Genomic DNA, 144,179 nt, shown 5'->3' with positions numbered 1-144,179 from the left:
ATAAATGGTGAATTGCATATGGGCCTGTGTGTGTACTTGTGTGCGTGTGCGCGCACGTGTGAGGAGGATGAATGGGGGGCACCAAAATCTGGTTACGCTCAGGGCGCTGTGAAACCTAAGGCCGGCCCTGGCTATAACTGACAGCAACTGATATATTTCAGTTCTGACAAAATGTTGTCAGAACTGGAAGGGATCATTGTCAGAAGTAAATGGTGAGCTCCTGAGAGAAACTGATGGTAAGGTAACTATAATGTTAATTTGAAGTTACCGCATGTGTTTATTTACGGTGACCATACGTCCCGCTTTACCCAGGACGCGTCCCGCCTTCGGGGGGCGCTGTCCCAGGCTGCATGAGGTCCCGGGAAACGTCCCGCTTTTAGCAGCGGGACGTCCCGGCCTCGGGACTCTGGCCACCGTACAATGAACTAGCCGCAGCGTCTACTAGACGCTGCGCTAGTTCATTCCCCGCAGCCCCGCTCCAGCCTGCAATGTTCTCCTCCGGCAGGCACAGGCAGAGCAGGGCTACGGGAAGATGGCGTCCGGAGGCGGAGCCCTGTATTGGAGACTATTTGTCTCCAGTACAGGGCTCCGCCTCCGGACGCCATCTTGCCGTAGCCCTGCTCTGCCTGTGAGAGGCTGAGCGGGAGATTGAACATCGTCCAGGCAGGCCCGGCCCTAGACCATTTGCCGCCTGTGGCAAACTTTAAAGAAATCGCCGCTGCGCCCCCCCCCCCCCCCCCCCCCCCCCGTGGGTGTGGGGGGGGGCCGCCCGAGCTGGAGGGGATAGCGGGCAGGAAGGGGGTATTGGGGCTAGCGGCGGGGAGGGGGGTCGGACCCCCCCCTCCCTCGCCTGGGTCCCCCGTCCTCCGCTCCCCTCCAGCTTGTTATGCGCGCTGGCTGGCTGGCTGCAGCTGTAAGAGGCAACGGGCGGGGATCACTCACCTCTTCCTCGTTCAGCCTGCGCTCCACTGACGTCACTTCCTGCTACGCCGCAGGAAGTGACGTCAGTGGAGCGCACGTTGGAACGAGGAAGAGGTGAGTGATCCCAGCCCGTTGCCTCTTACAGCCGCAGCCAGCCAGCCAGCGCGCATAACAAGCTGGAGGGGAGCGGAGGACGGGGGACACAGGCGAGGGAGGGGGGGGTCCGACCCCCCTCTCCGCCGCTAGCCCCAATACCCCCTTCCTGCCCGCTATTACCTCCAGCTCGGGCGGCACTCCACACCCACGGACGGCCGGGTGCTGCCCCCTCAGAAGCGCCGCCTGAGGCAAACGTTTCACCCCGCCTCATGGGCGGGCCGGCCCTGCGTCCAGGCCATGGGGAGCTGCACCTGAGGCACCAGAGGCCGGCTGCGTGAGGGGACATCTTCTGCCAGGTGAGTAAATGCCTTTTCTTGCAGGTGAAGTGTTTGGCCGCATTGCGTGTATTTTGTACTGACATGTTTGCCCGCAGTGCGTTTATCTTGTACTGACATGTTTGGCCGCATTGCATGTATTTTGTACTGACATGTTTGCCCGCAGTGCGTTTATCTTGTACTGACATGTTTGGCCGCATTGCGTGTATTTTATACTGACATGTTTGCCCGCAGTGCGTTTATCTTGTACTGACATGTTTGGCCGCATTGCGTGTATTTTGTACTGACAAGTTTGCCCGCAGTGCGTTTATCTTGTACTGACATGTTTGCCCGCAGTGCGTTTATCTTGTACTGACATGTTTGCCCGCAGTGCGTTTATCTTGTACTGACATGTTTGCCCGCAGTGCGTTTATCTTGTACTGACATGTTTGCCCGCAGTGCGTTTATCTTGTACTGACATGTTTGCCCGCAGTGCGTTTATCTTGTACTGACATGTTTGCCCGCAGTGCGTTTATCTTGTACTGACATGTTTGCCCGCAGTGCGTTTATCTTGTACTGACATGTTTGCCCGCAGTGCGTTTATTTTGTACTGACATGTTTGCCCGCAGTGCGTTTATTTTGTACTGACATGTTTGCCCCCATTGCGTTTATTTTATGCTGACATGTTTGCCCGCAATGCGATTATTTTGTGCTGAAATGTTGCCCATTGCGTTTATTTTGTGGTGTCTGGGGTAACTGTTGCTGCATTTATTATTTAATGGTCATAGTTGGCTGTGTTTGCTGCTTTGCGGTTATGGCATACTATTAAATAGCATCACACAGTTTCTGCACACCTATGATGTGAATCCACGTTTGACCACATCACGGCGTAAACACTGCTTTCTTATGCCTCGCTGTGGCATCATTCTGTTAGCTCCGCCCATAGAATGTCATGACCACGCCCATTTTTCACGCACGCTGCAGACACCAAATTTTTCGGCGCGGCGCGCTGCGCACCCCCTATTTTTCGACGCCCCCCCCCCCCCCCCAATTCACCCCGTCCCAGGTTGAGCCTACAAAAATCTGGTCACTCTAGTTTATTTTAAATAATTTTACTCTGTTCAGGTTCCCTTTAAAGAGAACCCGAGGTGGGTTTGAAGAATATTATCTGCATACAGAGGCTGGATCTGCCTATACAGCCCAGCCTCTGTTGCTATCCCAAACCCCCAGTGGCGTAGCTAAGGAGCTGTGGGCCCCGATGCAAGTTTTACAATGGGGCCCCCCTAGCACTCTATACATAACAACTGATACGGCACACCAAAACTTGCCAATGGCTACTACAGTGTCAGAGGTGAAAGAAGGGGATGGGGAACAGCTTGTTAATGATTACTGCTATCCATAGCACCTATAAAAGTGATTATTATGAGCACAGGACAAATAGAGTGCTAATACTGTAGTTGAGGGAGGGCCCTTCGGGGCCCCTCTGGCCCAAGGGCCTCGATGCGGTCGCTACCGCTGCACCCCCTATTGCTACGCCCCTGCAAACCCCCCTAACGTCCCCCTGCACTCTGAAATCCCTCATAAATCACAGCCACGCTGCTGACAAACAGCTTGTCAGAGCTGGCTGTGTTTATCTCTATAGTGTCAGTCTGCTGCTCTCCCCGCCTCCTGCAGAACTCCAGTCCCCGCCTGCATCCCTTCCCTCCCTGCTGATTGGAGGGAAGGGACTGGAGCTATGCAGGAGGCGGGGAAGCAGCTGAGACTGACACTACAGATGTAAACACAGCCTCACAGCACGGCTGTGATTTATGAGGGATTGCAGAGTGCAGGGGGACCTTAGTGGGGTTTGGGATATCAACAGAGGCTGGGCTGTATAGGCAGATCCAGCCTCTGTATGCAGATAACATTCTTTAAACGCACCTCGGGTTCTCTTTAATATGCTGTAGAGCAGAGATGAAGTTCTAAGCTCAGGTTCGCCTTCAGCTAAGTTGTATATGACGTCAGCGTTACACACGTCAGTCAAAGCCCCGGCCGCAAGAAAGGCGTGCCTTTCCTAGCTGCAAAAGCACGGGCCGGGGAAAGAAACCCCGTATAGACTAGAGACCTATAACCCACTCACAGTTTGCTGCAATATCTTTCCGCGCTTGAGGAAAGTGCCGTGATAAAGTAGTGCCGCTTTCTCGCAATAACAGATGTAACTAAAGGAGAAACTGGTAACTTTTCCAGGTTCAGTTTCTTTCGTAAACCTTAGCGCTGTCTCTAAATCCGAACGCAATGTTCAAAATACTGGAAAAAGTATTCACATGTAGCCTGTGGATGCTTGCGCCGTTCAGAAATGTAGATCCGACGCTATAAATGACGGGCGCCACCATATCTGGTCCTTTTCAGTTGAGTTCTGAAGCGTGGTGTGGATCATGTCAGGCGGCTCTGCGGACTATTCCAGGTATTTCCCTGCAAGTGGCGGGAGTTGCGGGGCGAGAGTCCTTTAGCCGCGGAGGGTTACTGTGAGTCGGTTTGTGAGTTATGTGGTACCGGCGGGCGCTGCTGTGATCACTGGAAGGGACTAGGCCTGGGATTGGAAATGCGGGACTTATGATGTGCTGCGTGATGCATGAGATCATCCGCTTGGCCTACCCTGGCAATGCTGCATTAGCAGCTGCAGCATGGCCTGGCTATGTGTGATAGGACTGCAGCGGGGTAGTCTGCAGCGCACTTTATCGCGTGTGCTGCGGAGATGGGCGGGCCTGACAGCTCACACTATTAGTGTCTGTCCCGGTATCCGCCGCTATGTCTGTGGTAGAGGCCCGGGGAGGAGACGGGACTGGAGCTGTCAGCGCCGCAGGGTGGGTACAACATGGCGCTGAGGGAGGCCCGCACATCGTTCTCATCAGGGGCTCCTCTGGTAGGGAGTAGGGACGCCTGGCTGTTACCAACTTTCCTTCATCGACCTATAAAACTAGGGCAGCCTTGCGCACTGTCTCCACCTTACTGCAGGGCAGATATCCTTGTGCGAGCTCAGAGCCCAGCTGTAGTTGGGAAGAAGTTTGGGTAGTGTATAAGGGGATCAGGTCAGCTTGGTTTCAGCCATGCAAACTTGTGCTTTTTTTCATATCCTCGAACAGTTTATTTTTCCAGTGATCAGGACTGATTAAAACATTTTTTTAAAGTCTCAGGGCACACCTAATGTGAGGGATATGGAGGCTGCCATATGTATTTTCATGTAAAGGAAATAATGCCCAGTTTGAGCAATTGCCTAGGTGGTCATTAAAAACTGTCAACACTTGTTGATGGCCTGGGTGGTAGTGTCTTTCCACCAAAGCCTGTGCAAGTGTGCTATTGCACAGGCAAGTGCAGCCACAAACTTTGGGAAGGCCTCTGGAGGATCATGAGGCTTGGAACTTTTTATATTTTTATTTGTATATAGTGCCATCATATGCTGCGTTGGACAATGAAAAGTTAAATATGGGAGGCAGATAATGCTGTACAGGGCCTGGTTCACACTTGTGTTGGAGTGGCAAACGGATCTGAGCACCGGTCAATTGGATCAGTTGCCACTTTCTGTTCCACTGCTTACATTGTTTCCCCAGGACCCCCACCCACACCCCGAAGTGTATTTCTATTTGGAATAGTCTGATTCTTCACTAGTGTGAAGAAATGTTCAATTTTCTCAATGCTAATGCAGCGCATCGGTTTCTGTTCTGCTGGGCTCAACGGTCCAGAAATGGGTGCTACAAGAAACTTGTGTTCTGTTCAGCGGATTGTGCAGAACTGATCTGTTTGAATAGTTGGATGCAAACGGATTAATTTGCATCTTAGGATCAGTTCTGTTTTGATCTGGGAATGGAACAATCATGCAAGGTGTGCAGTGGGCCTTAGACAAAGTGCAATATTATACACTGTAGTAACTCTGGCAGGACTGTATTGCGGTCTGCAAACTATCAGAATGATTGCAAAATGCTGCTATTGGAAAAGGGCCCTTGAGGCCCTGTTACGATTTCCAAACCCAGGCCATGCGATCGGAACACATGTATGAACCCACGCCATCTGGTTACATGCTTTGCGTGGCTGGTACTGCATAGTGTTTTTTTTTTTTTTGTTTGTTTTTTAGGTTCCCTTTAAAAAGCATCTGAGGGGAATCAAAGCTTTTATACTTGCCTGGGGCTTCTTCAGCCCCTTTCAGTCCATGGGATACCCCAGTCTCCCCAGGCCGCCTTGAACCGCTGCTGGCTGTCCTGGAAGATTTCTTCAGCCGTGGTGTTACGGTCTCTGTGGCCAGGAGTGTTCTGTTCAGTACTATGGTTCCTAAAGGGAGCGGCCAGGCTGCGCATGCATAAGTACAGCTGCCGAGATATTCCAGGATGGCCAGTGGTGGATTGGAGCAGCCTATGAAGACAGGGGAGCCCACAGCCTGAAGATGGGCTGGAGGAAGCTCCAAGTAAAGGTAGCCATACATCAGGCGGCTGATTGACCATCCCATTCCATTATTTTAATTGAAAATTCAAGCGCTAAGTGCATGCTTGACTGAGAATGTGACAAATTTTGCGTTGAAATTTGTCACATGTTAATGGCACATGCTGCAAGATGTCGCGCCTACTTGCTCAATCGGGTGCGTGGAAGTAACTGCAGTATTTCAGCATTTTCAGTAAGATCAATGAAACCCCTGCTGCTGTCCCATAATAAATTCCCCCTATTGCAAGTTACACATTACCTGTCCGCTGGCTCCGGGTGCACTCAGCTTTCCATACACATGCCCAATGTGGTTGTCTAGTAAAGGCGCGCGGGTGACGTCAGACATGCAGCCACGTTACTAGGCAACCGCATGGCACGCATTTATGGAGTGCCACCAGAGGCTGCGGACAAGTAATGTATAACTTGCACTGGAGGCAGGGCAGTGGAGTCGGTACATAAAATCATTTATGAAACCACTGACTCAATATACTCAAAATTGCTCAGACTCCACCGCCCTTACGGGGGGGGGGGGGGGGGGGGTTGTGTAACGACCTTTAACATTAGGGGGTGATGGCAAGGTGGTATGATGCATTGGGCTCTATTCTCAAAGACTTCCCGCATGCGGTAAAGTACATGCGGGAAGTTTGCACCCAAAATACCGGCAAGTTGGAATTCTCAAAATGTTCCGCTTGTTTTTTCCGCATGCGGAAAAAGTGTGATAAAAGTGCGGGATTCATGCGGTAAAATTTCCGCAAAAGTCGGTATTTTCCGCAATAAAAGATCAATTCTCAAAGATGTTCAGGCGCATCATTTCTTCGTTAATTACTGAATTTTTATCACCTACAAGTAGTAGGTGATATATTCCGCATCCCATTGACTTTAATGAAGTGTGGAGGCTTAAGGGCTGTGCTTGGTGGACTTTAACTTTTTTTTTTAAACACTTTTTCATGCGACTTTTTTACCGCATGATTCCCGCATGAATAATGCCTGTTTCCGCATCTTTTTTTCCCGCATGCGGCAAACATGCGGAAAATGTTAGTGAATGCTGAAAAAATGCGGAGTTTACCGCTGGCGGGAATTTAGCGCTAAAATTTTGCGGTACTTTTGGCTCTTTGAGAATAGAGCCCCTTGTCACAAGGCTAATTCCTGATCAATTTCAGCATATTGATCGGGAATCTGTCTGCAGTGTATGGGCAGCCAACAATCGTATGCTGGGAATACACAATGCTTTTTTTTTTTTTTTCCGCTCGATTAATTTTTCCACTCGATTTTTATCTTCCGCTTGATTTTTTCCCGTTCACTTCTATGAGAAATCTAGCGGTAAAACGATCGGACATGCTGTAAATTATCTATTGAACCATCTGCTGGAAAAACACATGGTCTATTCCCAGCATTAGAGATTTGTCTCTTGGTCAAATCTGCCCATCATTGCTAGATGTATACCTTGCGTATAAATGTTTACTTTGATTTCTCAGGTTTCCTTTAAAGCTGACCTGAACTCAGAATGTCCCCTCTACTCTGAAAGGTGCGCAAAAGCATAATTTCTTTCAAAGAAAAAACATTTCAGGATTTGTATCAGCTGTAACAAATCTTCCCTTTCTACTTCCTGCTATCATGGAAGTGGACATGTTAACATCCTGTGCTTTAAAATTAGCTTATCTGCTATGGCAGGTGACACTGGAGAGATTAGATTATGTGATTAAACACAAATGAGGGGGAATGACTGGTGACACTTTCTATACATACAGGGTGCATTTTTGTTTTCTTTCTGTCCTGTGCAAGAGTTCAGCTCCACTTTAAGACCTTCTTTGATGCTTTAGCCATGTGCTTTGTGGGATTATCCTTTTGGGAGGATCGGTTTAGTTTGTCTGAGACCAAGCTTTTTGTCATGGGGCATTACATTTTAGGGCTTATTTCCACTGGAAGCCATGGTTGTTGCCGATTAGGTTGTGGCTCCTGTTCTGCTAGTCACAGCCTGAATCTCTGAGCTGTGCCATGTGCAGCTATTGTGATTCGCCAGCAACAATGGGTGGCAGGCCATTCAAGAGATGGGCAGCCTTTTCCCTGCCCCTCTCGCCTGCAGGGAAACACTGCAGATTTGGGAATAGGTTCTTACTCCAGAAAATGACTTCATTGTGGTTCTAAAAAACCATGCCGTCCTCGTGCTTCACAGTAGGTTACATTTCAGCATGCAGACCTGATTCAACTTGCCAAAAAGTACCAGTTTTATCTGACTGGATATTCTGCTATAGTATATCTATAGGTGGTCAAGATGAGTCACATTTAGATTTTGCTTTTCTCCTGGTGGACTCAAAGCACCAGAGCTGAAGCCACTAGGATGCACTCTATAGTTTTGCCCAGTCTCCTACTGAATAGGTGCAGACTTATTGAGCAGGAAGAGCCAGCATTGAACACTTAACCATTCAGGTAGCCATACATCTAGCAATGATGGGCAGATTCGATGAGACAAATCTCTCCTCTAATTGAATCTGATTTCCACTAGTGCCAAATCCAGTACAAATCTGAAGTTTCCCTGCAGATAAGGGTGAGGAAATGCTGTCTATACCTAACATGGACTTGCCATTCAGATTGCACTTCAGATGCAAATCTGGGTGGCATGCTGCAGTTTTATGTAGCAAGCTGCCAAATCATTATAGCCCTGCAAGTTTTAGGGCCCGTTTCCACTATCGTGAATCCGCATGAGTTGTCCGCATGCGGATTCGCATAGCCAATACAAGTGGATGGCCCCGTTTCCACTTGCCAGTAATCCTGAGCAGTTTTCTGTGCTGGAGAAATCTGCACGGAAGAGCCCTCAGAATTCGCACACCGCTATGCGAATCGCCGCTAATGTATTTTATAGGGAAATCGCATGCAGTTTTGGCATGCGTGTTTTACTGCAATTTTGTTTTAAATCACGCATGCAGTGACATGGTTAAAATGGTGACATGGTCGCATAAATACTAACCTATGTGGAATTGCACCCGCATGCGATTTCGTCAGCGGCGATTCTGCACAAGTGGAAACGGGCCCTTAGCAATTTGGGCTGCACAGCAGAACAAACTGCTGCAACTACCAGTGGAAACCGGCCCTTATTGGATGGTTTGCGCAGTCACTGCTATGTTGCATGCATGGGTCTATGATGTATATGCCCCAAGTGAGTATAAAACATAAGATGACTTTAGTCTCTGGTACACTTTAACCTCCCTTGCAGTTTATTTCCACATTTTGGGGTATAAAAGCAGAAAATCACACCATGGAAACATTGGAGACAGCTCAGAATTTACTTGCCTCCCTGGGGTTCAGTGCTGCAATTCTCCCTCTCCTCCAAAGGGCACTGTAGCGCTATAGTGAGATTGCTGTATGTGGGCAATCTTACCAGATGGACTGTGTAAACGGGAAGTAGAATGGCTATAGAGGTCTGATAGTCACTTCTGGATCTAATTTTTGTGGCTTATGGAAAATGTAATTTATCTTGACGACTTTTTCCATATGTCCCATTCCAAGTTGGCAACAAGTGAAATGATGGTAACCATCTTTCGGGACTGACCTGATATGGAGAGAATGCTTTCTTCTGATCACTTGTTAAAAACCTAAATGCTTGTTTATGCATTGTTAAAAATCTGTTAAGTGAATCCTTTCTTTTTTTTTTTATTTTTTTATTTAGAGACCATGGCGGCCCAGATGGAATGGACCCCGATGGTGTTATCGAGGTTGGTTGAATAGATTTGTTTTCCATAAATTGTTATAAAAAGCGCAAACAAGCCTTTAATTAAGCTTTCTCCTTGCAGAGCAACTGGAATGAGATCGTTGACAATTTTGATGATATGAATCTTAAAGAATCTCTTCTAAGAGGAATCTATGCTTATGGTTTTGAAAAACCTTCTGCCATTCAACAAAGGGCAATCATTCCCTGCATTAAAGGTATGTTTTTTTTTTTCATGTGTTGGAGGCTAGAAATTAGCTGGTCTTGATTATAGTGAATGCGCTTAGCGTCCCGATATGAAATATTTCCAAGTGAAATGATGGTAACCATCTTTCGGGACTGACCTGAAATGGAGAAAACTTTGTTACTGATCACTTGCTTTATGTATATTGGGTCACATACCCAAGTAAAATGTGGGAACATTAAATGTGTATCCTACTTTTTTTAGGGTATGATGTGATTGCCCAAGCTCAGTCAGGTACTGGCAAGACAGCCACATTTGCCATTTCCATCCTGCAGCAGCTGGAGATTGAGCTCAAGGAGACCCAAGCTCTAGTATTGGCTCCAACAAGAGAACTGGCTCAACAGGTATTGAGGGTAGTTACAAATGTGCGTACTGCACATGTTTCAGTTTGCACAACTGTAATAAAGTAGCATATTCTGTTAACACCAAAGGCCTTGTTCACAAGTTGAGGGGGAGGCACTCAGCTGGGACTTAAAATTCCACCTTTAAAAAGCTGGGTGCAGAGTGGGACCTGAGCTGAAGAGCTTGGTTCACACGGTTTATTGGTAGACATGGTCTTTCTCATGATCACCTGAATATCAATTGTGTTCAGGTGTCTCTGCAACTGCATCAACCAGCCTACCATCAGATGTACTGGCTGGGAGTGTTCTAAATGCTCTGGGGTACCTTTTTTTTTTTCTTGGTGCCAATGTGAACATTGCCAACATATCTAAGGACTTGCTTTTTTATTAATGTGCAGCATAGTAATGAATGTGGCATCTCAAGATGATGCAGCTGTGCAATATGAAAACTGCAGTACACATTCTCTGCAGCTACTACTGCCATGCATGTCACAATGTTAAATGCTTGTTTATGTTGTAGCTTCTAAACTGGGCTGCTGTTTACCTTGTTACACATGCAGAACATTTGCATTTCTGTAGAAAGATGCACAGCATGTTTGACTGTTTAAACCAGTTAGAGTGCACTTACTAGGTTTCCCATAAGCAAAGGAAGAATGTTTTGGTGCTTGTATACTTCTTTGCACTGCACATGAGAAATTGGTCTTGGTTGGGAGAACTACTAGGTTATGTAAACATTGATTTGTAGTGGAGACTGTTAGTATTTGTATGCAATGCTACAAATATTTAGTATACAATGCCCAGAGTGTTAGTACATATAGCTTTAGGTTTTGGAAGAAAAAAACGGAAGTATATTAAATCGTGCTGTAGTGAAAATAAAACTGCTTTTTTTAAAAATGTACTCAGTGTTTGCCCATTTTTAAGTCATTCCCTGATTTACTTAAATTTATCAAAAGGAGGCAGCATTTTTAGTACTGGCAGATTGCGGAGGAATGTTAAAGCAGATCCGAGATGAAAAACTATAACAAGTAACTTGCCTATATATCTTATCTAAAGTGTTTGGCATGAGGAATGCCCTATAAACAATAGGAAAGGAACACCATAATGCAATGAGTAAAAGTTCATCTTGGATCCACTTTATTGAGTTGTATGCACAGAGGGCTGCTGCTTGCTTAGCAGTTGGAAACTGCTGTTATTTACTACAATGTGGTGAGGTTCAGACATCACTGTGGGAGGGGTTTCACCACAATAGCCATACACCAGTATCCGCTCTGATCTATTTAAGACTTCTCATGGGAAAGGTGCTATTAACTATTTAGCACGATCTTCTTCCAGAGCTGTACAGAGTATATGGTCACATAACTGTCCCTCAAAGTGGCTCACAATATAATCCCTACAAGCTGGAGGGGGGGCACATTAAGGCCTCGTTCACATACCCGCTTCCGTGCACATTTAGAAGAGCGTATGTGGGGGAATGCAATAACGGCAGAAGGGCATAGACAGCCCTTCTGTCGTTCACATCTACTGCGCAGCACTATGATGCACTTGCATACTGCTGCCTGCATTTTGCCCACAAGCGCAGAGCTGATCCAATCACTGTCAGTGGATGTGATCAGCAGGTAGCAGCACAGATGGCATGCAATCGTACGCGTTGCATTCTGATTGCACGGCCATCTGAAGATTTAAACAAGGCCTTAATCTGATTTTGGGATGTGGAAGGAAACTCTCTCCTGGAGGAAATCCACACGGAGACCATATAAACTACATGCCTATAGTTCCCTGGCTGGGATACAAATTGGGTACCCAGCACTATTGCTAACCACTACTCCACCATGGTGCTCATAAACGCCAGTTTATAAGACTTCACGGCTACTGATTGTGATGAAGTTCAATCCTGGGTTAAAGTTCTTTAAAGAGACACTGAAGCGAGACTAAATCTCGCTTCAGGTCTTATATATAGCAGGGGCACGTGTGCCCCTGCTAAAACGCCGCTATCCCGCGGCTTAACGGGGGTCCCTTCACCCCCAACCCACCCCCTGCAAACCTGGGTCGGAAAAAGGTCGCTGGAGCTGATCTTCCTGGAGGCAGGGCTAACGGCTGCAGCCCTGCCTCCAGTCGCGTCTATCAGACGCGCATCGCCGCCTCTCCCCGCCCCTCTCAGTGAAGGAAGACTGAGAGGGGCGGGGGAGAGGCGGAGGTACGCGTCTGACAGACGCGCATGGGGCAGGGCTGCGGCGGTTAGCCCTGCCCCAACCAGGAAGCGCTCCCCCCGCTGCTCGGAGGGGGTTTGGGGGGACAGGGACCCCCATTAAGCCGCGCTATAGCGGCGTTTTAGCAGGGGCACGCATGCCCCTGCTAGCTATGAGGTCTGAAGCGAGATCTATTCTCGCTTCACTCTCTTTAAGTTGTACTAGAATTTAAGATGCTTGAAACTAAATTTGGTCATTTGAAGGATGGGTCTGAGTAAAAATATCTACTTGGGGCTTCCTCCAGCCCCTAGCAGCCAATCTGTCCCTCAGCTCCAGTGTCCCAGGGTCCCCTCTTGCAGATGACTACCTCACCATGATCTTCTGCGCATGAGCCTGCCATGCAGAAGATGCCAAACCTGGCGAGGTCAGCATCTGCAACAGAGGGGACAATGGAGCTGTGTAGCAAGGGGCTGGAGGAAGCACCAGGTAAGTAGATTTTTTTTTTATATGCAAATCTTTCATTTAACATAATGTGCTAATGACTGAACGGTGAAAATTGTGTGCTTTTATGCAAACGTAAATCTAGCTTAAACAGGAGTATAAATGTGATGGCAGATCATTATAAAGCAAATTTTTTGGCAGGGTTTGGCAGTTGGCTTCAGTTTAAACACTAGTTTTCCTGGAATTGTCAGACTGCAGATGAACAGATTCTTATCTGGACGTCGGTTTTTTTTTTAGGTTTTGTTGCTCAGCCCCTAAATCTTCATTGTAAGGATCCTTTTCCACGAACAAGCACAAATCACCTGCAATTGCACATGTTGCAGTTTCCACTATCTGCATTTGTGCCGTACAGCCGTTGAACATAGCGCAATCACAAAGAATCATACTGGCCAGCAATCGCCATTCAACATGAATCATGTTGACATGGAAAATAAGCACTGCGATTTACATGTGGTGCTCTAGAGATTGGCAAAACTGCTGCAATTGAATCTGATTCCAGCCAGTGGAAGAGGTATCTTAACCATTTATGCCTCCAGGACGTAGTACCTATGTCCAGGAGGCCGATCGCGCGCGCTCCCGGCCCGCAGTTCGTTAGCCAGGCAATCAGTGAATCGGGCTATGGTGCCCGATCACTGATTCCTCTCCCCCGCTGAAAAAGCAACAGCTTCTCTCGGAAGCTACGCTTTTTCTGAAGCTATGTCCCTCTAAGCGTACATTGTACGCAGTGTCGTCATGTAAACAAACTCAAGATTGCCATCTTGTGGCCAAAAAGTAAAACTACGTAAAAGTAAAAACACTACAATACACAAATATTTCCCCAAATAAAACACTATATCCCACCCTCCCAAAAATCTATGTAAAGATGAAATATTTATATATTTTTTTTTTTAAGCTTGTAAATGGTGATGGACGCAAAACGGAAACATTGCTCTTATTTCCAAATAAAATATTGTCGTGATACATTGTGATAGGGACATAATATAAACTGTGAAAGAACCGTGACCAATAGGCAAATACAATACGTGGGTTTTAATTATGGAGGCATGTTTTATTTTAAACTATAATGGCCTAAAACTGACAAATGAATTTCATTTTTTCCCTTACTGTTAAAATGCATTTACAGTAAGGTAGCTCTTAGCTAAATGTACCCCCCAAAGAAAGCCTAATTGGTGGCAGAAAAAACAAGATATAGATCAGTTCATTGTGATAAGTAGTGATAAAGTTATAGGCTAATGAATAGGAGGTGAACATTGCTCGGATGCATAAAGTGAAAACGACTGAAGGCTGAACTGGTTAACCACTTAATGACCAGCTAACGTTGATAGGCGGCAGCTGGTCGTTTGTGGTTTTGCATGTAAACGGCTGCTTGTTTGAGAGGCCTTTCCATGCCAGTTCAAGGAGGGTGTCTCCGTGAACGGTGTGCGAGCCACCGATCGCGGCTCACACGTGTAATGTAAACACGCGGGGAAGAAATCACCGCTGTTTACATCAACACAGCGCTGCTATGCAGCAGCACTGTAAAGGAGATCGGCGATCCCCAGCCTCGATCGCCGTCATTTGATAGGCTGAAGCCTATCCTATCTGGCGCAGGACAGATATCCGTCCTGCGCAGCCTATAGGGGAAGGGAGAGGGAGGGAAGGGCACGGAAAACGCTGCAGAGGGGGGCTTTGAGGAGCCCCTGCTCTGCCACACGGAGTGGGGGAGTCTGATCGCCCTGCTGTAATCATGATCTGTGCTGCGGGCTGGAGCCCACGCAGCAGATACTACAGAAACAGCCTGGTGCTTAAGTGGTTAAGCCCCATCTACACGATATGATTCTTTGTGTGATTTGATTACAATTCTATTTATGATCCAATTAAATCCGACATGTCCAATCAGGATTCAATTCGCCATTGTTTTGCAATGGCAAATTGAGTTGAATTGAATCCCGATTGGACATGTCAGATTTAATTGGATCGTAATTGAATCGCACAAATCGTATCGTGTAGATTGGGCTGAAGGGGCATAAAGTTAGTTTTTGGCCATGCATAGCATATTTAATCTTGGGTGGGTATTTTATACCCTCCGCTTGCATATTTTTCTTTTTAATATTAAAATGTTTTTAAATGTTGTCTGTTATAAAGCTACATTAGTTTGCATACAGTATGCACAATTAGAACTATTTGCATCTCATTAACCATCCCTACCCTTTTGGCTGTAGTTTTCTGCAGAAATAAGGCACAAATACACCCCTGCCCCTGTTAGTGTCTCAGACTGCTCAATCTAAGGCCTTGGTCAATCATACACATTTCCGTGCACATGTGGAAGTACATATGATGTGCTGAAATGCAGGAATGGCAGAAGGGCATAGACTGCCCTTCTACCGTTCACCTACTGCGCAGCAGTACGATGTGCTGGGAAGCACTTGCGTACTGCTGCCTGCATTTTGCCTGCAAGTGCAGAGCTGATCCCATCACTGTCAATGGATGGGATTAGCAGCGCAGATGCTGTGCGATCGTACGCATTGCATTCGGATCGCACGGCCATCTGTGCTAGTCAGATGTGAACGAGGCCTTAAACTTTCTGGCACGCTTTTTTGGGCAATTTTTGACTAGAGCTTCTGATGCAAAATGACCCATGTAAAGTCACCTTTAACCTGGAAATGGTAGGCACCTACAGTTGGATATCAGTCTTGGCAGAATGGGCTTTTAGACAGAATTGCTTCCATGCCTTATAGTTGTACTAGTCTGGTTTGTGACGTGGTAGCACTAAATTGGGTATTGCCATTTAATAATTTTCCAATAGTTGACATTTTCCACACAGCTTCAGATAACATTGAATTGCAGGTACAACAGTGCTTGTGCCTCAAAAGGAGCTCAGTCTAACTGCAGCTGTTTCCAATGTGTTCTCACATCTTCTGTGTTGCAACATCTCAGTTAAAGGATTGTATGACAGTAAAAATTGAGGCAAGGTTTACTATAGGAGTTTCAGTGTTTGCAGTGCAGCCTTGCTACCTCGTGACTACACTAGTAATTAATACTGGTACTCATCAGCTGGGGAGAAAAGAGGTGGCCATGCTGATGGGATTTAGCCGTGCTGGAACAGACTTCAATGTCATGCTCACACACTGGCTTGCTTAATCTTGCTGTTTTGGAAGCAAGGCACATACAGGGCTCTAACAAGATTACACTAGGCTGCAAATGAGGTGGCTGAAGGAGCTCTTTACTAGGGAATTCAGTGTTCTCCCCAGAAATTTCTTCCAGCCGGGTGGCATGAAATAGTAGCCGGGTGGCATGAAAAAGTAGCCGGGTGGGGCGAGATGAGAATGCAGGGCCAGTGCTTCTGTGAGCAACTCTGCTTACAGCATAGGAAGAGGAGAGCCGATGACAGCCGGGTGGTCACCAAAACTAGCTGGGTGGAGCACCCGGCTAAAAGAGCCTGGGGAGAACATTGGAATTTGACGTCAATTACTGACTTGTACAAACACTAGCTCAGCTGGTGAGTACTTATGCAGGGCTAGGAAGACCTCTGTTCTGCTTTCAAACAGTGGGCAAGACTTTCTTGTGGGACTTGCATTGGGTAACCTACCAATATAGCTATACAAGGCGTTTAATTGCACATCTCATTACAAACCTAACTTGGTATAAGCTTGCTTCATGTTAAAATACTAAATCTCTGCTTTTTTCCCCCCCCTTCAGATTCAAAAGGTTATTTTGGCCTTGGGTGATTATATGGGCGCAACATGCCATGCTTGCATTGGAGGCACAAATGTTCGCAACGAAATGCAGAAGCTACAGGCTGAAGCACCTCATATAGTGGTTGGGACTCCAGGACGAGTGTTCGATATGTTGAATCGGCGCTATCTGTGTAAGTCATCCTGTTTCTGGAGTCTTGGTAACTACATATAATTCATTCTCAGGTTTGTATGTGGCACACTACACCAGCTTTGTAACATGCAATGTTGGAGCTGGTTCAGTCCACTATTGTGGAAAACAGATCTATGCTTTCACAAATGTCCTTAGGAAAATTCTTTTGCTTTGCAGCAAAGCTCTCCTGTGGGCTCAGCTCCATCCACTTGCATTAGCCTAGAGCAGTGTTCCCCAACCCTGTTCTCAAGGCCTACCAACAGTACATTTTGTATAAATCCAGAGGTAGTTTAATCAGCTCTACTGAGATGCAAATTACCTCACCTGTGCATGTTTGGCTTCCTGCAAAACATGCACTTTTGGTGGCCTTGAGGACAGGGTTGGATACCTAGCCTAGAGTTTCTGGGATTGTCACAATATTTAAGCGCAAGTTTTTGTATTTTTGTTTGGACTGGAACCCACTAGCAGACTTTCTAAGTGCTGGTGATTCGAAAAGCTGTTAAGCTTTGGGTGTGATGAAAAATCAGCAGTGGGAAAAGCTCAGACTTGTAATGGAAAAGTGATACATGTCTATTCTGACATTCACATCCAATTGTATCTGGAAATCCAACAGAATAGTTGGTCAGTTCTTGCTATATGTGCCAGGGCTAAAGGCCTGTCCACACGCTGGATGGAACTCTAACTACCACCTCTGCAAAGAATCCAGCATGTCCAGCCTCAGCTCTGCCACCTGAGGGATCAGATCCCAAACCCCAGCAAATGTCCTGCCTTGTACATGCATACTTTACACCATATACAAGCAGTTTTGTCTCACTATTTACTTTGACTATTTTCCTTTCAGCTCCCAAATGGATCAAGATGTTTGTTTTAGACGAAGCAGATGAAATGCTGAGCCGTGGATTTAAGGATCAGATTTATGAAATCTTTCAAAAGCTAAGCACAAACATTCAGGTATCAAAGCTTGACACCTTTGCTTCTATGTAGCTTAAATGGCAATTTAAAACTTGAATAAGTGTGGAGTTTTGCTTAAGTAATTGTAACCATTTAAAGTTGGATTTGAAATGCTCTTGCTGCATGCTTGTTTCAGGTGATACACTACTGCAGCCAGAAAAGATCAGGACTACAGGCAGCTGGTATTTGGAGTTGAAGTGAGGCATATTGAGGCTGCCATATTTCCTTTAAACCATACAAGTTACCTGGCATCCTGATGTTTCATACATTGTCTGAATCAAACACCTGAAACAAGCATGCTGTCAAGTATTTAACATTGTATTCCTTTTATATATCATGAATTTATATCTTTTGATTTATTCCTAGCCCATAGTCTCAAAATTACTGTTGTATAACCAGTCTTATATCACGCATAGTGTAATGATGTGAAACTATTCTCATGTATTCCCACACTTGGTTTTTCTCACACTGAAAATGACGTAACTAATAGCTGAAATATTTTGGCAAGTAGCTAATAGTTGGCAAGGTCTCCTAGAATGACTCATAAGATAGAAAGTGAAACCAAAAGCACATTACATCATCAGAATGAATTTCTGGAATGTGGTGTGCTCACATACGCGTATGTTAATCAGCAGGAGGAGTTAGATTTCTTTCTTTGTTCTAACATTATAAAGATAGGTAACGAGAGAGATTTTTAGGCTGCTGCTCTTGCTTAAACGGTCTCTAGGAACTGGTAATGTATCTCATGCAATATCTTTTTTGGTGGACCTTATAATATGTTAGCAGATATCTTAGTAATTGGCATCTTAATCATAACTGATATCTTAGTAATTGGCATCTTAATCATAACTTGCTTATATGTAATTTTTGTATATTCTCTGTATATTCTCACAAGAATACATTATATTTAGTGATAATTCTCTTGTCTGCGTGTTCTGTTTCAATCTGGGATATGCTAAAACAAATATATGCAAGCTTTCAGTGGCTTAATACCCATTGTTATTAACGGTTGATAGTAGTAACGCTGAATGAAGAGTTGCACTTCTTTCTGTTAATAATCCTGCCTAATGTGTAGGAGCTGGCAATGCAGCTAATCCAGTTAAGCTTCTGTAAAATATGATCATGCTTGTTCTGGGTCTGACTAAAAGTTAGTGGCAAAGGTCAGGCAAACTGTCTTTAAAAGGAAATGAGGCAGTTTCCATGTGATTTGCTTTAGGTTCCCTTTTCAGTTCAGGGTTGCTTAGGCCGCTTCACATCCTAACTCTAAACCCTGACAGCATGAGCACTGCCGAGGTCCTTTGCTATTCTCTACAGAAAGCTTGTTTCACCTGATGAAAGATCCACAGCATAAAATGGGCTTTCTATGTTCAGCTGGGCAGAAGCCTCATAGCAGCAGAGTTCTGCATTCACTTGTAAAATATTTGAATAAATGGGTGCAGAGCAAGATTCTGAAGATGGGTGGAGTTATAGGCAGACTTCTGCTGTGGTTACAATGCGTAAAAGCCAACCACCTTTTAAGCAGGGTGATCCCTGGGCTGGGCACTTATGGGGCTTAGTTGGTGTTATGAAAAATCCTAGAATCATTCTGTGGGGATTTAAAACTTATTCTGTCTTTTAGGATGGGCTTTGTGCTGTAGTGAAGTGAGATTTGTCAACACTTGTGTCATAGCTACATGTTATGCTTATTTGGAATGTTTACTTAAAACTAAACATGATCTCAACAGTATGGCAGGTATATATTAAATTCTTTATCCTTTAAAGAGAACCTGTAACTGAAAAATAACTCCCCTGAGGGGTTCTCAGCTCAGGTGGGGGAAGCCTCTGGATCCTATTGAGGCTTCCCCTGTCCTCCTTGGTCCCAAGGTGGCAGTGATAAAGCTCCCAAAATGGCAGGTATGTAAAAATGTACCTTCCCTGCTCCAGCACAGGTGCAGTATTGGCTGTCCGCTCGGAGATGGTGGAAATAGCCTATCACTGTCAGGTCGCTCTACTGCGCAGGCGGCTATCTTTCGGCTATCTCCACCCAGAAAGGGTAAGTAAATCAGCGTTTGTCATGGGAGGATTGTGGGACACTTCAAGGGAGCCAGTGCTGTACTGCCTGCAGCTACAGGGAAGGTGGAAGCCTCATTGGGACCCTGAGGATTCCACCTCCTGTGTACCCCCCAGGGGAACTTTTTTTTTGTTAAAAGTTCTCTTTAAACTTTATAAGATTAGACTTGTTTGCAGTACAGATCTGTGATGCTGGAGAGGCTTTTACATTGGAGCTACTTTTGATGGGTCTTTCCCTCTCCTAGGTTGTCCTGTTGTCTGCCACTATGCCCACTGATGTGTTGGAAGTGACCAAAAAGTTCATGAGGGATCCAATTCGTATTCTTGTTAAAAAAGAGGAGCTGACTTTGGAGGGCATTAAGCAGTTTTACATTAATGTTGAGCGAGAAGTAAGAATACAAGTTTTGTAGCATTTGTGTTTAGATGTTTGAACTCGCACTAAAGTTATCTTTTAGACCTTAAATGTCTATTTACAGTTTAGCTTTTCTTTTTCCTGTCATAGGAATGGAAGTTGGATACGTTATGTGACTTATATGAGACGCTGACCATTACACAGGCTGTCATTTTTCTTAACACAAGAAGAAAAGTTGACTGGCTAACGGAGAAAATGCATGCCAGAGATTTTACAGTATCTGCTTTGGTAAGCCATTTTCAGAGTTAGAAGCAGGATAAGTTACTGTACAGCAGTGTGGTGCTGTGCTGTCGTTCCCCCTGCTAACATAAACCTGTTTCCTACTATCCCTGACTGTCACTGTGGCAGGCAGGGACGCTTGGTTTCAGACAATAGTGTTAATGTGAGTTATACTTTATTGTAACATTGCCTTCTTGCCTCTTAGCATGGCGACATGGACCAGAAGGAGAGAGATGTCATTATGAGGGAGTTCAGGTCTGGATCCAGTCGTGTGTTGATCACTACGGACTTGCTAGTAAGTGCCATTTATGGGTTTACCACCGTTCTCCCAAAGACTTTTCTTCTGTGAAGGTTTTCTTGTACCTAGCAGCATGGTCTTTGGAAGATTAAGAGCCATGTTCCACAGTGGACTACACAGTTGTAGTTTGCTACTAATTCTTGGCTGACAATTTCTGTTGAAATACCATGATAGCTCTGTGTACCCCCTCAATATACCATTAATGCTAGTTGTAAAAGTACAAAATTCTGTTAGCTTCCAGGATCCTGGTACCCTTTCCCTCTAACCTGGTGGTAGTGCTGTCATGTTCAGGTGGGAATGTGCAGCTGAATGGGGAAGGTTTTCTAGTTTAAATCAGAAATCCTGTATGTAAGTGAATATTTTTTGTAAAAACCTTAGAGGAATGCTTAACTTTTTTTTTTTATATATATATTGAGCGCTTGTTACCAATTTGTACTTGAGATGGGTACATGTCAGTCTCACCCCCTCCCCAACCTTTAACCACTTAAGCCCGAAGGGTTGAATTTTTTTTACATCCGAGCAACTTTCATTTGCCAATAACTTTATCACTACTCATCACAATTAATTGATCTATATCTTTTTTTTTTTTTTTCCGCCACCAATTAGGCTTTCTTTGGGGGGTATATTTTGCTAAGAGCCACTTTACTGTAAATGCATTTTAACAGGAAGAATAAGAAAAAAATGGAAAAAATTCATTATTTCTCAGTTTTCAGCCATTATAGTTTTTAAATACATGCCTCCATAATTAAAACTCACGTATTGTATTTGCCCATATTCCCCGGGAATTTCACCGTTAAAATTATGTCCCTATCACAATGTATGGCGACAATATTTTATTTGGAAATAAAGGTGCATTTTTTCCGTTTTGCGTCAATCACTGTTTAGAAGCCCATAACTTATTAAATCATATTGATATACTCCTTTGACATGCATATTTAAAAAGTTCAGACCCTTAGGTAACTATTTATGTTTTGTTTTTTTTTTATTGTAATTTTTTTTTTTTTTTTTTTTATTTAAACTTGTATGTGGGTATTTTTTGGTGTGGGAGGTAAACAGGGTTTTTTTTAATATATTTATAGGTTTATTCTTAAAACTTTTTTTTGGGGTGTAATTTGCTATTTGGCCACAAGATGGCCAGAATCAAAGTCCTGGGAGCTCTCGCTCCCAGGCAGAAGAAAGGAGACCAGAGCTCAGAAAAGCCGCAGCGTCTGAAGACGCTGTCGGCTTTTCTCCGGGGGGGGTCCGATCAGCAAAAGGATTTAGAATACCTTTCACTGATCGGTGGGCTAGCGGCCAGCAGCGGGGGCGCGCGTGACCCGCGGGAGTGTGCGCAGCCCAACTGGACGAGAAATCTCGTCCAGTTGTGCTTAAGTGGTTAAAGGATACCAGAGCTGACAAGGTTGAGAAACAGGTGGAGCAGGCATGTAAGGTGAGATGTCCTGATGCATGCTGCTTTCACACCCCTCCTTTTGCCTGTTAAATGCCCCAGCAACCTCCTTTGGGTCACTCGGAGTCTGCATCAGTTCACTGGCCTGGCTGCATGCATCCTACAGTGTGCAGCCAACAGTCACTGACTGTAGGATGCTTGCAGTCAGGCCTGCAACTGTGTACTGATGCTGTGTACTCTGGTGACCCAGAGGTTGCAAGGGGGCATTTAGCTGACAAAGGGGGGAGCAGTGGGCCTCAGGACAGGTCACCATACATGCCTGCTCCCCCTCCCTTTTCTCAATCTTTTTACCTCTGGTATCCGTAAAAAAAAAAAAAAAATTGCATTAAGGCTTAATACATTGCAGTTTTGCGATGTCACAGTAAGGTTAGTGTCAGACTCCTAGCTTAAAACTGAACGCTGATTTAATTTTTTTAGGCACGTGGTATTGATGTGCAGCAGGTTTCCCTGGTTATTAATTATGACCTTCCAACCAATCGTGAAAACTACATTCACAGGTATGTATAACATTTGGAATTGTGAAATTGTTGACTTGACTGTCATTTTTAGTTTTCCTATTGAGCATGAAGCTTTGTATAGTTAAACTGCTGTTTTACAAATACAGCAAGGTTCTTAATGCCAAAGCATTAACTACCATTTCTAATCGGTAAATGTTCTTTAATGCAGGTTAAGTTACAGTATAGCTGGGAAGTGCTGTTCTGTCGTTCCCCCTGCAAATAGTAAATTGTTTCCTACTATCCCTGTCTGTCTGGAACACCACAGTAGACAGGGACGCTTGGTCTCAAACAGTTTTTGTGCTATTTTAAATGGCACTTAGTGTAATCCCTAGGCAATTTTTTTTATAAAACTTTTATGTTTGAATAGCTAAGGAGCAGAGTTTCGTTTGCTCCAGGATGCTGCTGAGTGGCCTGCGGAACTAGTGTGTCTTTCTCTTGACCAGAGAAAACACGCTGTCGTGAACTGATGGTGACCACTGGAACTTGGGACTAATTCATGTAAAGGTAATGTCAACTTTTCCTGTTGTATTATACAACAGTTTGGTACTGGTTAATGTGGTAGTAATGCCTTGGCTTTTGTATGTGTTCCTTTGCTGTTTTGGCTTGTTTACATCAAATGGTATTTGATTTCTAGTAAACCTCACTCAGAATGAAAGTGGGGCAGTAGATCCAAATGTTGTATTTGAACACCTAAGAATACCCTGAGTGCAATAATGGGCATGTAGATGGGATTCTTGTCTATAGCAGTGCTGTCCAACTTTATTGACCCAGACAATTTTTGGGGGGCTGGCCACAATGAGTTTTCAAGGTACAAATAGTGGGATAAAACATACAGGTCAAAAAAATCTTCTTTGAAAATTGGATTGGTCTTCAAAAACTTAGATTTGGGCTACATTTCATAATAAAATGCGTAATTTGTTAGTCTCTCCCCACCCATTTCTTTTGCACTAAACATCCCAGTTAGTGGGGAAAGTTAGTACTTACCTGGCAGTGACTCCAACCTCCTATGTTGACAAGTCCTGGAGGGAACCAGGGCTCCCAGTTGGACAGTGCTGATCTATAGCAGGTATTCCTACCCTGTCAAGTACCACAAACTGTGCACGTTTTGTGGGAATCCGTTAAGATCTGCTGACACAAATTGCCTCACCTGTGAATGTTTGTGGTTTTCACAATCGGTGGTACTTGACAGGGTTGGGAAGCCCTAATCTATAGGATCCAATCAGATGTTCCCTTTGTGTATCTGTTGGCAGTCCTAAAGCCTCATCTACACACGTAGATGAGGCTGCAATCCGGCGGCTCTATTAGCCGGCGGATCGCCTCTTCCGCGTGCCCGCCACGTCCCCCGCATTCGATTCCCCGCTGGCGCCGTTTATCTTCCGCTCGATTCCCTGCCATTATTCCCTCGCAGGGAGCAAGCAGGGAATCGGTGGAAGCAAGATCCATCCTGTCGGATTTTCAATCGAGCCGCATTAGCGGCTCGATTGATGAGGAGGATCGGAGCCGCATCTACGCGTGTAGATGTGGCTTTAAGCCTCATACACATGCTCAAGAAGTCTTTTTTTAAATGCACCATTATAAAACCACTTGTTACAACCAAATAGTTGTTTGGTATTCAAACACCTGATAAGATGCAGCAAGTCAATCCAACTGTTGGATTGACTTGAGCTGCATCTTATCAGTAGTTTGAACAATAGCAAACAAGTTGTGTGTGTACAAGGGATTCCAAGCACCTTGGGGCTTGAGTAAAAGCTGGTAGCGAGTCATGGAACACGTGGATTGACACTTATAAGCCAACGGACTTCTGGGTAAGTAATCCCCTCTGTCTCCCGTGGTCACACCTGAGGCATTTTTACTTTTGAATTAAAGTAGTTGCTTACTCAAGAGCCCATCCCTGGTTGCATCCATGTTCTTGTATAATTAAAACTGTTAAATTTACTCAGTGCCTATTTAATTATGAAAAGGCTATTGGCTGCAGCAGTAGCTAGATCTATGAATTTGTTCTCCTCCTTTTGCAAACTAATGTGGAAGCATGTAAATTTACTGTTCCATATAACAATCTCCCAATAGTTTTAAAGGGAGCAGTTTTTGATTGTGCCTTGATCATGCCTTAAGAGGAATGTTGCCAAAAGATAGGGGGTGGAAGACCGTACAAAGTGAAATTATAAAATTGAAGACTAAGGCTCAGTTCAACACATTTGTTTTTTGAAAGAGTGTCCATCGCTCAATTTTGGGGCCCAGACCAAAACTGGAGCCACAGATACAAATGTTAAAAAAATAGGGGCAGATTTCACCCACTTCAAAAGCAGAGCCATGCTAAAAAAACTTAACAGACAAGACAGTCCAGGTTTGCAGGGTTTTCAGACGCTGGATACAGTGTTAATGAAACCTAATGCAAAAATGGAGATCTGCTACTGATTGGATGAAAGTTCTGAGTTTAAGTTCGTCTTTTTAAAGTGAAGGTTTACCAACTTAAAAATAAGTCAGATACTCACCTGAGAGGAAAGGCGCAGTCCTCATGAGCCTTCCCTCTCCTCTCCTGGTGCCCGCGCAGGATCCCCGTAAGAGTATTCGACCAGTTCGGTCAAATACTGCCACTTCCGCAGCCGAAGGGAGCTTTCGGAAGCCTTCGTGAGCACTCGGGCTCCCGAAGACGGGCCGCTCCATACTACACATGCGCAAGCGCCCTCTATGATGCACTCGCGCGTGCGTAGTATAGAGCGGCCCGTCTTTGGAAGCCCGCGTGCTCCTGAAGACCGAAGTCCCTTCGGCAGCAGACGCAAACGGGGGAGCCAGAGCGGCACCGAGAGGAGAGGGAAGGCTCATTAGGACCGAGCCTTCACTCTCCTTGGAGTATCTGACTTTTTAATTTTTAAATTGGTAACCACTGGCTTCAAGCATGTTTGTCACCTTCTCATTGCAGGAATTTTATTTTTCGAATTTGCGCTAAATATTCTGTCTGTCTTTACAGAATTGGCCGTGGCGGTCGCTTTGGTAGGAAAGGTGTGGCAATAAACTTTGTTACAGAGGAGGACAAGAGAATACTTCGGGATATTGAGACTTTCTACAATACTACTGTGGAGGAGATGCCTATGAATGTGGCTGATCTGATTTGATCCATGGGATGAGATTTTTGTGAATGCCGTACTTGCTGTTGCTGAATAGGCGAATCACGACGCGCATTGTGCTTTTCTTTGGAAATATATTGAATCTTGTCTCGATGCTCATAACGGATCAGAATTCCAGATATTTTGATAAGCGAAGCGACAGTCTCCTTCTTTGGAAGGGCGGCTGCGGGCTTATCCTCTGTCCAGAGTTTAGACTGTTGGGGTGGGTTATAAAGTGATGGGGTCTCTACATTTTTGTTTTAGACATTTATTTCCTAGATATAGAGAAGTGTTTGTGTTTGATGTTCTTTATCACTTAATAACTTACTTATGGACTAAAAGATATAAGTGCTGTATAAAATCAGCCAATTATGTTAAATTAGCTTATACACCTTTATTGTATATTACAGATGTAGAATTTACTCAATTAAAATGGCCTATCTTTTTTTCAATGTATATTTATTGAATAAGGTAAGTGTATTTGTGCTAGACCCTGAACCCTAACAATCTATTGTCTTTGGCTTAAATGTAAAGTTGCTATATTGCACATGCATTAAATAGTCTATTTACTCCTGTTTTCGTATAATTGTAAAATGTGACTTTTTCGTGCTGCGTTCTCCTTGCCTGGGGGTTTTCTCCAGCCACTTATAGGCAAGCAATTAAAACTGAGTAGAGAATTTTTGGTGACCATGCCCCTGGGATGGGGACGGGGAGAGAATCGGTCAGCACAAACCTTCTGTTCATATATGCAACGCCAAAGTAGAAAGTTACATTTTGAAGTGTCTGCTAATGCTGACTAAGGGGTGCATAAACACTTCTCATTTTTGATTGGCCAATTTTAACACTTCCATGCAGCATTGGAGCTTAAAGGGAACCTAAACTGAGAGGGATATGAATATTTCCTTTTAAACAATACCAGTTGCCTGGCTCTCCTGCTGATTAATTTGCTGCAGTAGTATCTGGATCTCACACCTGAAACAAGCATGCAGCTAATCCAGTCTGACTTCAGTCAGAGCACCTGATCTGCATGCTTGTTGAGGGGCTGTGGATAAAAGTATTAGACACAGGATTAGCAAGAGTCAGGTCAACTGGTATTATTTTAATAGGAAAAATCCATATCATTCTCAGTTTAGGTTCCCTTTAACTACATAACCTATTCATAGTATTCAAAATGTTGCCCCTCATACTGCATGGAAGGGGTAAAATTGGCATTAAATTTGAAGGGCTGTACCAGGCTTAAAGAGAACCCAAGGTGGGAATTACTAATACTATTGGGGCACAGAGGCTGGTTGCGCACACTAAGACCAGCCTCTGTTGCCCCATCGTGTGCCTCCATGTCCCCCCTGCTCACCGCTATAGACCCTGCAGTGCTGGCGACACATAGCGTGTCGCCAGCACAATGTTTACCTTAGCGCTGTCTGTCAGTGCCTTTCCCACGCCTCTTCTGCACCCGCCCGTGTCCCTTCCCTCTTGCTGATAGAAGGGACACGGGCGGGTAGCGCCGATGCGGAGGAGCGGCGCTGACTGACAGCGCTTAGGTAAACATTGTGCTGGCGACGCGCTGCGGGGTCTATAGCGGCGAGCAGGGGGGGGACATGGAGGCACACAATGGGGCACCAGAGGCTGGTCTTAGTGTGCGCAACCAGCCTCTGTGCCCCAATAGTATTAGTAATTCCCACCTCGGGTTCTCTTTAAGACTTGGCAGGATGTTTTCCTTCACCTGAATGTTTGACTATACATATGAGTGCCAGGGGATAGTGGTCTGGAACCTAGGTTCTCAATGTGTGGTACACATACCCCGGGGGGGGGGGTTTTAGAAAATGATAGATCTTAAACACATTTAGTATTTTAGTTAATCAAAAGCAATAGTAAGTGCTTGGAAATGGTTTAGAGGCAATTATCATGTACTACAATCAAATATCTATTTGTCAAGAGGTACTTATGATTATGCTAGGGTGTATTTGGTAAGTACAGGGTTTTAGGAGGGGTACATACCAATAACATGTTAAGACAAACTGGTCTAGAACAGCACTGGGTAAACTACAGGCTGTGGGCTGTATCAGTCCTGTGTGCTCTGCAAACATGGCCTGCTGGCTGGATTTTTCTATTCTCCCTGCAGTTGTAAGCTGAATGAAACAAGTGCATTCACCTGCTCACTGCATTGGGTCTCCATGGCCAGAGTGACATGTGAGACTGCATCAGAATGCACACTGGCATGTTCTGATTGTTATATGGTGCCCTATGGGCATCCTGAAGCAGTGAGTATGTTTGCTTAGTCTTCTGCTTGTGACAGTAGGGAGGGAAGGGATTTTAGGAATGCGGTCTACAGCATGCAGTCTGGGCTGTACAATACTTTGTTCTAGATTGGCTATAGTAAGGATATATATTTATGTATATAGCTGGACAAATGGCAATATCTGTATACCAGGTAGGTGCTGAATCTGCCAACTTGCCAAAACTGCATTTGCTGCATCTGTTAGTCACGTATAGAGTACAGGGTAAGGGTCTATGCAGGAACTACTCATTTATTGGCTGGAATGTTAGTCTTGAACATATATACCACCCCTGTAGTTGTACCCTTTCAACACTTGTTAGAACTGGAATTTTGCACAAATCAAATCTTCGTAGCAGGTGGCTCTCTAAAGACAAATTTTATACTGTAGTAGCCAAGACTTCTAAAATGTGTTATAAAATGTTCGTTCATCCCCTGGGGAAAGTTTTTTTAAAAACTCACCTGTTTCCTAGGAGTCAGGCTCATTGTTGTTAAAGTGCATAATCCTAAGCACAAGCAGGTGTCAGCTCAGTAGCTCTCCTATAAATCCTAGTTTGAAACCTCTGCTGTTGATCTGGCTGATGGGAAATTTTGATTTTTAAATAAAAAAACTAGAATGTCACAGTGGCTTTGCTGATGGGGTAGAGCACCAAAATAAGAATTTACATGTGAGTGGGTTGGGAACTGCTGCAAGACACCAATTCTTACAGTGCACTTATTACTTTTTAAATGTACAATTTTTGTACTCTTAATACAAATTTGGATTATCTGACCATGTTGGCTACAGTCACTTTGTGTAAAGTTTCTTCAAGTGTCATAGGTCTTTGATATTGCAAATGTAGATGTTTCACATTTTATGCAGCTTGGAACTTGCCCAGGCAGATGCACTTGCTGCTCACTTTGACTAACCCAATTCAAAGCAGAATAGCCAGCATTAACTTTGCATGCAAGCTGAGTTACAAGCATAGCAGATGTCTTTGGAAGTTGGAAAGTTCAGTTTTTAAGTGGTAAGTTATCTATGCTGCATGTGTGATGCTATCACCACATAAAAGCATTTATCCACTGGTCCTGACATCACACTGTGGGAGGGAGTATCACCATGATCAGCAATACAGAGCCCCTGATGACCCATTTGTAAAAAGGAAACATTTCTCATGGGAAAGCAATTATTAGCTACTGCTTGGGATGAAGTTTAAGTCTTATGGTTTCTCTTTGGGTTCCTGACACTAGCTGTGTCTGATACACCTGTAACACTTTAAATATGCCATATTATCTTGAACTGTTAGCCATCATAAAAAAAATATGTAAGATACATGCTTGCTGTACATACATGTCAGATGTTATACAATTTCCATATTTTAATTTTCAATATATAATTTTCTGGTGGGGGCCATCTTGTGCCCTCCAGGTTAAATAATTCCCCCCCCCCCCAACACTGATTCACAGTAGTGAGGAGGATTAAAGAGAACCCGAGGTGTTTTATATACATACAGAGGCTGGATCTGCCTATCCAGCCCAGCCTCTGTTGCTATCCCAAACCCCACTAAGGTCCCCCTGCACTCTGCAATCCCTCATAAATTACAGCTGTGCTGTGAGGCTGTGTTTACATCTGTAGTGTCAGTCTCAGCTGCTCCCCTGCCTCCTGCATAGCTCCAGTCCCTGCCCCATCCCTTCCCTCCAATCAGCAGGGAGGGAAGGGATGCAGGCAGGGACTGGAGTTCTGCAGGATGTGGGGAGAGTAGCAGACTAACACTATAGAGATAAACACAGCCAGTTCTGACAAGCTGTTTGTCAGCAGAGTGGCTGTGATTTATGAGGGATTGCAGAGTGCAGGGGAACCTGAGGGGGGTTTGGGATAGCAACAGAGGATGGGCTGTATAGGCAGACCCAGCCTCTGTATGCAGATATTCTTCAAACCCACCTTGGGTTCTCTTTAAGGCAGCAGGCACATACTTGCCTAATGTATCCAAGTGCTGGCATTCCCACCTGGTTTCTGCACTACCACCAGAGGCAGTGCAGAGTATAGAAAGGAACTGCAGCACCTGGAACTATTCAGGGAGTCTATGCAGCTCCTTTATCCTACCCCAATATTCAGCATGGAAGAGGGAGTATTCTGTGGGTGGTGGATGCAGCAGAGGGGGAGCTCACATACCTCTGGAGGGGGCTGAGAACAGTGACAGAAGACAATCTCTTGCCCCCTCCCTGCAGTAATGCAGCTGAAACAGAGTGAAGGAGAGTAGGTGGCTAATCACAGCACAGAGTGAGAGGCTTCAGCCAATCAGGCTGATACAGCATAGCATGTCACTTCTCTTTTGTGTCTGTTAAATCTGTGTACCATCTGGGGGCATGGGGAGAGAAGGAACACAGTAAGATTGATTTTTAAAGTTTGGATTTGCCTGGTTAGCATCCTCTTGACTATTGTAACAGCCTGCACTAGAAAACGTTTGTATATAAAGGAGTCATCAGGAGATAGATCGTAACTTAAATGGTACTTACTGGGGGCTTTCTCCAGCTCCAAGGTCCCAGGAGGTCTCTCATTGCAACTCTGTCCGCAGCTGTTTGCCGCAGGTCTGTCCTGGTCCCTGGCGATTTATGTCAGAACGACCTCCAGGTCGCTCTGTGCTGCGCCTGCGGTGCTGTCAATCACCGCCACATGGACTGCAGAAAATACCCTCCGGCCCATGTGTTGGTGATTGACAGCACCGCTTGCGCAGGCGCAGTACAGAGCTACCTGGAGGTCGCTCTGACATCGCCGGGGACTGGGATGGGCCTGTGGTGAACAACTGCTGGCATAACTGTGGCGAGGGATGTCCTGGGAGCTGGAGAAAGTTCCTGGTAAGTACCACTTATTTTGATATATCCCCTGATTACTCCAATGCCTTACAGTTATTCTTTAAGCATTAATGCAGAAAATACCCTTTTCATTTTTCACACTGCCTAATTTTCACATGACATCTTAGTTATAAAACAGATAAATAAATTTGGCTCTTCCTGATTAAAATGCACCATATGTCATATTTCTACATCTGGCTGAGCAGGTGGTGGTCTGTAATCCCAGCCTGCACATATGTGCTGATTAAATGCATTTGCTAGGGTGACAGTTTACAGCCATAGAGCTGTACAGATGCATCGATTGGTGGCAGCAGAGCATTATATCTGTAAAGCATTGGAGTCTAAAAATGTTCTTGCCCTAGTAATAGCATTTGGTTGCTACAGGTAGCAGTCATTAAAGTGATCCTCGACTAAAAATCTACTCGGCAGCACTGAAAAGGCTTGGTGTTTCACAGCATCAGAACTTTGTTTTTCTTACCAAAGCATCATTTTTGGCTGCATTTTTAGCTAAGCTCCACCCATCAGAAAACTGCCCAGGCTTTTTTCTCTGATGCTGTGCAAAGCATGATGGGATTTCTTGTTCATGTTGCCTAGCAACTGGGAGGGGTGATCAGCACACGGGACACCGTCTCCTAAGGTGCCCATACACTTGTCAGATTAGCAGCAGATATACCATCAGATGGATTTTTTTTTTATCTATCTGTTGTGTTTTTAGAACATTTTCTCTACTAGGATAGAATTCCAATAGATTTCAGTTTGAATCACCTTTACTCTGTCACCTCTCAACCAAAAAGATGACTGCCCTCATGAAAAACATTTGCCTATTCTTTTAACGTGGACCCAAATTAAAAATACAAGATTGCAGAAATAAAATCCATTTTCTAAATTATAATAGTAAATAGCAGCCTTTTTTCAGCTGTATGAAGACAAATATAAAATATTTTACATTTATTAGAGGAACCCCTCCCTTCCTTTCAAATTGCCAGGACAGAATCCAGCAGACTGGTGGAGTAGATGGTGTCTGGCAATGGAGGAATTGCTAATGGCTGCCCCCAGTATAACCCAAGCTATGAAAAGGAGGGTGAAAAGCATGCACTGAAATGATCATAGGTTTGAGGCTCCCTGCACACTGCAAATCCATTTTCCGATTCCGTTTCCGATTTTCCTTGAATACATTCAACAGAAAAACGGATCAAAAAACGCAGCATGCAGTTAAGATTAAAAATCTGAATCGGAATCGGATGTAAAAACAGATTAAAAAGCGGAATCGGAATCTGAAATGCATGCAGTGTGCAAGAGGCCTTAAGGAGTGTTTATTTCTTTGTATGTGTCAGAGTGATGCAACTAAATATTTTTAATTAAAAAAAAATATTTGGTTTGGGTCTGCTTTAAAATGGGTTGGGTAAGAGATTATATTACCTATCTATTTTAATTAACGTAACTGACAGTGTTTCTTTAGGCTGAAGTTTCTCTGTTTATAAACAGGTATAGGTAGCGCAGAGGTTAAAAGGCTAGCCTGGGGTTAAAAATTAAATAGATTTAAAAAAAAGTACAATATTGGAATAATCACTTTAAAGGGACACTTAAGTAAAGCAAAAAAACGAGTTTTACTCACCTAGGGCTTCCAATAGCCCCCTGCAGCTGTTTGGTACCCTCGCCGTCTCCCTCCGATCCTCCTGGCCCCGCCAGCAGCCGCTTCCTGTTTCGGTGACAGGAGCTGACAGGCTGGGGACGCGAGTGATTCTTCGCGTTCCCAGACACATTAGCACCCTCTATGCTGCTATATGATATATGCTATAGCAGCATAGATGGCGCTATTGTGGCCAGGAACGTGAAGAATCACTCGCGTCTCCAGCCTGTCAGCTCCTGTCACCGAAACAGGAAGTGGCTGCCGGCGGGGCCAGGAGGATCGGAGGGAGACGGCGAGGGCACCAGACAGCTGCAGGGGGCTATTGGAAGCCCTAGGTGAGTAAAACTTTTTTTTTTACTTAAGTGTTCCTTTAAAGAGAACCTGTACTGAGTAAAAATATTTAAAATAAACACACAAGGTAACTTCAAATGAACATTACATAGTTACATTACCATCAGTTCCTTTCAGAAGCTCACAATTTTCTTCTGACAATAATCCCTTCCAGTTCTGACAATATTTTGTCAGATCTGAAATTTATCAGTTGCTGTCAGTAAAATATCAGTTGCTGTCAGTTGTAGCTGAGAGGAAAACTGATGTACCAGGTAATGTCCATGTTTCCCTATGGCTCAAGTGGGCGATGTTACAGTTTAACTGTGTGCTGACCAGAAAGCTGTTATGGGTAATGGCTATTTTCAAAATGGAGGACGGAAAATTCCCTTGATCACAGTGAACAAACAGGACGTGGGACAGGAGAAAGACACTGAGGAGTAGACTACATGGAAGGTAAGTATGACTTGTGTATGCTTATTTTGACTTTTAATTTTCAGTTCAGGTTTTCTTTAAATATTCAACTGTTACCTTCCCTCCCCCAACTTTATGGCATTATTGTCGCTATTAGCTAGGAACAATCATTCACAAGACTTTGAACGTGACCATGCGGTGGCTGGTTAATGCAGGACATAAAATCTTATGTCCTGGAACATAAAGAGCAGTACTCATTAGGATGTCGAATCTATGTCCTGGAATAGCAACAGGTTAACTAAACGAACTAAACTCTGATCAAAATTCATTGCTAGGTACACTAAGATTTTCTGGCCGATCTACTGTCAGATTATTTCTAACATGTCTGATTCAATTTCTGAGCATTTTCAGACTGGTTTCTGTTCACTTCAATTGGAAAATGCCCCATCAACACAATACAATTCTCTGTGCAATTCGATTACAATTCTATTTACAATCCAATTAAATCTGAAATGTCCGACTGGGATTCAAATCTATTTGCCATTGTTTTGCAATGGTGAATTGAATCCCGATCGGACATGTTGGCTTTAATCGGATTGTAAATAGAATCGTAATCGAATTGCACAAAATCGTATCCTGTAGACTGGGCTTTAAAAGGCATCTATCTGAAAATAAATCTGCCAGAAAATCTGTGTACCTAGCACTAAATTTTCTGGCTGCTTGCTGTAAGATAATTGCCCCATAGACAATAGATCTTTGACAGAGCTAACTGGATTAGGAATCTAGCAAAGTCAAATTTCAAGCTAAACCTAGTACAGCATGGTGGCTTTTAACAGTGAAAGGAAAGCCTCAAAGGTAAAGCCCCACCTACACCATACAATTGTGCGATTCAATTCATTGATTTGATTCAATCAAACGTGTCTTGATCAGGGTTTTATTCATGTTTGAATCAATGCATTGTATGGTGTAGATGGGGCTTTACCTTTGAGGCTTTCCTTTCACTGTTAAAAAGTGCATACACAAGCTCATGCTACATGGAAGTGGTATAATGTATGTACCCCTAATGCTGGTAATACACTGTTTAGGTGATTAGATGGTTTGATGTCCAACAGGTCCGATCTCCCTTTTTGATTCTTTCACTGCTTGATTTCTGACAAGTGAATGGAAAAAGATAAACAAGCAGAAAATAATCAAGTGGCAGAAACAGTGTATTCCCAGCATAAGTTAAAAAAAAGTGGCTTTTTTTTTTTTTTTTTTTTTACACTGACCTGTTGCATTAGACAATATACTCAATTCCCAAACTCATTGGGCCCGTTTCCACTAGGAGCAGTGTGATGCAGCTACATAGTCGCATCGCACTGCAGGTGTGCTGAAACACATGCACAGCAATGGAAGTTTCCACTGCGTGCATGTTATGTGGAACGATCCGAGAAACTGCAGCGTGCTGCAGATTCTCGCACAGCCACATCCCATCTCTTCAATACACTTCCACATTGGGAGATGCAGAAGTGATGTGGCGTGGCTAGGTAGCTGCATTTTCTCTAATTGTCATCCGGGACAACCCGAGATCCGGTCCTGCCCAGGATCTGGGGAAACACCAAACCAAGAAGTTTAAAAGCCCCCGCCCTCCCTCAATCCTCAGTTCATCTGTGTTTCCGCAGCGGAAACACCTTTAGAAGCAAGCTCCGTTGAAAATTTATTGGTTTTTTTTGGTACTCACCAGAGGGTGGGTGTTTTCTATGAAGTGCAGAGGACCAGGTCAGTGGATAGCGTTTGCGGAGGTGGGTGCTCAGCTGCAGGTTCCTCTGTGTCTAGGGAGGTAGGACCGAGTGGCATTTTTAGTCGGCATACCTTCCCTCTCCTCGCTAGACGCCGGCTCTGCAAGGCGTATCCGGCGTCAGGCTTCAGCGGCTTCCGGGATGACGTCAGGCGCAAGAGGAGAAGAGAGCGCGCACTGAGGTCACGTGGCCGCATGAGGGGAGGATCACGGAGAACCAGGAAGTAAAGGCAGCGTGTTCCTGGCGTCTCCCCCAGCGTTCTGTGTTAGCGGAGGCATGTCGCAGCCGCCACAACAGCAGCAGCAGTCGGAGGTGGCAGGGCCGACAGCCAAGTCCTCCACACAAACGCAGCCATCCGGGTCAGGGGTGGTAAGTCCTCCAGTGGAGGGTGATGTCTTATGTATATTTATATCACCTTGGATGACTTCTCAGTTATGTGCCTATTGTTGTATGTTTTATTGCAGGCAAGAACTGAATCTAAATCTAATGTTCCACCCAAGTATAAAAGATGTGGGTTGTGTCGCTCCAGATGCCCCTAGAAATGTTTGTCAAGCATGCACAGATTCTATTGTAGTGTCTGAGACTTCTAACATTTTAAAGGGAGTTATGGAGGCAGTCAATAAGAATATGCAGGAGACATTAGATAAATTTAAAGAATTTTTTGTCCCACCCCCCTCTGATCCCCTTCCAGGTCCTTCTGCAGTATTTTCTGGGGTTGGGGTACAGCCTCTTTCCATGCCTGATATTTTAGGAGCTGAGGAGGAGGGGGAGGATATTTCTGGGTCAGGCTCTTTAGAAGAGGGGGAACAACCCAGGTCAGAGGACTCGGAGAAAGAGGATTTAGTTAAAGCTCCTAGATTTCTCTTTTCTCCAGATGAATCTTCCGAATTATTAAAGGCTGTGTACTCCACAGAACAAATTAAGGAGTCTGTTCCAGAGATTACACCTCAGGATCAGGTATATTCAGGTCTGGGCCAGTCCACGGGAAGAGAGTGTTTCCCATTCATAAAACTCTTCAGGAAATTATCTCCCAATGGCAGAATCCGGAAAGACCTTTATTTATACCTAAGTCTTCTAAAAGGAGGTTTCCCTTTTCCCAGTCGGAAATTGATAAATGGACGAAATGTCCAAGGCTTGATACCTCCTTATCTAAATACTCCAAAGATTCCGATTTATCTTTTGAGGACTCGGGTGTCCTCAAGGATGTAATGGACAAAAAAGTTGATTCCCTCCTAAAGAAAGCTTGGGAATCGGCAGCTTTTGGCTTCATCCCAGGGATTTCAGCCACCTGCATCTCGCGTAACTTAAGAATTTGGATGGATAATTTGATTGAGCAGATCTCTAAAGGGGCTCCTCTTAGGGCCCTTTTTCCACTAGAGCGATTGTGATTGCTGAATCGCAAATCGCTAGTGATTTTTAAATCGCTAAGGTTGCTACTTTATCATAGAAATCACGAGAAGTATTTTCCACTACAGTGATTCGATTTGGAAATCGCTAATCGCAATCGCTTGCTGGAGCGATTTTTACAATGATAATGCAAATGAAAATCGCAATCGCATAACAGAATTAATGAAAAATCGCAATCGCAATCACTGGCGTTTGTGATTGCTAGTGGAAAAGGGCCCTGAAAGATTATGCAGCTTCCCTTCCTGTGGTGCTTAAGGCGGTAGTTTTTTTGGCCGACGCAGTCACGGAACTCATCCGGGTATCTGCACGTACCACGGCATTGATTAACTCTGCCCGGCGAGCAATATGGCTGAAAACCTGGGAGGGGGACCAGACATCTAGAAACAGACTTTGTTCTATCCCTTTTGAAGGTAATCTGTTATTTGGATCGGGTCTAGAAGATATCTTAGCCCGCTCGGCAGAGAGAGGGAAACCATTCCCTAATAAAAAGAAAAATCCCAGAACTAAAAGACCCTTTGTTCCTAAAAAACAGGGAGAGGAGCAGGTAAAGAATAGGAATGTGCAGAGGAAATGGTCCTTTCCGAAGGGAAGGGGAAAAGGAGGTTTCGTTCTTGGCAAGACGGAACCCCCCAAACAGAATAAATGACGCTTTACCAGTAGGGGGAAGACTGATTTATTTTCGGTTAGAATGGGAGAAGTTGAATCCCAATCCTTTTGTTTTGCGTATTATAAAAGGTTATCGTCTTCAGTTTTCAGTCAAGCCCCCCCTAAGAAGGTTTGTGAATTTGTTTCCAAAAGACCCAGAAAAGGCCAGAGGTCTGGAAATAGAAATTCAGAAACTTCAGGAAAAGAGAGTAATCATTCCAGTTCCCCAGGAAGAGAGATTCCAGGGGTACTACTCCCATGTCTTTCTGGTGAGGAAAATCAGCGGGGAGTTTCGTTTCATTTTGAATCTGAAGTCTCTCAATCCATTTCTGATTTACAAGAAATTCAGGATGGAGAGCATTTATTCAGTAAGGGGTCTATTGCAGGGGAAGGAATTTTTCGTCTCAATAGACCTCCAAGACGCCTACCTGCACATCCCGATTTTTTTACAAACATCAGAAGTTTCTAAGGTTTGCAGTTCGAACTCCTTCCCATGTTCAACACTTCCAGTTTCAGGCACTCCCATTTGGCATAGCATCAGCCCCACGGGTATTTACAAAAGTCCTGGCAGAGATTATGAAGGATTTAAAGGGAAGGTCCAAGCAAAAAAAAAAAAAATGAGATTCACTTACCTGGGGCTTCTACCAGCCCCATGCAGCCATCCTGTGCCCTCGTAGTCACTCACTGCTGCTCCAGTCCCCCGCTGGCAGCTTTCTGACCTCGGAGGTCAGGGCCAAATTGCGTACATTTTTACACATTCCCGCTAGTGCAGGAACATTAACACATACATTTTTACGCGTTAGTGGTGAAACGCGTACATTTTTGTTCCTGCACTAGCTGGAATGCGTAAAAATGTATGCAATGTGGCCCTGACCTCCGAGGTCAGAAAGCTGCCAGCGGGGGACTGGAGCAGCAGTGAGTGACTACAAGGGCACAGGATGGCTACATGGGGCTGGTAGAAGCCCCAGGTAAGTGAATCTCATTTTTTTTTTTTTTTTTTGCTTGAACCTTCCCTTTAAGGATCCAGGGAATCTCGATAGTTCCATACCTGGATGATCTATTAGTTTTTGCAGAGACGAGATCTGGTGTGTTCACACTGGGATATTGTCATCAGGACACTAACTCAAGCAGGGTGGATTGTCAATTACGACAAGTCAGCTCTGCAGCCGGTTCAGCAAATTACGTTTCTGGGCTACAGGATAGATTCAATAGAGAGGAAGATCTTTCTTCCTCCAAACAAGATTCTGAAAATCCAATCCGAGGTGAATTCCCTGATGGTTTGAGAGAGAGCCTCTCTTCGTCAGATCATGAGAGTCCTCGGTCTATTTTCAGCATCCATCCCTGCAGTGACGTGGGCTCAGTCTCACGGCAGAGCTCTACAGTCCCTGCTGCTTTCCAATTGGGACAAATCAGACGATTCCCTGGATCTACTGATTTGTATCCCCGACTCAGTAAAGTCCAGTCTACTCTGGTGGTTGGACAGTCAGAATCTGAGCGAAGGTCGTTTTTGGAGGCAGATACATCCAGTAAAGATCTTTACAGATGCAAGTTCCTGGGGTTGGGGTGCAACAGCCAGGGGGAATCACGCTCAGGGGAGTTGGCCTCAGGCAGTCAGCAAAAAATCATCCAATTTCAGAGAACTGATGGCAGTACAGAAGGCTCTTCTATCATTTCAGTCCCTGATAGAGGGGAATCATGTCCTTGTATTTTCAGACAACGTCACGACGGTGGCTTATCTTTCAAAACAGGGAGGACGGAGATCATTCGATCTCATGACTCTCTGTTCAGAAATTCTGAGCTGGGCAAAACCTCGCATTCTGTCCTTGTCAGCGATCCATATAAAGGGATCACTCAATGTACAGGCGGATTTCTTAAAGGGGAACTGAAGAGAGGTATATCAAGGCTGCCATGTTTATTTCCTTTTAAGCAATACCAGTTGCCTGGCAGCCCTGCTGATCCTCTGCCTATAATACTATTAGCCATAGCCCCTGAACAAGCTTGCAGCAGATAGGGTATTTCAGACTTTAAAGTCAGATCTGACAAGACTAGCTGCATGCTTGTTTCTGGTGTTATTCAGAAACTACTGCAGAGAAATAGACCAGCAGGGCTGCCAGGCAACTGGTATTGATTAAAAGGAAATAAATATGGCAGCTTCCGTATACCTCTTACTTCAGTTCCCCTTTAAGCCGCCAACAGATAAACCAGTCCGAATGGGAACTCCATCCAGAGGTTTTTCAAAGTCTGGTGGAGAGATTCGGATTACCGGAGATAGATCTATTCGCATCCCCAAAGAATGCGAAGGTAGACCGGTTCTTCTCCCTTCACAGATGCGGCAGGTCTCTGGGATTGGATGCGCTAAATCTTCCTTGGGAATTTGTTCTGGGGTATGCCTTCCCTCCAACAAACCTAATTCCCCAGGTTCTTCTAAAACTTCAAAGAGAAAGAGGGAACCTAATTCTGATAGCGCCCCAATGGCCAAAAAGTCCATGGTATGCGACATTACTGAAAATGACAGTTCAGCCTCCATGGCCCCTCCCACTCCGTCCGATCTGTTAATCCAGGGGCCTCTAATCCATCCCAGTCCAGATTTGTTCAAACTGGCAGCCTGGATCCTGAGAGGGTAATCTTGAGACAGAAGGGACTGTCAGAGAAAGTTATTGAAACCTTAATGAAATGTAGGAAACCTGTAATCCAAAGCATTTATCGTAAGGTCTGGAAGGTCTATTTAGCATGGTGTGAGTCTAAGGTGAGGGATCAGCATTTAACCAGTTCTGTGCTGGAATTTCTCCAGGACGGATTTGAGATGAATTTAGCTCCCAGCACTCTCAAGGTCCAGTGTTCGGCTCTATCTATATTGTTGGATAGACATTTGGCACAAGAAGAATGTGAAAAAAAATTTCAGAGCGTTACAAAGATCGACTCCAGTTAAGTTAAAGATTTTTCCACAATGGGATCTGTCTTTAGTGCTGAACAGCCTGACAGGTGGTCCCTTCGAACCCATAGAGAATATTGATATGAAATTTTTGACACTCAAATTGGCCGTTTTGATTGCTATAACGTCGGCCAGGCGTCTGGGTGATCTTCAGGCATTATCCATTAAGGACCCAATCCTCATTATCTGTCCTGACAGTGTGGGACTCAGATTAGATCCATCTTATTTACCTAAGGTAGCATCTGAATTTCACAGGTCTCAGGAAATCATTCTTCCTTCATTTTGTGATAGGCCAGCTGGGGTTAAAGAGGAATCTTTCCATTGTTTGGATGTTAGGAGATCTTTATTAGTTTATCTTTCTAGAACTAGAGTTTAGAAAATCTAGTAGTCTATTGGTCCTATTCTCAGGGAAGAATAGAGGTCAGCAAGCGTCCAGACAGACAATCGCAAGATGGATCAGGCAGACCATTACCTTAGCCTATGAGGGTAGTGATAGTCCCGTTCCTAATAACATTAAAGCTCACTCAACTCGCTCTTTATCCACATCATGGGCAGAGAGGGCAGGAGCCATCATTCACCAGATTTGTCAAGCGGCAACTTGGTCGAACGCATCTACCTTTATCAAGCATTAGAGTGGATGTTTTATCTCAACAAGACCAGTCGTTTGGCAGAAAGGTGCTTCAGGCGGTGGTCCCTCCCTAGGTGAGTCTTTAGCGAAGACTTCTTGTCTATCTCTCGGGTTGTCCCGGATGACAATTAGAGAAATACTCCTATTAGACCTACCGGTAATGGAGTTTCTGGTTGTCATCCGGGACAACGTCTATAACCCTTCCCTTTCCTATCCAGCACCTTTCTGCTAATCAGGAGCACAGGGAATTTTTAGTCACTTAGAGGTGTCTAGTTCTTCCTTCATCTTGGTGTTTCTAGGCTACTTACTTTCAGATGCACTGAGGATTGAGGGAGGGCGGGGGCTTTTAAACTTCTTGGTTTGGCGTTTCCCCAGATCCTGGGCGGGACCGGATCTCGGGTTGTCCCGGATGACAACCAGAAACTCCATTACCGGTAGGTCTAATAGGAGTATTTTCATCACTTTGCAGTGGAAACTGGCTCATTGCCTTTGCTTTGATAGAATGTTTTAATGGTATACATTTAGCAATGTTTATCAGTGTTATACTGGGCCTTGTGTATATTTGCAGCAAAATTATACTGCTTGTTTGTAATTGCAGCTGAATGGCATTTGCTCAAACATTCAGTGTGTGTTCATACAACTTAGCAGCCAAATACATTTTAGCTCTTTTTCTTCCCACCAACAGGAGCTTTCTGTTGGTGAATCTGATTACTGCAATTTTTTTTATCAACTTGTTTTTAAATAAGTTTCTTTTCCCTCGCCAATTTCACTAATAGAAACATCTCTCAGGCATCAGCCTACAAGAGGGATATGACTGTGGGACAGTTAAGCGATAGCACTGCACTAGATCAGTGCTGTACACATCAAAATACCAGTTTTTTTTTTCTTTCCAAAAGCTTGCCACAGGCTGATTATAGAGCTCTGCTTTTATTTATGGAAGCTTGTGCTAGAGTGAGCTCAAGCTCCTGTCAAATCTCACACATACCAAGATCATGTGCCAGTGAGTGAGGAATGCGTGCAATTCTGCAGCTGCCATCCTGCAATAGGCAGTCAGAGTGGTTTTAATGGGAAAATATGAGGAGAGACAGACACTTACCTGGGGCTTCTACCAGCCCCCTGCAGTCTGTCTATACTAAACAAGCCTCCAGTCCCCCACCACAGCTTAGTTACATTTACAGCAACTGGCTCTGTTGCTGGCTGTGTGTCATCCCGAGCTGGCATAGCAGCTGGCAACAGCTAGTTGCTGAAAAAGGAACTAAGCTGCAGCAGGGGACTACTAGAGGCTTGTTTAGTATTGACATGGGTAAAGGTGGAATGCAGGTGGCTGGTAGAATCCCCGATTAAAACTATTTCCCAAAGCTTAAGTTTCACTTTAAAGGGAATCTGAAGTGAGGCATATAGAATGCCATCTTCATTCCTTTACAAACAAGTTGTCTGACTGTAATGCTGACCTTTTGGCACCAGCAACAAGCATACAGCAAGGGTAGTCAGATCAGTGTAAAAAAAAAAAACCATGCTCATTCTGTGCCAGTGAATAAAGTGTTATACATGCTAGATGGAACACAGCTGTTGACATTATCTGCTGAGAATCCAGTGTGTGCACAGCAGCTATACACTCCTCTTGGTCAGTAATCAGCCTGGTGGATTATTATGGCTGAGCTATGCTCTCCCCACCCAGCTCCCACATGTCACACCTTCACCACCCCATCTGCTCACTGTACCATATAGTAACTGAACACACCAGCCATCATGCTAGCAATGCCTTTTTACAACCTTGGCCCTGTAATGGCACCTAAGGGATCAATAACCTGAATCTCACTGGGCAACAAATCTACATGTGTATGTGGCTTTATAGTATTAGAGGCATAAGCATTACCACATAAGTCCAGCAACTGGAATGGTTAGAGAATGAAGATTGTAAGCCTTGGAAATCCTCACTTCTAGGAAACCTGTAGTGAGTGGTACATGAAGGCTGCCATATTTATTTTTTACTAGAACAGCATTGAACTAGTTAAACACAGGACTTACAAGCTCCCTGCAGGGAAAGCTGGACTCATCAGAACTGGACATGTTATGTTTACTTAATTGTATAAAGTGAGGAATATAAACATTCTCTAGCAATTCAGACACTCCAGGACAAATACTCAAAGCATTTCTGGGTAAAATATGAATACACCAGTTATAAATAAAATGCAATGTCAGCTCAGAGCAAAAAAAAATAAAAATGTACTTTAGGAACTTGTAATTTCTAAATTACTACTTATGCACAAAAGCAAGATTACTGTATGGGATATAAAAAGTAGGAAAACATGTTTTTGAATATGTAAGTTTTACCACTTTAAGCAATACTAGTTACCTGGCAGTCCTGCTGATCCTCTGCCTATACTTTCAGCCATAGACCTTGAACAAGCATGCAGCAGATCAGATGTGTCGGACATTGTCAGATCTGACAAGATAAGCTGCATGCTTGTTTCTGGTGTGATCCACACACTACTGCAACCAAATAGATCAGCAGGGCTGCCAGACAACTGGTGTTAAAGAGACACTGAAGCGGGAAAAAATTATGATATTATGATTTGTATGTGTAGTACAGCTAAGAAATAAAACATTAAGATCAGATACATCAGTATAATTGTTTCCAGTACAGGAAGAGTTAAGAAACTCCAGTTGTTATCTTCTATGCAAAAAAGCTATTAAGCTCTGTGACTTTCAAAGTCATGGAGAGGGCTGTTATCTGACTTATTATCTCAAGTGTTATTGAACTATTTATTTTTTCTCTGCCAGAGGAGAGGTCATTAGTTCACATACTGCTCTGAAAGAATCATTTTGAATGCTGAGTGTTGTGTAATCTGCACATATAGAATGATGCAATGTTAGAAAAACCACTATGTACCTGAAAATAAAAATATGAGAACATTTTCTTTGCTGCTAAACTTCTAGTAATTATTCATAGTACACAACCAATTCATTATATCTTTTTTTCGCTTCAGTGTCTCTTTAAAGGAAAAATGGCAGCCTCCATATCCCTCTTTCTACAGTGTCAATTAACATTCATTTTAAAGAAAACCTAAAGTAAAATCTACCTATATACTATTTATTCAAACTCTTCCCCCCCAGAAAAAAAAGCAAAAACTTGCTATCCTTTGTACAATATAATTATCAAAGTTCTATTTACGATTGGCTCAGTCAGCTAGCTTTCTTGGCACAGAAGGACTGCAAGGGCTGGAAAAAGCCCCCAGCTAAGTTAAACTGGGCAAATTTATTTTTCTTTCACTTCAGGTACCCTTTTAGGCTGGATTCACACATAAAAGGTGTCCAGCCCTGTCAGTTTTGTAAGTGTTTTCTATGGCTTGGTTCACACAGATCTGTACATTTTCGGTCCTGTTACTTTTGCATGAGTTTTCTAAGGCTGTGTTCCCACTTGAGTTGAGCTCCACTCATTGAAAAACTGACATTTACACTTGTCAAGCGAGCTGCACTTCTGTGCAGCCCATGGTAACCACCGAGGAGCAGATGCGTTCTCCATCCAGCCTATGGGGGTAACCCATCTGCACCAGGCTCCAGCCAGTGCACAGCGGGAGAAGTTGGCGTTACTTGGCCAAATTGATCTGCCATGCGGATAGGCAGCTGCTGTACATACATCTATTGGCTGAGGCGATTATCAGCTGCCTCAGTCAACTTTAGTAAGATGCATGTACAAGGCTTTAGTGGACTTGTTGGTTAAGGGAATAGATAAGCAGATCTTTTGTTTCTCAGCAGGATAGCTACATCAACCAAAGGCAGGCATGACATTTCAGGCCATGTGCCCTTTTTCAATGTACTCTGCACCAAGATGAGCAACATTTAGCCTATTATGCTGGGAATACACAGTAAGTTTTTTGCTAAGAATCGTTCCGAGATGCCTTCGATGATAAAATTCTGACGTCTAATGGTCCGCTCGATTTCTCATAGAAGTGAATGGATAAAATAGAAGAAAAACAAGTGGAAGATAAGAGAATCAAGCAGAAAATTGAATGGCTAATAGATCGCGCGCCGAATCGAACGTGCAAAACGTGACATGTATTCCCAGCATTACCGTGGTGCTCCAGTATCTTTGTTTTGCATAATGAACCAGACAGTACCTCCTAAGTGTAATGTGGCATAAGCTGTATGGTCTACCCACATTTCCCTATGTTCCATATGAAAAACTTCTGCAAGAAGCAGTACTGGGGAGGTGCAAAGGGGATGTGGCAAATTCAATAATAGCAAAGCTTACACTTGCAGCAAAGGGAACCTAAACTAAGATGGAGATGGATTTTCCCTTTAAAATATTACCAGTTGCCTGACTCTCCTACACTTTTAGCTACAGCCCCTCAACAAGCATGCAGATCAGGTGCTCTGACTAAAGTATTGTTTAAAAGGAAACATCCATATCCCTTAGGGCCTAGGTTCTAAACATATGGTACACGTATCCCAGGGGGTACTTCTGATGATTCCTGGGGGTACTCAGACTTGATATACTTAACCAAGAACAACAAATTTAGAGTTTTAGAAAATGATAAATCTTATTTAAACAACACCAAATTAGTATTTTAGCTAATTAAAAGCAATAGTAAATGCTTGGAAATTGTTCACAACCAATTATGTACTACGATTAAATATATATTTGTCAAGGGGTACTTGTGATAATGTGTACTATGCTAGGGGGTACTTGGTGAGTACAGGGTTTTAAAAGGGGTACTTACCAATAAAATGTTGAGAGACACTGCCTTAGGGAACCTAAACAGAGGGATATGGATGTTTCCTTTTAAACAATACCAGTTTCCTGGCAATCCTGATCTCTTTGGGGCAGTAGTGGCTGGATCACACAGCTGAAACATGCATACAGCTAATCCAGTCTGACTTCAGTCAGAGCACCTGATCTGCATGCTTGTTAACCACTTAAGGACCAGCGGTCTCTGGGCACTTAAAGACCAGAGACCGCTGGTCCAATCCCGACGAATCGCCGCACATACCCGCCGCAACCGCCGTCATCGCCGAGACCCTCAGGACATAGACTCTACCGTCTCTATGACGGCAGAGTCATGTGAGTAGGTCAGGAGCCGCTTTCATTGGCTCCTGACCCTGTTTTTCAATGTAAGCCAATGGGAACGGCTTACATTGATAGGCACGGTCAGGAACCAATGAAATCGGCTCCTGACCGGCTCACATGACTCTGCCGTCATAGAGACAGGCAGAGCCTGTGAGATGCGGCGAGAATCGTCGGGTTTGAGCGGCACGATCGGCGGAAACGCGCTGCGGACAGTGATTGAGATCTACGCCCTGCCAGCCAGGAGCCCACCAAAACAGGGCGTAGATCTCAATCACTGCGGTCCGAAAATGGTTAAGGGGCTGTGGCTAAAAGTATTAGAGAAATCGGATCAGCAGGAGAGAGTCAGGCAACTAGTATTATTTTAAAAGGAAAATCCATATCCTCAGTTTAGGGTCCCTTTAACACACAGCAAAACTACCAATTAAAGAGGAGGATCTTAATGCCATCGCACAGAATACACGTTGTGGTGCGCTAGGAGCGCAGACGTTGGCAGCCAACCTATCAGGAGAATGTGTGCGTTGTGCGATTAGATGTTCCCAGAAGCGTTACATCGTAACGCATGGGAACGCACACCTGTAATGTGAATGGTAACATGAAAGTCTATGGACTTTCACGTTGCCATGTAGATCGTACACTCTGTGTGTTGCGTCAAAACTGACAACGCAGCACATAGGCTATCATTCATAAAAGTGCTGTCGGTAAAGTAAATCCGTGCAGGGAAACACCGCTGTCTGTATTTCAGCCTTCTGGGTGGTCATTCATAAAAATGTTTCTAGTTGCGATAGGAGTGCAGAGATATCCCGCTGTAGGCTAGCGTTAGGCTGTCGGTAGGCATGCGGAAACAGGAGAAGCTGGCCAAGTCCCTCCATGCGGTGTTCTGTCTGCTGCTGCTTGGGAGGTCTGTCCCATTCACTTACAAGTACTCCGCATACTTATCGCTACATCCAGGGGAGCGGTAATCCCCGTCCGCATACCGCTTGCGTTAATTTGTATGAATTTACAATTTGTTACATTTCCGCATAGAATCGCCGCACAATGCGGTAATTTATCGCTCTGCTCAGGAAAATCAGCTTCGCATGCGGAAACAGCCTTTATGAATACACATTTTGCTCAGTGCTCGGTAAAGTCGGCTGTTTTTAGCATTTCCGCATGCGGGAAGGCTTTATGAATGATAGCCATTGTGTGAATGAGCCCTTACTATGAATTTACATTTGATTTGGCCACATGCTTTTGCACCTCCTGTTCGTGGTCTGTGTAGGATGAGTACAGCTATTTTGTATGTTTGATTGCGATTTACAAGGACTCTAAAGGTGGCCACACACAATACAATAAAATGATCCGATTTTACGCCAATTCGATAAAAACGATCGGATCTCCCGAAAAAAAAAAATAAAAAGCTTTTTTTCTTTCCATTCGACTGAAAAATCCGATCGAATTCCCCGTTTTCTTCTATTTTTATCGCACCGGAATGCCAGATATTTTTCTTCAATCTTTCTAAAGTTTTATGGTGTGTGTTAGATTGTCAATTTATTAATATACACACCCTAGCAATTTTCTCAGGGTTTCCAATCATTTTTAGCATAATTGGGGGGAAATTGAACATACAGTGGAGGAAATAATTATTTGACCCCTCACTGATTTTGTAAGTTTGTCCAATGACAAAGAAATGAAAAGTCTCAGAACAGTATCATTTCAATGGCAGGTTTATTTTAACAGTGGCAGATAGCACATCAAAAGGAAAATCGAAAAAATAACCTTAAATAAAAGATAGCAACTAATTTGCATTTCATTGAGTGAAATACGTTTTTGAACCCCTACCAACCATTAAGAGTTCTGGCTCCCACAGAGTGGTTAGACACTTCTACTCAATTAGTCACCCTCATTAAGGACACCTGTCTTAACTAGTCACCTGTATAAAAGACACCTGTCCACAGAATCAATCAATCAAGCAGACTCCAAACTCTCCAACATGGGAAAGACCAAAGAGCTGTCCAAGGATGTCAAAGACAAAATTGTAGACCTGCACAAGGCTGGAATGGGCTACAAAACCATTAGCAAGAAGCTGGGAGAGAAGGTGACAACTGTTGGTGCGATTGTTCGAAAATGGAAGGAGCACAAAATGACCATCAATCGACCTCGCTCTGGGGCTCCACGCAAGATCTCACCTCGTGGGGTGTCAATGGTTCTGAGAAAGGTGAAAAAGCATCCTAGAACTACACGGGAGGAGTTAGTGAATGACCTCAAATTAGCAGGGACCACAGTCACCAAGAAAACCATTGGAAACACATTACACCGCAATGGATTAAAATCCTGCAGGGCTCGGAAGGTCCCCCTGCTCAAGAAGGCACATGTGCAGGCCTGTCTGAAGTTTGCCAATGAACACCTGAATGATTCTGTGAGTGACTGGGAGAAGGTGCTGTGGTCTGATGAGACCAAAATAGAGCTCTTTGGCATTAACTCAACTCGCTGTGTTTGGAGGAAGAAAAATGCTGCCTATGACCCCCAAAACACCGTCCCCACCGTCAAGCATGGGGATGGAAACATTTTGCTTTGGGGGTGTTTTTCTGCTAAGGGCACAGGACAACTTAATCGCATTAACGGGAAAATGGACAGAGCCATGTATCGTGAAATCCTGAACGACAACCTCCTTCCCTCTGCCAGGAAACTGAAAATGGGTCGTGGATGGGTGTTCCAGCACGACAATGACCCATAACATACAGCAAAGGCAACAAAGGAGTGGCTCAAGAAGAAGCACATTAAGGTCATGGAGTGGCCTAGTCAGTCTCTGGACCTTAATATAATAGAAAACCTATGGAGGGAGCTCAAGCTCAGAGTTGCACAGAGACAGCCTCGAAACCTTAGGGATTTAGAGATGATCTGCAAAGAGGAGTGGACCAACATTCCTCCTAAAATGTGTGCAAACTTGGTCATCAATTACAAGAAACGTTTGACCTCTGTGCTTGCAAATACTTTTTCCACTAAGTATTTTTTACTACGCTTTTTAGTGCAATTTTGCTAATGAAAACGGGCTAAAATCTCAGTCCCTGAATTTGCTCTATGTTCCCTGAATGAAAGCTCTCCAAAAATGCTGCAGGCACCATGATTTCAGCAAATTGCAATAGTTCCTATGGAAACACCATAGGCTTTCAGTAGCTTAGCACTTAGAATCAACAGTGATTAGAAAGCACAAATCGCTGTTGAAACAGTTCTTCTAGACCCCAGGCCATTTAGAGCTTGTTCACACTGGGTGAATTATGAGTGGGGGATGGTGAAAATCTTACCACAGTATCAATTTGCATTAAAGAGACTCTGAAGCAAATACAATTTACCAGTTTTACCTTATTTGCTTCAGGAGTCTCATCAGAAGTAAACCGCCGCATAACGAGGGGTTTACACCCCCCAAATCCCTGTGCAAACATCCATGACCAACTTGGTCGTGGATTTTGCTGCGCTGAGGCAGAGCTTTCAGCTTCAGCTCTGCCTCTCCTGACATCAATCGCCGCACGGATCTCCACCTTCCCTATGAAGGAAGACAGAGGGGCGAGGAGAAGCGGCGATCCGCTGCGATTGACAGCAGGAGAGGCAGAGCTGAAGCTGAAAGCTCTGCCTCTTTGAGGAAAGGTCGGCCGGATTGCCCCCCCCCCCCCCCCCCTCGGGGATTTGGGGGGTCTAAAGTGCTTGTTTAGCGGCAGGGACGCGGCGGTTTACTCCTGCTGAGAGTACTGAAGCGAAATCAAAGGTAAAAATGGCAAAAAGTTTTCGCTTCAGTCTCTCTTTAAATGCACTCTTCAAATGAATGAGGTCAAATGCATTTTGGCACACAGCTTCACAAAATGAAACACATTCATACTGTAGGTGCAGCGATGCATTACCAGATACAGTGGCTTGCAAAAGTAGTCGGCCCCCTTGAAGTTTTCCACATTTTGTCATATTACTGCCACAAACCTGAATCAATTTTATTGGAATTCCACGAGAAAGACCAATACAAAGTGGTGTACACATGAGAAGTGGAACGAAAATCATACATGATTCCAAACATTTAAAAACAAAAAAAACCCCCCGCAAAGTAGGGTGTGCGTAATTATTCAGCGCCCAATACTTTGTAGAACCACCTTTTGCTGCAATTACAGCTGCCAGTCTTTTAGGGTATGTCTCTACCAGCTTTGCACATCTATAGACTGAAATCCTTGCCCATTCGTCTTTGCAAAACAGCTCCAGCTCAGTCAGATTAGATGGACCGCGTTTGTAAACAGCAGTTTTCAGATCTTGCCACAGATTCTCGATTGGATTTAGATCTGGACTTTGACTGCGCCATTCTAACACATGGATAGGTTTTGTTTTAAACCATTCCATTGTTGCCCCGGCTTTATGTTTAGGGTCATTGTCTTGCTGGAAGGTGAACCTCCGCCCCAGTCTCAAGTCTTTTGCAGACTCCAAGAGGTTTTCTTCCAAGATTGCCCTGTATTTGGCTCCATCCATCTTCCCATCAATTCTGACCAGCTTTCCTGTCCCTGCTGAAGAGAAGCACTCCCAAAGCATGATGCTGCCACCATCAAATCTGAAAGTGGGGATGGCGTGTTCAGAGTGATGTGCAGTGTTCGTTTTCCGCCACACACAGAGTTTTGCATTTTGGCAAAAAAGTCCCATTTTGGTCTCATCTGAGCAGAGCACCTTCTTCCACATGTTTGCTGTGTCCCCTACATGGCTTGTGGCAAACTGCAAATATGACGACTTATGCTTTTCTTTTAACAATGGCTTTCTTCTTGCCACTCTTCCATAAAGGCCAACTTTGTGCAGTGCACGACTAATAGCTGTCCTATGGACAGATTCGCCCACCTGAGCTGTCGATCTCTGCAGCTCGTCCAGAGTCACCATGGGCCTCTTGACTGCATTTCTGATGAGCGCTCTCCTTGTTTGGCCTGTGAGTTTAGGTGGACGGCCTTGTCTTGGTAGGTTTACAGTTGTGCCATACTCCTTACATTTCTGAATGATCGCTTGAACAGTGCTCCGTGGAATGTTCAAGGCTTTGGAAATCATTTTGTAGCCTAAGCCTGCTTTAAATTTCTCAATACCTTTATCCCTGACCTGTCTGGTGTGTTCTTTGGACTTCATGGTGTTGTTCTCAACCTCTGAGGCCATCACAGAGCAGCTGTATTCGTGCTGACATTAGATTACACACAGGTGCACTCTAGTCATTAGCACTCATCAGGCAATGTCTATGGGCAACTGACTACACTCAGACCAAAGGGGGCTGAATAATTACGCACACCCCACTTTGTTTGCAGTTATTTGTGTAAAAAAAAAAAAGTTTGGAATCCTGTATGATTTTTGTTCCACTTTTCACGTGTACACCACTTTGTATTGGTCTTTCACGTGGAACTCCAATAAAATGGATTCATGTTTGCAGCAGTAATATGACACAATGTGGAAAACTTCAAGGGGGCCGAATACTTTTGCAAACCACTGTACAGTGCACAGTATGAACAAGCGCACAATATACTTCATGTGACAACCACAAGTAGCTGGATTAGTTCTTTCAACATATAGTGAAACGACCAGTTCTGATTGCCACAATACTAATTTATATACACATGGTACGAAATACTTTTTTTAGTTTTTATTTATTTTTTACGAAAATGAATGCATTTATACAAGCTGTACAAGAAAAGCAATAAACAAGTCTGCCGAGGAAAGATAAAGTTAGCTGTTCTGAGTCATCTGTTGCATAATAACTGCAAAAAGGCTGAGCATTTGCAGGTATTCATCTGCTCCATCAACCAAACACTTATCAACTTCCTGTGAAAACAAAAAAATAGAGTAACTGGATTACATTAACACTTCATCATAATGCATATCGGACTAAAAAATAAATCTTGTATCAGTAGAAAAAAAACGTATCCGGCACTATCCAGTGTCTTCTTTATCACAAAACTTTATTGCATCAGTAGCTCTTTAAGTGGTATAAAACCCAGCATTTCTTTGCTCTTAACCTCCCTGACGTTATGATTATTTCCAGATTTCGGTTCTAAAAGCTGAGAAATTTTTTCACAAGCTTTTAGACCCTAAAAACAAGAGAAAAAAACCTACTACAGAGTGATCTGCAGCAGCTCCTGCATGTAACTCGCTCAGGCACGGGATTACCGCTCTGAGTTGCGGATTTCCCGAGCCTGATTCTGGATTACCGCTAAGGAGGTTAAAGATTATTTACAGCATATAATATACTACCACATTTTTTTTTAAAGCAGAACAGCATTCAAAGGGTTAAAACATAAGACTTTCAATAGAAAGCTCCCTGCAGGGAGATCCACATCCACACTGGTAAGAACATTGGCCTCAATTCACTAAGCTTATCTCCTGTCTTTAATAACTCTTCTAGAGTTGTTACCATGGCGATAAGGCATGTAGTATTCAGGAAACATTTTACCTCAGGCAAACCTAAAGTTAACTCTTCTGTCTTTAAGTTAACCCTTTAATCCTTAAAATAACTCCAGAGTTAAAGACAGGCTGTTCATTAACTGTGTGTGAAAATAACTACAGAGGAGGTAAATTAACTACAGAAGAGGTAACGTAAGGAATGAAGAGATAAGATAACTCTTACTAGTGGAGGTAAGTTTTCTCTTGCCTTATCTCCAGCATGATCTTAGTGAATTGAGGCCAATTATCTTGTGTTTACTTAATTGTAGCAGATAGGGATGTAAACATTTTCTGACTGTGCAGAAACTTTTAATGTGTCCTGAACTCAAACACTGCTCAGAAATCATTACTGGGTACATTACAATATAAATACACCAGTTATGAATAAAATGCAATGGCAGCTTTTAGAGCAAATAAAAAAAACTGTACTTTGGGAACTTGTCATTTCTAAATGAATAATTCTTATGCACAAAAGCAAATATAACTGTATGGGATATAAAAAGTATGAAAAAAACAGATTTTTATTGATTATGAGGTCAATCTTTCACATGCATATAAAACACTTCAGACGCACAAAGCCTCTGAAGATGCTCATTTGAGCGAAGCGGTCGTAAGGCAGACCGCTGCTCCCACATTGCCCCACAGCTTGAGCGCATGTGATGGTATGTTACAACTTGATTGCCATAGCAATTGAAGTGTTTTAGATGTATGTGAAAGTTTTTTTTAAGAGATGCAATACAATTTTGAGTACTACAATTCCAGCCCACCCCCTCCCAGGTCCTGCAGGACTCAACTCACACCTCCGACTTACCTTTAGGTACACTTGGAAATTGTAATGGGAGACTATAGTGGAGAGCAGTAGAAGAGGGAGGGGAGGCTGCTGAAGTCCTGAGGCCACACCCATTAAATTACAACTACAGTGATGTGAAAAACTATTTGCCCCCTTCCTGATTTCTTATTCTTTTGCATGTTTGTCACACTTAAATGTTTCTGCTCATCAAAAACCGTTAACTATTAGTCAAAGATAACATAATCGAACACAAAATGCAGTTTTAAATGATGGTTTTTATTATTTAGTGAGAAAAAAAAACCTCAAAACCTACATGGCCCTGTGTGAAAAAGAAATTGCTCCTGAACCTACAGTAATAACTGGTTGGGCCACCCTTAGCAGCAATAACTGCAATCAAGCATTTGCGATAACTTGCAACGAGTCTTTTACAGCGCTCTGGAGGAATTTTGGCCCACTCATCTTTGCAGAATAGTTGTAATTCAGCTTTATTTGAGGGTTTTCTAGCATGAACCGCCTTTTTAAGGTCATGCCACAACATCTCAATAGGATTCAGGTCAGGACTTTGACTAGGCCACTCCAAAGTCTTCATTTTGTTTTTCTGCAGCCATTCAGAGGTGGATTTGCTGGTGTGTTTTGGGTCATTGTCCTGCTGCAGCACCCAAGATCACTTCAGCTTGAGTTGACGAACAGATGGCCGGACATTCTCCTTCAGGATTTTTTGGTAGACAGTAGAATTCATGGTTCCATCTATCACAGCAAGCCTTCCAGGTCCTGAAGCATCAAAACAACCCCAGACCATCACACTACCACCACCATATTTTACTGTTGGTATGATGTTCTTTTGCTGAAATGCTGTGTTACTTCTATGCCAGATGTAACGGGACATGCACCTTCCAAAAAGTTAAACTTTTGTCTCGTCAGTCCACAAGGTATTTTCCCAAAAGTCTTGGCAATCATTGAGATTTTTTTTAGCAAAATTGAGACGGGCGTTAATGTTCTTTTTGCTTAAAAGTGGTTTGCACCTTTGATATCTGCCATGCAGTCCATTTTTGCCCAGTCTCTTTCTTATGGTGGAGTCGTGAACACTGACCTTAATTGAGGCAAGTGAGGCCTTCAGTTCTTTAGATGTTGTCCTGGAGTCTTTTGTGGCCTCTCGGATGAGTTTTCTCTGTGCTCTTGGGGTAATTTTGGTCGGTCGGCCGGCCAGTCCTGGGAAGGTTCATCACTGTTCCATGTTTTTGCCATTTGTAGATAATGGCTCTCACTGTGGTTCGCTGGAGTCTCAAAGCTTTAGAAATGGCTTTATAACCTTTACCAGACTGATAGATCAATTACTTTTGTTCTCGTTTGTTCCTGAATTTCTTTGGATCTTGGCATGATGTCTAGCTTTTGAGGTGCTTTTGGTCTACTTCTCTGTGTCCGATAGCTCCTATTTAAGTGATTTCTTGATTGAAACAGGTGTGGCAGTAATCAGGCCTGGGGGTGACTACATAAATTGAACTCAGGTGTGATTAACCAGTTATTTTTTAACAAGGGGGGCAATCACTTTTTCACACAGGGCCATGTAGGTTTTGAGTTTTTTATCTCACTAAATAATAAAAACCATCATTTAAAACTGCATTTTGTGTTCAATTATGTTATCTTTGACTAATAGTTAACGGTTTTTGATGAGCAGAAACATTTAAGTGTGACAAACATGCAAAAGAATAAGAAATCAGGAAGGGTGCAAATAGTTTTTCACATCACTGTATTTGACAAGCATAGGAAAATATTAAGAGGACAAATCTGTCTCCTGGTATTTACACAGTCTGCTGTGTACATTGGTAAATTACTTTGATATGACTATTAGGTCTGCAAAATTTGAGCCAGGAGATTTCAAGCCTCTATTGGGAGGGGAATCCCTCCAAAATACCACTTAGAAGGGTCACAGACATGAAATAGGATTCTTAGATTATCCGCAATGAACACTATAACTAAAGGCACCTACAATGTTTATTTTCAGTTAGAAGCCCAGTATATACAAACTTACTGCAAGTTTCTCTGTAATGATGGCCTTCTGCTTGTCAGTCAGATCCTCTCGTTCAATGATTGTATCGTGGAGCTGGTTTACAAGTTGTGTCGCTGCATGGCCATTATTTATCAAATTCTGTGGGAAGAACACATTTTCAAGCCAGAAATAAGACTTGTGCTTTTAGGAACATACACATATTAAAATGGTTTCTGTTAATCATGCCATGACAGGTCCTCTTACCTTAACCATTGTTTCAAGTTTCTCAAAGGAGCCACTCTGACAAGCTGCGAGTACGGCACTAAGTGTATCTTTAGGGATCACCTGATAAAAGAATACAGAGGGAAAAAAATAATCTTATTCAATACATGCATATAGCAAGATGTAAACTACTCCGCATAGACACAAAATATTAAGTAAACCATGCAGTAAGGAAGGGTTCACACTTGTCTATGCAAAAAACATACCTGTTTTTCCCACACGGTTTGTATGTGCATTTGTGAACATTTAAACGGGCGCAATTTTCCAAAGTAGCTTAACTGATTCTTAATGAAAAACTGCACAAGGTGTGCGAAATTATGCTGCAGGTTTTCTTCCTGCATTTGAAAAAAACACAGATGTGAATGAGCCCATTATTCTCATAATGTGCATTCACATGTGGGAAACCACATATGAATTTGACAAGTGGGAACCCTGCCTAAGGAATGTTTATTTATGATGCTGAACACAGACTACACTGATTTTAGAGACAAGTGAGCAACATTTCTAAATTCATAAATCTGTTCATTCATAGATTCAAATTCAGATTAATTCATTGATGTAAGGGGTAGATCAAGTCACCTTGATAGAAATTGGGGTAAACAGGAGGTGAGAAGGAGCCCAATATAGTGCAGTATGTCAGAGTAGATGGGACAAACTTAAATTCACAAACCAGGGTTGCCCAACGCAACAACCTTCAGTGCGTGTGGACGCCCGCCCTGCCAATTTCTCCCAATTTGGTCACTATAAAAATACAGACACCTGTGTCGGGCACCAGATCGCAAGCCTGCAAAAGCTTTAGCTAGCACTAGGCTAGCTAGTATTGGTGGCCAGCACCCCCCCCTACCCCCGATCCAGCGGCTTATACATTACCAAGACTGGCTCCAGCGATCGGCGCAGCCTCCTCGCACAGCTCCGCTCTTCTCTGTGGGGAGGATCAAGACTGCACATGCACGATCCTTCCCATAGAGAAGACCGGAGCTGTGCAGTGATGGAGCCAGGCTAGGTAACGTATAAGCGGCTGGAGCGGTGGGGGAGGAATCAATAGCCATCAAGGGGTGCTGGCCACCAATACTAGCTAGCCTAGTGCTAGCTAAAGCTTTTGCAGGCATGCAATCTGTTAGATTTATACTGGGGGACTATATGAGGCTGCAAAACCTGAGCGGCATAACGCTCAGCAGGTTAATTTATTGATGTGGTCAAACAGCCACTGCTCAGCTGACCAAAACTATGTGCAGACAATAGTCTCCAATAATGGCTGTTCTTGATATTCTACTAATGGTGGCCACTAATGATCCAATCTTTTTCATCCAATCTTACCATTTCTATCTAATATAAAGGGAACTGCATATAATATCCAATTAATATATTCCATCAGTTTACTCTTGTACTACACAGATTTGGTAAGATTGGATTAAAAAGATTGGATCATTAGTCGCCACCCTTAGGAATGGTTGATAGATGCCAATTCCGTCCAATAGAAAGGGGGGAGGGGTGCGAGGAGAGAGCAGTAGAGTTGGAAAACACAGCAGCATTTGGCAGAAAGTAATCCAAGTGTGACATCTGTGCTAGAGATAATCATGCATGCACGTTTCAGGTGAAATCTAGTGTGCACAGTTTAACATAAAGGCAGATCTGGCCAATCAATATTTCTGCTTGAATCCAGTGTTCTATTTCAGCAGGGAGCCGCTAACTAAATTTAAAAACTTGTAATGGTGTTGCTGCCCACCTTGGGTTTCAGCATAACAAACAGCAAGCAAATATTTTAGCAAGTAGCATTTGCTATGCATTTAGCGTTTTAAAGGACACGTGAGAGGAGGCAAAAGGTACAAAGATAAATTTGTGCTGAAGCAATCCTGAAGTGAAACAAAAGAACAGATAGATAATTACCTCAGTAGTACCTCTGTGGCTGGACAGCGTACAGGTTAAGGGCTCTGCCTGTTCAAATCTCTGCTCTTCCTGTTCAGTAAGTCAGCACCTGTTCAGTAAGGATTCCTTGGGCTAGACTCCCTAACACTGCTACTGCCTACTGAGTCCGCTCTAGTGGCTGCAGCTCAAGCACTTAAGAGTCCGCCATGAGAAAAGCTTACAATTACTCTCAACTGGTAATTGGGTTTCCACACTGACTCCACAACAGGTCCACCAGGAGACTGGACCGCCCATCCCTTGGACAGGAAGAACAGAGAAAGTTTGAGTAGCCATCTCCCACCGCCTACCTCCAGTGCTTTGACTATCACCATGTAAGGGTAGGAGACTTACCGTTTGAGTTGTGGGTGGGTTAACCCACCTTTCATGGAGTCAGCGTGGAAACCCAATTACCAGGCAAGAGTAATTGTAAGCTTCCACTTGACTCCACGAAAGGTCCATCAGGAGATATACAATATTACCTCCCTCAGGGTGGGACAACTGCAGACAGTACTTTACGACCAAAACCCAAGTCCTGATTTCTTTGTAGATCCAAACGGTAGTGCTTTATGAACGTATCATAGGAAGACCATGTGGCTGCTTTACACATTTGTAGTACAGAAGCAGAGTTTCTCTCTGCCCAGGAAGACGAGACAGCCCTAGTAGAATGAGCCTTTACATTCTTTGGAGCTGGCTTTCCTTCAATCTCATATGCTTTGTCAATACAAAGCTTCAACCAATTGCTGAGCGTACTTTTGAATGCTTTTAACCCTTTTCAGGCACTCTGAAACTGAACAAAGTATCTTCCTTTCTCCAGGAAGAAGTTTTGTCCAAATAAAGTAAAATTATTTTTCTCACATCCAGTGAGCTAAATTTTTCCTCTTTTTTTTGTTTGAAGGATTCTGACAAAAAGAGGGAATGAAGATTTCCTGATCTCTATGGAAATCAAACATCACCTTCGGAGTGAACGAAGGTGGTAACTGAAATTTAATTCTATCTTCTTGGATAGACATAAAAGGCGGCTTGATACAAAGGGCCTGTATTTCTCTGATACGCCTGGCCGTAGTGATTGCCACCAAAAAACAAGTTTTTAGGGTTAAATCCTTAATGGTTATTTGATCCACAGGTTCAAAAGGAAACTGAATAATGGAGTTTAGAACTAAATTCAGATCCCAAGGAGGGACGGTAGTTTTCTTTACTACGGTCTTCCTTTAAACCCCCTTGATGAATCTTTTAATCAAAGAATTTGTGACAAAAAAGGAACATCAAAATAGGCCCCCAAAGCAGCAAGCTGTACTTTGAGAGCGTTCAACTTTAAACCCATCCCTAATCCTTTCTGTAGGAAATCTAGGATATTGGGAATTGAGAAATTAAATTCTCCGGAGAGTTTTTGTTAAATTCACAAAATACTTTTCAAACTCCAAGATAAATAGAGGAGGTAACAAGTTTCCTGGCATGAAGCATGGTTTCCATGACATCTGCCGCTCAAAAGCAACGCCTTCAGTTTCAGACTGGCCACTGCAGGATGGTACACTTGTCTCTGCTTCAGAAGCCGATCTGAGATTGGTAAGATCATCGGATCTTTTACCATCAAGGAGAGTAGTAACGGATACCAGGCCTTCTTTGGCCAGTCTGGAGCAATCAGGATCAAATTGGCCTGATATTTTGCAACCTTCTGTAGAACCCTCCCTATCAAGTTGAAAGGGGGGGGGGGGGGGGAGAAGCATATGCTCTTTCTGCTGCCCAGTCCAAAAGGAAAGCATCTACACATTCTGGGGAGCCTCTGGGGTTAAAGAGACTCTGAAGCGAGAATAAATCTCGCTTCAGAGCTCATAGTTAGCAGGGGCACGTGTGCCCCTGCTAAACCGCCGCTAAACGGGGGTCCCTTCACCCCCAAACCCCCCACTGCGACACTTGGTCGCAGGCTTGGTCGCTCCTGGAGGCAGGGCTAACGGCTGCAGCCCTGCCTCCATTCGCGTCTATCAGCCGCCTCTCCCCCGCCCCTCTCAGTGAAGGAAGACTGAGAGGGGCGGGGGAGAGGTGGAGATACGCGCTGACAGACGCGTGTGGGGCAGGGCTGTGGCGGTTAGCCCTGCCCCAACCAGGAAGCGCTCCCCCGCATTACGGAGGGGATTTGGGGGATCAGGGACCCTCGTTAAGCCGCGGGATAACGGCGGTTTAGCAGGGGCACGTGTGCCCCTGCTATATATGAGGTCTGAAGCGAGATTTATTCTCGCTTCAGACTCTCTTTAAGGGAGCAGAATCTGGGTAGAAGCGTGTTGTCCCACGCAGCAAACAGGTCTATGGATGGAAGACCCCAATTGTTGCAAATCATTTTGAACACATCTCTGTTCAGACACCAATTTCTCTGACATTTGTTTGCGGCTCAAGCAATCTGCTAGAACATGGTCTATTCCTTTGAGGTGAACCGATTTTAACCCTCCTGGCGGTATGAAAAATTCCGCCAGGAGGCAGCGCGGCAGTTTTTTTTTTAAAATCATGTAGCGAGCCCAGGGCTCGCTACATGATAGCCTTCAGCGATCTCCGATCAGTAAATCCCGTTTGAAGAACGGGATTTCCTGGAGGGCTTCCCCCGTCGCCATGGCGACGGGGCAGGATGGCGTCACCGACGTTGTGACGTCATTGGGAGTTCCGATCCACCCCTCGGCGCTGCCTGCCACTGATTGGCCAGGCAGCGCATGGGGTCGGGGGGGGGCGCCGCAACAGATAGCGGCGATCGGGCGCGGGGCGGCGGCGATCGGTGTGCTGGCGCAGCTAGCAAAGTGCTAGCTGCGTCCAGCAAAAAAAAAAATTAAAAAAATCGGCCCAGCAGGGCCGGAGAAAACCTCCTGTGCGGCTTACCCCGAACTACGTTCGGGGTTACCGCCAGGAAGGTTAAGGAAAGAACTCTGTTCTCTGCCCAGCCAAATATCTGGAGGGAAAGAGATTAGGGGTTGACTGAAGGTCCCCCCTAGTTTGTTTATGTGAGCAACAGCCGTCTGATTGACTAGATCACCACATTTTTGTGCAACAACAGGTCTTCCCATTTCTGCAGAGCTTTCCAGATCGCAAGCAATTCCCTGTGGTTTGAAGAGAACGTTTTCTCTATGGGAAACCATCTGTCTTGTATGTAATACTGTTTCAGATGCTCTCCCCAACCCCAGAGGCTTGTGTCTGTTGTAATTACGAGGGGATTTGGATTTGACCAACTTACGCCTCTTTGCAGGTTTGGACGACAAGTCCACCAAATCAGAGAGAGTCTCACTGGATCAGACAATCATATGTTCTTGTCCAGATCCTTCTGTTTGCCTGACCACTGGCACAGGATCGCCAGTTGAAATATTCAGAACCTTGCTTGGGCCCAAGCAACGGCTGGGATACAAGCTAAAAAATTTTCCCAAGAGACTCATCGCCTGTCTTGTTGTGATGGACTTTGATCTCAGAAGTACCTGAGTACTTTCGATTAATGGATCAACCTTCTTTTCTGGCAAACAGGAAATCTGCAAGGTTGAATTCAGTGAGATTCCTAGAAAGGTCTTTTCCTGTCCTGGGATTAGATCGGATTTCTGAACACTCAGAATCCATCCCAGATCCTGCAGAACTCCAAGCACAATCTGGATATGGTCCAGGAGCAGATCTTTTGGTTGTGCCACTATCAGAAGATCGTCTAGATAGGAAACTAGAATAATCATCTGCATTCTTATAAAGGCCTACCTCTGTCATGATCTTTGTGAAGATCCTGGGAGCACTTGAAATCCCAAACAGGAGAGCTTAAGCCGCATCTACACGAGTAGATCGACTCGATTGATAAGATCAGACAGGACGGATCTCCGCACCGCCGATTCCCTGCTCGCTCCCCGCGAGGGGACAATGGCAGGGAATCGAGCGGAAGATAAGCGGGGACGAGCGGGGAATCAAATGCGGCGAGCGGGGACGCGGCGGGCACGCGGAGGAGGCGATCCGGCGGCTATTCAAACCACCGGATCGCTGCAATCTCTTATGGTGTAGACGGGGCTTTAGAACTGGATGTGAAGGATCTGGGATTGAATCTTTACGGCACCTCTCAAATACTTCCAGTGCATTGGATGGATGGATGGGGACATGATAGTATGCATCCATCAGATCGATGGACGCCATGAAGTAATTCTTCCCCAGCAGAAGGATTGTGGAATGAATGGATTCCATGCAGAATTTCTTGTCCTTCACAAACTGGTTTAGAGAACGAAGAATAATGATAAGGCGAAAGTCGCCGTTCGGCTTTGAAACCAGAAAGAGTGGAATAGAAACCTTTCGTCCTCTCTGGTGAAGGAACTTCTTCCACATCCCCCTTCTGGAAAAGAGATCCCACAGCCCTTTCCATTGCCGCCTGCTGGACTGGACACCAAAGAGAGCTCGTTACCCTGAAAGATCTCGGGGGAACTTGCGTAAATTGAATCTTGTAACCATGTTTGATGGTTCTGCAGATGAATTTGTTGTTTGATACCTTCTGCCATGCCGGAAAGAAACTTCTTAGCCTGCCCCCCTCCTGAATATCGTCATCGTTCTGACTGGAATTTGGAGGGGTTGTCTGAGGGTTTGGGGTTGAAGAGGAAACCTTTTTTTTCTTTTTTGTTTTGCCATTTTTTGCCAGAATCAGCTTTCTGACTCCTCCTAGAGGCCTGAAATCTCTTTTTGGAAGATTTATTTTTCTTACCCGCTGGAAATTTTTTTCCTTTTCCCTGCTCTTTTTCGAGTACAGACTCTAAAGCAGAGCCAAACAGCAATTTTCCTTCAAACGGTAGGGCACAAAGTCTTTGTTTTGTGACACTGTCCCCATCCCAATTTTTTAGCCACAGGAATCTTCTGACAGAGTTAATTAAAGATAGACTGCGGGCAGAAATTCTGACCGCTTCGCTAGATGCCTCTGCAAAACATTTTGCAGCAAGTTTCAACGTCGCAACCGACTGAGAAATTTTCTCAGGTGGGGAACTACTCTTTAAAAGAGATTGCAATTGCTGCAACCAACTGATCAAGCACAGAGCAGCACAGGTCGCTGCTAAATTAGGTGCACATGAGGCGGAAACCGCTTCCCATGATTTCTTAAAAAAAGCTTTCATTTTCCTGTCAGAAAGATCTCAGAGCACCTGTGTCTTCAAATGGGATGGGTGCGTCTTTAGATAATTTTGAAATGGCAAGGTCTAGTATTGGACATTTTGTCCATTTAGACATCTGGTTCCTTCCACTCTGTTTCCGTTAAGTCACGCATTGTTTTGTGAACCTGAAACACTAACCCTTTAGACACTAAATGTTCAGAATACATAAATGAATAAATGAACTCCAATAATTAATCTGATTGTTCAGGGAGTAATTTAAATTTACCCCTTCAGTAGCACCTAGGTGTCTCGTCTTCCTGGCCAGAAGACCTCCCAGCTGGCTCTGCTTCCTCCGAAGAGGACCCCAAAACCCTTGGTTGTTGAAATGGCCTAGGTAAGTCAGCATCCTCATCTTGCTGAGATACCCTAGACTCTGATGGCAAAGCAGTGGAAACATTTGCATTAAGAAATTTTTCAGATAGCTGATCTTGAAATTTCGAAAGCATACTATTAAACATGTCTCCCCTTCATGCTTCACCACAGACAAAATGCAAGCATTACATAAGGGTTTTGGATAGGAAACAGCACATTTTTTACGACAGATCCCACAGGCCCTGGATTCAGATTCATCCATAGAGGAAGCAGGCCTTGGGTTCTGAAAAAGAATAGAACCACCATAAGTGAGCTGCCAACAAACTTGCTATCCCTAGCCAGTATCAAAGTACTTACTTGGCTTGTACTGGCTTGTGCGGCTGGCCCCGTGGCCTGAGAGGAGGAGAGCTCCATGGTGGCAGAGAGAGCGGCGGATCCTTCCAGCAGCCTTAGAGACAGTTATGGCTGCTTCTGACTCTCACAGATGTCAATTTGTAATAGACACCGCACAGCGCGGCATCCCACGTGCAGCCTGGTCCGCCCCCACTGGCGGAAGAGCCGGGATTGATGCCTTCCGCCGGAAGCCGCATCATGGGACGTCCGCCCGCTCTGTAACGCACCTTCGCAGAACTTCTGCATCTACAGAGTGGATCTAAGGGGAGCGCTGCGCCTGACCACGGAGGTCACCTGGGATCCCCTCCTGAGAGGGATGCAACCAGGCAGCCACAGCATTCCCCCGGACTCACCCTCTGGCCTCGGCAGCCCAGGAAACTGTCTGTCCTTCCCGGGGACAGGAAGAACACTGGAGGTAGGCGGTGGGAGGTGGCTACTTAAACTTTCTCTGTTCTTCCTGTCTCAGGGATGGGTGGTCCAGTCTCCTGGTGGACATGTCGTGAAGTCAAGTGGAAGCACAATATAAATGTTATTTGTCTTATAGGAAACCTACGAATAGCCCTGAGGCTTCCAGAATCTTCTTACAGCCCTCTATTCCAGTGCAGGGCCCTTCTATACCATATGATCTGGCGATTAAATAGATTTCTTCTGTCCTCAAGCGCAGCACATTTTGGCTACGTTCACAGGACATCGCATCCCCTGTAAGAGCAATAACGCAATGGATAGGGAAAGTGGCTCCGAATGTTATCCACGAGTTATGTTGCATACAGTGAAGCATACAGTCAGTGAAAAGTATGCTTCACTATTAATGCCCATGTTTTGCGGTAACGCACTGCATGCAGTGACTTAGGGTGCCACCCGCAGTTACGCCACACTGTGAATGTCACATAGTGGTATCATTGAGGTGCAGAAACCCACGTTACAATATGGTGATTACGCCGCACTACGCCGTACTAAGTTGTACTAGTGCAGAGGTGTCCACAAAATCTCTCGGGACCAGAGTGAAGGGTTAGTGCTAAGCTCTCAGGGAAAGTCTGGCTGGTACCTCTAAAATATAATTGCATTGTACTGCGGTTATATTGTCTGTTGCAACCAGACACAAAGGCAGCAGTGTGAAAGGAGACTTATGGTAAAGAAAAGGAAAAAATGCAGCTGTGACTGCACACAACACTCCTTACCCCTGCAATTTCAGTCACCACCTTCTCAGTAATCTCTTTTCCAGCAGTGAGTCTTGTGGCACTTTGTAGAAATGTGATGGCTTTCCTCAAGTCTCCTTCTGAGACGTCAACTAGACAGGATACTGCCTGAAAAACAATACAGAACAACCTATGAGCTTGTAGCACGAAAGCTGTAAGCAAGATTTACCCAACCGAAAAAAAAACAACATTCTTCCAAATAGCTATTTAGTACAATTCTGGTTCAATACTAAAGTTGCTTTGCTGTGCTAATGCATACAAGAATGACCCTGGACAATGACAACATTGCCATCCATTCAATAGAGCGGCTGTGGAGATTTTGTACAACCTCAAATATTTACATCAATGCCATGGTTAGGTGTGCTTTAAGGTGCATACACAGGTTCAATGAATGTCGCCTGCAGGATTTGGGACTCAGTCCCTCAGGCTTGGGGCAGAGTTCTGTAAACACTTCACTAGCTTGCAGGGCAGTGATGTTATGGAGGGGGGAGAAGGGTCACGGAATTGGTGTAATGGCTTTGGCTGGCACTCAGGCAAGATGCTCTGGATCTTTCACTGACACATTGGGGTTAGCGTACACAAGCTAGATTTTCAGCAGAGGTGGCCCCCAATCACCATTCAGCCGAGCCTTCTAGTGTGTACTAGGGTTGCCTGTATCTCCAGTCAGAGAAATAGGGCAGTATTCCTTTCCGTAAAAAAAATTACAAAAATAAAATTAAAAAAAAAAAGCGAACAAGTTCCTGATAATTTGGGTACCAGCTCGACGATAATTAGAATATCAATTATATAATGCTACCTATATTTTACTATTAGTTTCCGTTACCTATACCTCATAATACACCCATCCCCCCCATATAAACACCTAACACTAAAAGCTAGTTACGCCACCTGCTCTGGAACCATTCTGGATGTTGCTTCTAAATGGTATAATCAGACCAAACATGCTCACTGAGGATATCAACAGTATAATCGGACCCCACAAGCTTACCGTGAATATTAACAGACCCAACAAGCTAAGAGAGGATACCAACAGACCCAAAATGCTAAGTGAGGATATGAAGAACAGTGTTCTTCCCAGAATTTTTTTCCCAGCCGGGTGGGGCAATAAGAGAATGCAGGGCCCACAAGTGTACTCCTTTAGGGAATAGGTTGCTGCGACTATGGTCGGGTGAAGTATCGGGCAATTATCCCGATCATTATTCTTTTGAATGGCAGGCTCCCCTATAGTGTTTTTAGCTTAGGTAGTAGGTATTTCCGAATAAACGAAATGGTTTTAAAACAAATTTATATTCACTTTTAATATGTTAAATGGAGTTGCATGACTTCCGCAGTCATGCTTGATATGTGGTGTTATGTTTTCACTAAATGAGGTAAAGTAATGCACAGAATATCACTAATTACTATCCATGTTTCCATACAACGGGCTAATCCCCTCTTATCACACAACGATAATCCCATTCGTTTCACGTAATTTACCCTACATGCATCCCTGGCAGTAATGGCGCCTGCATGGACCCACTGGTAGGCAACTTCCGCCAGTACCCACGCTCTTCACATCCTAACATGAAACACTTCCTGTAACCTTAACTCACGGACCAATGACGTGCGCTGTGGGCGGAGCCTCGGGTCTAGATATCCGAGACTCAGAAGCGCCGTCATTTGCCCGGATACGCACGTGAGCAAGCGCTACAGAGCGCGAAACGGCTGTTGTGCACATCCATCACCCCCTGGTTAACCCCCCCCCCCCCCCCCTCCGCAAGCCTCACTGGATGTATCCATGAAATTATGATGCAAGACACCTGACAGGTTTGATGTTTTGATTGCATTCAATACCGCATGTCATCTGGCTGCAAGCAGTAAATAATTTGCAACAACAGGACAGTGCCCGGTCTCTTTATCTTTATGTTTTTCGCAACTCTGCTTATAGCATAGGAGGTGGTGAGCCGATGACAGCCGGGTGCTCTTTAAAACTAGCCGGGTGGAGCACCCGGCTAAAAGAGCCTGGGGAGAACACTCAAGAGACCCAGTATGCTAAGCGAGGATATCAACAGATCCAACATGTTTACTGAGGAGATCAACAATATACCCATGACCAACATTCTCACCAAAATCATTTAAAACCCACTTACTTTATATGAACCCTATGAGAAACGTGCAGTAAATGATGCTTACCTCATTTGTAATATTCACACCCTCTTTTTGGCAGATATCTAAAATTCTTTGAGTTTGTATCTTATCAGCAAGTGGTTTGAATCGAAATTTGGAGCATCGAGATGTGAGAGGCTCAATAATTCTAGAGGAAAAATATTTTAGGGTTAGCAAAAATACCAGTCAAGAAAAAAAGGAAGTCAGGAAAGTGGTGTACAGTATTCAGAAAAGCTGGCCAACGTTCTTAACAGATCAGACACTTTTTACGGACATTACACATCATATACGATGCTTGAGATTGATCTATGCACACATACTATTTCTTCGTGGGATGGTTTAACCCATTTTGGTTCCTGGACGTAGAAACTACGTCCAGGAATCCTGCGGCCGATCGCGCGCGTGCACGCGCTCTCCCGGCCCGCGTTTCTTTAGCCAGGCAATCAGTGTATTGGGCTATGGTGCCCGATCACTGATTCCTCTCCCCCGCTTAAAAAGCTACAGCTTCTCTCGGAAGCTTCGCTTTTTCTGGCTGAAACGTACCCCATACGTCGCTCTAAGCGCGTGTTACGCTTAGAGTGACGTCATGTAAACAAACTCATGGCCGCCATCTTGTGGCCAAAAAGTAAAACTACAACTAAAAGTAAAAAAAAATTAAATTCAAACACACATTTACATTATGAATCACATGTTTACATCCCACCCTCCCAAAACTACCCAAATAAAACGTTTAATATAAAAAAAAAAACAACAACATTACAATAAAAAAAAAAAAACATCTAAATATTTACATAAGGGTCTAAACTTTTTAAATATCAATGTACAGATGAAATACTTCTATATTTTTTTTATTTTAAACTTGTAAATAGTGATAGATGCAAAACGGAAAAAATTCACTTTTATTTCCAAATAAAATATTGTCGCCATACATTGTGATAGGGACATAATTTTAAAGAAAATCCGTATTGTTAAAATCGCACAAAAGTAAACATACCAGTGCGTTAGGGGACATCTATTACCCTCTGTCACAATTTCGCCGCTCCCCGCCGCATTAAAAGTGGTTAAAAACAGTTTTAAAACCAGGAGTTAGCTCACCTGGTAACGACCTTTTAAGTAACACTCCAGGACAGGTACACATTGAGACTTGGCTCCTCCCAGGAACAGGAAATATCCGTCAGCCTCTCTATAAATCAAAGATGGACCAAGGGTCAGGCAGTATAATATAAAGGAACAGGAACAATATACTAGACATAACCCTACTATATTACATTTACATACACATAACATGTATATCATGCAATATTTGAGATATATATGGGGATGGGTACCCCCACCTGTCCTGGAGTGTTACTTAAAAGGTCGTTACCAGGTGAGCTAACTCCTGGTTTTTCCAGTAACACTCCAGGACAGGTACACATTGAGATGATAAGCAAGAAATCACTCACTAACCTCAGGGTGGGCTAACTGCCTTTAAGACAGTTCTTCCGAAATCTTGATCGGTTTCCGTTATTCGGTCCAACCGATAGTGCCTCATGAAGGTCCCCAGGTTCTTCCAGGTTGCCGCCTTGCAAATGTTCAACGGTGACGTACCTGCCCTGTAAGCCCACGTAGTTGCGGCTGCCCTGGTGGAATGGGCCTTCACGTTTTCTGGAGGTTCCTTACCCATAATGCTGTATGATGCAATCCTTTATCCATTTAGCAATGGTCTTTGTAGATGCTTTCAATCCTTTGGAATTGCTTGCATAGTTGATGAATAACGCTTCCGATTTCCTGAACTCTTTAACTTTATCTAAGTAGGTCATAAGATTTTCTCTAACATCTAATTTATGTTGTCTACTTTCTTTTTCCGTTTTTGGATCTGTGCAGAAAGATGGTAATATTATCTCTTGAGTTCTGTGGAACATGTCTCCAACCTTAGGTAAGAATTCCGGACTTGTTCGGAGAACTACTCGATCGTCAAAGAACAGTATGGTTCTTTACATGATAAAGCGTGGAGTTCACTAATTCTTCTAGCTGACGTGATCGCCACTAGAAATACTGTTTTTAGAGTACACATCCTCAGAGAATCCTCATCAAACTCTTTAGCTGTTAATGCCTGCAGGACTAAAGACAGATCCCATTTCGGAAATTGTTTGATCATAACTGGTCTATTTCTTTCTATCGATTATTAGAGGATCTAATGCTAATTTTTTATCTAAGTAAACTGATAATGCCGATATCTGGACCTTAATTGTGCTTAAGGCCAGTCCTTTCTCTATTCCCTCTTGCAGAAATTCTTAAAATTGTCGCCATTTCTGTTGATTGGAAGTTTGAGTTTTCTAACCATAAATTAAAAGTTTTCCAGTACTTCTGGTATATTAAACGAGTGTTTTCTTTCCTACTGTTCAACAGAGTATTCACTACTCTTACAGACAATCCCTTACTTTCAAGGACTGTCCTTTCAGAAACCACGCTGTAAGTCTCCATTTTTCTAAATTTGTTACAGCCTGGTCTTGTACCTGTATCATATTTTCTGATACCGGTATTTCCCACGGTTTGTTCACTAACAAGGAAAGAAGGAGTGGATACCAAGCCCTCTTGGGCCAGTTCGGGCCAATCAGTATCAAATGGCACTGTGACTTCAACTTTTGAAGTACCAGAGCAATCAAATTCAACGGCGGGAAAGCATAAAGTATGTTCTGATTCCAGTCTTGAGCCAGGGCATCTATTGCTAATGGTTTGTCCATCACATTGAGGGAATAAAACTGTTTGCACTTTCTGTTGAACCTGTTGGCAAACAAGTCCACCTGTGGTTCTCCCCATTTGCTTACTATTATCTGGAATAAGTTTGGGTTCAGAGACCATTCTGTATTTGTAATCTGTACCCTGCTTAATTGATCCGCCAGAACATTTAATTCCCCTTTCAAGTGAACTGCTGTCAAGAATAGTAACTCGTGTTCTGCTATATCCAGTATCTCCAGAGTTAAGAATAACAGTCTCTTGGATCTGGTGCCTCCTTGGCGATTCAGATATGAAACAACAGTCGCATTGTCCGACTGAATCTGAACGTGACATACTCTTATAAGGTGTATCGTACTGATTATTGCCATTTTTACAGCCATCAGTTCTCTGAAGTTCGATGAATGCTCTGTCATAGATTGACTCCATACACCCTGAACCTGAAAGGTTTCCACGTGCGCCCCCCATCCTGACAGACTCGCGTCCGTCATTAGGATCTTTTGTATCGGTAGTGACCATAGTCTGCCTTGTGTGAGATGTTGTACCATCTGCCACCATTCCAGACTGGTTTTGGTTTGGGAGTCTACTATCATTTCGCTGTCTAACGATTTTTGATGTCTGTCCCATCTGTCCAGCATCCTCGACTGTAGTATTCTGGTATGCTTTAATGCCCACTGGATTGCTGGTGCAACCGAAGACAACAAGCCCAGGAGCTGCATGATCTGTCTGATTGTCACTGACTGGCATGCACATAATTTCTCCACTTCGGATAGAATTTTTTGTACTTTCTCCTGTGGAAGAAATATTTTCTGCTGCACCAAGTCTACTATAAACCCCAGGAACAGGATTCTCTGTGTTGGGGTAAGCTGTGACTTTTCTTTGCTCACAATCCAGCCTGCATCTTGTAGTTGACAAAGTAAAGTCTGTTTGTGTACCTCTAGTTCTTCTAATGTTCTTGCTAAGATTAGTAGGTCGTCTAAATACGGAATTACAATGATCCCTTTTTTGTGAATTGCTGCAATTAACTCTCCCATAACTTTGGTGAAGATTCTTGGGGCAGATGTTATGCCAAACGGGAGGCAGCGAAACTGAAAATGCTGAACTTCTCTTTCCATTTGTACTGCGAACCTTAGGAACTTTTGTGAGCTTAGTTCTATTGGTATGTGCCAATATGCGTCTTGCAGATCTATACTTGCCATAAAGCCATGTGGTATCAGCAGGTTTTTTATAGAATAAATTGACTCCATACGGAATTTCTCGTATCTTATGTATGGATTGATTGGTTTTAGATTTAAAATTATTCTGTATTTTCCGGACGGTTTTTGAACTAGGAATACTTTTGAGTAGAAGCCTTCGCCTCTTTGAATCACTGGTACTGCTGATACCACCTGCCTCTCTAGCATATCTGTGATGATATCTTTTAATGCTTCCTGATGTTGAGGCAACAATTTTTTGGTCACTACAAATTTTTTCAGAGGTTTTGTGTTGAAGGCGATGTGATAACCTCTCTTTATTAAGTCTATAATAAACGGGCTCTTTGTTATTTGTTTCCAATGTGGAAGGAAATAGCCCAACCTTCCTCCCACTTTTAGTCTGTCATTGTTTACTTTGTGTGGCTGGTGTTTTAAAGGGAACCTAAACTGAGAAGGATATGGATTTTTCCTTTTAAAACAATACTAGTTGCCTGACTCTCCTGCTGATCCTGTGTCTCTAATACTTTTAGCCACAGTCCCTGAACAAGCATGCAGATCAGGTGCTCTGACTGAAGTCAGACTGGATTAGCTGCATGCTTGTTTCAGGGTGTGATTCAGCCACTATTGCAGCCACAGAGATCAGCTGGACTGCCAGGCAACTGGTATTGTTTAACAGGAAACATCCATATCACTTTCAGTTAAGGTTCCCTTTAAAACTTGGTCCCGGTCTTTTCTGGTCTTTATTGAAGGACCAAGCTCTCCTCTTATTTTGGTTTTCCGTTTTTTCGGACTGTCTATTCTGACGAAAAAACCTTTTCCCTGTTTTAAACTGTCTTTTTGGGAAATGACTTTTTCTTATTAGCGGTTCTTTCCAGAACTTCATCCAATTCCGGCCCGAAGAGAGTGTCTCCCACCACAGGTATGGAACAAACTCTGTTTTTCGAAGCCATACTCCCATGCCATGTTTTGATCCATAGGTTTCTCCTGGCAACATTAGATATTCCAGCTGCTTTAGCAGTTAATCTTATTGATTCTGACGCTGCGTCAATTATATAGGCTACTGCTTTATGCATTACAGTCATCGAATTAATGAGTTGATCTTTTGGTACACCTTTACTAATGCTATCTTCCAATTGCTGCATCCATAGTGCCAGCATTCTTGCCACACAAGTTGTTGCGGCTGAAGGCCTGAAGTTGGCACAAACAGCAGGCCACAACCTTTTAAGTGCATATTCAATTCTTTTATCTGATTGATCTTTTAAGTGACCTAAGTCTTCGAAGGCCAATTCATCGTCTTTATTAACTTGTGAAAAAGCTGAATCTAATTTAGGGCTTTTATCCCACATTTTACTATCATCTTCTGCAAACGGAAACCGTCTTTTAAAACCTCTTGACATAAATAGTTTTTTTGTCTGGATTTTTCCACTGATTTGATATTACATTTTTTGTTGATTGATGTACTGGAAAAAACAGATCTTGCTGATTTTCCATACCCTCATATAATTTATCATGCATTGAAGATGGCTCGGTAACTGTTTTATTTAAATTTAAATCTTCGTCTCTGCTGCTGGAAATTTGAACTTGGAAGGTTTATTTTCTGTCTCCTGCGCTTCAATTGAACTCGCAGAAACATCATCGTCGCTCATTTCATCTTCATCTGATACAATAATTGCTTTATTAGTCTTGCTAGTAGCTTTTTTATGCGTAATGGGTTCTGATAAGCTAGGCTGTGTAGCCTGATCAGTTTGCCCTTCCGCAGGTGTATCTGGTTTGGAAGCTAATGCAGATGCTTTAAATTCCTTCAAAGTGTCTTTTAAATCCTGCCTCAAAGCTTGTATATCTCTTTGAGAAGCGGATTCTTGTTTCATTACTTTATAGGTGCAATCCTTGCATAGTAATTTTGTTGATGCAGGATTGACCTTATTACACACAGGGCACCGTTTAGTGGTTTTTACAGGGTCAGGTACATTTGTAGAAGTGCCCTGAAACAACAAAAAAAACATAACACTCGATTGACTTTTTAACCTGATATCAGGTCTAAAGATATTAACATTTATGATTTTGACTCATATAGAAAAAAACACTGCTATATAATCATCATAAATCTACTTATAGTAAATCATTTATCCTTTGCAGTCATATGTTACTATGGATAATATGCCTTTAAATAGGAGCTTGTAACAACATTTGCCATTGTAAAGATTATCCCAGCCTGCACAGTATCAACTGCGTGTTTAGAAAGAAAAGTTTAAACAATAACGTGCCCCAAACAACTTTTCCAAACTAGGCCACATGCAGCAAACATCAACCAACAATGCTGCGCACGGTTATCCGCTCCCACAGGAGTCACCACCGCTGCCCGGGTCTCAGCTGAGCAGTCTTACCCGTCCTGGCTCCTGCTCTGCTTCCGACATCTTCCACGAGGTGCAAGACGCTGTTTGCCGAGACTCCGGACGGCCACCCCTCTTCACCCGGCGAAAGGGAAGTGACGTCACGCGACCCGGAAGTAGTTTCCGAGGTCGCGGCCGGAGGATTTTTGCACTCTGCCTCCGCTATGCGCGTCCTCCGGACGCTCACAACCCAGCCGTTGCCTCCGCGCGGTGAGTCTTCGGGGCAGCCCCTCCTGCAGCGAAACCTTTCCCAAAAACAGGCCGACCAGCAGGGACAAATCCACTGGGAGACAGGACCATCAAGCAGCCACCCACAGGTACTCCACAGGGGAACGGACCTTCTTGTATTCCGACAAGGCCCGCTCAGTGCCAACACCTTCCCTAGCCACCCAGGCTCTCCGGGACAGCGAGCACATAGAGAGACCTGGTTCCTGGACCAGGAAATATCCAATACTGCCTGACCCTTGGTCCATCTTTGATTTATAGAGAGGCTGACGGATATTTCCTGTTCCTGGGAGGAGCCAAGTCTCAATGTGTACCTGTCCTGGAGTGTTACTGGAAAAAAAGTTTGTTTATAAACAAACAAAATGGCCACCAAAACAGGAAGTAGGTTGTTGTACAGTATGTCCACACATAGAAAATACATCCATACACAAGCAGGCTGTATACAGCCTTCCTTTTGAATCTCAAGAGATCATTTGTGTGTTTCTTTCCCCCTGCATCTCTCATGCACTGAAGTTTCAGGCTGCTCGTTTCTTCCTGCAAATAGCTTTGCCCTTGTCTGTAATTCTTCAGTATGTGAAAGCCCAGCCAGCTCAGAGGACGATTTATCCAGCTTGTAAAAGATAAGAGAGAAGAGAGAAGCTGCTCTAATCTAAATAACACACAGGCAGTGTTCATAGAGGGGCCTGGAAGGGGGAGTTCATAGCAGAACCACAACACTGAAGAACTTGGCAGCCTTCCAGACACAGGCCGACAAGTCTGACAGGGGAAAGATACATAGATTTATTACAGAGACTGTGATAGTACAAAGTGCTGCAGTAAGCCAGAACACATTAGAATAGCTTTTGGAACTTGTAGGATGATAAAAAACAGGATGCAATTTTTGTTACAGAGTCTCTTTAACGGTGTAATAACCGGGACATATGGGCAAATACAATACGAGAGTTTTAATTATGGAGGCATGTATTATTTTAAAACTAGAATGGCTGAAAACTGAGAAATAATGAATTTTTTCCTTTTTTTCTTATTCTTCCTGTTAAAATACATTTACAGTAAAGTGGCTCTTAGCAAAATGTACCCCCCAAAGAAAGCCTAATTGGTGGCGGAAAAAACAAGATATAGATCAGTTCATTGTGATAAGTAGTGATAAAGTTATAGGCTAATGAATAGGAGGTGAACATTTCTCAAGTGAAAACGACGGAACGCGAATGGGTTAAGTGAAAATAAGGTTAAATTTAGCGATAGAATATCAGTAATATTTACTGATATTTTACTACTATATCTTTTTCCCAATAGTAGAATATCAGTAATTTTACCGATACTCTAGTGGCTTTCCCCGGCACCCTTTTTAGATAAACCTGTATCACTGTCCTTTCACTGAAACACATACATACGGTACACATGTACTTACCGGCTAACATAATTGCAAATTAGGCAGAATCGTGTCGTTTTAGACTCTTTTTCCATGGTGCGTCGCAATGCAGCCTGTGCTGCCGATGTCATAGAGTCTGCTTCATCTAGAATAACTATTTTAAATGGGGGGCAAGGTTTTCCACTACAAAAAAACAAACATAAAAAAAATACCACAAAGTCAAATTTGTCACCAAACACAGAAATAAGGAAAGTGACTGAGCGAAAGACAGAGAGGTGGCTATTTGTACCAGTGCTTCAATACATGTAGATGATCATAGTTGGATAAGAGTAACCACTAATTCCTATACAGTATTCAAAAATACATTAGTACAATCAGCTTCTGAGTATGGACTAACGTTTATTAGACAGACTGCAGAATTTTAGTAAATAAGGCATACAATAGTATCCTTGAGAAAATCAGGTGTACGAAACCAGTCAGGTACAGCCAACTATAGCAAGCCAGGGAAGTTGAAAAGATTTACATTTTAGATTTTTATGGATTTAACATGCTGGGGGGGGTCATATCCGTATGATCATAAGACCTGGTGAGTGTGCTTTTATAAGTGGTGTGGCGGAGGGGAACAGGCAAAAGTCATTGCTGTAGAAGCTTCCAAACACTTTGGAAGGTTTTATGACAGCAAAAACCCAAGCACAATGCTTTGTGCAACCTGTCCTTTCTAAAGTGAACCTGATTTACAATGCAATACTACAGTCTTGTTCTGAAAGGAATCTCACTCATGTTATTTGTGTCTACTCCTCTCTTTGGGCTGGTGCACACCGAGCAGCTTTTTCAGCGTTTCTGCAGCCGCTTGCGGATGCGGATCCGCTTGGTCAATGTATCTCAATGGGCTGGTGCACACCAGAGCGGGAGGCGTTTTGCAGAAACGCATACACCCGGGGTGAGGCATTTTTTGGATTGCGGATGCGTTTCTGCCTCAATGTTAAGTATAGGAAAAACGCAAACCGCTCTGAAAAACGCCTGTTCAGAGCGGTTTTGCCGGCGTTTTTGTTACAGTAGCTGTTCAGTAACAGCTTTACTGTAACAATATATGAAAACTACTACACCAAAACCGCTACACAATACCGCAAAACGCTAGCTGAAACGCTACAGAAAAATAAGAAAAAGCGTTTCAAAATCTGCTAACATTTTGCGGATCTGCTAGCGGGTTTTGGTGTGCACCAGGCCTTTCTGAATATGCGGATTGATGTTGGGGAATTGGAGTAAACACCAATTGTTCAATAAAAGCAGCTTAGTAGGTCTCACTCCATACACATTTGGTCATAGATTGACTTTGAAGAGAACCCGAGGTGAGAGGGATATGGAGGCTGACATTGATTTCCTTTTAAACAATGCAAGCTGTCTGGCTGTTCTACTGATCCTCTGCCTTTAAAGTGGACCTGGACTCTTGCACAGGACAGAAGGAAAACATAGTGAAATGTACCCTGTATGCATTTAGAGAGTTTAGCCTGTATAATTTCCCCTCATTTGGGTCTAATCACAAGCTGTAATTTGACCTCTCCCCGTGTCACATGACTGCCATGGCAGAGATGGCACATAAGCTCATTAGAAAGCACAGGATGTTAACAACAGGTCTGCTTCCATGAACCAGGAAGTAGAAACAGGGCAGATCGATTGTAGGATTTGTATCAGCTCTAACAAATTATTTTTGTTTAAAGGTTATTATGCTATTGGGTATCTTTTAAAGCAGAAAGGACGTTCTGAGTTCAGGTCCACTTTTTTAAACAGACCCTGAACAGATGCAGATCAGGTTTTCTGATTCAAGTCTGACTGGATTCGCTGCATGCTTGTTTCAAGTGTGTGATTCAGACACTACTGTAGCCAAAGAGAGCAGCAGGACTGCAGGGAACTGGTATTGATTAAAAGGAAATAACTATGGCAACCACCATATAACTGACCTCGGGTTCCCTTTAACAACGTCAGTGATACACAAGTACACTAGCAGTAGTAATGACAGGTTTTAAACTGCTGGAAAAACTGAAATACAGCTACAGTTCCTTCTCTGCACGTGCTTAAACTCTAATTGGGGGGAGGGAAGAACAGTGTCAGTAGTAAACTACTACTACTACAGCAAATACAGACTGTATAATGGTTTGCCTGCTTACAGCTCTCAATGAGAGATGTGTGCACAGGCAGAAAGACAGTGAGGCTCCTTTTACATTGCTGCGGTTGCGGTGCAATTTGGAACAATTGCACTTCAGCTGGAAAAGTCACACTGCGTGTCCCAGGTATGGTGCAACCAAAGTAAAAAAAAAAAAAATACCACGCGACTTCCACTGCGCTTCCGTGATTACCGGGGAGGTCTCAGGGTATTGCACTGCAGCTTGTGAGTTCCTTCTGCAGTGCCTGGAGCACCTCAGTGGCATCGCAGTGTGTCTCACTGACTTTAATGTACACCACAAGGAGCTGAGGCCAGGGTGAGTACCACTACTTGATATGCCTCGATAAGTGTAAAAGGGGCCTCGCAGACCATTTTACAGACACTCCTAAATAATATACATTATAAACAGCGTATCCAAGGACGTATTCACATTGCATCACTTTTTCCACATTGTGTTACTCTACAGCCTTATTCCAAAATGAATTCAATTCATTTTTTTTCAGAATTCTATACACAGCACCCCATAATAAAAACATGGAGGGGAAAGAGAAAGCTCGTACACAAGTATTCACAGCCTCTGTCATGAAGCCCAAAATTGAGCTCAGGGGCATCCTGTTTTTCTCTGGTCATCCTTGAGATGTTTCTGCAGCTTAAAGAGGAACTCCAGTGAAAATAATGTAATAAAAAAAGTGCTTCATTTTTACAATAATTATGTATAAATTTAGTCAGTGTTTGCCCATTGTAAAATATTTTAAAGAGACACTGAAGCGAAAAAAAAAATTATGATATGATTTGTATGTGTAGTACAGCTAAGAAATAAAACATTAAGATCAGATACATCAGTCTCATTGTTTCCAGTACAGGAAGAGTTAAACTCCAGTTGTTATCTCTATGCAAAAAAGCCATTAATCTCTACGACTTTCAAAGTTGTGGAGAGGGCTGTTTTCTGACTTTTATTATCTCAACTGTTAGTTGTACTCACCCGGGGCTTTTTCCAGCCCAGTGCTGGTCGGGAGGTAGGAGAGGAGCCAGGACGCCGTCGTGGGACCTCCCGACCAGCACTGGGCTGGAAAAAGCCCCGGGTGAGTACAATTTTTATTTTTTAGATGCGCTCGGAGTCCCTTTAATTTTTTTACTTTTCCTCTGCCAGAGGAGAGGTCATTAGTTCACAGACTGCTCTGAAAGAATCATTTTGAATGCTGAGTGTTGTGTAATCTGCACATATTAGAGAATGATGCAATGTTAGAAAAAACACTATATACCTGAAAATAAAAATATGAGAATATTTTCTTTGCTGCTAATCTTCTAGTAATTATTCATAGTACACAACCAATTCATTATATCATATTTTTTTTCGCTTCAGTGTCTCTTTAAATCCCTGATTTATATTCTGACATTTATCATATGGTGACATTTTTACTGCTGGCAAGTGATGTAGCAGCTGCTTGCTGTTTTGGCAGTTGGAAACAGCTGTAAACAGCTATTTCCCACAATGCAATAAAGTTCACAGACAGGAAACTGCCAGAAGTACCTCGGTCCTCAGAGCTTCTTATGGGAGGGGTTTCACCACAATATTAGTCATACAGAGCCCCCTGATGGTCTGTTTGTGAAAAGGAATAGATTTCTCATGTAAAAGGGGGTATCAGCTACCGATTGGGATAAAGTTCAATTCTTGGTCGGAGTTTCTTTTTAAAGGAGTTATCAGGGAAATTGAATAAAATAAATGCTACTTACTGGGGGCTTCCTCCAGCCCCAAGCTCCCAGCATGTTCCTCGCCGCAGCTCTCCCCGCAGCCGTTCGCCACAGCTCGCTCCTGGCACTGCAGATAACTCCTTTAACTGAAGTCCACCTGTGGTAAATTAAGTTGATTGGACAGGATTTGGAAAGGCACACACCTGTCTATATACTGTAAGGTCCCACAGTTGACAATTCATGTCAGAGCACAAACCAAGCATGAAGTCAAAGGAATTGTCTGTAGACCGAGACAGATTTGTCTCGAGGCACAAATTTGGGGGTGGTTACAGAAACATTTCTGCTGCTTTGAAGGTCCCAATGAGCACAGTGGACTCCATCATCTGTAAGTGGAACAAATTCAAAACCACTAGGACTCTTCCTAGAGCTGGCCAGCCATCTTAGAACCTGATGGTAACTCTGTCAGAGCTCCTCTGTGGAGAGAGGAGAAGCTTCCAGAAGGACAACTATCTCTGCAGCAATCCACCAATCAGGCCTGTATGGTAGAGTGGCCATATGGAAGTCACTTCTTAGTAAAAAAAAAAACAACAACTGTCTGGAGTTTGCCAAAAGGCATCTGAAGGACTCTCAGACCTGAAAAACATTCTCTGGTCTGATGATACATTTTTTAACTCTTTGGTGTGAATGCCAAGCTTCATATTTGGAGGAAACCAGGCACCGCTCATCACCAGACTAATACCATCCCTACAGTGATGCATGTTGCTGTTGGGAGATTTTTTTAGCGGCAGGAACTGGGAGACTAGTCAGGATAACGGGAAAGATGCCTGCAGCGATGTAGAGACATCCTGGATGAAAACCTGGTCCAGAGTCTTGAACTCAGACTGGGGCGATGGCTTATCTTTCAGCGGGACAACGACCCTAAGCACGCAGTCAAGATATTGAAGGAGTGGCTTAAGGACAACTCTGGATGTTCTTGAGTGGCCGAGCCAGAGCCTAGACCTATCCATTTGAACGTCTCTGGAGATATCGTAAAATGGCTTTGCACTGACACTTCCCATCCAACCTGATGGAGCTTGCGATGCAGAGGAATGGGAGTAAAACTGGCCACGGACAGGTGTGCCAAGCTTGTAGCATCATATTCAATAAGACTTGAGGCAGTAATTGCTGCCAAAGGTGCATCGACAAAGTATTGAGCAAAGGCTGTGAATATTTACGTACATGTGATTTTTTTTTTTTTTATTGCCAATACATTTGCCACAACCTCAAGTAAACTTATTTCAGGTAGTCATTACAAGGTGTTGTGCGTAGAATTCTGCAGAAAAAAAAATGAATTTAATCAATTTTGGAATAAGGCTGTAACAACAAAATGTGGAAAAAGTGATGCGCGGTGAATACTTTCCGGATGCACACATACACAAATCTATACTTGATGTATATGGGCCGCCTTTTTCTTATTATCCACAACGGGGTTAAAAGTAAAAAAAATAAAAATCCTTTTCTGGGTTACAGTCTTCACTCCAGGATGATCTATAACAGGTCTCAGAGTTGAATACTAACAAAGGGAACCCCCTAAAAAGTAAGTGAGAGCAGAGCACAACACAAGAAGAATGAAGAAATCTGCTGCTTACTCAGAACGGCTGCCGCCAACGGTGAGCTGGGAGAAGTTCTTCACTTTCTCCCGAACCACTTGTATTCCTCTTTCATCAGAAGCATTTAGCTCAAGCACCCGCTGACGAAACAGTTCAGGCCTGGAAACAAAGTCAAACCATAAAGAATAAAAATAAGCCACAAAGTAAAGCAAAAAACTGCATATCTATGATAATGCAGCTGTTCAATATTCTAAGAAATCCACATAAAGAGCACTTCAAATTTTCAGTAAATGAAGGAAGATCAAAATGTGATCCGAATACTGTACATGTTGATTAAAACATCCGAAAATTACATGGTTCATAAACGTGGAAGGCAGGGGGAAAAAAAGTCATGTTACGTTTGTTTCACCTGATTCCAATGCTTCCTCCTTCCAAACCGTCAGAAGGAAGACACTGGAATAACATGAAGCGCAGCGTGTCAGACAAGTCAGTAAACAACTCCTGACTCTGTCCGCATGTTCGGTGCTGAACAGTGGTATGCGAGTGTCGCTATGCCGAATTCCAACACTACTACTAATCAACTCTTCCCACTACCAAAGCCAGGATTTTCTACATTCCTCACACCTCAGGAGCTTACTTCCAGAATAAGCTCCACACTTTCCATCTTTAGCTGTATTCAAATGTAGTATAAAACCTTTCTGAAGAAAACTCATGATGGCTAGGCTATTTAGCTGGTTACTATATTTTCACTGCTTCCACCTAGCTATACATAAATTACATCGATCAGTTACAGCTTTCCAACCTTTCAATAATATGCTGGCACTATATAAATCATTAACAAGAGCCCTCATACAGAATACACTGGACACTTCACATTACAGGAAGACCCCCAAGGGGAATCCCATTCTAATATCCTCATAACTTATTTTACATGATGCAAGCTGCTGTCAGACAGGGTATTTAACTGTTTAAAAGCCAAGTGCTCAGGTACTAAAGTTCTGAGGCCAAGACAGGGATTAGTCTATCAAGTGTAGCCTCTACTGTCCCTATTTGGGGCCTCTAATCCCTCATCTTGAAATACCTCCAGCAACTGCATTCTGTTCTACAGAACCCAACCTCCAAAAGCAATTAAGAACCATGGCGGTTAAGCTGAAAATCAGAGGAAACAACTACATGAAATCAATTAGGCCTTAGTCTTTGCCAACATTATACTACGTAATGGCAGAGATTCAACTGGTAATACAAAACAACGCAGACTTTTCCATTTCAGATGCCTAATATAAATCTTCGCAACATAGACCTGGCAGCAGTTATGCTTTGGCCACCGCATGCCATACTGGGGAAGAGCTGTATAAATCAGAAATTCATCCTGTGCAGCAGATGTATACACTTAACAGACTTTAGCAGCTAAAGAAATGTTCATGTCCGTTCGTACGTAACATACAACACCGTAGTACCAGTAGCGTATTCAAACCTTCCTGCTTATACAGGACTGTAGCCGTCAGATGTCCAAAATAAAAAAGCAAACAATGCAGTGCAGAATGTTGCAGGATCAGCAGAGATTCAGCAAGTAGTTGAGATTTGTGATTTGTTTTCTATTGTTACATACCCATACAGTTCCCTGGCTGCTGCCAAAATTGTGGATGTTTTTCCAGTTCCAGGAGGCCCATAGAATAAGAGATTAGGGAGCTGTCAAAAAATGAGTCCAGTGTAAGCAAACACATCAAATTAGCTACAGCTTGCAAAACACTCTACAACAGAAATGAGTACTCCATTACAGAAATATTTATTATGCGTTAGGGCTGGTCCACACTTGAGCTGATGCAGAACGGAAACGGTAAGCGAATCTGCAAGGCGGGTGCGTATTGCCTGTTCTGCATCCGCATGCAACAAGTTTTACCGTCCATATGTCTGCTTGCTTTAAAAACTTATTGCACAGATACATTTTGAAACAAGCAAGTGTGAACCGGCCCTTGCCACAACAATGCTAAGCTGGATAGATTCAGAACCCAGCAATGTTCAATGAAAGTGAGCTGTAACCCACACCAGACAAACAATATGGAGGTTCATCAGGATTGCATCTACCTTGTGCAGCAATAGTGTCCCTTTAACACCCAGGAACAGCCAAGGTTTTCAAAGCATCTGTTCCCAGTTTACAGAATATATTGGTATTCAGACCAAACGACTGGGCTGCTGCAGTACATTATTTGCAGTGTCCCGGCCCTGCTCAATCCAAGCACAGTCTAACTTAAAGATGACTAATTAACCCATCCAGATCTGGGGCCGGCCATACACTGGTTGATGTGGCCAACAGACAGAACTCCCTTTAGATCATAATCTGATAAGAGAGGGATCTATCTGATCAAATTCCTGCACAAATTGTACACAGATTTTCAAAGGATTTCAAGCAGGAAATCTATTGAATATTATTGGAGCTGCAATCTGCCTTTCGGACACCACAGGTCTTGTCCAACTATGCCTATTCTTCCCTGGGGCTGTGCAGCATGTAGGCAGCGGAGCATACATACTTGTCGCCAGCGCACTTCTTGTGTCTTTTCTCCACCGCTGAACTCCCAGCCTCTTATCTCCTGGGGCACCTGTGTCACGTGGCAAACGCTAGAGACCAAACACTAGAGGCACCGTGGCATGTACCTTACACGAACACTAGAAGCCACTAGTGTTTGGACATTACTGTCTGTCACGTAACAAAGGTGCCCAGGGAGGAGACAGAAAGGTGCACCTGGCAGTGGAGAGAAGACACAGGAAGTGTGCTGGCGGACAGGTGAGTGTTACACTCCGCTGCCTATACTGTGCGTGAATCAAGATCAACTGCTGCCAATAACATGCGGGCACTATATAAATCATTAACAATATCTTCCGCCTGCAAGTGACCCGATTTGATTGATTTTGAGAAAAAAAAAATTGTTTGGGCATGGTTTGCAGCATAGATTTCTAGAAGATTTGATGAAATCGGCCAGCGCCAGTTGCACAAATCACAACAGATGGTACATGGTAGACATTTATTTGTAGTGCTGTCTTGTGGGAGAGCAAGTTCACTTATTGTCAGTGACTTATGGCAGTATTCAAACGGACTATGCCATTTTAACCAGCAGAGCTGTCCATTTCTATGGCAGTTTAGTTATTTTTGGATAGTTTACAATAGCTACTAGAGCAGCCTTTCTTAGGCTTGGGAAAACCATACAAAATGTGTTCAGCTTGCAGGGAACCTCTGCATAAAAATTATACCTAGAGCTCACAATTTTATAAAAACATTGTAGATTGAGCGCAGGAGATTTGGGCACAGCTGGCACCACCATAGGCTGTAATCGGAATTACGGCTATAGTGGTGCTCATCTTTTTCCACCATCCATGGCGGCCTGGAGGGGGAATCGTAATAAGCGCTGCTGGGACTTGTGCAGGAGCAGGGTAAGCCATATATCAGCTTTATCCTGCGCCCAAATCTCCCGGCGGCCCTTTCATAGGTATGCATTGTAGATCCAATAATAGTCTCATAATTAGTACAACCATTTTAACCAATATTGCAAACATCATTACTCCCACAATAAATGTAACTAATTTTTTGTCTCTATATTAATAGGATATTAATATAATAGAACAAACAATTTTCATCTAACACTGTACTTAATACTTAAAACGACCGAGGGCTTAAGTGGTTAAAGGACATCTGTAATGAGAGGGATATGGAGGCTGCCATATTTATTTCCTTTTAAACAATGCCAGTTGTCTGGCAGCCCTGCTGGTCTATTCGGCTGCAGTAATGTGAATACCAGAAACATGCATGAAGCTAATCTGGTCAGTACTGACAATATTGTCACAAACACCTGATCTGCTGCATGCTTGTTCACGGTCTGTGGCTAAAAGTATTAGCGTACGTTTCCACTTGAGCGGCGCGATTTGCTTGCGGAAACCGTGTCAACGAATCCGCATGCGGTTGCGGATTCGTTGACGTTTCCATACGGATTTTCACACGGAATCGCCCGCGGTTTTAACGACACGATTTTAACCATGTCAATGCCGGCAAGCATTGACATAGGTTTTTACACGAAATCGCACGCGGAAACGCCGGGAAAACCGCAAGACTAAAGAGCTTGCGTTTTTCCTATTTAGTTACATTACCGACGATTCGCGTGCAGGTGTGCGGCGTGCGAATTCTGACGGCTCTGCTGTGCAGATTTTTTCTGCATAGCGAGCCGCACAGAATTCCTGACACGTGGAAACAGCGCCATCAACTTGTATTGGTTGAGCGAATCTGCATGCGGGAAACGCATGCAGATTCGCTCGAGTGGAAACGAGCCCTTAGAGGCAGCGGATCAGCAGGATAGCCAGACAACTTGTATTGCTTAAAGGGAAATAAATAAGGCAGCCTCCATATCCCTCTCATTACAGATGTCCTTTAACCACTTAAGCCCTCGGTCGTTTTCACTTTATGCATCCGAGCAATGTCACCTCCCATTCATTAGCCTATGACTTTATCACTACTTATCACAATGAACTGATCTATATCTTGTTTTTTCCGCCACCAATTAGGCTTTCTTTGGGTGGTACATTTTGCTAAAAGCTACCTTACTGTATATGCATTTTAACAGTAAGAATACGAAAAAAACCTGAAAAAATTCATTTCTCAGTTTTCGGCCATTATAGTTTTAAAATAATACATGCCTCCATAATTAAAACCCACGTATTGTATTAGCCTAATAGTCCCGGGTATTTCACGGTTTAAATTATGTCCCTATCACAATGTATGGCGACAATATTTTAATTTGGAAATAAGAGCATTTTCTCCGTTTTGCATCCACCACTATTTGCTAGCTTATTAAAAAAAAAAAAAAAAAAAAAAAAAAAAAGAAATATTTCATCTTTACATAGATATTTAAAAAGTTTAGACCCTTAAGTAAATATTTATGTGTTTTATTTATTTTTTTATTGTAATTTTTTTTTTTTTATTAAGCATTTTATGTGGGTATTTTTGGGAGGGTGGGATGTAAATAGTATTTGTTTTGGGTAAAGATATGTGTATTTTTATTTATTTTTTTACATTTAGATGTAGTTTTACTTTTTGGCCACAAGATGGCAACCTTGAGTTTGTTTACATGACGGCACTAAGCGTAACATGTACGCTTAGAGCAGTGGACTTCAAACTAAGGCCCGGGCCGAATGTGGCTCCCTGAGGCTTTTTTACCGGCTCCCCACACACAAAACGTATTACTTATAGATGCGGTCAGCTACATCTTTAAATATTGGTAATCCACATATACAATAGCAGTGCTGGCACCACCCATCCACATGGAAGTCAGAAAGCAAATCAAATTCCACATCAGGTGACACTGCTGTACTGTCTGGCTTCTTAATCATTTTAATCTGAAGTATGTTGACCCGGCCCTCAACCCAAAACGTTTGGGGACCCCTGGCCTAGAGGGACATAGGAGACAGAAAAAGCAAAGCTTCCAAAAGAAGCTGTCGCTTTTTCTGCGGGGGAGAGGAATCAGTGATCGGGCACCATGGCCCGATTCATTGATTCCTGGGCTAACGATACTCAGCCGGGAGCGTGCGTGCGATCGGCCGCGGGAGCGCACATGTCCTCCTTGACGTGGTTCTACGTCAAGGAGGACAAATTGGTTAAAGGAAACATCCAACCTAAAAAAACCAAACAAACACACAAACTCCACTTACCTGGGGCTTCCTCCAGCCCCTGGCAGCCATCCTGTGCCCTCGCCGCAGCTCCGGTGGCTCCCGGTGTCCTTCGCTGCAGAAGCTGACCTCGCCAGGTCAGCTTACGGGCCGGCTTCTTGTGCGCTCCACGGCACGGGTCATGTGGTCCGGCCGATGTCAACAGTCGCAGTATAATCCTGAGGATGTCGGCCGGACCACATGACCCGCACGGTGGAGCGCAGAAGAAACCAACCCGGAACCCGACCTGGCGAGGTCGGCTTCTGCAGTGGGGAAGACCGGGAGCCACCGTAGCTGCGGCGAGGGCACAGGATGGCTGCCAGGGGCTGGAGGAAGCCCCAGGTAAGTGGAGTTTGTTTTTTTTTTTTTTTTAGTTTAGACCTTCACTTTAAGAAGTACAGAAGTGAATGATAGAGTGTACCACAGAGTTTGCTGATACAAGTTAAATTGCTGGTCATATTGCATTTACAAGTCATGCATTGAGCAGCTGCCAGTAGTCTAAACCTCACCGTAAATCTCTGTACTGTATCAAATATCAGCAAATCTGAAATAGAAGGAGTACACTACTGTATTTTCAGGGGGATAGTACTATCATGCCTTGTGCATCTCCTCCTCTCCACACTGAAAGATCCAAAATAAAACTGCATGACATGTAATTCAAACTGAAGAATTGAACAAAAGTATAATTTTAAAATAGCGGGATATAAAATTAGTATTCAGTATAATCTTGTTATAGTAAACTTAAATATGCAGGTCCCAGCCAAGCACCATTATAAATATATGGTAGTAATGCATGGTATAGTAAGCTTGGATATTATAGAACTTTGTTATAGTAAACTTGTTTTGTCCTTTTCGGTACTCTGAATCCGACTATAGTGGAAAGTGGGCAGGCACATGTGTCAGTCAGTCGGAGACCCATGAGCCACCTGCAGCCTGCTCGCTATCTGCAAACTACTTTGGGCCTGTGTGGGTTACCCCAAAAGAACCAGCCTATGTAAGCTGATGACGGAGTGGAATTGCCCATAATCCGTGACTTCCTTGTGCAGGGCTGCAACACTACAGAATCATCCAAGCTGCACAGCAATGTGTAAAGAGGAGTACACTATAAGTACTGTACCTGCATTAACTGGTGAGACAGGCTTCCCGCACAAGCGGTTGCGTGATTATTGCATGCAAATCCCTGCATATTGAGCACTGTGCATTTTGATCTAGCTAAGATACTGTCTGCCCTCACTTGCTAAAGCATTAAAGGATACCAGAGGTGACATGTGACATGATGAGATAGACATTAGGCCTGAACGATTTTAGGTTAATATTGAATTGCACGATTTCTTTCAGAAATTGCAATTTCGATTTGATCCACGATTTTTGATACACAATGGATCAGTACGTCGATGCCGAGTATGAGTGGCCCCAGTATAGGTGCATACAGTCAAAAGCGGCGCCTGGAAAAAATGGCGCACGGTTCGGAACGCTCTTAAAACGATATTTAGCGTTTTAGACTTTAAAACGTAATTTTCCGTTTTAATAAGACTCAGGCAGCCTGTGGTATTTGCAGTGAAATTTATAACCAGTAGATGGTGCTGTTCAGCATAGTGTTCTAAAAGGATGTGTAAGCAATGTTAAAGAGACACTGAAGCGAAAAAAAATACATGATATAGTGAATTGGTTGTGTACTATGAATAATTACTAGAAGATTAGCAGCAAAGAAAATATCCTCATATTTTTATTTTCAGGTGTACAGTGTTTTTTCTAACATTACATCATTCTCTAATATGTGCAGATTACACAACACTCAGCATTTAAAATGATTCTTTCAGAGCAGTCTGAACTAATGACCTCTCCTCTGGCAGAGAAAAAGTAATTAGTTCACTTACAGTTGAGATAATAAAAGTCAGATAACAGCCCTCTCCACGACTTTGAAAGTCGTAGAGATGAATGGCTTTTTTGCATAGAGATAACAACTAGAGTTTCTTAACTCTTCCTGTACTGGAAACAATTAGACTGATATATCTGATCTTAATGTTTTATTTCTTAGCTGTACTACACATACAAATCATAATATCTTTTTTCACTTCAGTGTCTCTTTAAGCCAGGTTTCCAAGAAGGAACAATAGCTTAGTGGTAAAGCACTGGACTTAGAAGAAAGTTTTGCAGGTTCAAATCTGTGCACGTTACTTTTTTTTTTTTTTTTTTTTTTTCCAGTGATCGAGATACCGCTGGCTATTTGTGCATTGGTAAAAGATTAGTTGAAATATACTTTTTTATGAAGTAAACGTTTTGCGTTTTTGATATCCCAGCTGAATATCGTATGCAAGGTTAAGTAGGAGTTACTGGCTGCAAGCGCTCATCTTTATTCTGCCTTACCACGTCCTTTGCATATGTTATGCAGCTGGGATATTAAAAACACAAAACTTTGACTTTGTAAAAAGTATTTTCTCAAACTACTCTTTTATTAACTCTCAGATAGCAGCGCATGTATCAATAAATGAAAAAAGGATCATTGACTAGATTCGAACCTGCACTTTATGCACAAAATATGACCACAGTTCAGAACTATACCGCTGCGCTATAACAATGTTACAATTTCAAAAAGCTAATTAGCGTTTTACATTAAATTGACGGCGCCATTATGTTCTAGTGGAGCTGTGCGCCATTTTTTCCTGCTCCCCCGTCAGTAAAGTTTAGCCAGCTTTAGGTGCCCCAGTATAGGTAAGACAGCTTAAGTGCATCATGTTAGTCAGTATAGGTGCTGCAGTACTAAATAGATAGTTAGATAGGATAGTCTCCTCCTCACCGCCGCTGGTACCTTCTCTTGCGGCCCGGCCCCCTACTCAAGAAAGTGCCGATCCGTCTCGCCGCATTGCTGTGCTGTCCCCCAGCACAACGCACTTTTCCCCCAGCACATGACACACCTGTACCCCAGCATGATTTCCCCCAGCACATGACACACTTGTCCCCCAGCACACCTCTCCCCCCCCCAACTCATGACACACCAGTCCCCCTACATGACTCTTCCCCCCCCCCACACCATGTGACACACCTGTTCCACAGCACAACACACTTTTCCCTCAGCACATGACACACCTGTCCCCCAGCATGATTCCCCCCACCCCCACATGACACCCTTCTTTAGCACAGGACTCTGCAACCCTGGACAAGCATGTGACTCCCTTGGCCCCCAGGGTGATTAGCAGCTCGGGAGTGAAGGGGAGGTTGGCGCTCTGCACATTTTTTCTTGCGGACGGCTCTCTCCTCCCAGCGCCTTGCGCACGCACAGAGAGAGAGAGAGAGCTGCTGAGGATCCTTGGCGGCATCACGTGATCAGCGTACCACATGACCAGGAGCGCCGCTCTCCTCCCAGCTGCTTGAGCGTGGCATTGCAGCGACGCGGATTTTCTGATGGAGCGGGCTGTGAGAGGGAGCTGAGAAGTTATCAGCCGCAGCATGGAAAACCGCCCAGGTTGACGATCTCAAGATAGTCTTACTGCTGATTACGATTTCGGTTTAAAAACCGAAAATCGTTCAGCTCTAATAGACATGTGTATGTATAGTGCATAGCACACAAATAACTATGCTGTGTTTTTTTTTTTCCTTTCTCTGCCTGAAAGACATCAGGTATGTAAGTGGCAGTTCCTGTCTGGCTCAGACTACAGAGTGACCCTCACTGATAAGAAATTAAAACTATAAAACACTTTCCTAGCAAAAAATGGCTTCTGAGAGTAGGAAAGAGATAAAAAGGGTCAATAGTTCATCGAATTTAACTCTGGCATACTTCAATGAATATGTCAAAGAGCAAAAACAATAAAACAGCAAAAACTTAAACAATAAGATTTAAATATAAAATAAAACTGGAATATCTTAAAAACTCATTTTTAGGAGAAGGAATATATACAATTGTTTATTTCATTAGTTTATTTTCACCTTGGGTGTCCTTTAAAGAGACACTGAAGCGAAAAAAAAAATAATATGATATAATGAATTGGTTGTGTACTATGAATAATTACTAGAAGTTTAGCAGCAAAGAAAATATTCTCATATTTTTATTATCAGGTATATAGTGTTTTTTCTAACATTGCATCATTCTATAATATGTGCAGATTACACAACACTCAGCATTCAAAATGATTCTTTCAGAGCAGTCTGTGAACTAATGACCTCTCCTCTGGAAGAGAAAGTAAATAGTTCAATAACGTTGAGATAATAAAAGTCAGATAACAGCCCTTTCCACGACTTTGAAAGTCGCAGAGCTTAATTGCTTTTTTGCATAGAGATAACAACTGGAGTTTCTTAACTCTTCCTGTACTGGAAACAGTTAAGGCCCATACACACGTCGGATTTTTCTGGACGGGTCGTTTGAACGTCCCGTCGTTCAGTCGTTCGCACGCGGAATCAGACGTGTGTACGGACTATCGTTCGCGTGATAAGACTGGGGCGGATCGCTGGAAACCAGTCTTATCACGCGAACGATATCTGATCTTAATGTTTTATTTCTTAGCTGTACTACACATACAAATCATAATATCATATTTTTTTTTTCGCTTCAGTGTCTCTTTAAGGGCTTGTTCACATCTAGGGTGTTTTGCGTTTTTTTTTCAAGCGCAGGCGATTTTGAAAATCGCCTTAAAACCGCTTGTGCAATTATTCACTATGAGAGAGTGTGCACATCTGAGCGGTTCGTTTCCAATCCGTGCAGCAAAGCGCTGCATGTACCATTTTTTAGGCGTTTTGCCTCAATGGAAGGTATAGGGAAATCACAAAACACTTGAAAAGCATACGGATTTCCCAGACGCTTTTAAGAATAAATACATTGCATTTATTCTTTTCCGGTTCAAAGAGTTCACTTCCTGACTGACGCCAGGAAGTAAAAAAACAAATTGCTCTGCAAAAGCGCAAAGCACTTATAAAAGCACTTTATAAAAACCGCAGCACCCACTCCAGCACCGGTAGGGGGGGGGGGGAAATAAATAAAAAAATAAAATAAAAATCGCCTACAAAAATCGAAAATCGCGGACGTTTGCGATTTCAATTTTAGATGTGAACAAAGCCTAAAGGAAAAAAAGGCCTCCCACTTATTGACCGAATTAAGATAAAGTACTATAGTATACTTCATATGCTTGAGTATGACAATTTCTGATATAGTAAACTACTTTATCTGGTCCCTTGGACTTTACTATAAAGCGATTCTTCTTCTATCTGAATTGTATATTTTAGATGTATGAGCTGTTGAATCTTGTACAGATCAGTTGAGCTGATACTAATAGGAATACTGATAGACTTAGCCAACGTACATAGCAATCGTTGACACCGTTCCAAACAGTGATGCAAGGGTTAAAAGATTCTACTATCGCATTTTAATAAGCACAACTGCAAAGTTAAATCCTGTACTCTGTAAATTAATCTGAAGCCTAAAATTACTACTGGCATTTACACACTGGCCTAGTAAGCTTGCTCAAATGTCTTGGATAACATACCTACTGTATTTATAGAAGGCATTGAGCACAGCCAGCGAATTCAACTCCATGCACTGATGGCTAACACACTTAAAATGGCAAAAAACGGTTTAGTAGTGAAAGGATCAACATTTACATTATTTTAAATGTACAAATTAACAAGCACTATAAATATTTTAAGCTGGCACAAACCTCAAAATGAATAGCACAGAATAGAAAGGGATACAAAAATACAAAAACAAAGGCTCCACCACAGGAAAAAAAAACTAAAACAAACAAACAAAAAAATCAGCTATTCATATTCAGTGATAAAATAAGCACCATTTAAAAGTAGCTGCTACAAAAATTACAAAAACAATTTTCAAATGCTGCTAGTAAAATCTTTTCACGTAGGAATATGTAATAGCTTAAGAGAACCTGAGGTGGGATTTACTTATGCTAGTGGGGCACAGAGGCTGGTTATGCACACTAACACCAGTCTCTGTTGCCCCATGGTGTGCCTCCAAGACCCCCCTGCGCGCCGCTATACCCCCCGCAGTGCTGGCGACACGCAGCATGTCGCCAGCACAATGTTTACCTCTCACCTGTCTGTTAGCGCCGCTCCCCTGCCTCCTCCGTATCGGCGCTACCCGCCCGCGTCACTTCCCTCCCGCTGATTGGAGGGAAGTGACGCAGGCGGGTAGCGGCGATACGGAGGAGGCGGGGGAGCGGCGCTAACAGACAGACGAGAGGTAAACATTGTGCTGGCGACACGCTGCGTGTCGCCAGCACTGCGGGGGGTATAGCGGCGCGCAGGGGGGTCTTGGAGGCACACCATGGGACAACAGAAGCTGGTGTTAGTGTGCATAACCAGCCTCTGTGCCCCACTAGCATAAGTAAATCCCACCTCAGGTTCTCTTTAGGCAGATAAAAGAAAAAAAAAAAAAAAAAAACAGAAGAAATATAAAATGGAAGTCCTATTGTTTGATGCAATGCTTTCACATAGAACAGATTTTATTCTAGATTACATAGCACTAGTGAGGCGTACATGGCTATTTGGAACTGGGCGAGCCGAGTGATCGTTTACCCTGCTGCCACACAAATATTAAGGGGGTGTTTGTGTGTGTGTTAATACGAAGGGGTGCGTGGTTGTTAAATATTATTCCCCCCTCAGAGTCGATGCAACTCAGGGGCACAGACTATAGCATTACTGCTATAGCTGCTGGCAAGCTTTGGCGCTACGTGGCGCTTTAGGGGCCATTTCCACTGAGTGCAAATTTGCATCGCGAAAAGTCACATTAGTACTGAAAGCAATGTGATTTCAATGGAGTAGTTGTCACGGAATGCGTTTTTTGTAGTCTGCAGCAAACTGTCCAATTTTGGGGGATTGCAACTGACTGTCTGCACCACGCATTCGTTTCACAGGTAAGGTTTGTCAATTACACCAGATGCATGCAAAAATCTGCATAACAATGAAACATTTTTATGTGGAAAAATGCATGCGAAATAGCCTTCTGGAAACAGCCTTAGGTTTCAAATCCTCCAGGTTTCTTCCTAAGGGTTTCCAACGATTTCAGTTACAAGCCATTATGTTAACCGCTTCTGGACCATGCTTATTGAAATCTACGCTTACTTTAAGACCTGTTATCCCTACGAAGGTGTAGATTTTAATCTCCGCACCGTACGCTCCTGCTGCTCTCCCGTCGCTGCAGCCCACTCGCCCTGTTGTCACTATGACAGCAGAACTCTGAGCCGGTAAGGAGCAGATTTCATTGGCTCCTGACCCGTTGAGTGCTCACTGTGGGCTAAGGCCTCGTTCACATTACATGCGTTGCCATCCGTATTTTGGCAACTCGTGCGGGAGGCAGGCACGATATCAGAAGTGCATAGACTGCACTGTCTGATGTTAACACTGCATGCGTGGCGGACCAGAATAGATGCTGCACGCATTTTTTGCCCATACGCATTGGCTGTCCCATTCACTGCAGTGAATGGGAATCAGCCACGCAACGCATGCAAACGCAGATGGCGTGCAATCGTACGCGTTGCGTTCTGATCGCACAGCCATCTACGTTTGATAATGTGAACAAGGCCTTAATCTTTCAGCAGCACAGGGAGTCAGATGTGATAACTGCTCTCTAGCTGGGATTTTCCACTCTGCTGCCAGCTCAATGCTTGATTCAGGTCACATGATCACTCTAAAGGCAGTTTATCAAGGCTGGCAACAACATATATAAAGATTGTGTGAGTAATAGAGCACCCTATTTACTTTTGCTAGCAAAGATCTGTGAGAGGGAACTGGGACTTCACAAGAAATTGACTGTAAACAAGAATAGAGTCCCTATAAGCACAGTTCAAATACTACTACTTTTACTTTACTTACATCTGCTCCTTGCAGTGACTTTTTAAGTACGGCTACCACTTCCTCTTGAAAAGCAACTTCATCCACACATTTGGGTCGGCTGCACAGAAATGACATTATTAACACAAGACACAAATAGGCATTTAGAAAAGAGGATAGATACATTGAGAACTTGCCTAACATACAAATGTCCATAACCCAGGATGTGAAAGTGGCAACTTGCACATATAAGTGAAGTCACTAAATGTTGATTAATCAGCTGCCTGTTTGAAGCTTAGATTTTCTGCCCACTAATGACATCTTGTGGGGTAACGGAGATCTGCATCAGGGAAATTCCTGTTCGGAGTTCAGGCAGTATACAATACACATCTTAATTAGATCCAAACAGCATCAGATCCTGTGCAATAAAGGAAAGCTTCACCACACCTCTCCTTCATTAAGTTAGAGGGAGGCTGGTTTTACGCTGTAAATGGTCACAGAATTGTCATCTTTTTAACTAGCACTAGTGATGCATGCCATGCACGGACGAGGACCAAACAGTCTGAGGGCAGACTGAGGGCAGAATCGCATATTGGTTTTCCACTATGTGCTATGGAAACCGCATATGCGATTCTGCGGGAGTCTGTGGGATAATTGTGGCTCTGTACAATTAACAAGCTGCTACATCATTGCATTCCGCAGATCTGGAGGGGTGTGTTGGCTTTTAGGTACAACAAAGATGATTTGCATATTCAGCAGTGATGCATTGTGGGACACATCATAGGACTCGTGCCTGCGCAGTACAGCGGATCTAACCGGGTTCAGCTATTTCCACCTCAACCCGAACAAAGAGCCGCTAGTTCCATCTGCACAGGAAATATTTACCTTGCCGCTGTTCGTGGGGCAGGTGCGGAAGGGGGTCGCCGCGCTGGATTGCCGGGCTACGGGAGGTCCTTCCAGCCAGCAGACACTATACCAACTACAATATAGGGTGCTGATGTAGCTAGCACCACCCCTGGATGATTTCTTACAATGCGAGTCAGGCAAATCTAACAGCGTTTTTGAATAACGTTGACCCGGCCAGAATGAGTGTGCGTCTAGGGATATGGAAAGATCTATAACATTTTAGAGAGTATACATTTACTCATAGCGAAAAGCACCTGCTAGAGACCATTAAGGTGCCCATAGATTACTCGACTAGGCAAAACATCCGTTGAGTGCATGGTGGTAACCGCGAGCGAGAATTGCGAACAAGGAATGCAACAGAAATTCCTATCTGCTGCCCCCCCCCCCCCCCGCCTCCCCAATGTTATGTCCCCACATTGCCTGTGCAGGTATACTTTTGCTGTCATGCCATCCACGCTGCTGCCATCATCATACTTCAGTATTCAGGCCCCATGTGACTACCGGCATATAGCATGTGGTGCACGTGTTGACGTCACATCGGATTCAATAAGAGAGAACTCTGTCATTGGTCAATCGACTGCCAAATTCGCTAGCTGCATAGGTAACTTTTAACTTTGTTTCTGTAACTACAGATCACATGCATGTAATAAAACAGTGTAACAGATGAGCACTGTGTACTCATGTCATGCATTTCCAAGAGCAATAAAATATACTTTGTAAACACTGTTTAGGAAACTTCTCGTTTGATTAGCCTCTCATGACAGAGATTATTCAAGATTCAACATCACAAAGTACTTTCAGGGCACTTATTCTGGAACAAGTATGATACACGAAAGTCAATCACAAACACAGATGCAGAAAATTTGGATTACTTAGATTAGCTATACTAAAACTCTGGCTCAGAGTGCCCCCACATGGACATCTCAAGATATAACTTACTTATGGAATTAATCATTTCTTTTGGTATTAGTACAATATATATTTATATATTTTTATTAATTTTTTTTAGAGATTCTTTTATTTTCAAAGAAAAGAGAAAATACATGAACATTTAACAGAAGTGTCACAAGTATCATATCCAAGGACATATAAAGAATATATGAACAGACTTATGCAATCAAGTGATTACGTAAATGTAGGCATACATGAAGAGCCATCAACCAGTATGGCTCCGCAGACATATATATAAGTGCATAGATAGTTCTTAAAGGAGGGAAGAAATAACCTGGTTACAGTCAACTTTTTACAGGAACGGTAAGTCCAGCACAACGGGTAGTTCATTTATTACCGTTATCATGGCTTCCCTGGGCTCAAAGGGATCATACACCAGGAAACCTATAGTAGCTGGAGTTGCCTACCAAATGGGTCCTAAAAACAATGCCCTCCTTAATTCACAACAAAAGTATGACAGGAATAAGAGAGGGGAAAGAAAGAAAAAGGTGAGAGGAAAAAGCAGGGCTGTGGAGTCGGAGTCGTGGAGTCGGGCAATTTTGGGTGCCTGGAGTCGGAGTCGGGAAAAAAATGCACCGACTCCGACTCCTAATGAATTTGTAACTGTAATTAAAATAGAAAATATGATAAAATGTTCTATTTCTCAGATAGTAGTCATTAAAAATAATGTATATATACAGTATATATACAGTAATAGCTGTGCTTAGTCCACAAAAATGAAACAAACCAATCAAAATTAGTTACTTGTGCTGCTTCAATAAAGCAGTCCCCGTATTTTTAAGGTCAGATATACATATCTGATTGTGACTGTATATATGATGTGTACACAGGAATCTCTTATATATGTTACGGCCAGAACCCGAAGTTTGGCCAGAACTAGAAGTGGCCGGCCACTTCGGGTTCTGGCCAGCCAATGCGCGAACTGGCCGCTGCGCTGCGGCCAATGTGAGAAATGAAACAATTCCTGTAAGGTTTAATGTGATGTTGTGACCGCAGCGCAGCAGGGCAAAATGTATCACACATCTTTACTTTATTCAATGGCATTAAGCCGCCCGGCTTTTTCCTCTGCCTCTCTCTCCTCCCCCCCCCGCCTCTCTCTCCCCTTCTCTTATGGGCACAGCCGGGCGGGGGACACGCGTGTCCAGGAGAGTCGTTCGTCGCGGCAGGAGAGCAGAGCGGGGAGGCTGCAGACATTGCTTCTGCCAGCACCCGCTCTGCAAGAACGGCAGGATTCCCCTGCCGCGACGAACGACTCCGGAGGGACACGCGTGTCCCCGCCCGGCTGTGCCCATAAAGAGAAGGAGAGAGAGAGGCGGGGGGGGGGGGGAGGAGAGAGAGGCAGAGGAAAAAGCTGGGCGGCTTAATGCCATTGAATAAAGTAAAGATGTGTGATACATTTTGCCCCGCTGCGCTGCGGCCACAACATCACATTAAACCTTACAGGAATTGTTTCATTTCTCACATTGGCCGCAGCGCAGCGGCCAGTTCGCGCATTGGCCGGCCAGAACCCGAAGTGGCCGGCCACTTCTAGTTCTGGCCAAACTTCGGGTTCTGGCCGTAACATATATACTAAATAACATCTATGATGTAAGAATAAAGCCTGATGTGTAGCTATGTCACTAATAGAGATGGTCAACGAGATGGAAATAATTCTGCATTGATGCGGATTTATGCAAATGTATGCACTCCCTTTGCTGATGAAATCAAATAATGTGATATGTTGTTAAAATTTGGTTTGGTGACTACAAATTAAAGGGTAACTGAGACGGATGAAAAGTAAAGTTTTATACATACCTGGGGCTTCCTCCAGCCCCCTTCAGGCTAATCAGTCCCTCGCTGTCCTCCACCACCCGGATCTTCTGCTATGAGTCCTGGTAATTCAGCCAGTCAGCGCTGTCCGGCCGCATGCCGCTCCCACAGCCAGGAACATTCTGCACCTGCGCAATTGTGCTGCACAGGTGTAGTATGCTCCTGGCGACGGAGTGTGTGCATTTACTATACTCTACATATGCACTCCCCACAGAGCTGCAGGGAATCCACTGAGAATGCTGTGCACATTGAACACAGAGGTGTTGTCTGTTTACAATCTCCTCATTCCCCTGCAGAGTACCTGCACATCATTCTTACATGTACCCACACTTACATTGCCTAGGGCCTGATAGATGTTCTTTGTTCCGGTTTGTACCTTTTATAAGTACTCTTACCAAGGACTAGTTTTAGTCTAAAGGGAATAAATATAGTAGTCTACATATCCTTCTCACTTCAGTTGTCTTGTAAAATTCCTAAGCGTTGGCAGTCAAGAGACGAATTTCATGTTACATACTTTTAATCAACAAAATTGTAATATGCAAATTAGAGGAGTCGGAGTCGTGGAGTCGGAGGAATCCTAAACTGAGGAGTCGGAGTCGGTGGATTTTTGGACCGACTCCACAGCCCTGGGAAAAAGTTGTGAGTGGCCATGACGAGGACCAAGAGTGAACCGGAGGAAGACCCAGCAAGAAAAATAAGTACCCCCTTCACGCCAGGGGAGGAAGATGGGTAAGGAAGGACCTCCAGGCTTGCCAAAATGAATATGTTCCCAATCATTTAGCTAATCAGATTTTATTTATATTTTAAAGTTTGTAAAGGTTGAGCTATTCTATAACCAACAGCATAGACCTAGAAGCACATGGCTATAAGAGTTTTCCGTACAGAATAACTGCAAGGTACATAATCTGTATTTTATGAAAGGTTCTATACTACTGTCACTGGGAACCACTGGTTGTATACGACCACATGGTCTTACCGAATGCAGCACAGTCATATTCAGGCAGCATTTTGGGCACACCTTTAGACAGGGAGCACACACAGTACAATAGTGCACATTTTTGCCACACTCTGCAAAACGAGCACTTTCACACTGGCTACTGTATTCAATGGCCCGCTCAGGAATTGCACGTTGTTTGCATTTTTTGCCACAATTTTAAATCTCACATCGGTTTGCATTTTCCCACACAATACACTCATATTTTCAATTAAAACCATTGCATTGTGATTCCAAAAATTGCAAACAAAGTAAAATCATATGCAGAAAATGCAATCGCAACCCAAAATGAATGCAGAGCCAGGGGTGGGCTCACGAGTGCTTACTCGTGATTCAAATGAGGCCTAATTGCCTCAGGTGTGCGGCTGGATGATAAAGGGTTACTTACCCATAATGCCGCCATCCTGCCGGCGCTACAAACAGGTTGAATTGCGTCCTATTGGATGCGTTGCAAGCCTCACCACCGCGCACTTCCTCCTTCCGGCTTGAAGGAGAGAAGTGCACGTAGTGAGGCTTGCAGTGTGACCAATAGGACGAGTGCAAGCTGTTTGAAGCGCAGGCAGGACGGCGGCATTATGGGTAAATAACCCTCATCCAGCTGCACACCTGCCGCAATTACTGTATATTCTGGCGTATAATGCTGCGTACACACTGGCGACTACGGTCGTTTGAAACAGCTAATTAACGATCGTTCCGCCGACAATCGGGGAAAGAACTTTACCAAACGATCATTAACACGGACGACAAAAGAACGACATTGGGAAGATGGAAATATCCAACCTGACGGATCGTATCTACCGACAATCGTTACAAAACTATAGTGTGTACAGACATCGGCCGAGAACGATCGTTACAAGGGCCAATGCGCCTGCGTTGGATTCTGCCCAGCTTCAGTACTTCCTTTGTAGCGCGGCCGTAAAGATTGTTACATTGCTCATTTCAATTAAACTTTGTTTTCAAGTTAAAAATCATATATTTGTATCTATTGTAACTCCATGTCAGTGGTTTTTTTTTTATTTTATATAAATATGTACGCAACATATCCTTCTGATCATTCTTTTCTGCGAGAACGATCGTTAAAATGTGTAGGATGATCGCTGCATCCCATCGTTGCATTCCAATCTTTCCAATATCGTTCGTCTGGTAACTATCGTTTCTTGCAAACGATAGTTATCGCAAGTGTGTACGTAGCATAAGACTACTTTTTGACCCAGGAAAATATTCTCAAAAGTCGGGGGTCCTCTTATGCACCGGGTGTCTTAACCACTTAAAGACTGCAGCCTTAAAACCCCTTAAGGACCAGACACTTTTTCCATTCAAACCACAGCAGCTTTAATGGTTTATTGTTCGGTCATACAACCTACCACCTAAATGAATTTTACCTCCTTGTCTTGTCACTAATACAGGATATTCTCTAAAAATTAGCATATTGTGATAAAGTTCATTATTTTCTGTAATGTACTGATAAACATTAGACTTTCATATATATAAGATTCAAATACACACAACTGAAGTAGTTCAAGCCTTTTATTGTTTTAATATTGATGATTTTGGCAAACAGCTCATGAAAACCCAAAATTCCTATCTCAAAAAATTAGCATATTTCATCCGACCAATAAAAGAAAAGTATTTTTAAAACAAAAAAAGTCAACCTTCAAATAATTATGTTCAGTTATGCACTCAATACTTGGTCGGGAATCCTTTTGCTGAAATGACTGCTTCAATGCGGCGTGACATGGAGGCAATCAGCCTGTGGCACTGCTCAGGTGTTATGGAGGCCCAGGATGCTTCGATAGCGGCCTTAACCACCCTGGCATTCTATTAAGATCGCCAGGGCGGCTGCGGGAGGGTTTTTTTTAAATAAAAAAAAAACTATTCCATGCAGCCAACTGAAAGTTGGCTGCATGAAAGCCCACTAGAGGGCGCTCCCGATCCGTAATTCTGATCGCCTCCGGCAGTCAGAATTAACAAGGAAGGCCACAATGAGCGGCCTTCCTTGTTTTGCTTACCTCGTCGCCATAGAGACGAGCGGAGTGACGTCATGGACGTCAGCCGCCTCCGATCCAGCCCTTAGCGCTGGCCGGAACTGTTTGTTCCGGCTACGCTGGGCTCGGGCGGCTGGGGGGACCCTCTTTCGCCGCTGCTCGCGGCGGATCGCCGCAGAGCGGCGGCGATCAGGTAGCACACGCGGCTGGCAAAGTGCCGGCTGCATGTGCTGCTTTTTATTTCATTAAAATCGGCCCAGCAGGGCCTGAGCGGCACCCTCTGGCGGTAATGGACGAGCTGAGCTCGTCCATACCGCTAAAGTGGTTAAGCTCATCCAGAGTGTTGAGTCTTGCGTCTCTCAACTCTCTCTTCACAATATCCCACAGATTCTCTAAGGGGTTCAGGTCAGGAGAGTTGGCAGGCCAATTGAGCACAGTAATACCATGGTTCGTAAAAACCATTTACCAGTGGTTTTGGCACTGTGAGCAAGTGCCAGGTCGTGCTGAAAAATGAAATCTTTATCTCCATAAAGCTTTTCAGCAGATGGAAGCATGAACCCACTTTTGAACCAGAAACAGCGGCAGACGCGCCTGACCTGGGCTACAGAGGAGCAGCACTGGACTGTACAGCTTTCTTTTGGTGCTATTTGGTTGCTGCTGTGATTTTTAGTTTTTATTATATTCATCAAAAAAAAAAAAAAAGACATGCAATTTGTCAAAAAAATGATTTATCTTTACTTTCTGTGCTGACATTTTTCAAATAAAGTAAAATTTCTATATACATTTTTGTCTAAATGTATTGTGCTACAGGTCTTTGATCAATAAACAGACACTTAATGGATTTTTTTTGTTTGGGTACAAGTTATAGAGTTTACAAACTATGGTGCAAAAAAGTGAATTTCCCCAGTTTGAAGCATCTCTGACTTTTCTGAGCACCTGTCATGTTTCATGAGGTGCTAGAATTCCAGGATAGTATAAATACCCCCCAAATGACCCCATTTTGGAAAGAAGACATCCCAAAGTATTCACTAAGAGGCATGGTGAGTTCATTGAAGATTTTATGTTTTGTCACAAGTTAGCGGAAAATGACACTTTGTGACTTTTTTTTTTTTTTTTTTAAAGTTTCCATTCCGCTAACTTGTTGTGACAAAAAAAAAAATTAAATCCGCCACGGACTCACTATGCCCCTCTCCGAACACTTTGGGGCGTCTACTTTTCAAAATGGGGTCATTTGTGGGGTGTGTTTACTGTCCTGGCATTTTGGGGGGTGCTAAATTGTAAGCACCACTGTAAAGCCTAAAGGTGCTCATAGGACTTTGGGCCCCTTAGCGCACCTAGGCTGCAAAAAAGTGTCACAAATGTGGTATCGTCGTATTTTTTTTTTTTTTTGTCCATTTACAGAGATATTTCTCCCACCCAGCATGGGTATGTACACCCCAAAACACATTCTACTACTTCTCCTGAATACGGCGATACCACATGTGACACTTTTTTGCAGCCTAGGTGCGATAAGGGGCGCGAAGTCCTGAGTACCTTTAGGTTTTCACAGGTCATTTTGAGGCATTTGGTTTCCAGACTACTCCTCACGGTTTAGGGCCCCTAAAATGCCAGGGCAGTTTAGGAACCCCACAAGTGACCCGATTTTAGAGAGACAATCCCCCAAAGTATTCCGTTAGGAATATGATGAGTTCATAGAAGATTTTATTTTTTTGTCACAAGTTAGTGGATATTAACACTTTGTGAAAATAAAAACAATAAAAATCAATTTCCGCAAAGTGTCATTTTCCACTAACTTGTGACAAAATAAAATCTATGAACTCATCATACTCCTAACGGAATACCTTAGTGCGTCTTCTTTCTAAAATGGGGTCACTTGTGGGGTTCCTATACTGCCCTGGCATTTTAGGGGCCCAAACCCGTGAGGAGTAGTCTGGAAACCAAATGCCTCGAAATGACTGTTCAGGGGTATAAGCATCTGCAAATTTTGATGACAGTTGGTCTATGAGGGGCCAAATTTTGTGGAACCGGTCATAAGCAGGGTGGCCTCTTAGATGACAGGTTGTATTGGCACTGAAGTGCGAAGCGCAGGATGTTCTCAAATCGTGACCTGGACATGGCAGCAGAGAACATGGGCATGTGATGTTTTGGGTGCGTACACCAATAAGACCGCAATAAATTATTTTTTACTAGACCCATGTTAAGGAGAAGGCCCAAAAAAATGTTACGTTTGGAAACTTGGGAGTGGTTTCCACCGAAAAGGCTGGGCATGGTAGCTTCTCGGATTGGCGGTTGCGTATTGTGTGGCATAACTGTTGGTCTCAGCCACAATTAAGTCGTAGAGATCCACGGTGCAGAACAGATGAAAAAAAGTCTAGGGCCGATCCTCAATTATCTGTCTCCACCTGGACTCCAGACTTGGCGGTGAAAGGGGCAGTACGGGTGCAGCGGAACCAGGGGATTGCCAACACCTCTGGGAGACTATGGGTAGTACGGGCCCGTTTTGCTGGTGGCTGTGACTCGGGTCTTAATGCAAGTGCCACCGAACCAGTTTCTACTACCATGCTGGTGCTCGCCACTTCACCAGGGTCTACGGTAGTACTGGTGCTAGGTGCAGGAGATACTACACTGCTGGTGCATGCCTCACCGAAAAAACGCGGATCAGCGCTAGCACCACTCTGCTGCCCTTGAGTCTGATCCTGTGCCACCTGCGGTCCAGTGACATAAGGTGTGGTACGCCTGGCTCTAGCCGGGACCTCAACCTCGTCATTGCTATCGGTCAGAGAGCCACTGCTGTTCACCGGTTCGTATTCTGACTCGGATGATTCGTCGGATGAGGCTTCCCAATCACACTCACTCCACTGGGCCAGAATCTCGGCGGCCTCTTCAGCGGAATACTCCTTTTTTGGAGGTGGTGACAGGAGGTGATTGATGGGTGTCTCGGGGTGATTAGAGGGGAGAATAGATGCAATCAATGCAATGGGGAGGTGATCGGAAGGGGGTCTGAGGGGAATCTGAGGGTTTGGGCCGAGTGACCAGGAGCCCACACGGGGTAGATAGGGCCTGATCTGATGGGTAGGAGTGCTAGGAGGTGAGAGGTGGTGACAGGAGGTGATTGATGGGTGTCTCAGGGCGTGATTAGAGGGGGGAATAGATGCAATCAATGCAATGGGGAGGTGAGTGTGTGTGTGTGTGTGTGTGTGTGTGTGTGTGTGTGTGTGTGTGTGTGTGTGTGTGTGTGTGTGTGTGGACCACCAGGGGAGGAGGCAGCCTGTATAATACACTTTGTATACATAAAGTATTATACACTTTTCTACGGCGAGTTAATAACCCGCCGGCGCTGCTAATTGGCCGGCAGGTTGATGTCACGGGTGGGCGAAGCCTAATGCCGGCGGATGCGCGCACATCCCTGCGCGCGATCCCCAGGTAATCAGTCCCCAAGGTGCCGTCGCCGATCGGCGTTACGCGGTCATGGGGGAGCCACCTTGCCGACGCCCATAGGTAGTGGGCGGTTGGCAAGTGCTGAAACTTCCAAGCCAGACTGCACAAGTATAGTAGAAGAAAATGCACTCACCAGGATTCCTGAAAAGAAGTGACTTAACATGGTCCTGATGACGAGGTGAGGGGGCACCTCACTGGGAAGGTTTTGTACTGTATACAACAAACAGCCAATCGCCGGTAAAGTAAATTGCTTGGTTGTTGTATACTGGGTACCACATATAGTACCAGTATCTGTACCTGTTTATACAGTATAGCCCCAGTACATACAGTACAGCGTACAAATGTCCAAGAGTCAAGAGGGGTAGTCTTATAGGGTGAGTATATCCCAAAATGTATATTTTAGCTGGAAAAGTTAGGGGTCGTCTTATACGCCAAGCCTCATTTGAATCACGAGTAAGCACTTGTGAACACTCGTGAGCCCAGCACTATGCAGTGTAGGCCTGAACGATTTATCGTTTGGGGATCAAAATACTTTCTGGAGTGGAAGGGGAGGGACAAACTGGGTACCTAACGCTATCTTCCACAGCAAAACAGTTTTTTCTGTCGACGTATGTTTGTACATTGAGAATTTAGTGCTAAAGCTTGATTTGAAAATAAATAAATCGTGAATCGAAATTGCAATTTCTGAAGGAAATCGTGTGATTCAATCTTTCCCTAAAATCGTTCAGGCCTATTGCAGTGCACCACAATTCCCCAGAAACACGTGCAAAATTCACAACGGAATTTAAGTAGGAAGTGTGGAGATGGAGCGCAGCGTGGTGTGGAGCGGCAAGAGGACGTCATCCAAGTAAAATTACCCTCTCTGCGCTGGACCCCTCCTCAGACACGAGCAGATGCAGTTTCCTCATAAAACTGTGCTCGCTTGTCCCTAGTAATTGATTTATAATTAAGTGCAAGCCAAGAAACAGGCTTTGAGGCCTCATTCACACGTAGAGACGCAAAATGCCGGCAAAAATCGCTAGTGATTTTCCCGCAATTTCATGCTAAAAAAAATAAATCCCTGAACACTGCAGCGGTTTTGCTGCAATCGCGTTTAGCACTTCTATAGCACTGAAACACGATCCCCAGGAAATTGCCTGAAAATGGTGCAGGCTACGCGTTTGCGTTTAGCGGTTTTGAGCGATTTGCGCCAATTAGCGCAAATCACCCAAGTAAGAATGGGCCCATAGGGTTTCATTACACTAGCGCTTCTAAAAAGCGCTAGCGTTTGGCGAAATCGCAGCAAAACGCTCAAGTGTGAATGGGCCCTGAGAGCATGGAAACAGATGAAAGGTGGTGCTGTAGTTACCCGGAACACAAAAATAATGTGTCACTTAGCTACTTTTTTAGCTTTTAAATCAAAATAAAAAAAACTGTAGGATTTAAAAAAAAAAATCCTATTTAGGTGTAAAGGTAGCCATATATCTAGCGATTCGGATTCAATCGACAAAGTGATCAACTTTATTGGGCGATCAACTTCAGTATGGTTGTGTGAAAGTTGATTAAACTAGCAGCCCACACACTACAAACGATATCCTATGCAATTCACCATCACTAATTGATCTGACCAATGTTGTGCCTCCAGGCTCTGAATGCAACAACTGATTCAGTGTCCATCAAATGATACATGAACAGTAGCCAATTCCTGTACGATCGACCAATATCTTGCATCCTGCTTGATGGGGGGGGGGGGCAGTTCCACGGGCCACTCAGCAGCATCCTGGAGCTAACGATACTCTGCTCCTTAGCTATTCAAATATAAACGTTTTTATTAAATCATTGCCTAGGGACTACACTAAGTGCTATTTGAAAAAGCACAAGAACTGCTTGAGACCAAGCGTCCCTGTCTACTGTGGTGTTCCAGACAGACAGGGATAGTAGGAAACAATTTACTATTTGCAGGGGGAACGACAGAACAGCACTTCCCAGCTATACTGTAACTTATCCTGCATTAAAGAACATTTACCGATTACAAATAGTAGTTAATGATTTAGCATTAAGAACCTTGCTGTATTTGTAAAACAGCAGTCAAACTATACGGGGGGGTAAGAGGGAGGAGACAACACCCCCCCCCCCCCAAAAAAAAAATATTGTATCTTAACCACTTAAGGACCGCCCCCAGCCGATGGGCGGCGGCAAAGTCCGGGCCCAAACAACCGCAATACGCCCATCGGCGGGGGCGGCTGCGGGAGTGGCTATGCGGCGATCACGTCATTCGTGACGCGATCAGCTGCCGGGGACTGGCTCCGCCCACCGTTCGCTGTAACCCGCCGGCTGTTCGGAAGCGCCGGCGGGTTACTAGCACCCGGATCGCCGCTGCCCCTATGTATAATAGGCTTTGTAATGTATACAAAGCCTATTATACTGGCTGCCTCCTGCCCTGGTGGTCCCAGTGTCCGAGGGACCACCAGGGCAGGCTGCAGCCACCCTAGTCTGCACCCAAGCACACTGATTTCCCCCCCCCCCCCTGATCGCCCACAGCACCCCTCAGACCCCCCCCTGCCCACCCCCCAGACCACTGTTTGCACCCAGTCACCCCCCTAATCACCCATCAATCACTCCCTGTCACCATCTGTCAACGCTATTTTTTTTTTTAGTCCCTAATCTGCCCCCTACTCCCTCCTGATCAACTCAGATTGTCCCCAGCCCCCCCCCCCCAGACCCCCCCTCCCTGTGTACTGTATGCATCTAACCCCCCTGATCACCCGTCAATCACCCCCTGTCACTGCCACCTATCAATCAGCCCCTAACCTGCCCCTTGCGGGCAATCTGATCACCCACCCACACCAATAGATCGCCCGCAGATCCGACATCAGATCACCTCCCAAGTGCAGCGTTTACATCTCTTCTCTCCTCTAAACACCCACTAATTACCCATCAATCACCCATCAATCACCCCCTATCACCACCTGTCACTGTTACCCATCAGATTAGACCCTAATCTGCCCCTTGCGGGCACCCAATCACCCGCCCACACGCTCAGATTGCCCTCAGACCCCACCTTATCAATTCGCCAGTGCAATATTTACATCTGTTATTCCCTGTAACAACCCACTGATCACCTGTCAATCACCCATCAATCACCCCCTGTCACTGCCACCCATCAATCACCCCCTATCACTACCTGTCACTGTTACCCATCAGATTAGACCCTAATCTGCCTCTAGGGCACCCAATCACCCGCCCACACCTCAGAACGCCCTCAGACCCCAGCCCTGATCACCTCGCCAGTGCATTGCTTGCATCTATTTCCCCCCTCTAATCACACCTTGAGACACCCATCAATCACCTCCTGTCACCCCCTAGCACACCTACCCATCAGATCAGGCCCTAATTTGCCCCGTGTGGGCTCCTGATCACTCGGCCAAACCCTCAGATCCCACTCAGACCCCCTTCCGATCACCTCCCCAGTGCATTGATTGCATCTATTTTCCCCTCTAACCGCCCCCTGAGACACCCATCAATCACCTCCTGTCACCCCCCCCCCCCCCCCCCCCAAGCACTCCTATCCATCAGATCAGGCCCAATACATCCTGTCATCTAAATTTGCCCCCTCATAGACCACCTGTCATCAAAATTTGCAGATGCTTATACCCCTGAACAGTCATTTTGAGAAATTTGGTTTCCAGACTACTCACAGTTTTGGGCCCGTAAAATGCCAGGGCAGTATAGGAACCCCACAAGTGACCCCATTTTAGAAAGAAGACACCCAAAGGTATTCTGTTAGGTGTATGATGAGTTCATAGAAGATTTTATTTTTTGTCACAAGTTAGCGGAAATTGATATGTATTTTTCTTTTTTTTTCACAAAGTGTCATTTTCCGCCAACTTGTGACAAAAAAAAAAATCTTCTATGAACTCACCATACTCCTAACAGAATACCTTGGGGTGTCTTCTTTCTAAAATGGGGTCACTTGTGGGGTTCCTATACTGCCCTGGCATTTTAGGGGCCCTAAACCGTGAGGAGTAGTCTAGAAAACAAATGCCTCAAAATGACCTGTGAATAGGACGTTGGGCCCCTTAGCGCACCTAGGCTGCAAAAAAGTGTCACACATGTGGTATCGCCTTTACTCAGAAGAAGTAGTATAATGTGTTTTGGGGTGTATTTTTATACATACCCATGCTGGGTGGGAGAAATCTCTCTGTAAATGGACAATTGTGTGTAAAAAAAAATCAAATAATTGTCATTTACAGAGATATTTCTCCCACCCAGCATCTGTATGTGTAAAAATACACCCCAAAACACATTATACTACTTCTTCTGAGTACGGCGATACCACATGTGTGGCACTTTTTTGCACCCTAACTGCGCTAAGGGGCCCAAAGTCCAATGAGTACCTTTAGGATTTCACAGGTCATTTTGCGACATTTGGTTTCAAGACTACTCCTCACGGTTTAGGGCCCCTAAAATGCCAGGGCAGTACAGAAACCCCACAAATGACCCCATTTTAGAAAGAAGACACCCCAAGGTATTCCGTTAGGAGTACGGCGAGTTCATAGAAGATTTTATTTTTTGTCACAAGTTAGCGGAAAATGACACTTTGTGAAAAAAAAAACAATTAAAATCAATTTCCGCTAACTTGTGACAAAAAAAAAAATCTTCTATGAACTCACCATACTCCTAACGGAATACCTTGGGGTGTCTTCTTTCTAAAATGGGGTAACTTGTGGGGTTCCTATACTGTCCTGGCATTTTAAGGGCCCTAAACCGTGAGGAGTCGTCTTGAAACCAAATGTCGCAAAATGACCTGTGAAATCCTAAAGGTACTCATTGGACTTTGGGCCCCTTAGCGCAGTTAGGGTGCAAAAAAGTGCCACACGTGGTATCGCCGTACTCAGGAGAAGTAGTATAATGTGTTTTGGGGTGTATTTTTCCACATACCCATGCTGAGTGGGAGAAATATCTCTATAAATAGACAATTGTGTGTAAAAAATTTTTTTTAAAATTGTCATTTACGGAGATATTTCTCCCACCCAGCATGGGTATGTGTAAAAATACACCCCAAAACACATACTACTTCTCCTGAGTACGGCAATACCACATGTGTGGCACTTTTTTGCAGCCTAACTGCGCTAAGGGGCCCAAAGTCCAATGAGCATCTTTAGGCTTTACAGGGGTGCTTACAATTAGGCACCCCCCAAAATGCCAGGACAGTGAACACACCCCACAAATTACCCCATTTTGGAAAGTAGACACTTCAAGGTATTCAGAGAGGGGCATGGTGAGTCCGTGGCAGATTTCATTTTTTTTTGTCGCAAGTTAGAAGAAATGGAAACTTTTTTTTTTTTTTTTGTCACAAAGTGTCATTTTCCGCTTACTTGTGACAAAAAATAATATCTTCTATGAACTCACTATGCCTCTCAGTGAATACTTTGGGATGTCTTCTTTCCAAAATGGGGTCATTTGGGGGGTATTTGTACTATCCTGGAATTTTAGCCCCTCGTGAAACCTGACAGGTGCACAAAAAAGTCAGAGATGCTTGAAAATGGGAAAATTCACTTTTGGCACCATAGTTTGTAAACGCTATAACTTTTACCAAATCCAATTAATATACACTGAATGTTTTTTTTTTTTTTATCAAAGACATGTAGCAGAATAACTTGCGCGCTCAAATGTATAGGAAATTTTACTTTATTTGAAAAATGTCAGCACAGAAAGTTAAAAAAGTCATTTTTTTGACAAAATTCATGTCTTTTTTGATGAATATAATAAAAAGTAAAACTCGCAGCAGCAATCAAATAGCACCAAAAGAAAGCTGTATTAGTGACAAGAAAAGGAGGTAAAATTAATTTAGGTGGTAGGTTGCATGAGCGAGCAATAAACCGTGAAAGCTGCAGTGGTCTGAATGGAGAAAAAGGCTCTGGTCCTTAAGGGGCGAAAAGACTGTGGTCCTCAAGTGGTTAAATGTTAAAGATAAGCCCCCCTTCCAGAGCAGAGTCTTGGGCAGCAGCAAAAATCAGCATACACAACTAGTGCACTCTATTGAAAATTCTTCAGACACCTGCTCATATTCTACTGTGACCTCCACTAATATTGCACTGGTCCCCCAGAAAACTGTCCTTTGATATTTATGGAGAGGGTGGCCCCGGTGCGAGCTGGGTCCTATGGCGTCGGTTTATAGATGATGTACTACTGATCTGGAGGGGTGATCGATATTCACTGGAACAGTTTATCGATAATGCTAACGACTGGAATATTAAGTTCACTGCTAATATAAGTGATCTAAAGGTTAATTTCTTAGACCTAGAAATATGCTTTGAATCTGGAGCTTTAAAAACAAAAACGTTCCAGAAAGCAGTGGATGTTAGCAGTTACATCCTTCACACCAGCTGTCATCTACCACGCTGGTTGAATGGTGTTCCCAGGGGGAAGTTCACGAGACTGCGACGCAATTGCACAGAAATTAAAGAAGCAGAGAGACTCGGGAACTGCCTCCTGGAAAAGGGTTACCCCAGAAGACAGAGGATTCCAGAAGGGTGATTGCATGTAAGAGACGAGAGGATTTATTGGCCCCAAAAACCAAGACAGAATGGAACGGAAGCGAGTTTTCCATGGTCCTTCAATACACATCACAATCTAGTGTGATATCTGGAATTGTCCGGAAACACTGGAGTGTGTTGAGGGAGGATAACATTTTGGGGGAGCTATTACCAGAGAAACCAAAATTAATTTTTAAAAGAGCCCCTAATGTTGGCCTTTCTATTGCTACAGCTGCCAATGAAATAAACAAAGGAGATTTGTCAATGAGATTAAAAGGGCAACAAGGCTTTATAAGATGTGGATTCTGTAATAATTGCAGAATGACACATAATCCGGGGAAAGTCGCTGAAGTTGTAACACCGGCTGGGGTTTCATTTGAAATTAAAGACTCCATAACATGCAACACGAAGGGGGTCATATATTGCATTCAATGTCCCTGTCATAAAAGATACGTAGGAAGAACAAAAAAAAAAAAAAACAAAAAAAAAAAAAAAAAAAAAAAGAGTATTGCATAAGCGTATAGGTGAACATTTTAAAAAATATTCTTAAGAAAAATGAGAAACATCCACTTTTTAAACCACTATAAGGAGAAACATAATGGGAGTTTGAGGGGTACAATCTTTTTTTGGTTTCGAAAGATAAAGAGGAGTCCCAGGGGGAGGGGGGAGATTTTATTAGAAAAATGTCCAGGAATGAATCCCAATGGATCTTCCAGCTGGACACACTGATGCCCAAGGGATTAAATAGCGAGATGGAAACATTCGCTTTTTTTAATGAATAAATATGCACTTGAACAACAGGTTTTACTGATGAAAGGAATAGAACTGTGTGTGATTGCTATATTTGCAGTATGACAAGGTGTGAGAGGTCAAAGTGGCAGTAAAGTATTTGCATAAGCCCATATTTGCATAATGATGAGGTGGGTGGAGATAAACTTGCACATGGGCAGTGGAGCTGACAAACACCTATTTAAGTGGATGCACTATGTTTGGTGGAATCAGATTTTAGCTGAAACGCATAGAGGTTCTCTTGTAACTAAACAAATCGTTTCTGGAGCATTTAGGAGCCTGGCTGGCCGCGATAGCGCTTAGCGACCATTTGCACAATAAAGGTTCCTATAGCTTTAAGGTGACGTCACCAGAAGAAATAGTTCACAGCTTGTTGGAACAGACAGCGGGCGTCACACTGGACTTGCCAGCAGGAAGTGACGTATGCGTCCAAGTAATACCGAGAGCTGATCGGATAAGGGAGCTCTGAAGTACCCGGCTGAGTTTACAGCTTGAAAACCCGGGAGAGGAGCTTCTATGATACAGAGGTACTCTGATCTAATGTAGTTTTTGCTGCAAAGCTGCGTTTTAAAAGGTGTTTTTACACGAGACTGTCAGTACAAGCTAAACGGGCTGAATCCACTGAGGCTGATTTATGTACTGCTGGAGCTGAGACTTGTTAAATGCATAAAGTTGATCAACTTTTTACATAGATAGGATATTACTACGATCTATTTTTGGAACAGTTGCTGGAATTGAATCCTTATATATATGCTCTGTGGACCACACATTATTGAAAACTGCCAGTTGGCAATTTAGAGTTTGGGTGCAGATTTTATTCATTTTGAGTGGGAGGAGGTGTGTGCTGCATTTGAGAAGTATGTGGTGAGATTGCTAGTTGTGTGGATGGTATGAGTGTTTGACTCTCAGGTGTGGTCTTTTAACCTTGTTTTATATTTCTGTTTATGAGAAATCTATAGATTAAATTAACAATTGGTTAGTACTAGCGCGTGTTCCTTTGTTTATTATTTGTTTTCAGTTGACTTTTAAGGGTTCTGGGATCCCCTCTTTGGAACGTGCAGCTTAGTTGTCTTAGTCCCCCCAGCGCCAACTTCTGCAATTATAGTTCATTATACAATTGAATTGTACTATACAAGCTGCTGTTTTAGAATATACCTATAGAAATACAGCATTTTTCTACCCAGTTCCTACAGCAACCTAGTCTTGAAACCTTCCTTGTTTTCTATAAAAGGAAAAAAATATTTTTTTTAAAGCACAAGAGACAAAACACAAAAAAGGTGGCTTCACTAGGGCATTCACTGCTCCCATGTAAAAGCAGTCTATGTTCATCCCACAAAAATAAATAAATGGAAAAACAGAATCAGGTCTGGTCAGCTTTTTAGGATTACACATTAAGGCCTAGTTGACATTCGCAAATGCCAGCACTGAGCGCTTTTGTAAGCGCTTTTGTTTGCCGATTATTTTCTTCAAGACGACAAATCAGGAAATGAACTCTTTGACCTGGAACTTAATAAACACAATGGGCCTGATTCACAAAGTGGTACAAAGTGTTTGCACGCCTGTGAAAAGCCCTTTATCACGCCTAAACTCAGTTTAGGCGTGATAAAATGAAACTCACGCAAAGTTTTGTGCGCGCGATGCGCCCATTAAACACTATGGGCGCTGCGTGCGGAATTGCGCGTGCGGGACTTTGCGCGCAATAACCAGCACAAAGCGGTGCTAACTCAGCGGTGCAAAGATTATCACGCCTAAAGTCTTTTAGGCGTGATAATTGAGTTATCACCGCTTTGTGAATCAGGCCCAATGTACTTATTTTAAAAAGCCCTCTGAAAATCACTTTCAAACAAAGTGCTTTTTCAAGCGCTTTGTGATTTCCCTATACTTTTCTGGAAGCCCAAATGCTCAGGAAATGGTGCAGGAGTCGCGATTGGAAACAAAGCTAATCGCTCATGTGATAATACTTGCATTGAGAAACATTGCTCAAGCGCTTTATAAAAAAAAAAAAAAAATCGTCAGCGCTTCTCAAACAAAACGCGCTCATAGTGTGAACAAGCCCTGTACAGGCCAAAAGATACATCAATGGTCTGTGCATGCGTACTGCCTGTGTGTAATTTCCTTCACCATTGATTTTTGCATAAGAGACAATCAATTCTCCTACCCGGATAACCAAATAAGAAACAACATTTATTTACGAAGTGAGACCGGCCATATATGTACATATCCATCACCTGATAAATCATGTACTTCTCCATGAATTCCCCCCAAACAACGAAATGCAGCCCCAACAAAATTTGCTCTTTACACTACAGTTGAAAATTGCAGCTGATAAACTGAAAATAAGGATGCAAGATTGTAGGAAAGTTCTATGTATCATTACTACTAAACATAAAATTATTTATCTCATACATTTATTTTCACTACAGATTTGCTTAAAAGAGAATATGTACTCTAAAATTCTTACAATAAAAAGCATGCCATTCTATTCATTATGTTCTCCTGGGCCCCTCTGTGCTGTTTCTACCACTCCTTGCTGAGATCCTGGCTTGTAATCGCCAGTTTTAGGCAGTGTTTACAAACAAAAAACATGGCTGCTAACCAGCATGTGACAGGCTCAGAGAAGTTCAGTCTGTGACTCATACAGAGCCTGGAGGGGGCGTGGAGGGTGTGCATACGGTAACTTCTATCCTATCACAGCAGAGCAGCACACTCCTGTCTGAGCCGACAAAGGAAAGATTAGATTATATAACAGAGATAATACAGCCACTGTGCAACTAGGAAAGGCTGCAGTAAGACAGCCCACATTAGAACAGGTATAGGAACTTATAGGATAGAAGAAATAAAGCTTAAAATGTTGTTAGAGTCTCTTTAAGATAACCTTATACCAAACATTTTAATTAATTTTAGCAAGCAAAACTACTGTAACACAACTGTACAGCATTATTTGCAGAATCCTGCATTCAGTTTTGTTTAAAGTAAACCCATGACGAAAAATGCTTAAAGGAGTTGTCAGGGAAATTTTACTAAAATAAACGCAACTTACCGGGGGCTTCCTCCAGCCCCAAGTTTCCAGGACCTCCCTCACCTCCAGGTTGCTCTGACGTCATCGCCGGGGACCAGGTCGGAGCTCCGGCAAACGGCTGCGGGCAGAGCTGCGGCGAGTGAGGTCCTGGGAGCTTGGGGCTGGAGGAAGCCCCCGGTAAGTAGCGTTTATTTTAGTAAAATTTCCCTGACAACTCCTTTAAGTTAGATAATTACCTCAGTAGAGAATACGCTCTGGATGATCCAGAGGCTTCTAAGATCCTTCTGCAGACCAACCCTTCATCACAACGCTCATTAGCCAAGCACTTTTCTTTTTTTCTCAAAAAGTTTTTATTGGTTTTGAATATAAAAAGCGATACATCTGTGCAATATCAAAGTGCATTTTACAGATAACAACTTAGCGCAAGTTTAAATTCAGTTTAAGGCACAACAGAATCTGCAAAGGCAGGAAACATTACATATATAAACATTGTGGATATCAGCAGCACTAAGGCAACAATTGCTGATATCCCCAGTCAACAGTTAACTTAATGGGATAATATTAAAAATAGTAGACCACCGCACAGAAGCGGTGGCTCAATGATCTTGACAGTTTGTACCTGTCGAATTTTTGTGTAGATCAGGGGTCAAGAGGGTGTTAAAGTTAGCCTTATGAAATTGACCCATGGGCTACTCCAGAAGTATAAGAGGTGTTATATGGCTAACTTCATTATTTAGTGGATCATCCTGATGGGACAGAGACCATTAGGGGAGAGGTAGGAGAGAGAGAAGAGTAAACAGAGGGGGGAAAGGTGATAGGAGGGAAGGGGTAAGAAGAGAGTGGAGCCGAGCAGTGTCTATCCCACCGTGATGCTGTATTTCAGTGCATGGGTGGTGCCCAGGGAGGCTTTTATTAAATTATAGAGCTGTGAAAGACGCAGGAAGCCAATGGGCATAGTGTACAAAGTAAGGTTTACAGACCTTTTCAAACTGTGGGAGAGTGTCATTTGTTATAGCTTTCATTCTGTCGAAACAGAGGGCGTGACTAAGGTTGCATTTAAAGGCGTGTAGAGGAAGAGCTGGGGATCTCCAAGAGCGGGCAATTACACGTTTGGCAGCGAGACAAATGTGCATTAGTAATTTATGTTGGTCTTTAGATATGTCTGGGGGTTTAATACCCAGTAAGGCCACTTCGGGGAGCTTGGGGATCTGTAGTCTAACTGAGGAATATATTACCTGATATACCCTACTCCATAATCTGCGTACTTTTGGGCATGACCACCATATATGTAGAAAAGTGCCTTTTTGCCCACATGCTCTAAAGCACAAGTCGTTGTGACCCGGGTTAAATTTTGCAATTCGGTCTGGAGTCAGATACCACCGAAGCAATACTTTGTATTGTGCCTCTACTAGGGCTGAACTGATGGAGACAGCTGGGGTACACTTCCACATATATTGCAGGTCCTCGATATCTAGAGTGATATTAAGGTCTTTCTCCCATCTAGAAATATATTGTGGTTTGGGAAGATTGTGGGGGGAGATTGCGTTTTTATAGAGTATGGAGATAAGTCCTGGGGCGCCTGGGTTTGAGGCACAGATATGTTCGAAACAGGTTCTAGTGAGTAAGGATTCATGAGGTCTAATATATTTCCTAATGAAATGTGATATTTGCAGGTATCGAAATAGCTCTGCGTCTGGGATTTGTTTGTGCTCCTGTAAGTAAGCAAAGGATTTGGGAGAATTGTCAGTCACTAAGCTATATATTGAGGTTAGTTTGTTTTGTTGCCACCACGCAAAGGCTGAGGGGTTATGGAGACCTGGAAGAAAGTCAGGATGGCCTAAGAATGACATGAGAGGTAGGTGTGGGGATTGTAGCTTTTCCTTATGTCTAACTTGACTCCAAACCTTTAGGGAATGTATCAAGAGTGGGTTCTTAATAGGTTTACGTTGCGCGGCAGTAAGCCATAAAAGGTTGCGGAGGGACATGGGGGAGCAGATCGAGTGTTCAATGTTACACCATATGGGTGGTCGGTCTTCCTCATGCCATAATGTGAGTTGCACTATTTGTGCCGCTTTGTAATAAGCTGCCACATTAGGGACACCCAGGCCTCCGTCTGTAGTGAGACGGTATAGTGTGGTTCTCGAGATACGGGGTCCTGAATTCTTCCATATAAAGGAGTAGAAGAGAGATTGTATTTTCTTAAGATAGGGGGAAGGCACAGGAACTGGTAGCACCCTAAACGCATATAGGAACTTGGGCAAAATTGTCATCTTGACCGCAGCTATCCGACCCAGCCATGAAATCACGTACCTCTTCCAACATTCCAACAATTTGGAGACCTCATTGAGTAGCGTTGGGAAATTGGCTTTAAATATTGAGTCATATGAGTTAGTTAAATAAATACCTAAGTATTTTAACTTGTGGGTCTCCCATTTGAATTCATAATTTCTTTGCAGGTCTAGGGCACATGCGTGTGCATGCGAATTTTCGTGCGAATTCGCATTAAAATTCGCATGGATGACGATGTATGCGAATTTAACCATGGCAATGCCGGTGTGCTTTTCCATTGATTTCATGCGAATTCGCATGAAAATTCGCATACCAAAACAGCATGCGAATTTCCTATTAAATACATTAGCGGTGATTCGCATGCATTCCACTCGCAGGCGAATTCTGCCGCTCTTTTGTGCATTTTTTCACCGCTGAAAAAACGCACCTCAACAACGCTACAGTGGAAACAGGCCTATCCACTTGCATTACATGTGCGAATCTGCATGCGTTGGACGCATGCGGATTCGCGATAGTGGAAACGAGCCCTCACACATGCTTCTGTTGAATGTGTTCAAAGGGTCCAAGCGCTGGATTGGTGAGGTAGAGGAGGTTGGGGGAATCCTCTGCATAGTCCCTCTACTAATGCAAGTATCTACTTTTGCAATTTAAGTGCTACCCAGAGAAAATATCAAAATACAATGCTGAAATATATACCGTTTTTTACTAAGGACTGTGCAACTATGTAAAGCAAGTCCAGTGATTCAAACAGTCTGGCCAATGGCAACAGTTGTATTTCAGTATAATCTGCCCTGGATCAGCATGTTCACATTACTTAATTACTAACCACTGACAGGTTACATAAGCTGCAGTGCTATAACTAGAGAATCATCTGACTGGTTACCCACTCTAGTAGTGGTGAAAGTAATATAACTAGCAGTCTCTGAGAGCAGGAGCTTTTACTTTGCAAATAGGTAGATCAAAGTCCTTACTATTTCTCCACCCATGGGACAGGTTTCTGTTTCTTGCCATCACTGGTGCTTCCAGAACTGCTTGTAGAGGCTTTCTCCTTTATAGGCTTGGTGCTGATAGATGTACCTCCTTTCAAAAAGGCTTGCATGATTTCACAACTGAAAAAATACATTAAGGAGGTTTACTACTGATAATTTAGTGACTAAATAGTCCGCAGAATTTTACACAAAGCAGTATCCCCTTACTTACTATTCCAACACAATTTACAATAGGACTTGACACAGCACAGGTGTCACAAGCATTAGCAGGTTGGTGTAACTTAATAATAAATAACCGAGTGCAATGAAAAAGCCTCTTGCTGTCTACTGAATGCTAACAATTGGCTACAACCACAGCACTAAGGTGATATGCAACAAAACAAGCCAGGTATTTTTTTCTTATATGCAGAACCACCATTTCCCCTGGATGCCAGGTGGCTACACATAGCTCAACCCTAGTGGAGGGTAGTTTTAGGCACAGGATTGGGGAGGTCAGTGTTAGGCTGTCATGGAATGACAGTGTTCTCCCCAGACTCTTTTAGCCGGGTGCTCCACCCGGCTAGATTTGGTGACCACCCGGCTGTCATCGGCTCACCTCCTCCTATGCTGTAAGCACAGTTGCCCTGCATTTTCATCTCTCCCCACTCGGCTACTTTTTCATGCCACCCGGCTACTACTTCATGCCACCCGGCTGGAAAAAAAATTCTGGGGAGAACACTGAATGATTACAGAGAAGTCGTTTTAAGCATAGGATGGGGTAGGTTAGGGTTAGGCACGGGATGGTTACAGGGTAATCTGAACACTTGTATAGCGCTTTTCTCCTTTCGGACTCAAAGCGCTCAAGAGCTGCAGCCACTGTGACGCGCTCAAGAGGCCACCCTGCAGTGTTAGGGGGAGTCTTGCCATGAACTGATTACTGAATAGGTACTGACCCTAGCCAGGATTCAAACCCTGTTAGGCACAGGACGGGTGCAGGGTAGTTGAAGGCACAGGATGGGGTAGGTTAGTGTTAGGCTGGCACGTAATGGTAACAGGGTAGTTTTTGGCACAGGATGTGGTAGGTTAGTGTTAGGCACAGGATTACAGGGTAGTTGTAGGCACAGGATGGGGTAGGTTAGTGTTAGGCTGGCACAGTATAATTACAGGGTAGTTGTAGGCAAAGGATGGGGTAGGTTAGTGTTAGGCTGGCACAGGATAATTACAGGGTAGTTGTAGGTAAAGGATGGGGTACTTTAGTGTTAGGCTGGCACAGGATGGGGTAGGTTAGTGTTAGGCTGGCAACTGCCTAGGTTTGCCTTGTGGATGATCCGGTGTTCAAATGTTGGAACACCGGCTCTGCTCGGCACCACCATAGCCTCAGTTAACATCGCTGGTTGCTTGGGTGCAACATATACCACTGTATCAAAAGTAACAACTTTGTAGTAATCCACAGAGAGGTACAGCTGTGGGCAGCTGACATTTCAGTGGAGGCACTGTTGGATCGAACACTCAGGTACCTGTCACCATGAATCCATCATGCAGTGGTGGTGGTTTTCTAAAACAGGCTTGTGATTTTTTTTCTGGGGATCTATTATTATAGGGGATCTATAATCTATAATTATATGTATTATAACACAAACAAAAGCGTGCACGTTTTCAGTAATCAACACTGGAGCAAATGGATTAGCCACAACATCCAGCATTTGGAACGCAAACTCATATAGGTCTCCCTCGATTTGGGGCTTCTGCACCATTTAACACATGCCTCACTCTGGCAATTGCAGGCGACAAAGCTCCATCTTACCGGCCTGCAGCAAGCTGATAACAGTAACCCCATCCCGCCACTCACTTTCCTCCGCGCGATTCGCTGTCACTCTTCAGCACCTACAACCAGCGCGCCAATACTCAACAAACACTTCCGAGTCCTGCGCGAAAGGCTTCCTTCCTGTGCGTGCGCCGGGGGCAGTCATCATCACGTGACCGTCTCCACGCTGCTAGCTCTGGGAAGAGTAGTCTGGAGGGGTTGCGTTGCCGGGTGTTGTGTCTGATTACGCTGCCTGTGGATTTGCGCTGCCCCGCATGCGCAGTAGGAGACTGTGCGGCCACATTTCCTATAGAAGATGCTGCTGGAGGTAAAATAGTAAATATCTCCGCTCCCACACCTCTTACACTCCCCAAATTTTCAGGGTAGGGAGGGGACCCCCCAACGACCTCTATGCCAAATTGCAGCCCCCGAGACCCTCTGGTTCCCAAGATAGATTTCTCTAATCTATCGCCTGACCCAGCGGGGCTAAGGGGCTGCAATTTGGCATAGAGGTCGTTCGGGGGGGGGGGGGGGGTCCCCTCCCTACCCTGAAAATTTGGGGAGTGTAAGAGGTGTGGGAGCGGAGATATTTCGTATTTTATCTCCAGCAGCATCATTAACTTCACACTGAGCATGCGTGCTACTCAGTGTGGAAGGGAGCTTCCGGGCAGCGCAATCAGACATTACACCGTGTACCTTGGGCAGCCCAGAGAATGCTGCTCGGAGTTCCGGGCATGCGCAATGAAGGGGGACAAATTGGAGGAGCTATGCTGCTGCTAACTCAGTGGGATTTTTCGGTGTGGGTGGGAGCAAATTCTAGGAGTCCATGAGGGACCCACAGGAGCTTAGGGACTCTTTTCTAATAAATGACTTATTTGTGAATTATGTCCAATACGTACAGCAATTGTTTATTTTAGCAGGCCACGAAGCTGGGGCCTCTGCTCTCCAGGTGCCCTTCGGCATGAGGGTGCGTATTTTATATCCTCATATCTTAGTAATTAGTGGAGCGAAGGGTGTGAAATTTGGCATGGGAATAGCTTCAGGGGTCCCATATCTATTCAGAGTTACAGATTGTCCAGCAAGCTCATGGTGAACCAGACATCCTAAGAATGTGTAGAGGTGGCCTTACATCAGGCAACTTGGTGGCCAGGTGACCATCTGATTCGATTATTATAATCAAATCGGATGAAAATCGGTGCTGCCACCTGCATGGCTGATCGACAATTGGTCGCAAGAATCGGTCAGACATGCTGCAAGATGTAAGGCTGATTTGCTCAATGAGGTGTGCGGCAGTAACGGCGAGCAATATCAGGGCAAGCGATGAAAACCCTAACACGGTCCCCAGTAATGTTCATGGTGCCAAGTGCACTATACATTACCTGTCCTAGTCTACCGCTGACTCTGGGCGCTGTCCTTGGTCTGTACACGTGGTTTCCTTGGGGCTTCCTCCAGCCCACCGTAGGCCGCGAGGTCCCCTGGCATCCTCCTGGCTCCTCTCCATGCCCCGTCAGCAGCTCCCGTTACGCGCGATTTTCTAACTAAACTGCACATGCGCAGGCCTGTCACGCCGGCTGCCGTGATGATTCGTAGCAGCCGGCATGATGACAACGAGCGCCAGGATCCAGGAAGAGTCGCCCGACACCAGGTGAAGACATGGAGAGGAGCCAGGAGGACGCCGGGGGACCTCGCGGCATACGGTGGACTGGAGGAAGCCCCAGGTAAGTGACATTTTTAAATTTAGGTTACTGCTCAGGGTCCCTTTAAGGATTTGAAAAGGATAAAGGATTGGTTGCTCCTCATCAGTGCATGGCATGGATTACTATGGCTCTAGGACTTGAAACACCCAGAGTTACATACTTCCCAGCAAGTAGAGAAAGAGCCATGAGTAGATAAAATGCTGTTTAATTTTTTTTATCTAATAAGATGGTTACATGCCTTGAAGTTCTGTAAAATGCTAAAATCAATCATGCAATCTCTAGAAAATAAATTTGAACAGTAGGACAACTGCAGCCATTAGGTAAAATAATCCATCAGCACATTCTTGATTGGTCATGACTTGTATGTACAGCGCATGAATAAGAGCAGAGTGTGTGGATAATGGGAACGTGTACAATGGGAATGTGTACAATTCAGTCTGTGGGTAAGTGTACAACACATGGGGCCTGATGTATGAAGAACCGGTAAATTGCCGTGCTTAGAAAATGCATGGCAATTTTATCAATACTTAAGCTGGAGGAAGCATGCGTTACCCCATTAGTGCCACACGTGGCGCACCACACATTACCATAGCAACATGTGTGTTAATAGGGTTATGCTCACTGCCCCCTTGCTATTAGCATCGGTGAAATTGCCAGTGACAGTATGTCCACAGTGATTAAAAAATACTTTGACACATATGGAAATATTGGTTCCAACAACACCAAAATAACAAAAAGAACTTTGCGCAGAACTAATCAGTAACATTCTCCAATTCTTTACATTTGCAAAGCCATAAACCTTGTACACACATCGGTTTGTCTACTGCTGAGATAAGGACTTGATCACAACAAAATGAGGAAAAGGGATGGCGCATGACAGAGCAGCTTCCAACGTGCAGGTTGAATAGGAGAGCAATATTCTCGGGGTTGTTCAGGCTTCTGATGTCACTGAAGATCCGGAGAGATAGTATGGTTTAGGTGAGCCAACGAGTAAAGGTGGGTACACACATCAGATAAAAGTCTTTGGAAAATGAGAGATCACAGACCAATTTTACCCCCTTCCAGGTAGTATGAGAGCCATACCCACATATTCTATTCTATTGAGCTGAACTCCCCATCAGATAAAAATCTTTGCAAGATGCTGTACACAAAGATGCTGTACACATGCAACAGATCAGTATCTGCAAAAGATCAGTTCCTGCAAAAGATCAGTTCCTGCAAATTGCATTCATAGTCTATTATATCTGCAGATCTCATACACACCTTGTTTAACGGACATTCATCTGCAGATCTGACAATCATCCGCAGATCTGAAGATCCATCCTGGTAGATCTGATCTGCAGATAAAGGTCTGTTAAACAAGGTGTGTATGAGATCTGCAGATATCATAGACTATGAATGCATTTTGTAGGAACTGATTTTTTTGCAGATACTGATCTGTTGCATGTGTACAGCATCTTTGTGTACAGTATCTTGCAAAGATTATTATCTGATGGGGAGTTCAGCTCAATAGCATAGACTGTGTAGGTATGGCTCTCATACTACATGGAAGGGGGTAAAATTGGTCTGTGATCTTTCATTTTCCAAAGACTTTTATCTGATGTGTGTACCCACCTTAAGTCCATGGGCAAATTCTGCTAATGTGATTGGGTGGACAGCACCCTCTCAATCTTCCAGGGTTCAGATAGGTTGTAGTAATAATACGCCCATGCTATTTGGCCAATTAGAATGCTTCAAGTTGTAGACGTTGTTGTAATTGCAGAACTGTTCCCTATGGACTTTCTTGCTGGGTCACCTTAACCATACTAGTTCCAGATCCTGCATGCCAGTTTGTTAGGTGTTGTCAGGGCCTCCTGTACACGTGCTACATTTCCGCATAAGGGTAGTCCTTATCTGAATACAATATTATATCCGCGCAGAAGATAAAAAGTACCATAGGCTGCTGGGACCAAAAAGTCCTCAGACTCCATACACTGATATCCATAAAACTTCAGCGCCTCATGGTACTTCAAATAGTCATTTCCACCACCAAACACCCTTCAAAGTGCAGGCTTACCAATTGCCAGCCAGACCCAGATTATAAGGTCTATGTGCTTAATAGATCACTGTAACGATCAGCTCTCCTTCCCGTTTATCCTCAGATCTCCATACATAGGCCTCTCTCATCCATGCGGCGCATCAGTTCACAGCATGAAATAATAATAACCAGAACAGATCTTAGTGTTCTACGTTATAATCAGTCACATTTATTGCACATAAGATCAAATCCAGTACTTACATCCGGGCCCTTATGACAGGGACCCCTCAAGAAACAATTGCGTATAACAATCCAATGGAGTGTCGGCCTCACTTCTGCCATCCGTTAGCCTGTTGGGGATCTGAGGATAAACGGGAAGGAGAGCTGATCGTTACAGTGATCTATTAAGTGCATAGACCTTATAATCTGGGTCTGGCTGGCAATTGGTAAGCCTGCACTTTGAAGGGTGTTTGGTGGTGGAAATGAATATTTGAAGTACCATGAGGCTCTGAAGTTTTATGGATATTAGTCCTTATCTGAATCAGCAAAAAAAGGGCGCAGGAGCCCTTACGGCACAAAGGGCACACCATAGGCGCCTATAATAATGCCGCGATTAGTGGCATAAACGGATGGTTTGGTTGCATGGTGGTGGCTACTATCTACAATTTTTGCTGCAAATTGCAACTTCCGCAAAACCGCGGTAAGCGGCTATGTAGGTAAATTTGGGTATTTTACAATGGCTTAAACTAACCCTCTGCACCCGCTATGCAATGCTGCAATATAGTTATCCGCAAGGCATCTTCTTTTCCACAAGCCTTACTGCACTGAATGCCCCATATTGCCGCTAATCGGGCACCTCTAGACACCCAAATGTATCTACATAGCCACTTATTGTGGCTTTGCGGAAAGGGGGGCACATTACAGAGGGGGATTTAGGGTTAAGTGCCACTAGGGGGGGAGGGTTAGGTTTAGGCAGGCACCACGGGGGAACTTAGGGTTAGGCACTACCCGGGGGGAGTCAGGGTTAGGCATCACCAGTGGGAAGTTTTAGGGATAGGCACTACCAGGGGGAGGTCTTAAAGACAGGCATCACCAACTTGGAGTCTTAGGGTTAGGCACCACCAGAGCAGGGTTTTGTGTGAGAGTAGGGTTAGGTTAAGCCATAGTAAAATATTGTTAAATATTACCGATCTTCTACTATGGAAATTCAGTAGTAGAATATCATCCTGATTCAAAACTTTTTGCTTTTACTGATGGCTAACATGGTACAACACTCTACTGCTTCTGCTATTATCAGCGACGTTTTACTACTGGCAAACCCTGCCCTTTTTTTCCAGGTGCCTTTTTTTCTATGAATGTGTCCTTATCAGCCACCCTGATCAAGTTTACTGCAGCGTGTGCACATTGCAATACTCAAAACTCAATCTAATGCTAGGTACACATGATACAATTACGATCGATTTTCCGATCGATTTCCATAGACGTGATTGGAAGATCGATCGGAAAATTGATCGAAATTAAGATCAGGCATGTTGGAAAAAATCGATCTGGCAGGTAAATCTAAGAGAAAATTGTATTGTGTGTACCTAGCATTACAAAACATATTTCAGGCATGGGTGATAAGGAATAAAGACAATCTTTCAGGTAAGAGATAACACACAGCAGTGGCGTAACTATAGGGATTGGGGCCCAAGTGCGAGTTTTACATGGGGCCCCCTCAAGCACCCTATACAGAACAATTGATATTGAGAACCAAAAGCTTCCAAGAACAGCCACAGTGTCAGAGACGTGTAATCAGGGGAGAAGAATAGTTTGTTACTGCACCCTGTGTAGTTTAAGTGTTAAGTGCTCCTTCCTACAGGGAGGCAGCCATTTTTTTTGTAGTTTAGGTAGTGGCACGGCAAACATTGATCAGAGGGTACAACACACAGAACTTCTAGCAGAGCTGGTATCGCGATGAAGTTCTAGATAAGTTAATGCGAAAATGAGTAAGAGCATTGCAGGCTCACCTGCAAAGCAGCAACAGGTGTGGCATCCGTAATCTGTGCATGCGACGGCCGCGCATGGACAGATAGGGGGAGGGGGGATGTGGAAGGAGCCTGCAATGAGGTGAGAGCTTCCAAAGGTGGAGTCCGCGGGAGCAGATTTTAAACAGGTAAGTACTGAGGATAGTACTTAGGTAGGGGAGAGAGGTTGTAACTCCAATCTACCAATAAGAGTAAACAGAGTTCATGAGAACCATAAAGCAACGAGATCAATTACGGTATATATTGATCAATTTAAAGGGAACCAGAGAGGATGACACATACATACCTGGGGCTTCCTCCAGCCCCATACGCACGGATCGCTCCCACGCCGCCGTCCTCCGCTGCCTGGATCCGCCGCCACCGGGTCCCGTCATTGCCGCGAGTCGGCAAGTCGGCAGGCGGACGCGGCCAATTCTCCGCATCACAGGGTGCTCTCCCCATACAGATACGCATGTGGCTGCTTACTGCGCAGCCGCATGCGTACGTGTATGGAGGGAGCCCCTGTGATGCGGACAATTGGCCGCGTCCGCCGGAAGTGACGGGCCCGGTACCGGCGGATCCAGGAAGCTGAGGACGGCGGCGTGGGAGCGATTCAGGCTTATGGGGCTGGAAGAAGCCCCAGGTATGTATGAAATCCTTTTCCTTTTTTCACCCCCGTTCCTCTCTGGTTCCCTTTAAAGTGTAAAGAGTACAAGCCGCAGGGCGAATCCCAAATCATTAATAAGAATTGATTTGTTTGTATTTTGATTTCAGGAGTTGGGCAATATGGAATCGAGACAGCTGCAGTGCTGGCAGCAAAGATGGAGATGTCAGTCGGATAAGCGAAAGGTTCCAGATGCCAATCTGAGTTTGGAGAACAGCGAGATTCCTGAGATTGGAAAGAGACTAAAAAGCGAGATTTCTGAAATTGGAAAGAGACTAAAAAACGAGATTCCGGAGATGGGAAAACGACTAAAAAAACTGACTGAGCAAAGCATAGTGCAAATTGCTAATGTTTTTCTTTCCCAAGGTGGTGCTTTTATAATGAAGAGTACCGTGCTGATGGTGATCCTAGGTTGCCATTTCGTCCTAGGAGAACGAAGAGAGGACATTCTCATGTATAATAAGGGGTTAATGAGAATGCAAGACCCAAACATGTTGATGTTGGGTGACAAAGGTACTGATCCTTTCACACCTCCCTCCACTTGGCACAGATGGACCAAGCAGGGATGGAGGAAAAGAGCACTTGTTCCAGGAGAAAAATTTCATGGCACAATGGGGGTGAAAGGTCTGAAGGGTCAGGTGTGTGGGCAGTGGGAATTGAATGGCAGTGTAAATCTGCTATTGAATGCCACACTCCCAGAATCGATACACCGATCCAAAGGTTTGTTAAATGGTACATTGCAGTACAATGGGTACATGCAAAAGGTGGAGTGTGTGATTCAGGGGTACCTTGTCTTGGTTATGCAGAGTGAGATGGTTCTAGATTGGAGAGGAACGAGCAGGAGGCGTCAATTCTCCTATTAGAGAGACGCAGGGGACAACATCACACTCTGGAGCTACCAACAGAGAGTGCCTCTGAAACAACTATACACACGTAAAGGCTGGAAAGCCGAGGGGGGTTGGTGGGTCTCGAAACAAGAAGTAACAATCGAGATCAAGCCACATTTCCAGGTGACAAAGAGGGTGGGGAGAGCGATCCCGGGGGAGGGAAGGCCCACACAGGGAACCCCATTCACACTACACGGGTCACCACATGGGACGATATTACACAGTCCATATGCAGCCGCTTATCCTCATGTTAGTTGGGTAAGTGAAGAGGTACTCTTAATTGCAAGATTGCAGAGAGTACAGTCTTCCCGACCTCAGGTACATAGTGTGCCTCAGGACATAAGGGGGGAAGAGGTCCAATCAGGACAGTTGGGGACATATTTTGTCAGGGAGATGCTAGAAGATCCTGTACAACTGAGATTGGACAAGGGGAGGTATATCGATTTTTCTGGAAAAGGATCTTTTGCATGGCAGCTTCGAGATGTTTGGGTGAACAAATGGAAACTGTGCAGCATTCCTTTAGGCACCACCACTTCCTTAGTTCCCACCTCAACACATGTCTTACACCAGGACCTGAGAGGTCAACCTTTTTTGGTGCTAGACGGGGAGGTGAAACCAGTAGAGTTGTCCTCATGCGGGCAATTCTTGCAGAAGTACCTGTGTTTGCCGGGGCAAGTCAAATTTAGTGAAGAAGCCTGCAGGCTCCATAACGCAGAATGCGAGGCTACCATTCAAAAGATCCACCCTGAAGCCAAACCGATAGTTCCGGTGGCTGAAGGAAAGGTTTGTTTTAGCATCATGTCTAATGATACATTCAAGGTACCGTATATTCTCATAATTGTTCCGATAAGGGGGATTTTCCAAGGGGAACATATTGGGTGAGCGGAGATCCCATATGGATCCAGTCATCCAGGTTTGATGACGTTATTTTTCAAATGGTTAAGAGAACTCTTAAGGTCAAAGTTTCACGGGTAGTTCCCGTCCTGAAGGAGAACACGACATGGGACAAAGGGGAACAGGGTTTGATCCAAGACGACCACACTTTGTTACAATGGTTAAACAAACAGTACACTAAGTTAGAGGTAAGATTTCACCATGATCCCGGTGATCTTAACGAGGTAGAACACAAAAATAAGCAGGTGAGTTCCAGTCTGACCTGGTGGAAAAGGTTTCCGGTGCTGTTCCAGGGACATTCGGACTGGGCCTCTGCAGTTCAAAAGTTCTTCCTACACCCACTGGTCGTCTGGATGGGGATGACAACTTTAGGCATCATTATCCAGGTGAGGTTGCGTGTTAAAATTACGTAAAACAAATTAACCTGGTCAAGAGATTGGTGCCTCATAAACAATCTCCTGAACCAATATTTCCAAATAAGGGATATACAGGGTTACGGGTATAGGTTTAGTAGTACCGGTGATGGAGTTGATTGTATCAAGGCGCTCTTTTAGAAGGCACCTGGCACTGCTCCATTGAGTAACAAACACACAAGTTTCACTTTTCTGTGGTCATGCAAGTTTGTGAGTGATACGCAAGTGACGCAAATGCTGAGCATGTGGTATAGAGGGATTTAGAAGTAGGGCCTCCCCAGAGAGCCTGGTTACAGGAAGACCAAGAGGTCTTGCTCTCTCTCTTCCAGCAATAACGGCCGAGAGCAGAGAAGTTGTGTGAGCACGAACATCGAAAAGTGAAACATAAAGAAAGAAACCAGGTACGGTTAGGTTCAGAAGTTGGGATCTGCGGATCAAGCCTTTTTAGGGGGGATTGTTATAATTTAAGTAGGCCTCAGTTATTTGGACTGAGTTAGTCAAAAAGGCTTGGAGTGCAGATCGGCCCTTTAAGGGGATTTTCTCTGAGAGAGAAAATCTGCAGTTCTGTCAGCAGAACTAGAACATACCAAGAAGCTGTTCTGTGGACAAGGCCGCAGGTCTCCCTGACCTGGGCATGTACCGCGACTAGAACAATAAACATCAGCCATGTTTTGTAAATATCCACATTCCTGTATGTATGTCAAATGCCTCATTGATTATTAATCGAGTAGGTGTGTATGATGACACCACGAGTGGGTCCACCAATAGTCTGATCTGGGGGACGGCAAAAATGAGGTCACATTTAACTCTTTCCTAGTCGGTATTAAAGAGGGGACAAGCTGAAGGAGCTCACGCTGCTCCTTACTTTCGCACTAGCTAGCAAGGCTGACTGGGACCTCTAAGTATGTCCTTCCTTTCTGTAATCTGATATAATGTATGCTGTACATAGGTAGTTTAGTGGAACGTAGGTTAGCAAGAAGTGCCTGATTGACTTCAGCAGGAAGTCTAATCAAGAAGCTTGTAACGCAACATGAAGATTGGCGTGGCTAGGATATGATGAACTGTGTCTATCTGTATTCCTGTTTCTTGAATAAATAACGTAAACCTTGAAGAAGCCTGAGAAAGTCTATCTCCTGCTTGCTGTGTCGAGAGTCAAGTGATCTCACAGTCTGTGAGACACAACTGTAAGAAGTTAATGGTGTCGAAGCAAGGTGATTTAGAACAGTTTATAACAATTACCACTATTCAAAGCACATACAGAGGTGAGAAGTACTAACATCAGGGATGCTCTCCGACCTCAATCACCTTCACGAGTGATTACTCGTGATCCAAATGAGGTTTAATTACAACAGGTGTGCGGCGGGGGATGAAAGGCTTATTTACCCATAAATCAGTGTCCTCCCTGTGCTCCGAAGCGGTTCATGCGTCCTATTAGTCGTGTCCAAGCCTTGCTGCCATCACTTTCTCCTTCCAGCTTGAAGGAGGAAATGACGGCAGCGAGGCTTGGACACGACTAATAGGATGCATAGACCGTGATTGAGGTCGGAGAGCATCCCTGACTAACATATCACCAATGAAGAGCTAATAAAGTAGCTGAAGTGGGGCTTCTCTGGTCCATGGGCCCTGATGCGGTCATAACCTCTGCACCCCTTTTGCTACACCACTGACACACAGCAACAAACTCTAAAAATGCATTATTTAACTTGCTAAAAAAAAAACTAAATGAAGCAATATACGGGATCAGTCAGGACTAGAGAGGGCACTCAAACAGTAATCTGTGCATGACATTATCAGGATATAATGGAAAGCAATAGTGTCCTATTTTGATTACTGGAGTTACAGTTTTAATGCTTTTCACAAAAGCAGTCTTTAAAATATGTGTTTACATGGAAGATCATTGAGCTGCACAAAACGTGCAACATAATTATAACAAAAGGGATCATATTTTCAATTAAATAAGAAGGATTTCTGAGGAAGAACACACACTTTATATACTAGTATTATGTAAATGAGAAGCTTATTGCAAACTTAGGTGCAGTTATTACCATGGCAACCAGTCCTTTGACCACTGTTATTTTTCCCTTGGTAGTGATTGTTTGCTGCTTCACGAAACAATGCACTAGAGTCTAAGAGCTTGAAAGAATTAAGCATGAGTAAAGCCAGGAAAAGGCAAAGCACACATTTTATAGCTCTATAACTAGCAGACATAGTTTTTCAAGTGACATGTTAATTAGGGAGAGCTGAGGAGTATTCCTGGGTAACGCTGAAATACCACTTTTATTCAACAAGGTAGCATGTGGTGGGAGTCGGTCACCAGGGCCGGGCCGAGGCATAGGCTGGACAGGCTCCAGCATCAGGGTGCAGTGTAGGAGGGGGCGCACAATTCATTCAGCTGTCATTCCTAATTGTGTTTGAAACAGAAAGAAATAAGAAAAGGGGATACATAGCAGTGACTGCAAGCCAGATAACTAGATATTAAGGTGTTGGGGAGGTTGTGGGCCCTGTGGCCCTCTTAGTGTAATAGCAATCAGTGTGTGACGGTTGGGGTGGGAGGGATGGAGGGGCGCACTTTGGTGTCTCAGCCTTGGGTGCTGGAGGACCTTGTCCCGGCTCTGTCGGTCACTAACAATCTAATCAGCTTGAGTGTTGAATGCTGAAGAACACAAGTGACCCAGCAAGCCAGGAATGGAACTTTTAAAAACTGGTTGCAAAATGTAAGAACCCTCTCCTGGGTGATAGAGTATTGTGAGAGTTTCTAAAGGGCAGTGTTTGTTCCAATGCTGCATTCTCAAATGCACAGCAAATACTATACCTATATTTAAACTGTATTTTCAGGCACAGACTGCTGTCCAATTCAGTGGCCTGTTATAATCAGAATTTGTTTTCATTATGTCCTGACATTTTGATCCTCAAGTCCTGTTTGAGAGCCCTCTCCTATGCCTGGTAACAGTTGCTACCTTTGCTGTCTTTTAGAAAAAAAGAAGGGTAGACTTCAGCTCTGAAATTTACCTCTTGTCTAAACGGTTGCTTCCGTTTACTGTGCATCTAATATGTCCTTTGAGCTTACAGACACCAGAAAGAAGAGCAGTAAGATGGGAGAGGAAGGGCTGGCTCACACTCTGGAGCTATTCAGCGCTTTGCATGCCCCATGAAGTGGGAAAGTAGGTACCACTTAAACCCTATCATCAAAACCAGCATACCAATCTGGATATAGAAAGTGTTGAAAAGTCAGCTGTGCTTCTGAAAGGCCCATTTATTTTAGTGTACCTGGCAAAGCACCCCTTCCTTCCCATTGTGTAGACATGCAGGCTGGAATCAGAGTGACAAGGGACCACTTGCTGCTCATTTACTATAGGGATTACAGTCAGCATGTCTGGCATGATAAGCTGATTCTAATTAGAACAGGGGCCTATCTTTCCTCCAGAATTTAATTCAGTGTTTTTCAGGTGTGCTGCAATAGCATCTTTTTTTCATCTCTATAGATTCTCCCAGTGGCATCTTTGTTTTCTGTAAAGGCACAGCTTCAGCACCAAGGATAGGGCACATGCAGCCAGCTAGATCATCTGTGATCATTTTACGTTTAGATTTGCATGCAAATGACGAATCAAGCTGAAACTGTAGTTGGTTATACCTTGCTCATTACTCAATATCCGGCATCCAAAGAATTTAATGTCAATCAGATTTATGTTTGTATATCACAGTTAAAATCCATTTCTTCGTATGGTTTTATATTGCCCAATGCAGTACAAGACCATCGATCTCCTGCTAATCACTGCTAATAACTCAATCATATTTTCAATTTGATTGAGTTATTTTACCATGATTTGGTTGATTTTGCCATGAAAATGGATTGAACTTATCTAGTTGTTTCTAACCATATTAATTTGGGGAAAATGGTGAAATGATCCCCAACTCACACCTACTCTATTGTGTCTTGTATTCCCCTGGTCACTACACTTAATATTTCAATGACCTTAATTTTGGTTAAAATAAAAAAAATTCACACTTCATCAGTGCATGACTAATATTAGGGGTAAAACTATGTGAAAATGTACTGCCTGTGTTCTGTGCTATTTTAAAGAAAACCTGAACTGAAAATAAAAAGTCAAAATAACCATACACATCATACTTACCTCCTGTGTAGTCTTATCCTCAATCTCTTTCTCCTCTCCTGCGTCCCATTTGTCCACTGTGCTCAATGGTATTCTCTGTCCAGCATTTTAAAAATGACCATTGCCCCATAACAGCTTCCTGATGAGCACACTGTTAAACTGTAATATCATCCACTTGAGCCATAGGGAAACATGGACATTACCTTGCACATTCAGTTGCAACTGACAGCTGCTGATAAATAACTGACAGCAACTGGTATATTTCAGTTCTGACAAAATATTGTCAAAACTGGAAGAGAACACTGTAAGAAGAAAATGGTGAGCTTCTGAGTGGAACTGACGGTGAGGTAAGTATGTAATATTCATTTGCAACTACGTCATGTGTTTATTTTAAATAATTTTACTAGCTTCAGGTTGCCTTTAAGCTCCATACAGGCAGTTTAATGGCTAAAATGACTACTCATGAATGTTTTGGCCAATTCAATGGTTTGTACAGTCATCTCTGTACTCAGCTCTGTCTTGATATGATGTAGGCAAACAGCAATTGGCAGGAATGGCAATTCCTTTGCTCCTGTACACTGTAGAAAGCCTCTTCCTTATCCTCACACTCTCTTTTCCATTTCACAGTACTTGTAGCTTGGCCAAGCCAAGTGTGTATGTCTAATTCTGAGTAGTGTAATCACGTCCAATCTGATTGGCCAAAGATTGGATGTGTGCTTTACAGAGGCTGCCAGGCCATCACAAAACATTGTTTCACCTGACAACAGACTGTATAGGGCTTTAGTCCACCAAGCTAGTGTCTTCAGGTGTGAGGAATCTTGTTGATGTGATCTTTACAGGGTACGTTTTATTTTTAAACTGCCGACTTATTATGCAGCACTGCACAATAAATATGGTTACAGACAACAAACCAGAGCGCACAAATACATGAATACACGATCACGCATCTCCAGAGAACATTTAGGTACGAGGCTAGGTTCATGAAGCCAATGGCGTGATGATCAAGTAGTCCAGGTAGGTTAGTCATTGGAAGGGATAGGTGCATGATTGAGTAGAAAACACAAGAAAACACCAACCACAATGGTCCGACATCTTACAGCATGTCTGACCCATTCATGCGACCAGATTCGGCTCGAATTTGGTTTGGTTGCATTGTCAATCAGGCATGCACTTTGTGGCATCGATTTTCATCTGATTTGATTATAATAATCGAATCGGATGGTTGATTGGCCACCAAGTCGCCTAAAGTATGGCCACCTTAACTGTACAACATTTCTTTGCAAGCTTTCCAAACTTTAAGTTTCTTCTTCAGGCATGATAGATCCAGTTCTGTTTCAAACACTTGCAAATAAATCTTGAAAGTTAGCAATTTAAGGTATTACCTAAACAACTTTTGTTGTTATGTCTCTATGACTAAAGTACACACATGTGAGAATTGTCGCCCATCAGGGTCGAGAAACGATTCCTTGGGCAACAATTTGGGGAACAATGCAGTACAGACACATCACAAGCCTTAAAGTGTACCAAAGCAGAAATATTAAAAAGATTTACTCCTCCCATCGCTCCACCACGCATAATGCATGTCAATTGTTTTCCCAAACAAGTACTGGGTTGGGTAGTGCAGAGAATAGGGGGAAGGTGAGGGGGTATGGTTAATGATCATTAAGGTAAGATGATAGGGTGGAGTAGGGAAAGGAGATAAGATGGGGAGGGAAGGAGCACAGAGTAGGAATGAGTTTGTAAGGTATGGAAGGGACAAAGGGTAGTATAGAAAAGTTGCAAAGGGAAGGGGAAAGGTTAGGGAAGCATAACAGGGAAGAGGTGGGTTGTAGTGTAGGGAATAGGGTAGGGGCACAGGGTATAGTAGGGAAGGGGCACAAGGTGGAGAAGGGTAGGAATAAAGCAAAGGGAGAAAGCGTAGGGAGTGGATGGAGGTTAGCTCAGGGAATTGGCATGGGATAGGAAAAGAAAGGCGGTAGGATAGTGCCGTTGAATAGCAAAGGGGTGCAGAGAGGGAATGCAAAAAAAGTGAAGGGGGATGCATTCAGGGTGGGGTAGAGACACACAGCAAGATAGGATAGGGAAGAGGCACATGGTAGGATAAGGAAAGGGCTCTAGGTTGGTTAGGGAAATGGGCACAGGAAAGGGGCAGAGGGGTAGAGAAGTGGCACAGGGTAGAGAAGGGGCATAGATAGCATAAGAAAGGGGCACAGGGTAGGGGAGCGGGTGTAGGATAGGCACAGAGTAGGGTAGAGAAGCGGCACAGGGTAGGGTAAGTTGGTTGAGAAGTGGCAAAGGGTAGGGTTAGAAAGAAGCACAGCATTTGATAGGAAAGATACACAGGGTAGGGTAAAGGGCACAAAGTTAGAGTAGGGTAGCTCCAAACCTAACTGATATGTCCAGGTCCATCAAATGGACCTTCTGGTCTGTGGAGTCCAGGCTTCTCCTCTCACAGCTGATGCTTCATCATAATAGCCCCCTGGCCTTCCTGCATCTCCATTTACATCCTAGCAGCTATTATGATATCATGGCTACCCTTTCTGATATCTGGACTGGGATATATTTGCAGTGCTGCTGCCTGGAGCTGCAGAGTTGTATCGTACACTAAGGTGAGAACCAAGAGGCCTGTGCCTGTGCTGCAGGACATACGTAATGGCCAGCATGTGATTATGTGAAATAATTTCATGTAATGAAAAAATGCACATTCCATGCTTATAACTTAGCTTTAATTCTTTTTAACCACTTCACCCCCAAGGGTTTTTACCCTAACGGACCACAGCAATTTTCACCTGTCCGTGCTCTTCCCTTTCATTCGCCAATATTTTTATCACTACTTGTCACAACAAAACGATCTATACCTTGTTTTTTTGTGGTACATTATGCTAAGAATTATTTTATTTATTCTAAATGCATTTTAATAAAGGAAAAAAATCATTATTTCTCAGTTTTCAGCCATTATAGTTTTAACTGCTTGCCCACCGCCTCACGCCAATTGGCGTGAATGCGGCAGCTCCCCCAGGACGGCCTAATATCAATTGGCGTAAAATGCTGCGACGGGGTTTGTCAGGAGAGCGCGCATCTCCACTTGCATCAGTCTCCCAGCGGTGATCGCCACTAGGAGACTGTTAGAGCCGTCTATTTACATTGTACAGTGTTGCGATCTACTGCAGCACTGTACTGGGGACAGTAGTGTCACTCAGCTGTCCCCTGGGGAGCCGATCGCTGTCATTGGCTGGCGGGGGGAGGGAGTAAAATAAAAAAATATATTAAAAAAGAGACATTTATTTAAAATAAATAAACAAATAAATAAATAATTAAAAAAAAAAAAACATAGCAGAGTGATCAGAGCCCACAAATAAAAAGGTCTGTTGGTAGGCAGAAAAGGGGGGGATCACTTGTGTGCTGAGTTGTACGGCCCTGCAGCTTGGCCTTAAAGCTGCAGCGACCTGAATTGTTAAAATTATCCTGGTCACTAGGGGGGTGTAAGTCATTTGTCCCAGTTATTACAACGTTTAAATTATGTCCCTAGTACAATGTATGGCAACAATATTTTATTTGAAAATAAAGGTGCATTTTTTCAGTTTTGCGTCCGTCACTAATTACAAGCCCATATATGCAAATATAACAGTAATGTACCCTTGTGCCATACATAGAAAAAAGCAGAGTCCCTAACGTAACTATTTATGTATTTTTTTTCTTAAATGCTGTTTTTGTTTTTGTTTTTTTACAAGTGTTTTTAATTTTGGTAACTATGGGGGGGGGGGGGGGGTGTCAGAGAGGGGGAAGGAGGATTAATTTATTTTTATTTAATTTAATAAGTGTAGCATGTTTATTTCTTTTATTTCTGTATGTATGTATTTTTTGACCACTAGATGTCCTCACACTCACTGTCTGTGTGAGACAGAGAGGGTTTTGTTAGAGAAAACATCATTGGCTTCTAGTTGAAGCCATGATCTTTGCTTACCTGCACTAGGATTTGTTCAGGGAAGACTTCTTCCCTTTCCCTAATCGTGGCTCTGCAGATTCCGACGATAAGCGCAGCAGGGGGCGAATGGCAACGGCGGGGGAGGATGTTTTAAAACGTCCCATGGTCTGTTAACAGGGACCAACAGGACGTTTTAAAATTGTGCGTGAGCGGGTATTGGTTAAATAATTATTTTTTCCTAAAATTGCATTTGTGGCATAATCTGTTAAATTGCTATGTTATCCACGCGTACGTTAAAAAGGGGCGCTGGGAAAAAAGGGCGCCGGGTTTTTAACGATAAGCAGGGATAACGTTTAAAATTGTATTGTACTGTATTTCGTTTAAAATTAATGTTTTTTAAAGTTATAAATCATTAAATAATGTGCATTAAATCGGCAATTGTAAAAACGTTAATCTTTCGTTTAAATAGTGAAACGTATAATAACGTTTAAAAAAAGAATTACTAAGTAACCCTCCCTGTACCTACCCCTAACCCCTAGACCCCCCTGTTAGTGCCTAAACCTAAGACCCCCCTGTTGGTGCCTAAACCTAAGACCCCCCTGTTAGTGCCTAAACCTAAGACCCCCCTGTTGGTGCCTAAACCTAAGACCCCCCTGTTGGTGCCTAAACCTAAGACCCCCCTGTTGGTGCCTAAACCTAAGACCCCCCTGTTGGTGCCTAAACCTAAAACCCCCTGTTGGTGCCTAAACCTAAGACCCCCCTGTTGGTTTTTTCGTTTAAAAATAATGTAAAAAAAAAAAAAAAAAAAAAGGTACTGTTTTTCGTTTAAAAATAATGTAAAAAAAAAAATATTGTACTGTTTTTCGTTTAAAAATAATATTTAAAAATGTATAAATCATTAAATAATGTGTAATCATGAGAAACAGTAATAAAACATTAAGTCTCCGGGCGCCGCTTTTAAAACGTTAGTTTTCTCCGGCGCCCTTTTTTCCTATCGGGCGCCCATTAAACGATATTTATTATAGGAGTGAATGGCGGCGCCCGATTTGTCCACTAGCCTCAGGCGCCCGAATTTACTGTTTCCGTTATCCACAATTACTTCCAATTAACATAAATTTGTTTGCCATATGTTCTTATATTGTATTTAGAACTGTGATACACAATTGCTATCTTACAATTGTAAATAACTGCTACAATCTGTTTCAGTGAGAGAACATGAATTGATATTACTTAGCTCTTATGTAAGTCTCAGAAACTAAATTAGAAAAAGAAGTATACATAGCAATGTTTTAATTCCCACATTCTTACTGGAAATGCATTGAAATAGTTTAATTGATTTTGTACACGCAAGCTCTGGTCCTTTTTGTTTTAGCTTTTCTCTGTAACCACTGTGATTGGCTCACGGTGATCAGGGGGTCAGAAGCCAATTAAATTGTCATTAGACAGCTGAGCAGTGACATCGACTGGAGCTTGCAGAGCTGGGCTATTAAAATCTATGCCCTGGCAGAGATAAGAGTCTCCAAAAAAGGCGCAGATTTCAATTTAGCTATGTCCAGATTGGGTAAATTGCACTCAAAGGTCATAGACAAAGATGGCCCAAAAATTGTAGATAGAGTTGTTTGTACAGAACACCGGGAGAAGCATGTGATAGATTTGTAAATCTCTGATTTGTTGTGATTATATACTGCTTTAGCTTACAGAATAAATATAAGAGGCACTTGATTTTGACCAGTAAATTTAAAGTGCACCTTTATTCATTTCTCTGTGATCCATGGCAAACAGTTACTAACTGTGAAAATGTCCCAATTCAGAACAAATCTTTTACAAAAGCATTGAATTTGTATAGCGCATTTCTCCTGTCAGACTCAAAGCACTTGAGAGCTGTAGCCAATAGGGGCACGCTCAGTAGGCAGTAGCACTGTTAGGGAGTCTTGCCCATGGACACCTTACTGAATAGGTGCAGGCTTACTGAATAGGAAGAGCCAGGATTCATGTCAGAGGCAGTGCACTTAACCACTACACTACAGGTAATAAGATTGCCAACCAATGTGGTAAACCGATCAATCACTCTCTGATCCGATTCTGATCAGAGAGGGATCAAAGTCCCCCAACCTTCCCCCCCCCTCCCCCTCCCCCCCCCTTGAATACACTGCCCACGGATTTTCAATCATTTTTACCATGAAACCTGTCGAAACTCTATCAGACCACAATGTTGCATTGATACAGGGAAATGCTAAAGCCTGTCGATCTACCGCCACTATCTGACCAGTCCAACCAAAATTTTCTGTCCGGTCCCATCATAATTGCGATCGATTTTTGCTGTAAGTCAATTAAGTATCACATTATCCTTCCTAATAAAACCCCTGTGTCTCTGCGTCCCATGTCCGTGTGTGTGTGTCACTGCTTTGCGCTACTGTGCATGTGCTGCAGGGACAGTCGTTGTTCGGATGGGAGCAGGACAGCCCAGAGCCGGGACAAGGTCCTCCAGTACCTAAGGCTGAGACACCAAAGTGCGCCCCTCCATCCTGCCATCCCAGCCATTACACACTGATTTCTATTAGACTAAGAGGTGCCACAGGGCCCACAACCTCCCCAACACCTTAATATCTAGTTGACTGGCTTGAAGTCACTGCCATGTATCCCCTTTTCTTATTTATTTCTGCTTCAAAACACAATTAGGAATGACAGCTGAATGAATTCTGCGCCCCCTCCTACACTGCGCCCTGAGGCTGGAGCCTCTTCAGCCTATGCCTCGGCCCGGCCCTGGGACAGCCAGTGGGTCGGCCGGGCGTGTGCGCACAGCAGGGGGAGCGCCCATGCACTCTGACCGGTGGTGGCGGTGACAGACCTAGAGCCCATTATTAAACGGGCTAAAGTCCCTAGTCACATAATAAACAGCCTAGGCTAAGCATCACTGGGAGGACAGGCTGCATACCAATATACAGCAATATATAGCCATAGGAAGGGTTTCTGATGCTGAAACCAGGATGTTTAACATAACAAGTGGGTATCCTGAATAATTTACTATATGTGGTTACAGTTAGTGTTGGGCGAACATCTAGATGTTCGGGTTCGGGCCGAACAGGCCGAACATGGCCGCGATGTTCGGGTGTTCGACCCGAACTCCGAACATAATGGAAGTCAATGGGGACCCGAACTTTTGTGCTTTGTAAAGCCTCCTTATATGCTACATACCCCAAATTTACAGGGTATGTGCACCTTGGGAGTGGGTACAAGAGGAAAAAAAAATTTAGCAAAAAGAGCTTATAGTTTTTGAGAAAATCGATTTTAAAGTTTCAAAGGGAAAACTGTCTTTTAAATGCGGGAAATGTCTGTTTTCTTTGCACAGGTAACATGCTTTTTGTCGGCATGCAGTCATAAATGTAATACATATAAGAGGTTCCAGGAAAAGGGACCGGTAATGCTAACCCAGCAGCAGCACACGTGATGGAACAGGAGGAGGGTGGCGCAGGAGGAGAAGGCCACGCTTTGAGACACAACAACCCAGGCCTTGCATGAGGACAAGAAGCGTGCGGATAGCATGCTTTGTACCACCATGCAGTCATAAATGTAATAAAGATAAGTGGTTCAATAAACAGGGACCACGCGGCAACGCTAACCCAGCAGCAGCACACGTGATGGAACAGGAGGAGGCGCAGGAGGAGAAGGCCACGCTTTGTGAGACACAACAACCCAGGCCTTGCATGAGGACAAAAAGCGTGCGGATAGCATGCTTTGTACCGCCATGTAGTCATAAATGTAATAAAGATAAGAGGTTCAATAAACAGGGACCACGCGGCAACGGTAACCCAGCAGCAGCAGCAGCAGCAGCAGCACACGTGATGGAACAGGAGGAGGCGCAGGAGGAGAAGGCCACGCTTTGTGAGACACAACAACCCAGGCCTTGCATGAGGACAAAAAGCGTGCGGATAGCATGCTTTGTACCGCCATGTAGTCATAAATGTAATAAAGATAAGAGGTTCAATAAACAGTGACCACGCGGCAACGGTAACCCAGCAGCAGCAGCAGCACACGTGATGGAACAGGAGGAGGCGCAGGAGGAGAAGGCCACGCTTTGTGAGACACAACAACCCAGGCCTTGCATGAGGACAAAAAGCGTGCGGATAGCATGCTTTGTACCGCCATGTAGTCATAAATGTAATAAAGATAAGAGGTTCAATAAACAGGGACCACGCGGCAACGGTAACCCAGCAGCAGCAGCAGCACACGTGATGGAACAGGAGGAGGCGCAGGAGGAGAAGGCCACGCTTTGTGAGACACAACAACCCAGGCCTTGCATGAGGACAAAAAGCGTGCGGATATAGCAGCAATGCTTTTTGCCGCCATGCAGTCATAAATGTAATACAGATGAGAGGTTCAATAAACAGGGACCGGAAACGCTAAACCATCCCAGATGTTCATCGGTCATGTTACTTGGTTGGGGTCCAGGAGTGTTGCGTAGTCGTTTCCAATCCAGGATTGATTCATTTTAATTTGAGTCAGACGGTCTGCATTTTCTGTGGAGAGGCGGATACGCCGATCTGTGATGATGCCTCCGGCAGCACTGAAACAGCGTTCCGACATAACGCTGGCTGCCGGGCAAGCCAGCACCTCTATTGCGTACATTGCCAGTTCGTGCCAGGTGTCTAGCTTCATGCCCGGTTTCAGGTCCAGCGGTGCCAGCCACAAATCCGTCTGTTCCTTTATTCCCCTCCAAATTTCCTCCCCTGTGTGCTGCTTATCCCCAAGGCAGATCAGCTTCAGCAACGCTTGCTGACGCATGCCAACAGCTGTGCTGCACTGCTTCCACGATCCTACTGCTGCTGGTGCTGGGTTAGCATTTCCGGATGAGGTACAGCTTTGAGATGCGTTGGAGGAGAAGGAGTCAGAGAGGTAGGTGCTGCTGTTGTTATCCAGCTGTTTGCGGCGTGGGCAACACCCGCGCCGTAGCAGGTGAGGAATCGCTGCCAGGCTCCACAAGGTTCACCCAGTGCGCGGTAAGGGAGATGTATCGACCCTGGCCGAACGCACTCGTCCAGGTGTCAGTGGTGAGGTGAACCTTGCAGGCAACGGCATTCTTCAAGCTTCGGGTTATTTAGCTGACCACGTGCTCATGCAACTCAGGCACTGCAGAGCGCGCAAAGTGGTAGCGGCTGGGAACCACGTAACGTGGGATGGCCACTGACATCATGCCCTTGAAGCTGTTTGTCTCCACCACTCGATATGGCAGCATTTCGCAGGCCAGAAGCTTGGCTATGCTGGCTGGCTGTTACTGCCACGGCCCGGGGGTCATTTGCTGGCAATTTCCTCTTGTGCTCAAACATCTCAGAAACAGACAACTCAACCGTAGCGCTGCACACCGAAGGGCTGTTGGTTGTTGTGTTTGATGAACACTGGGAGACCTCAAGAGCACTAGTCCGGAAAGTGACAGTGTCAGCATCGTCTGATGTTTGTGAATGTTGTGAACCACGCAATGGCTGGGCTACTGCTGCTGCTGAGGCGGGTCTGGTGGTGAGTCTGGTGAACCCAAGGGAGGCAGTGTTGCTGGTGGTACCCTGTCCTGCCGCGTTTGCCCACAGAGTGGGATGTTTGGATAGAATGTGGCGGCTCATGCTGGTGGTGGAGAGGTTGTTAATACTTTTCCCCCTGCTCAGGCGGGTCTTGCACACCTTGCAAATCGCCATGGTAACATCCTCAGTGCAGTCTTCAAAGAAAGCCCAGACTTTAACTGGCTGAGGACTCGGACCTCGTGCGTGATGTGCTGGTGCTGCTTAACCCACTGCTGGACGCTTGAGAGGTCATCCAAGTAATTATCTGGTCCTGTTCTTTTGGATCTGTGAGGGTTGTTGTCCTGGACAACATGGGCAGTATTGAGTGGGTTTTCTTGGGTGCTCCCCTGTGGCCTGTACGTGAACCGTCAGGGGAAACACCTCTTCCCTTGCCCCTCCCTCTTTCACCGGATTTCTTCCTCATTTCACTTATCCTTAAAGTACACGCTGACTGGCAGCAGTACAGTGGCAGTACAGAAATGCTATACAGTGGTGGGTGAGCGGTGTACCACTATTGTCAGCAGTGACACAGAGCACAATGCTATACAGTGGCGGGTGAGCGGTGTACTACTGTTCCCAGCAGACACAGAGTGGAAGTAAACACAATGCTATATAGTGTGGCTGAGCCGTGTACACAGAGTGGCATTAAACACAATGCTATATAGTCTGCTATATAGTCACCCCGAACAGGGTGATGTTCTGCAGAACCCGAACAGTGGCAAACACTGTTCGCCCAACACTACTGGGAGGGAACGCAGATTTTAGTACCTAAACACACGATACAACATGTTTTCCGGGGTCGGACTCTGAGGCACATACAGATGGTCCCGATCATCATCCTCATCATACAACTCTTCTCCTGAGTCTGACCCACCCACCACCTCTGCCACCCCAACATCCCCAGACACAGACCCCTCATCGTCCTCAACATTAACTTGGGATGCTGGCCTGAGCCAGACCTCCTCCTCCACATCAGGCCCCATCATCTCCTCAATGGCAGCCCTCATTAATCGCTCTGGCGACGGACTGATGGACACAACGTTCTCCTCCGGGGAGGGCTGCTGCTGACCACTGGCTGCTGGGGTGGATGTTATAGCTTGCGTGGGGCGTTGGCTGTTGCTGTTGTTGGGAGTGCTGCTCACAGCGGAGGTCTCTGGGGAACTCATGTTGAGCTCATATAGTGGTTGACGGTGAGTGGAGTATTACTGATCCCAGCAATATACACACTGACTGGCAGAGTACGCAATGCTATATAGTGTGGCTGAGCGGTGTACACAGAGTGGCAGTAAACACAATGCTATATAGTCTGGCTGAGCGAGCGGTGTACTACTGTTCCCAGCAGAATCAGAGTGGCAGTAAACAATGGTATATAGTCTGGCTGAGCGGTGTACATAGAGTGTCAGTAAACAATGGTATATAGTCTGGCTGAGCGAGCGGTGTACTACTGTTCCCAGCAGAATCAGAGTGGCAGTAAACAATGGTATATAGTCTGGCTGAGCGGTGTACATAGAGTGTCAGTAAACAATGGTATATAGTCTGGCTGAGCGAGCGGTGTACTACTGTTCCCAGCAGAATCAGAGTGGCAGTAAACAATGGTATATAGTCTGGCTGAGCGGTGTACACAGAGTGTCAGTAAACAATGGTATATAGTCTGGCTGAGCGGTGTACACACAATGCTATATAGTCTGCTATATAGTGTCAGTAAACAATGGTATATAGTCTGGCTGAGCGGTGTACACAGAGTGTCAGTAAACAATGGTATATAGTCTGGCTGAGCGAGCGGTGTACTACTGTTCCCAGCAGAATCAGAGTGGCAGTAAACAATGGTATATAGTCTGGCTGAGCGGTGTACACAGAGTGTCAGTAAACAATGGTATATAGTCTGGCTGAGCGGTGTACACACAATGCTATATAGTCTGCTATATAGTGTCAGTAAACAATGGTATATAGTCTGGCTGAGCGAGCGGTGTACTACTGTTCCCAGCAGAATCAGAGTGGCAGTAAACAATGGTATATAGTCTGGCTGAGCGGTGTACACAGAGTGTCAGTAAACAATGGTATATAGTGTGGCTGAGTGGTGTACACAGAGTGTCAGTAAACAATGGTATATAGTCTGGCTGAGCGGTGTACACAGAGTGTCAGTAAACAATGGTATATAGTCTGGCTGAGCGAGCGGTGTACTACTGTTCCCAGCAGAATCAGAGTGGCAGTAAACAATGGTATATAGTCTGGCTGAGCGGTGTACACAGAGTGTCAGTAAACAATGGTATATAGTGTGGCTGAGTGGTGTACACAGAGTGTCAGTAAACAATGGTATATAGTCTGGCTGAGCGGTGTACACAGAGTGGCAGTAAACACAATGCTATATACTCTGGCTGAGCGAGCGGTGTACTACTGTTCCCAGCAGACACAGAACAGTAAACAGAATGCTATATAGTGTGGCTGAGCGAGCGGTGTACCACTATTCCCAGCAGACACAGAACAGTGAACAGAATGCTATATAGTGTGGCTGAGCGAGCGGTGTACCACTATTCCCAGCAGACACAGAACAGTAAACAGAATGCTATATAGTGTGGCTGAGCGAGCGGTGTACCACTATTCCAAGCAGACACAGAACAGTGAACAGAATGCTATATAGTGTGGCTGAGCGAGCGGTGTACCACTATTCCCAGCAGACACAGAGTGGCAGTAAACAGAATGCTATATAGTGTGGCTGAGCGAGGTACACAGAGTGGCAGTAAACAGAATGCTATATAGTGTGGCTGAGCGAGCGGTGTACCACTATTCCCAGCAGACACAGAACAGTGAACAGAATGCTATATAGTGTGGCTGAGCGAGCGGTGTACCACTATTCCCAGCAGACACAGAACAGTGAACAGAATGCTATATAGTGTGGATGAGCGAGCGGTGTACCACTATTCCCAGCAGACATAGAACAGTAAACAGAATGCTATATAGTGTGGCTGAGCGAGCGGTGTACCACTATTCCCAGCAGACACAGAACAGTGAACAGAATGCTATATAGTGTGGCTGAGCGAGCGGTGTACCACTATTCCCAGCAGACACAGAACAGTGAACAGAATGCTATATAGTGTGGCTGAGCGAGCGGTGTACTACTGTTCCCAGCAGACACAGAACAGTACACAGAATGCTATATAGTGTGGCTGAACGAGCGGTGTACTACTGTTCCCAGCAGACACAGAACAGTACACAGAATGCTATATAGTGTGGCTGAACGAGCGGTGTACCACTATTCCAAGCAGACACAGAACAGTGAACAGAATGCTATATAGTGTGGCTGAGCGAGCGGTGTACCACTATTCCCAGCAGACACAGAGTGGCAGTAAACAGAATGCTATATAGTGTGGCTGAGCGAGGTACACAGAGTGGCAGTAAACAGAATGCTATATAGTGTGGCTGTGCAAGCGGTGTACTACTATTCCCAGCAGACACAGAGTGGCAGTAAACAGAATGCTATATAGTGTGGCTGAGCGAGGTACACAGAGTGGCAGTAAACAGAATGCTGAGCGAGCGGTGTACTACTATTCCCAGCAGCGACACACAATGACTGGGGGGGACCCTGGCTAGCGTGGCTGGAGCGCGAACTACCCTGCCTGCCTACCCAAAGCTAAACCCACAGACAAATGGCGGAGATATGACGTGGTTCGGGTATTTATTTA

General features: G+C 44.1%; 2 protein-coding genes and 5 non-coding genes across 10 annotated transcripts; 5 read left to right on the top strand and 2 right to left on the bottom strand.

Moving 5' to 3' along the window:
• Window positions 1-3,665: 3,665 nt before the first annotated feature.
• Window positions 3,666-26,153, top strand: EIF4A2 (eukaryotic translation initiation factor 4A2). Of its 3 annotated transcripts, XR_011031399.1 has the most exons (12): window positions 3,667-3,774; window positions 9,445-9,490; window positions 9,569-9,701; window positions 9,932-10,071; window positions 16,434-16,602; window positions 17,443-17,552; window positions 19,847-19,990; window positions 20,104-20,241; window positions 20,438-20,527; window positions 22,395-22,474; window positions 22,842-22,978; window positions 25,443-25,530. XR_011031399.1 is itself a non-coding variant. In XM_068281106.1 (11 exons), the coding sequence occupies exons 1-11, from the start codon at window positions 3,746-3,748 to the stop codon at window positions 25,585-25,587; spliced, it is 1,224 nt and encodes a 407-aa protein (XP_068137207.1). In that variant the 5' UTR covers window positions 3,667-3,745; the 3' UTR covers window positions 25,588-26,153. The 3 variants fall into 3 exon arrangements, 2 of the variants coding, with proteins under 2 accessions (XP_068137208.1, XP_068137207.1); XM_068281106.1 differs by lacking the exon at window positions 22,842-22,978 and having other exon boundaries at window positions 25,443-26,153; XM_068281107.1 differs by lacking the exons at window positions 19,847-19,990; window positions 22,842-22,978 and having other exon boundaries at window positions 3,666-3,774; window positions 25,443-26,153.
• Window positions 9,293-9,361, top strand: LOC137505488 (small nucleolar RNA SNORD2). Its single transcript, XR_011020099.1, has one exon. It is a non-coding gene; the product is annotated as a small nucleolar RNA SNORD2 (small nucleolar RNA).
• LOC137505490 (small nucleolar RNA SNORD2) lies at window positions 9,793-9,860 on the top strand. The gene has a single exon (XR_011020101.1). It is a non-coding gene; the product is annotated as a small nucleolar RNA SNORD2 (small nucleolar RNA).
• Window positions 20,263-20,385, top strand: LOC137505464 (small nucleolar RNA SNORA63). Its single transcript, XR_011020076.1, has one exon. It is a non-coding gene; the product is annotated as a small nucleolar RNA SNORA63 (small nucleolar RNA).
• LOC137505461 (small nucleolar RNA SNORA63) lies at window positions 22,638-22,766 on the top strand. Its single transcript, XR_011020074.1, has one exon. It is a non-coding gene; the product is annotated as a small nucleolar RNA SNORA63 (small nucleolar RNA).
• Window positions 26,154-50,973: 24,820 nt separating the features above from the next.
• Window positions 50,974-118,484, bottom strand: RFC4 (replication factor C subunit 4). 2 transcript variants are annotated; one of them, XM_068279311.1, is made up of 11 exons: window positions 118,381-118,484; window positions 116,535-116,672; window positions 92,908-92,986; window positions 81,014-81,093; window positions 79,444-79,563; window positions 74,002-74,145; window positions 66,095-66,215; window positions 63,905-64,030; window positions 54,970-55,050; window positions 54,748-54,864; window positions 50,974-51,310 (listed from the first exon to the last, which is right to left on the bottom strand). In XM_068279311.1, exons 2-11 carry the CDS (start codon window positions 116,660-116,662, stop codon window positions 51,215-51,217), a joined length of 1,092 nt encoding a protein of 363 aa, XP_068135412.1. In that variant the 5' UTR covers window positions 116,663-116,672; window positions 118,381-118,484; the 3' UTR covers window positions 50,974-51,214. The 2 variants fall into 2 exon arrangements, with proteins under 2 accessions (XP_068135412.1, XP_068135413.1); XM_068279312.1 differs by having other exon boundaries at window positions 118,336-118,463.
• On the bottom strand, window positions 104,811-104,939 carry LOC137505463 (small nucleolar RNA SNORA63). Its single transcript, XR_011020075.1, has one exon. It is a non-coding gene; the product is annotated as a small nucleolar RNA SNORA63 (small nucleolar RNA).
• Window positions 118,485-144,179: the final 25,695 nt, after the last annotated feature.

This window comes from Hyperolius riggenbachi, chromosome 4 (genome assembly GCF_040937935.1).
Source record: "Hyperolius riggenbachi isolate aHypRig1 chromosome 4, aHypRig1.pri, whole genome shotgun sequence".
Taxonomy (NCBI): domain Eukaryota; kingdom Metazoa; phylum Chordata; class Amphibia; order Anura; family Hyperoliidae; genus Hyperolius; species Hyperolius riggenbachi.
This window is presented reverse-complemented; position numbering and strand designations above follow the sequence as displayed.

Coding starts and splice junctions, on each gene's coding strand:
- EIF4A2 (XM_068281106.1), top strand. CDS start 3,746: ATGTCAGGCGGCTCTGCGGACTATTCCAG. Junction 16,603..17,442: donor GTTGAATCGGCGCTATCTGT/GTAAGTCATCCT, acceptor TTTTCCTTTCAG/CTCCCAAATGGATCAAGATG. Junction 22,475..25,442: donor CGTGAAAACTACATTCACAG/GTATGTATAACA, acceptor CTGTCTTTACAG/AATTGGCCGTGGCGGTCGCT.
- RFC4 (XM_068279311.1), bottom strand. CDS start 116,662: ATGCAAGCCTTTTTGAAAGGAGGTACATCTATCAGCACCAAGCCTATA. Junction 79,564..81,013: donor GCAGCCAGGGAACTGTATGG/GTATGTAACAAT, acceptor CTTTGTTTCCAG/GCCTGAACTGTTTCGTCAGC. Junction 74,146..79,443: donor GTTGGCGGCAGCCGTTCTGA/GTAAGCAGCAGA, acceptor GTTTTTTTGTAG/TGGAAAACCTTGCCCCCCAT.